We start from the raw sequence: 144,179 nt of genomic DNA on the forward strand, positions 1-144,179 counted from the left end.
TATTTCCTAAAACGACTCCTGGTGAAAAACACTGGATTCTTACGCTTAGTTTGCCGAAGGATTTGGCTCCTGAACTTGTTGACTGTGAGACATGGGGAAAGACTTTTGCAGCGGTCTATGCGCGGTGCTACGGCACCCCGTCTATGTCCGTGCTGTCTTCGGTCCTTAAACGTGTTCAAGATGATCACGGACCGGAATCTGCGGTCGAGTTGGGTATGCGCCTGTGTGGCACCTTTGACGTAGTTTGCGATCTAATCCTTGCTAATGTCAAGGGAGACGCAGTGAACTTTCAGGTTGCTAACGCTTTAGCGGCGCTTGCTGAGGCCGAGAAACCCCGTCAGTTAGCGAGAATTATTGTTGCGGCTTATAAGACCGTTGGTCGCAATAGTAGGGGCGTTAAGCCTTTTTCTGCTAAAGATAAAAAGCAGCCCCAGGGACAAACTTCGGAGACTGAGGTTCAGCCCAAGTCCAATAAACAATATTGGCCTAAAAAACAGAAACAGGGAAGGCAACCGCAACAACAACAAACACAGGTTTCTCGCCCTGTGTCTCCATTACCTACGCAGTCGGAACGTGTTTATGACTTGCACGACAGCGCGACGATGAAAGACTCCTGATAGATTTCAGGCTTCTGACCAACGCTCTCCTCGTTCCTTTCAGGACTCATCGGCTCCAACGACCGGTGGTGGAGGGGGCGGCAGGGGACGGGGTGGTCAGCAAGGTCTACGCCTAGAAGACCACAGTTTGCGAAGAAGAAAGTCGCAGCCTTAACAGTGCATCGATATGCCCCAGATAGTGGGAACGCGGCTTCGGAATCTGACGTGGGCACTGACCTTGCTGGACAGCGCGGCGGAGATAACCAAAGTGAGAGAGGCGCTCCGTCCCCTACTGAAGGTGACAGCGACTGATACTTATGTTGTCATTGAAACAGCTGACACAAGAGTTGCTCCCCCTGATAGACTTTTTGAAATTGTCCTGTTAATTGAAGGTGACATACAGCGAACCATAAAAGGGGTATTTTGGGAAAATCTTTCGTCTACATATGACATTTTGCTTTTGGAGGCTGACTGGCCCCCACCTTTTGTGCTCGCAGCTCCGCGAGGGGAGGAGGTAATCCTCCCCAGTTTCGCGAACACAGTCTCGAAGGAGAATGCGCAGCATTTTGCAGAAGAGTGGGCTCTAAATCTGGCACCGGCTGTGTACCGGAATCAATGTGGGTGGGATAAATTGTCCCTGCGCCACGAGATACTTTTACGGTCTCAGCCGCAGCCTCAACCTCAAAATCCCATTAGACGTGAAGCGAAGGCTTCCGTCGCGGTGATCTGTGACCAATTGGAATATCAAGGTGTAATTGAAACATGTGTGTCACCAATGAATAACCCTTTTTTACTGTAAACAAGCCTGACGGTTCGTTTGGTTTGGTTTTGGATTACCGGCATTTAAACTTGCATTGCCGTAACTGTGCAGTACAGAATACTCACAGCTCTGCTCTTGTGAATAGTCTTGTTTAAGACCACGCTTGACATTTCTAATGGTTTCTATGCCCACCAATTGGATGCTATGAGTTCCCAATGGACCAGTTTTACATGCGGCGGTGTCCAAAAACACTTTCGCCGTCTCCCTATGGGCTATAGAATAATCCTGGGGTTTTTTACCGCCCACATAGTCTCCCTTTTGGAGAGAATCGACCCGGATGCTTGTTCGTTTGTGGATGATATATATCTCACAGACGACGAACTTTGGGAGCATCTGTGTCGAGTAAACGGAATTATTTGTACCTTTGCAAACTTAGGTTACAAGTTCAACTTTGCAAAATCGCACATTGCTGAGTACACAGTGTTGTTTCTGGGCTACAAGCTTAACAATGAAGAAAAGGGATTGGCTTCTCACTTCCTGGAGAAATGCGCACAATTGCGCGCTCTGACAACACTGAAAAAATTGCAATCTTTACTGGGATTTTTGAATTTTGGGAGAACTTACATTCCGGAATATGCCCAGCGTATCAAGCCTTTGTATGCTTTGATACAACCATCTTTTTCCAAATCATGCTGGCTGCCTGAGCATTCAGCTATACTGCAGTCTTTGCAGGCTGATCGGCTCGCCTCTAAATTCTTACTGACTCGTGATAATCAGACCAACCTGGTGATAAGAATTATCCCTGGGACGGTAGGTTTTACGTACCTGACTTTTAATGAAGGAGACACAGTACCTATTGTTTACAAGTCACACTTGTACACTTCGGCTGAATTGCGCTTTTCCACTGTGGAGAAAGTTTTGAGGGCTAAGCAGATGGCAATTCTTAAAGAACGTGCCGTGTCACAGGGAAAACGCATGTTGGTTGTTACCCCGTGTCCTGCCTTGGAAGCAGTCACAAAAGCCAGTGTACCTAATTCTAAAGCTTTGCACCCTCGGTGGATTCAATGGGCAGCGTCCTTGTCATCTCAGGATGTCACGTTTATTTTTGACGTCACGTTAAGGTCGCAGGAGTACTTACAGTATGAATTTGTTCATCCTGCTCCTTTAGCAATGCGACCCCTGGAGGATTTCCATTGCATAATTTACACCGATGGTTCGGCGCAGGTTGCGCACGGCTCTAAACACGCCTATGTTTCCGCATGCGCCATTGTGGTCGGTGCTATGGTGAACAATAAGTTCAAGTCCAGTGTCGTGCACACGCAGACACTTGGAGACTGCACTGCACAATTGGCAGAGCTTCGTGCTTTGATGCTTGCATTGGAGTACCCAGATCCTAGGGTGACTACTCTTATCGTAAGTGATTCTTACTACTGTGTCCAGTCTTACAATGAGAACTTAACCTACTGGATTCAGAATGAATTTCGTGATTCCAAGGGTAGCACAATAAAACATAAAATGATCTGGGTCCGAGTGGCTGAGCGTAAAGAGCAGTTGCCACTTGTGTTTGTGATTCATACTCTCGGCCATCAGCGCGTGGGAGTGCACGCTGTCGGTAATTCGCTTGCTGATGAAGCAGCGAAATCAGCAGTATCCAAATATTTAGTTGCAGCAGTTACACGGTCCAAAAGTAAAATAGATGATGACATCTTGGCGGCTGTTGCTGCCACTGAGAAGGGAGGTAAATATCCTGCGGGGTTCCCTTCGAAGTACACATACCAGTTAAGTCCCGATAAGGTTCCTTACATGAAAATTCCTGATGTTGGTGAACGTTTAATTCCCAACTCGGATCGCAGAGCTACTTTGATTACAGCGGCTCATGAAGGTGTGGCGTCTGCGCATGCGGGTGTCTCATCCGCTGTAACTCAGCTACAACAGAGGTTCTGGTGGCGGGGACTGTACAAACAGATGCGTGATTATGTCCTTCAATGTGACATTTGCCAGCGGATCAAGCCTTCGACTGCTGCGCGTCCGCCACAGACACAGTTGTACATTTCTAATAAACCACTAGGATGAGTTTATTTAGATCACTACGGTCCTTTTTCTTCTCATACTGCGTATAAGTACATCTTAGTAGCAGTTGATTCATTCACACGCTTTGTGTGGGTATGGCCCCATCTCAGCGCTGATTCATGGACTGTCATGAGAGATTTGCGTGTCTTTGTAGGGATTTTTGCCTGTGGTACCTTCCATTCGGATCAGGGTCCGGCTTTCGCCTCTAAGGCGTATAAGGATGCTATGGTTTCGTTGGTGGTCCAAGTCAAGTTTTCGTCTCCGTACAGACCTGAGGGTAACAGCGTAGTGGAACGAATGAACCGTGACTTAAAGCAATCTTGGACAGCTCGAGTTATAGGCACTGGCAGAAACTGGCTGGCCCACCTCAATGGCGTGCAGCATGCTTTTAATAATCTCCCTAGAAGGTCTCTGGGTGGGCGGACCCCGTACGAAATGCTCTTTGGTATCAAGATGTGCGTCCCTGACCTCGACGGTCTAGACTGCGTGGCTCAAGCCACGGCCATTGACGTAGATGAACATTGTGCTGTTTTACAGGACATACAAAAGACCAGAGACAGTCTTGCAAAAGAACATTTGCCCTCCACATCGGATGATGCCTTGCAGATCCCGGTAGTTGGCTGGCTACCCGAAGTTGGAGAACTGGTTCGAGAGAAGATCGACAACAAGAAAGAATTTGGTCCTTCCTATCGAGCACCGGTCCCCGTTCTTGGAGTGAAGGGCACGAGAACAGTCATTTTACCACCACTTCCAGGTCGTAAGGAAAAAAGGTTTATCTCAATTGACAATGTCAAGATACACAGGGTGGCCAATTCTTCATAGTATGACACCGGCAGTCTCATGTCCTTCGATTGTGAGAAATTCTGTTTTGGCCATTACTGCAGCTGCTGAGCCAGAAGTGGCCTTAGAGATGCCTTTCATTTCCAATCCTTTGCTAAACAATTTCCCAGTTAATAACAATGATGACCTCCATTATTCCTTTCCTGCGGATTTATCGATGCCTGATTTACAAACACGTTTGGCCACAGACTCTAGATTCTCATTTGACTCTGCTTCAGTGACTTCGACAAAACCCTCCAGTAGTGCAATCTATGCCTCTTTATTCAAAAAGCATTTTTTGGTTCCCCCTTGGACATATATTTGGCTAATGCTTTTTTCAGTATACCTTTTTATGTCATTTGGTTTTGTGTTTTATTTTTTTCGACTCATGGGTGGACACTATGTCGAGGAGAGAACATGCATTCGGCATCTTAATGGAACTTTGGCCCCCTTATCCTCTTCCCATTCTGCACACAGGCTGAAAAGAGACTTGAACTTTGTTAACATCACAGCATGGCCGGTTCTTGATGGGATTGTGTGGGATGCAGTTAAATTTCAAATTCATGGCCCAACTGAAGTGGTTAATGTCCCAAATGTACTTAGAGTGAACATGGGGGATGTGGTTAAACAAAACATACGTTCTGATGATTGGAATGTTCAGGCCGTAGAATCATTATTTACTGATTTAAAATATTATGCGGCCTTTGATGCTGAGGATTTATATTTAGAATCTGCTAATTATGGTGACTTATTTTGCTTTCAACATTATGGTAATCATTTCCTGCATAAAACAAGTTCCAGAAGGAGTACTGTAAATTACACACAGTGGAAACATTGCCCAGCACCATTACAAGGCAGCTCCAGTACATTTTTGAAGAAGTATACTTACTTTACTGACTTTAATCAATCAAGTCCTGAGTCCTTTTATTTTAAGATGACACAGAAGCCCATGTCCAAAGGTAGACTTACCGATACTAAGTTATTGTATTCGAAGTCCTTTCTAGACAAATTAGCTGTAGAAGGCTATGAGCTATGGAAGGAAACCATTGACCTTAAATCGGTTTGGGGTTCTAAAATTTGGCAGGTACAAGGCACTGAGGCTTTGCACTGTGCATGTCTCATCCCGAATAACATGTTGTTTTTGAATTCTACTATTTCTCAGACAACGTGCTTTGGATCGGCTACTTCAAAAAAGTTAAATACCCCTGCTGTCCCTGATTTGGAAGAATATCTTGGTTGGGATAATTACACAAAATTTTCCATTAGAGAATTGCAGACATTACTAGGTAATGCATCATTTAATGTGTCCAGTTTTGATCCAAAGGGTTGGCTTCTATGGCACAGAAGCTCTGACTCTTGCCAGCATCGCTTTCTGGGTTTACCTGAAGGTTTTACACGAATCAGGCCTGATCCACGTTTCGATCCTGACCACACTGTTACAGCATATTCAGTTGGCAAATTATGTCAAAATTGGTTACAACATTCTACATTAGCTGCTGTTAAATTACATCTATCTAAGCTGACTGATGAGGTGGCTATTGATGATTTCATTAAAGGCCCGGCAAGTGGTAGATCTAAACGTTGGATTTATGCTGCTTACAATGAAATTTGGAAGCTATCACAGATTGAAGCTGCTAAGCGCCTGAGAGCAATTGATCAAGCAAATTTAGAAAAGGTGCTTGCAGTTGTCGATAACAGTATTAACATGCTTTCTTCCCGCATATACACGTTGAATAACATTGTTTCTTCGGTAGTTGATATTGTAAATGATGAGGTGTCTGTTGTATACCATGCCATAGCAAGTGGAGCGACATCTCGCTCCACTCGATAGCACTATTGAGTTATGCCTTCACGGCAGTTACATTCCAGAGAATACTCCATTTTCAACTTGCTCCTCATACTCTTTACTCATTTTCTCAGTTTTAATATGCTTTAATTCCACAGGCGGGGTGATCATGCATTTTCCTAGATTTCTAGTGCTCCCACTGTGTCCAATCTAGGAAAATGCATGATCACCCCGCCTGTGGAATTAAAGCATATTAAAACTGAGAAAATGAGTAAAGAGTATGAGGAGCAAGTTGAAAATGGAGTATTCTCTGGAATGTAACTGCCGTGAAGGCATAACTCAATAGTGCTATCGGGTGGAGCGAGATGTCGCTCCACTTGCTATGGTGTTTCATTAAGAGTGCTTCTTTGGCTTGGCACTCACCGGTCAGCACGAGGCTGACAATAATGGAAGAATGTTTAAAAGTGTTAATAAACAAGGTGTGCATCCTGTTTTGATATGTGATGTTTTATACCATGGCCATAATCAACTGCGTTCTGTGATGCAGTTTGCATGGACTCTACAGACTCTCAAATCTGGCCGTGTGCCATGGAATTACATGAACGTTTCCTCCCTCTTTGCCCCATTTAATGTGACTGACAAACAGCGCATGCTTTCAATGCGAGATGCATCATTTTCCATGTTACACATTGAGAGGTTGGAATCTTTACCGTTCTTTGTTGCTGAGGCCGCTAATGCAACGTGGCTTATTCACGGATTAATTACATTACCTTCGCGTTGTACAAATTCACTAGTTGTATGCGACATGTGGCAATAGGACGTTATGAACCGTTAGGAGGTGCCTTCCTCCATGAAGCATGGTCTCTTCCCTTCACATATAGGTGCCTGAAAGATGGCAGAGAAGTTTATCTGAATGGAGAAGAATGCACAGAGTCCCCTGACCATTCATTAATATGCAGACACATTCAATTGCATGGTTCCTGCAACTAGGAGCGGCCTAATCTGGCCTGTGTTTTGAAAGGGACTCCTGTACCCGCAATTGTTCCCACGTTTACACTTTTGGCAAATGGCAGTTATTTGCTGTTGAATAACGAGGAGTGTTGTGGTCTTATTGTCGGTATCGCTTATGTGGTAACTGTATCTGAGAGTGTGGTGTGCTGCAAAAATGTAATGTATCCCCCTATGCATGGGAATTCAGATGTTTCCATCTGGCCGCGCATCCCAACCTTGAAAGCAGAGTTCAATGGTATGACTAGAATAAGAGCCCTTTTGTCTCAGAAAGAGGTGTCCCTGAGTTCGGCCCGAGAAACATTCGTCCTTCACATAGCTAACACACGCACAGAAGTGCAAGCGCTTTTAAATACTGATTTACCGTTACATTGCAGCGAGTTGGTTCTTCAAATCTTTAATGCCTCCTCCACTTCGGGCCTGGCTCACTTTTTTAAATTAGTTTGCAGTGGTCTCGTGACTTCATTTGAAAAAATATTTGGGGTCATCCCTGCCTTTTTTCATTCTATTTTTTCGAGCTTGTTCTGAGGATTCCCTGTCTTGCTGGCTTTAGCTGCAGGCGTTTTGGTGATATTTTGCTTCATTACAAATGGCTGTCCATCCTGCATTAGGAGCAGAAGAGCCCCTCCTCATCGTCTTGATGTTCCTATTTCTCATGTGTCCAGCCTGTGTTTCATTGCCTGAGCTGCGATTTCCACTGGGCCCTTGATTTGTGTCTCTGCTTGGCGGTGTATCCTGAAGTCGACTTTAATCATCTGATGAGCCCCGTAGTTGCTCACGAGTTGGTTTGTACTGGTGAAAGGATTATGGCCTTGGCAGCGATGCATGGACTAATGGGTCGTTGGGATATAATCGCATCAGCGCATGAGTTCTTGGCAAGAAGCTTTCTTGAGAACCCCCTGAGTTGTCCTCTAATGTTAATAGAGGATCCAGTGACGGAGCAGCACGTATGTTCCTTCCCACTAATTAATTGGATGGCTGAACTGTTTTCGGATGATGACAGTGATTTCTTATTGGAGGCTGTGGCTGCATATTTTGCATATTCGATTCTATCGTAAGATGCCATGGAGTTTATTGTACTTATTTCGGCACGTGCTTTTTATATTTTTGGACAGTGCCACTTTTTCATGTGTGAACAATTTTTATATACGTCCCAGACCTATTGACTTATATTTTCAAAGGTTGGATCACTTACATTTGGCCACTATAGGCCTGCATTTATACGTTTGGAGAATAGATTAGTTCATTAATATTATTGAACTCTGTTTTCATGTTAAGCCCCTTCCAGGTTCTGCCTTTAGATGATTTTTGACAGTGCTCTGATCATTGGGAGGGTGTCATATAGATACTTCTTTTCTATATATTGTGTTAAGTTAGCATGAGTTTATTAAATGTTTGCACACCGTTTTTCATTCTTGCTTCACTTTTGCACACGACACATAACTGTTGTTTTAGCTTTCAACCCAGAAGAGCTTCGTGATTTACTAGAGAAATAATATGTTATTGCTCTGATATCAGTTTTGTTCTGCACTCTGTCTGCACACCGAGTGCTGAAGGCTACACGGATAACTTAACCCAGTGTTATTGTAAGGTCTAATCTTTGCACCCTTATAGACATAATACACATGCTGTTGCCAAAATCGGGCTCTAGGCGAGTTTTATATTGTGATGTACACGCACAAAAACACACTTGATATGCATCGCATGCAGAGAGCTGGTGGGAGGTGATGTGATCTTCCTGCCACTGAAATTTTAAGGTATGGGCCCACCCTGCTAAAACCCAAATGAGACCTTCATAGATATAATATATTATGCTAAATAGGGAGAGTGTGAATTAGACAGTGTTAATTTCTATTCATTTCAGCATATTAGTATGCTCTCACCATTCGCCTTTTATGGACTAATAACTATGCTGATAACTTTGTTGCTTATAATATGTTTGTTAGTATTATACAAGATACTGCGTTTGAGAACCTTGCATTAGTAAATAAATATTTCAAATGTGCACGTGTCCTCTTTTACTCCTCGTTCTGGTTTGTGATGATTATATAACGAAAGAGTGTTCATGTGTTCCACGATTCCTGAGGTACTCTAAGTTCATGTTCTGGTCTGTCTAAGCATTGGGAGTATGTTATGACCAATGAGACACTGTAGCTAGCTCGGTAAGGGGATTTTGGGTACTGAGGTGAGTTTTGGGTCACCCTAATTCACCGAGGTTCCAGGTCTCTATGCACAGTTCTGTAGGAGAACGGAATTCCCTCTACAACAATAAAATATCTCATGTGATTGGGTAAGATATGGTATGGCCCTAAGAAATCTACCCCAACTCGCTGCCAAGATCTTTCTGGAAAAACGGTGGAACAATCAACTTCCTTTTCTGTTTTTAAGACCTTGTCACTAATCATACACATTCTACAATCAGGTATATGCAAATCAATTTCATGGTCCATTTTTGGCCACCAAAAATGTTTTCTTATCTTTCTCTTGGTAGAAGTAGCACCTACATGACCAGAATGTGCTAAATTAATGATTCGTTCATGAAAACAGGTGGGAGGAATAAGCTTATCCTCTTGCATTAACTTGTTGCATTCCAACGACAATTCATCGGATATCTTCCAAAAAGTTTGGAGCTTTTCATCCAGACTCTTTTCTTTCGGCCAACCTGAGATCACCATTCTTAAAATTTGTTTTAAAATAGTATCATTTTGCAACTCTTGAATCCACTCATTTTCATCATTACAAATGCTAGAATCACAGATAAAGGTGATGAAACACTCCTCTATTTCCGATTCCCAATCATACTCATCACAATCACAAATCGGGAGTCTCAAGAGACAATCTGCTCTGGAATTTTTCCCTCCTGGGATATATTCCACAGAGAAACAAAACTCTAATAGTCTTGCTGAAAGTCTGGCTATGCGTGCAGTAGTGTGTTTTAACATTTTCCCTGATAAAATTTCTACTAAAGGACAATGGTCTGTCTTTAAAACAAATGGTCTTCCCCACAATAAGCTGTGAATTTTTCTACACTCCACACACGCCAATAATTCCTTTTCTATAACGGAATATTTCCGTTCGGGAGGATGTAAGGTCCTGTTAAATTGAGTTAAGACTGCACCTAAACCATGTTCTGAAGCATCAACAGTCACACAAGTTTTTCTTCCCTCTACAAATAGCTGCAGTGCAGGTGCTGAAGTGATATCTTTTTTAATCTGTTCAAATGTCTGTTGGCAAGTCTCAGACCAAACAAATCTTTCTCCTTTCTTGAGCAGAACTTTAAAGCACTTAGTGATGCTTGCAAAATTACGCATACATTTGGCATAGAATTCACACAATCCTAGGAAGGATAATAGCTGGTCTCTATTCTGAGGTGCAGGAGCATCTACAATACTTTTCACTAGACTTGGTCTAGGTTTGATCCCTTCCTCAGTAAACATGTGTCCGAGATATTCAATTTCTTTTGTTTTAAAGATGCATTTATCTTTCCTTAAGGTTACCCCTCTTTTTTCTAAAGTTCCTAAGACATCAATAAATGCAAGATCATGCTCATTTTCAGTGTTAGCAAATATCAAGATGTCATCTTGGAAAATTGCTATATGATTATTGCAAACAAACATATCCAACATGAGTCTTTGAAATACTGCCGCAGAGGATGCGATGCCAAAAGGCATACAGCAAAATTGAAAAACTCCATCTGGAGTTACAAATGCAGTCAGGTGTCTAGAACTTTTTTCCAACTCAACTTGGTGGTAAGCTGCCCTTAGATCCAGCTTGCTTAACCATTTAGCTGGTCCTACTTTAGTTATTAAATCTTCTATTCTGGGCAGAGGATAGTTGTCCACCCAAATGGCCTCATTTACACTTCTCATATCAACACACATGCGTAATTCCCCTTTCTTTTTTTTCGCCAGAACAATCGGGGATAATCACAAAGTTCCATCAGTTTTTTCGATGATACCCTGTGAGCACATATCATTAAGCATGGTAGAAAGATCGCTCCTCACACTTAATGGTATGCTCCTTAATTTATGCTTCACCGGAACAACATCACTTTTGACGTTAATGCGATAAGTGAAGTCTGAAATTTTACCTAGTTTGTCATTAAAAACCTTTGAAAATTTCCTCTCCCAGAACTTGTCTTCATTGGTTATTAAACCTACCCTTTTTTTCAAACGAGATGGGTTGTTCTAAACCTGGTCTCATTGTGATACCAAATTCAGCTTGGTGAATGAGACCCAGCACATTTATCCCTTTTCTCGCAACATAAACTTTACCATATATTGATTCATTCAAAATTTGTATGTTGGACCAAAAAAAAACTATGAGGTCCACTCTGCTTCCTTCAAACGCTACTGTTGAAATATCTGGGGGAAGTAAAATTTTGTTATGCCAGATCCTTTGAAATAATGGTTATACGTGCACCAGTGTCAACCAATAATTGTAAGGCATGCCCTTCAATTGAGACATTAAGATTTGGATCGATCACAAGATCCTCATCATTAGAATTGACACACCTCACACCTAAAAGCAATGCTTGATTACTTTCAAGATATTCCTCATCAAAATTATTTCCAAAATCATTTAAAACACACCTAACATTAAAAGGTTTGTCAGTTCTGCACATTTTCATAAAATGACCACATTTTCGAATTTTTTTTACATTGCTGTCCAATAGCTTGACATAATTTAAATGAAGAAACATGAGAAGACGAACCACATCTAAAGCAAAATGTTCTTTGAAATTGTTGATCACTGGAGCTAGGCTCAACAAAAGGTTTGTTTTTGAAGTTTTGTTGCGGGTTTATTAAGAACTGCTCCTGAAATTGATGTTTTTTTAATGAATCTTCCAATATTTTAGCGTCAATAGAAGAACCTTCAATGCTTTATGCTAAATCTATGGCTTTATCCAAAGTCGGATTTTTGCAAGCTAGAAGTCTTTGTTGGATATTTTTAGAGTGGCATCTGGCTAACAGTTGGTCGCGTATTAATTCTCCACTAAAACTGTCAAAGTCACATTTGGATGCCAACATCTTTAGCGCCGTGACATAAGTATCTATGCTCTCGTTGGGCTGTTGAGCTCTTGTGAAAATTTGTACCTATGTACAACCATGTTTTTAGTTTTCGTAAAATATTTATCAAGTTGCGCCACAGCTGTTTCAAATTCATCTAAATCTTCGTTTTCTGCGGGTACATGTTCAGGTAGGTGGTCATAGACATTTTGCCCTTCTTCTCCCAAATGATAGTACATTACGTATTTCCGTCTTTCTGGTCTGAATTTCTGTGCATCAATGGCACCTAAATAAGCTTTAAATGATCTTATCCATTGCAGAAAAGGTGCTGGAGCTTGTACACTTTACATGTCGTCTATACAAAAACTTATATTCAGAACTAGAGTTTAACTATAGTCTTAAAGGAAAATTTAACAAAAAGAATAAAGCGTTGAAACCGCTGTTGTAATTTGCAAAAAAAATAAAGCGTGCAAATCGCTGATGTGACTTGCACTTTTTCTTATTTTCCTTTATTTCTTGAATAAGATTGACTTTAAATAACTCCTTTAAATGTAAAAGTGTGTTTTTAGACATAAAAACAAGGCTTTATTACTTTGAACATTTCATTTCTGTCTCATTTTACTTCTTTTTCCCCAATCATATCCCAGAATGCAATGGACGGAGGAACCGTCTTCTATTTTTTATTTTTCTAGCATCAGATCTCCTGTGATGCACTGGAAGTAGTTGCGGGTTGCGTGATAGTGTTGCTGCCTGAGGCTCGGTAAGACAAGACTCTTGTTAATTTTTCTTTTATTCTCTTCAGAATCACAGATCATGAGGGCAAACTCTTTCTTGATCCGTCGAAAGGCTGTGAGCGTGTGAAGCCTCGCGCTGCCGTGTGAAGCCTCGCGCATTGCTCGTGCTGCCACACAGTTGATGCCGCTCGCACGGTTCGCACGCACCGGCTCGTGCTGTGTGTAGCCGCGTACAATGCTTTAAATATTAAAGTTGATCCGAGTCTTTAAATAAAATTTTGAACACGTCGCGTATAATTATATTAGGCGCAAATGTGAAAAGGAATGATCTTACCCGTTCTCTGGCCCCTTTATAAACCTCCAACATCGGGTTCTCTGTTTGCCAGTAATCCTTTTCTTCTTTTCTTCCTCCGTGTTCATCCAAGATGAACTAAATTCAGCCTGTTCTTTCCGATCGTCGCCAGTGTGAAAGATGACCTCTGGAGACTCTTCTTAGTATAAAATGGATTTATTAATAACGGAGACACAAATATGTTTCTTAACTAAACGGGGCCAGAGAGCAACTGCCTGTCATGGAATCTGGCGGGCAGATTCCATGACATAGCAGAGCTCTCAAGGACGCGTCACCACTGGGACACCTAGGGAGACCCGGGGGGAACCTAATATAGAATAAATATTTTAGCCTATTAATTTTTAAGTGCCCCAAACACCAAAGTCGGGTTTGGGCACAATCTACATTATAATAGCAGTCCTGCAACACAGGGCTGCTTTTAAACTTACCTAGGGTCTCAACAGGGCCCACATGCAAGTACAGAAAGGACTGCTGGCCTCAAAAATGCCCTGCCCTATCATATACTTGGGGCTTAATCATAGTTTTGATCCCCCTACCCTATTGTGTACCAGAGCCTTAAAGAGGAGGTCATTCCAAATATAGGAGTACCCTAACCCATAGGGTACCCTAGTGTATGTAGGTGTTGTCACTGAATTTTTAGTTTAATTCCTATCTAGCATTGGCCTTAGGCCTGATTAGCAGAGCCTCAGGCCTCCTCAGAGTCAGAAAACTAGTATCCAGGGGTCTCAAATGGGGCACAAAACAGGGGGGCTACTGCAAACAGATCCGGATTTCCAACACCTAGAGACAGGTGTTTACTTTTCTTTCTCTGGTTGCAGAGTGAGAGGATTCTGACCTATGTGACAATTTTTCAGGGGCACAGGTAGTTTGAAAGAAGAAAGGCTTTAGGATTTAATTCTTTTCTAACACTTAACAACATTTAAATACCTGTCAATGTACAAATATTTTAAAATATAGCATCAGTTAATTAGGAAAGCACAAATGAAGCAGATTATTTTTGTAATTCAGAGGTGAGGTAGAAACAAAGATTTTTATAGGATCAAAAGAAATCAAGACGCTTTAGTTGATGAGTGCAAGTGATAAATATTTGCTGAACCCTAAATTCTACAAACATCATCTTTTGTTTGTCATGTAGTTTTATCAGTAACACAGCAGGTTTGGCAAATTAAGTGCCAATTTCAATGGAAAATGTGCGGAGTGTAACTGGCAGTGTTCTACCACACCAAAAATTTGTAATTTATTTGAAACAGTGTGTTCCGAAATGCATAACAGCTACATACCAGATCCTTATCGCTCGCTAAATGTGCATTGCTCATTTGCTGCACATGGACTTTGTGAAACGCTTGGATTGTTCACAATCCTTTTGACTTATGTGATGTAACATTGATGGCAGCAGCACCCCACATTGAAAATTGTTTAACACCACTGCTGATAACTGGAATGCTCTGCCTCTGTATTCACAGGTCATATCCTCTGACATCTTGTTTAGGATTTTTTTTAATATGCACTTCCTGCCAGCAGTCTATTTACTAGTGCCAGGATATCCAGTAGGGTAACTGAAGTACTTTGCAAAGTCCATCAACACATGGTTAGGAAATGGACCTGTAACACTTTTATTTCTAAGCAATGTAAATCCCAAATAATATGAATGCTAAACTTATGGTACTGAATTTTAGACCCTTCAGGAGAACAGAAGACTGAGTCCCCCTCGCCAGGTTATAAAACTCCTGAGCCGAGTGATCACCGCTTTGTTCCAGTGACGGACATTCAACTCATTGAGTAACACCATAAAGAAATTATCTCCAAGAAATACAAAAGGTCTCCCAACCAGATAATCAGAAAAGAATGAAGAAGATCCTTGATGGAATGCACTTCCTATCTAGTCTATATTTATGACTATGTGTTGAATTTGATTGGGCTTAAACAGATTTTTTCATTTTTGTATTGTCATGCAATTAAGCACACATAAACATTGTCAAAATTGAACTTGTCACATCAATAGTGAGTGACTTCAGTGACAATAGTGAGGTACTCAAGGTTAAAAAGTAGTGCGTAATACAATTTAACTACTCAGATGGAGTTGCATTTGTCAGCCAAAAGCAAGAACAATCAAATTACGACGATTCATACAATTTATTACAAAGCCATGTATAACAGCAAATCACAGTAGAGCAGGTACTGTTGATGATACTGGCATTAAAGTAGTGTTGGCGTTTCGACCCCTAGATGTATGTGGGTCCTTTTTAGCATTACTAACAGGTTCTTCCTCAGGACTGATGTGGATGAGAAAGGGAAAGGGCACCTAAGGATATAATGTAAGAAGGATTTATTGGAAGTTACTATCTACAGAGTCACCCAAAAGGACAAAAAAATGTTCCAATCACTATGTATACCGTGACTCCTCCAAGGGGGTTCAAGTGAGGACAGGTGGGCTCATTGGCTCCTTATATATGCACAATAGAGAGTGAAGAACACCTGTAAAATAATGTGTTGATTAGTGGACCCTCAACTGTCCCCGGGTTAATATATCATAGTAACTGTTTCATCTCTCACTCAGTAAATGAGAAGGCTCTTATGTCACTGAGGAACAACAAGGACATTGTCATAAAGTCCGCAGATAAGGGCGGTGCAATTGTAGTACAGGATGGGACTACGTATAAAACTGAGATTATGAGGCAATTGCAGGATGGTGTGAGCTACTAAACTGAGATCTGACCCCTCCAAGGAGATGGCAAAAGAGATACTAATGGTGGCATCCAAAGCTTTAGATAAAGGGTCTTTGAGCAAAAATGAATTTGACTACCTCAACTAAAAACACCCCAGGCTGCCAATGATATATACACACTGCCCAAAATACATAAAGACATCTGCAATCCACCTGGACTTTCAATAGTTCCTGGATGTGGTTCACTGTTGGAACCTCTATGTAGGTACATAGATTTCTTTTTGAATCCGATCGCTAAGAACACCGAAGCATGCCTAAGAGACACTATGCAAACCATCCCATTAATTGACCAACAACCATTTTATCCCGGTGACCAGCTCCTTGATACATGTGATATTGTATCTTTATATATGAGCATACCGCAACAACCCGCCCTTGAGGTAATACGAACTGTGTTGAATTAACGTCTGGCACCCATGTCAGTGCCCACCGAATTTATCATCGATCTACTCATGATCGCTATGATGAAGAATGTATTTCTTCTTTCAGGGCCATTACTATGTACAGACAAAGGGTGTGGAGATAGGGCTGTTCGCCCATGATCTGGCAATCATTTACATGGATAGCTTTGAAAAATAATTTGTTTTCAATAACAATCCCTTTCATCATCGGGTGAACTTGTGGAAACTGTATATCGATGATATACTGATGATCTGGACTAGAGACATCACCGAACTGATCCTTTTCCATGAGTGGCTGAATCAATGTGATCAGGACATCAAATTCACCATACAATCCAGTTCCAACGAGATACCTTTCCTGGACGTCAGGATTTGCTGTGAAGATAACAAACTCCACACTTCACTGTATCGGAAACCATCTGAACGTAACTCCCTCCTCAGGTACAACAGCCATTTCCCCTGGGGCCTGAGAGACAATCTACCAGTGGGTCAGTTTCTAAGTATTCATAGGAACTTCTCAAAGAAAAAAGATTACATGACTGAATTGGCTGAGCTGAGCAATCATCTCACAGAAAGAGGATACCCGAGAAGGCTAGTGAGAAGAGCCCCGAAAAGAGCTTAGGTCAGTCCACGTGAAACCCTTTTGTCAACCCAAGAGAAGAAAGATATACAAGCACAGAGGTTAATCTGCGTAACTACCTTTTCAACCAGAGGCAATGCTATAAAAAAAGATAATTAACAAACAATGGAATTGGGTTTCAGATGATATTGCTCAACACAATCTGCCCATGCCCTCTTTTAAAAAAGCAAAGAGTGTAAAAGATCATGTGGTGCGTTCCTTTCTGGAAACAGCAACTGACCCAACAATCCAATAGCTTTGGAACCTACCTCCTGTGAAGGGACATTACAAATGTCGACACTGCAAAGCATGGCTGACCACGATCGTCACTAAGAATTTCACCCACAAACAACACACACACAGTAGTTCTGGATTCCTTCACCAACTGCAATTTAATTAATGTAATCAATAGAATTATCTGCCCCTGTGGTTCTTGCTTTCTATTGTCAAATGTAACGCCATCTGAGTAGTAAAATTGTACTACATACTACTTTTTAACCTCATATACCTCACTATTGTCACTGAAGTCACTCACTTCACCCTACCCTTTGCTTCAACCCCAGCTGGGCACTCGAATACTTTGTAAAAATTACCTGACTAAAATCTGTGTTCAGTGTGATTAAATAACACTGTTGCAAGTATATTCTTTTTTCTTTTGAGTGTTTTATATGACACTAAATGTTTCTTTAACACTTTTTGGATGTACCTAAATACTGGGACCACCCTCTATAATACTAAGATTAATTCAAGCATTGAACCCATTCCATTTTACTTTCTTCATTGAGATTCCCTAACTGTGATGGGTGTACCTATATATATGTCCCATGCTCATTGTGTCATATAATTAAAGTATATCCTACTGACAAAACTTAGTTAGACTGAAATCAGGCTGTGATTGCTTGAGTTTCCAAGAGGAGGAGACCTTGTCTGGCAGTTTGGGCTGGACTGTTCTCTATTAGAGTAGAACCTTTGTGGTCCCCCTCTCTAGAGTGGCATAGCAGTAAAAAAACAACGGACTTGAAGGTCCCTCTGAGTAAATACCAGTTGCTGAGATTATTTCAAGCATTCCACCTATCACTATTTTTTCTCAGTGTTACTCCCTAAGTCTGACCGGTGCACCCAGAATTGGGGCCCTTGCTCACTCTGCTACAGCTAACAAGATGTACTTCATTACCAAGGACTGTAGATGGAAAACCAGCATGGAGTTGCTTGTGTTCCCATTTGGAGGGAACCTGGTCAGGCATTTTGGCTAGACTATTCCTACTGTTCTGGTTTTGGATAGTGATGGTAAGACAAAGCTCTGTTTAAGCCATTGAATATGGCAGTGACAATCCCTGCAGGAGAAAATGGGGATAAGGTATAGAGTGAAAGATAGACATAGGCACATGCTGCATACTTTGATGCTCATAAAATAACAAGTTAGAAATCGGTTCAGAAGAAAAGTATGGAGAATGTATAAAGTCATCTTGGTAATAATGGTGTTAATGCAAAACACAAACAATATACAATGGAGTAGAGCAGTCACCCAAAACTCTAAGACTGGAGCTACTGATAATACATGGAGCAGGCAGGAGACCAGCTCCATTACTCAGAAGATCAAAGTAGCACAGCGTGTATCTGTGTCTCCGTTCTCTAGACAGCCAGGAAGTCTTCAGTCTGGAACTTCTCAAGATCAGAGTCTGAAGGGTTTATAGGGCAATTAGGCAGTTCCAGGTGGGCTGGTTTGAAAGGTCAGTGTGTGGACCAGTTTTGGGGACATTCACAGGCCTGTTTTATGATCTGGTGCGCCGTTTGCTACAGCTGACTCCCCAGATGGTAAAACAAACATTGGCTGCAGCAACTTCAAATACATGCAATTTTCCATACCTTACAAAACATTTGTACACTGTGTCTTTATAAGTTTAAAATTGCCCCAATTTGCAAACACAGGTCACTTTTTTAACTTTATATTTCACAAATGGTGGCCACTTCTGGTGCCTAGTCCTCTTTGTTGTCCCAGTCGGACCCTGCTCAAGAATCCGAATTCAGAAAAGAGCACATCTTCCAAAATCACTGAAGGAGAAATGAAACCATGAAAAGGGGAAAAGAATAACAGGTATAAGATTGTCAATTGGTAAACAAACATACATGACAGTGGGAACCATACAACTGAAGGAAGATGCACGACATCTGCTTCCTCATGCTGCAGCTATTTAAGCTGATCCAAAACAGAATATTCAAATTATGGTTGGCTGTTCCTTAAAACCCATTACAGTAGTCACATTCCTGCCATTCCTTGGAAGACACGTCTTTGTCGCTACATCATCCAATTGTCATGCCTCAATCTCTGTCATCTTGGGTGTTTAATCTGAGTCAGTTGATCAGATAAGTGTTCCTATCGGCATTGGCAGTTAATCTAGTTTCCTGTATGTCATCACTTGCCCTAGTTCTAGGCCTGACCTTCAAACTATCGGATTAGAATCAGGGCTGATTTGCACATAGTTTGTCTCTGTCGAGAATGGCACATTGGGCAAAACAAAATGTACTCTAGAGAGGCCCAACATTTAAGAGTGAATTTGGTTATGTCAAACATAACACCCATCACGTTTTGTTTTCCTCATTTCAAAAGAATGAAACAGGCTGGTTTGTACACACATTACATTTTTAAGACTTCAATGTACCAGTCAATAACAGCCTCCATGGTGTGCTGCCACCTTTTTCGACTAGAAAGCTAGAGTAGAAAATCCAAACACAGCAGAATTGGATGATATACACCACCAGAACAGCAAATCACTTACGAGTGTTGTCCCTGCCTTAACTAACCATTTCTCTCTTTTTCATTTTGCTTTGCACTATAGTTATTGTAATGTTTTGTATTATGTATAATCCCATTTCATCATTCACAACTTCTTTATCTGCCATCTTTAAGCCTAGTAGTCCATAATGTTATGTTATGTTATGTTATGTTATGTTCTAGGAATTTATTACGCGCTTGGCTACTTGTGAGTGTCCCGGGAGGAACCATAGGGAATGACAGAGGGCTTCACATGAACAGATGAGTCTTCCGTTTTTTCTTGAATACACTTAGGTCCTGGATGGTACGCAGGACCAAAGGAAGGGCATTCCAGGCAGCTGCAGCTTTGACTGAAAAGGAGCTACCCCCTATCCTCAGATGCTTAAAACGAGGGACCTGGGCCAAGAATCGGGGTGAGGAGAGCAGAGAACGCGTAGGAACATAAAAAGAAATGTGCTTCTGAGATAGAGAGGGCCATGCCCGTGGAGCGCACGGTGGGCCTTAATCAATGTCTTAATTTCACCCTAGCAACCAAGGGCAGCCAATGGTACAGTCGCAGCTGGAGATGAACACTGTCCCTGGATGACAAACCCGATAATAGTCTGGCTGCGGTATTCTGTACCACCTGAAGCCTCTTCAGCCGGTTGCCAGGAATACCAGCGAAAAGGACATTCACGTAATCCAGCCGGGACAAGATCAGCATGCAAGTAATCGTTTGCCTTGCCGCCGGAGGCAGACGAGGAAAAAAACACCTAAAGGATTTCAATAAAGCAAAACAGCCACCGGCCAGCTTCTTGATGTGGTCCGCAAAAGAGAGGTCTTCGTCGAACCAGACCCCAAGATTTTTTGCTGGCTGCCCAGTGGAGGTAGGACATGGGAACTCAGGGGGCCAGAGCTGTCTTCTGAAGTTTGCAGGGAATGAACCAAAAAATAAAATCTCTGATTTCCACTCATTGCATTTGAGCTGTGCCTCTGCCATCCACGTAAAAAAAGATGACAGGCAATGTTGGGCCCGGAGCACCAAATCTTCCCCCTTAGCCCATGTGAAAAGCAGCTGGGAGTCTTCCGCATAGGCCAACACCTTTGCTCCCATCGCCTCTGCTAAATATAACAGGGGAGTCATATAGATGTTAAATAAGAGGGGACTAAGGGAAGAGACCGGCGGGACACCCGTTTTAACTGACTGAGAAGCGGAGGAACACGTAGGAATCCATACCTGCTCTGAACGCCCCCTCAAAAAAGAGCAGAGCCAGCCCCACACAGCACCCAATAACCCAATCCCGGCCAGGCGTGACATGAGCAAAGAGTATGGGACCATATTGAACGCGGCTGAGAGGTCAAGCAGAATAAGTGCCACCCACCTGCCTGTGTCCAAACAGTCCTGTATGGCCTTTGCCACCTCAACCAGTACTGTTTCCGTGCTGTGTGACTGCCGGAACCCAGATTGTGCTAGGTGAAGCGGTCCCTCCTTTTCCAGATAATCGGTAAGCTGTTTATTTACCGCCTTCTCAAAAACCTTTGCCAAAGCAGGGAGAAGCGAAATGGGGCGATAGTTCCCTGGGTTGCGATGGTCAAGTGACTGCTTTTTCAAAAGAGGCAGAATTTTTCCCTTCTTCCAAGCCCCAGGGACCACCGCTGTCTGGAAGGAGAGATTTATAATGGCATTGACTTCCTCGTTAACAACCTCAGCTGATGATGCCAGTATCCTCGCAGGGCAAGGGTCTGCCGGTGAGCCTGAATTTAAACTTTTCACCAGTTTCAAACAATCCAAAGGATCGACAGTCTTGAATTTGGACAGTAAATGTCCCCCATCAGCCAAGTGGATACTACAAGGTGTAAAGGTAGATTGAATGGCCAAGAGCTTATCTCTACAAAAACAGAGAGCGTATTACGCGAGGAGGACGACAATGGCATCACAATTGCTTGGATCGCAGGAGACATAAAACTCTGGACAATCGCATCGATTTCTCTGGAGTTATTATTGGCAGCTTCAATACGGGCTGAATAGAATTGCCCTTTAGCCAGCTTAATTGTGGCATAGTATATCTTTTGCTTGTTCCCAAGCTTGCTATTAGCAGCTGAACAATAGCCACTCCTCCTTCATGCCCGTTCCGGAGTTTTACAGTAATGCTTCAGATCTTTGAGAGACAAGTTAAATCAAGGTTTAGATGGCGAATCTCTAGCCCGTCTAGAAGAGCAAGGGAGAACTACCGTAGCAACAGTAGTGGAGATACAGCTAGAGAACCCTGCGACCTGGTCCTCGAACTCTCCTACCAACCTGGGTCTAGAGCAGCCAGGGCCGACTTGAACTCTACGGGATCAATCCTGCCCAAAACTGAATTATAACTCGGGAGAGCCAGAGGCTCGGCCTTTGACACCTCTCAGGAAAAATAGGTTATAAAATGATCCGACCAGGTAACTGGGCAGGGTTCATCTACTTGAATTGGAAAATTAGGACAGATAGGATCAAGAACATGCCCAGCTTGATGAGTGGGAAGGCTAACCTGCTGCTCAAATAGAGCCAATTGTAATCCATCAAGCATGTCTTGTGTGTCCTTATTACCGGTCTGGTCCAAATGTATGTTCAGGTCTCCTAGGATCTTATAGTGGGCAAATCTGATCACTTTAGTAGTGACTGCATTCCCCCAGGCCTGGAGAAACGAGCCCATTGGGCCTGGGGGCCTATAGATCAATGAGCCACCCAAAGTAAAATGTGCTGAAAGCGGAATGCTGAAGTCAATGACTTTGCAGCCACCCCAAGGAGTGGCCTTCTCCATCCTGAGAACCCACTTCTTCCTATAAACAATTGCAACTCCACCCCCCTGACCCATCAGACGATCAGCTTGGGTGATCTTGTAGCAAGGCGGTCCTGCAAGAGTGACAATCAGGTCGGAAGAGGGGTCGAGCCAGGTTTCAGTCAAAAATAGTAGGTCCAAAACATGGTCCTCTAAAAGCTTGAAAACTTCAGCATGAGGTTTCTAAAGAGATCGCACATTAATCAAAGCAGCGCGGATTAAGAGGGCCTGTGACCGTAGCTCGGGTAGTATGCCGGGCTCAGCTGAGGTACCCGAATACGGTGAGAGCCTAAGCCCACAAGCATAACAAGCATGTTTAGGTGCCCCAGCTAAATTCCAGCGACCAGCATGACAGTGATAAATAGGGTCTAAGGCCCGTAAGGCAGCTGCAGTATATCTCCTACCAGAACCTGTAGTACGTTATGGTCATTGTAGTAAAGCAATGCATTCTAATGCAATTACTGCTATGTATGTAAATATTCTGCATTTCCCCTGAGCAATGTGGCCATGTTATTCTGAAAGCATTTAATGTCACATTTTCACAGCGTAGTGCTTGAGTAACTTTTTAATAGCAAATGCTTTTCAAGGTATCATCTTCCTGCGAGCAGCCACAATGAAAAATCCAAAACAACAAAATGTTGCCTGTAGGCAATCAAACAAGCAAGGCACTTACAAGGGCTGTTCATGTCTTAAACATCCCTTCTCACTTACACTTGTAGGTAAGGAAAATGCTGTCATCTTTCACAGGCAGGAAAAGATCTCTGTGCCTTCAACAAAGCTTCTGCTGCAGCCTACCTGCATAAGGTACTCAAATATTGAACACCTGATAGCACATTTAGGGGCAGATCAATATTTCACATGATTCAACACAGCAAGACACCTTGATTTTCTGCACTGCGTGAAAGGGAGAGGGAAGGAATGCACCATATTAAACACTATATGATGCATTCCTATCCTCATTGAGCTTCTGCACTTTTGTCCGTGTTGCGCCAACACAGGCACCTTTAGGTCATGTTGCAAGGGTGCCTGCATTACAGGAATGGTTCTTTTTGTGAAGGAAGGGACACCTTCTTGCACAAAAGGAATCCTCAGGGGCTTTTTCCTCTTTCTTTATGTGCTGTAGAATGTAGCACATGTAGAAGAGGAAGAAATGTACTTCTCCTTGTTACACCTCTCCGAGGAAAACTCAACATTTTGACAAATTCTCAGTCTACCACTCATGATTAATTTTGAAATGTGCCATAATTCATAGGTGTATAGCGGGGAACACCCACACTTTACCCATGGAACGCTTCACTGGGGCAGAGTAATGCAAAGCAGCGACTTGTCCTGCTTTGCGTTACTCCAGATTTACTAAGCACCGCAGGGCCAATCGAGGTTGCCTTGCCGGGCTTGGTAAATCTGACTTTAGTGTTGCCTTGCCCTTGCATTACCTAAAGTGACACAAGGGAAATGCAACATAATAATAAGATACTGAAGCCTCTACTACATTTGGAGTCTAAGTAGCAACCTAAAAACATCCTCATAATGCACCATATTAATTTAAGTCTATAAGGTGGTATGCACCTTAAATAAAGGCATTAGTAAAGAAATAATTTTCTTGTGTTGAAGACTTATAGCAAATATTGGCAATCATGACTAGCCTCACTCGAAATCTCAAAATGGAATAAGTTAGAAAACTATATAGCATTGGTGTGAGACTCAAGTGACATCATTAAGTACATCAGCATTTCTCTATATCAGATTAGTTATCATGCATGTCTAAGAAACATTTCTGGACAGCAGAATAAAAAGTAAGCTCTTTACTTTGTTAAACTGCTACTTTTGAAGGAAGCTAGTAAATCCAATCTACCAGTTGCTATGACCAGCCTCTCCTTTATTGCAACAACAACTAGCTATGCAGTTTGTGTAGCTGCAAGGTAATATGAGAGCCAGTAGGCTTTGCTGCTTTGGGAAACCATTCCAATTATACATGTGAAAGAGATTTGAGCACTTAAATTTGACTTATATACATAAGTATAGACTTTCTTATAGGGATAAAATCACTTTTCTCAAATGTTGATTTAGCACACATAAAATGGTCTACTCTCTGTGATTAATTCCTGGGCCAGGTGGGAGGTTTAACTTTTAAGAGACAGTGGGTTGTATCACATAAAGTAAGAACTGGAAGTGATTCTTTAAGACAGCTCTCTGGCACAGGTTTGGGGTGACTGTTTTCTTAAATGGTTGAAATGTTGGGACAGTAGTATTTTACAACCTTAGACAGAGGTAAAAGGATGTCTGTCACATGCACTCTGACTGCGGCATTTAAAGACATTGCTAAAGTACGCAATAGAGCACAAACCAGTAACATACAACAAACCATGTAACAACACTAAAATGCAACACACCACAACACAAGAAAATGGAACACAATAAAACAATCACAGCACAACACAACACAACAATGCAGGGGAATAACTGTATGAAAATACAAAATTGCAAAACAGCATACAACACAGCACCACAACAACAAATTGCAGCAAAAATAATATGCAAAGCCAATCTCACAACTCATATGTTACCACCTTCACAAATCTATTTTCATAACGTGGGGCTAAAAGGTCTTTCAGCAAGCACTATTTTGATTACTAGAAAGGACATCCAGTAGCATCAGTCAAACATGATTTATGATCCATCATATTCACTCCATCAGTTTTGCACCTCTGCATTGGCTCTCAAATGGATACATTCATACATAAATTTTGATACAAGTATATTTGACAAGTGTAATCAACAAAACGCTGATAATAAAACTTAGATCCTGATTACGATGACGGGTGGACCACCACCGACAACCTGTCCATGGCGGTCCACCGCCCTCATAATACAGATCACTGCTCGCCACATTAGGATGGCCAGTGATGGTTGGTAGTCGGAGAGACCGATCGCCACAGATCTGACAGGCTCAAGGAGCCTGTCGGTACGTCGGAGGCACTTGTAGCCCTACAACAGTGGCAGTGCCTGCCAGTCACCACTGTAGGGATTACAATGTCCCTTTCCATAGGTTTTTTCATGGCGGTTAACCTGCCATGAAAAGGCCGGCAGAAAGGGACGTTGGGGGCCCATAGTGGGCCCCCGCCACACCAAGCCCTCCAACATGGTGCCTGCCACATAGTGCAGGGATATGTATAGAGTGTATATTTTGTACTGCAGCATGTGCTACAGCCCGCAGCACATGCCGTAATACAAAAGATACACATTGCTACTGCTTTAAAGGCCGTCGCATCTTTATACCGGTTGCAGGACAGCTGACAGGTAGTCGAAGCGGTCCAGCCATCCTAATCAGGCCCTTAGTATTATTAATATTATTATTTAGCAAAATTCAAGAAATAGACAAATATATATTTGCCATTTTTAGAACATTCTTTTTTGTTACGAATGTCACAAATTCCACTTGGATCTAAGTAAATCACAAAAGTATGGCAATTCTCCTATTTTGATATGAAAATTGTGTTTTTTTGCTCAGTATTACCGGTACAAATGTCACTGTAAAATAACCCATTCCCATGGCAAAAAAGCCTGGAACCAATGGATGTTAATTTTATCTAATTTACTTTTACTCAATGTATTAACCTCTGATAATTAAAGTGCTGAATTGACCCTACTGACACTCATACTTTTGACCTTCACTCCATATTTTCAGATTTATCGATCAGATCTCCAGGTAAGAATATCATTAGGTTTTACCAATTTTTGTAACTAAGGGTAGAGAGTTTAGCTGCCATCACTCCTAGATTAGAGTGGCTGCCTGACAAGAGTTTTAGTTTCCAAATGCATAATGCTTTTCTTTTTTTTAGTAAGTTTGCCAGGTCAAAACTGTCAATATATCCTCCTGTAAGTGTACTTAGATACTAGGTTCCGAGTTTGCTCTAATTTATAGCATTGAAGAACATTATGCATATCAGTTTTATAAACAACTTGACACATCTTACAGCTGCACTCAGCACTGAAGCAATTACTCTTCTCCATATAATCATTTACAGTGAGAAATTGAAATCTTAAGTTGAATACATGAATGTCACTGCTTCATATAATGATAGTAATGTTACACAATACAGCTCTGCATCACAGGCTTTTTTTTGGGATGCCTTGCCATAATTATCCAAGTTCAGAAAATCATTGTAAGCTGGAAGCCAGAACCTTATTTTAATTTGCAAAAAAGAATACAGAGGCTTGAGCGCAGAAAACAATAGGTGACAGCTCAAAAGGAATTAACTGTGTTAGTTGCATCAAAGCACCAGTTCGTGTCGGTAAAAGTGTGAAAAAGAGTGCAGATTAGGGCCTCATCCTCGTTAAGAGGTGTGATTAGAAAAAACAATTGGCTATAACTCTGCTAAAATTATAATAGTTAATAATATCTTCACTATTGATGTTCCGTGGAGATAAAAAGTTTATTTAATGGATTTGCATACAAGTTGATTACAGAATTTCAACGTTAATAAAGGTATATAGAAATGTCATAAACAAGAGAGGTCAAACAAGTGTTATCCTTCCCTGCAGAGCTGCCAATAAAAGAAAAATCTTTATCTACATCATTATTCTTCAACAAAGACATTGTAAGAAAAATAGTCCATCGTGGGTAAAACTCCCAGTAGCGCTTATCTCCATGACTACCTACATTGAATAAATTCAGACACCTGCTGGGCAAAAACTGCTGTAGTTCATGTATCATAGAGTCAGGAAATTAGCAGGAGCAGTTAATACAGACATTGAGAACATACAACATCTGGGGCAGTCAAGGAAGACCTGGCAGGAGAGGCTGTGAGAACCTTAAAAATGGTGCTACGTGCTATGGCTGGAGACCAAGGCCTAGAAAGCACTGTAACACATTTAAAGACCGCTACAACAAGGAGGGGCCACAGTGCGGCACAACTACCTGATCCCTCACACTGGATCTGCCAGGGAGTGCAGCTGTGCAAAGGTTGGCCCTTAATGGCAGGTGCAGACAATTCTGCAGTAGGGAACAGATGGAGCTAGTTGTGAGGCTGAAAAAATATAAGTTGCTCAACTAAGGTGGAAGTGATGTGTGCGCAGGCATTTTTCCCAAACCGCTTCATAAAGTAAGGAGGGAGAGGTGGCAGGATGGATTGATGAGGGCGATGAAGTGCGGGTGTCTGCTGGTGAGTGCTGACAATTCCTGAATTATTCTGCTATTTCTCTGTACTCTGCAAGTTGTGGGTGAGGAGGGTGCAGAGCCACCCACATATGGGGTGTTATATCTAATGGTCATTCTGGTGACCAGAAGAAGAGGAGTGACACAACTATATAAAGCTTAACAGACATAAATAAACCAGACTTGGCTGGCCTGAAAGAAAAAGTGAAAGGGAAATGGTGTACAGATATCAATAGGGACTTTACAGACAGTGGCTGGTCGATCATCCTTAATTATACTCAGAAGGCTCTAGAAATTCCATATATAATCGTCAAACACAGGACTTTTATTAATACAAAGTGGAGGAGCAAAATATTCTCCCTATCAACAGTGGCATGTCCCTGGTGTGGAGATGTGTAGTCTGTTTCTTTTAACATATTATGGCAATGCAGGTTATTGCACAATACTGGGCAAGAGTCACAGGAGAGCGTGCTGACATCACTAGAAGAAAGACTCAAGGCAAAAACAGTGCATTTTAGACCTGATGCAGGTTGATTGCACATTTAGATCTTGCATTCCTGTAGGATAAAAAGGATACAGCCTTGAGCTGGAAATCACCAAAAGCCACTGATGTGGGCACATGGAGTAGGGAAGTGGTTTAATGTGCTGGCCTGCAAAGAGCATTATGCGCAATGAACGGACAATGCGACTCAGTAGGAGGCCAGCGAGTTTACTCATGAAGTCAGAGTGCCACATGGGCGATGCAATGATTGGAGCGACTGTGGAACTCATTCCCTACAACATACCCTTGAGCGCTGGGGAACATGTTCATGACAGACCCATGACTGAAACAAGTTTGCCTGTGGAAATTATGTTTAAGTTACCAAGGATAACCCTAGACCATCGTAAATAAGTTCCTGACTCTGGATGGCCACTGGAATTAATTGCACAGGCTTTCATAAGAGCAAGCAGATGTGCTAGGCACTACAGGCACCCGCTTCTAGGGGTGTTATTTATACTCATTCATATGAGGTTAGCATATCACAGTACACATTCGTTAGTTTGTTACACTTGTTAATTGATGATCATCCTTCCAATTACCTTATATTGAGTGAGTCTTCTTACATGCAGTAATCTTTGTACAATTGGATAATGTTTGTGGATGGCAGTGTGCTAGAATACAATTATGGAAAAATTAAGACAGAGCACGATATGATCATTTGGTTTTGTCATTTGGTTTTGAGAGAGCGCCATGTTATTTTGAAAATTTGTAGGGGTGCACCATAGTCCCGAGTAGTCAGCACCCACATATTTAGAGGATCTTACTAATGTAGTTTAGAAATGTAACCTTAGGCTGGGAATCTATGCAATATTAGTGATGTGTTTATTAATCATAGACTAATGTAAGGCCTTAATCGAAGTGTAGTGTTACATAACGTAGAAATGTAATCATATGTGAAATGTTGCATTAACAATGATGTGCTTTAATGAAATCATATATGTGCTTATTAATGAGTGGATTAACATAGGGTTTAAGGTTAAAGATATATTGCTTGCAGAACTGACATTTTAAAGTGATGAAATGTAATGTCATGTCATGTAAGAAATGTGTTTAAAAGTGCAAAGGCCTGGGACATTCTAAAACCAGTAGAGGCCTAACTGTATTTTTCTTTGGTTTTCCTCAGTCAGAAAATAATGATTTCTCTCGCTTGGGAAAGGCTGTCCTCAACGAATATTAAATTGTAACTTTGAATGTTGCAAGGATGGTCTCACGTATTCTAGCCTGCAGGTGCAAGGCCACAAGACTCGTTAGGTAGAAGGGACTATTGTTTAGAAGTTAGGATAGCGAGCGCGAGTGCAGAGACCCTGCCAAGGAATTCGGGAGTGCAACATTCAGCGGAGAAGGTGCCTGGGACCCAAGGACACACCAACGGACGCTTGATGGAGAGGTGCCATACTGGAAAAGTTTGAAGATCTGTTCCTGGCAGAGGGGCGTACCTCTGGGCGTGTCGACTGTTTTTGGTGTTTTGTATTAGGGACAGCACCTGAGGGTGGAGAGGCAGTCCGGAGCAGAGAGCGGAGAGCAGACTAGGGATTAGAAATTGGGCTTGGGTAAGGCAAGATGTAGGTAGTTTGTGATCTTAATGCAGAGTAAGGTGTAACAAGGAGCATCTTAGAATGAGCTCAGAAATTGAAGCAACTTATTGGAAGGTGAATGTACTTCTTAGGAAGTCATCACAGCTGACACCATTATTCTTGCTGGGTAATTCGTTAAGTAGGGATGTCACCTTAGAGTTAGTGTAGAGGCAGTCTAACGATTTTTTTTTTCCTTTTTGTAAATGCAGTCTCGGCTTTCTACATTGTCGGTAATGGTTTGTTTAATGCTTCTCGAGTTAACCCTAATTTTTATTCTGAGTCGTCTGAGACCCTTGCGTATGATTACCTTTGTACTAGTGCCAGTTCATTTCCTGAATCTTTTGCTGAGATGTTTGTATGTTCAGTTATTTTTGGATTTGTAATACATTTTCAAATTTCTAGTCGGTAGCCAGTGGTCCTTTGAGTCTAATTTGGATTTGTTTGATAAAGTTGTTATGAGCTATGATTAGGGAAAATCTTCCCTTTACGCTTCTAAGACAGGGAAAAAGGTTCAGTCGACCTGACCTGGGATTCTAGAAAATGGTAAGAAAATCTAGATAAGAATCCCAGCTTCCCCAGTTTTTAAAGACAATAAAGCAAATTTATAATAAAAAGACAAAAGTAGACTGCCACAGATCCAAGCCAAGACAAAATCAATATTTGTTGTTAAACACATTACCCCCTCATATGTCCTCCTCGTCGCAGTCCTTACACAAGTGAGGCAATCCTGCCTCACGACAGGCTAGTCCAAAACTTGATATTTTTTATTATATAACCCCCCTCCCACCCACTGCCATTCCTGTTTTTATTCCTGTCTGATGATCAGTGGGAGCACGGGCGTTTCTTCTTTTGTGTCTGTGTCCTGTTCCTGACTTCACGCGGCGGGACAACTGTGTGGTAAGTTTTGTATGACTTCGTTTTTCTTTAAAAATTTTGCCACAGACCTTAATGGTGTTCCGGTCGATCATGTCCCTGCTCTGCTTTCTAAACATGCTCCTCATGCATGTACTTGTTTGGGACAGGGAGCTTTCCTCAGAGTTTGGTTGACTGGTCATTCCAGTGCTGAGGGATACCAGCAGCAACAGGTTCCTGTGGCCATGTCTGGTGTGCATATGGCTATGGGAGAGGCCGCGGGCCTGTCTTTTAGGCAATTCAAGTCTTGTGGGTGTTGAGTGGATTGCTTGGAGGTGGTATTTAGGGGGAGTTGCTGGATACTTCCTTGTTTGCTCTGTTGGTTCCTAATGATGCTGGGGTTTTTCTGCCTAAGCCAAAGGAGATTAAGATTCCTCTCCGGTGCCTGCCAAGTCTCTTTCAAAGAGGAATAATGTACAGGACCTGCAGTAGGATGACCTGTTGCAAATTTAGAGGTCAGATTTGCAGGATTTGAATAATTCTGCTATTCAGACTGGTGCTGCTGGAGCCTTCTGCCAAGAAATCAAACAGGGAGGAGGATGAGGACATGAACAATTCCTCTAAGGGAAATTCGAGCCCGGGTAAAGTTTATTTGGACATGTTGGCTCATATTTGTGAGGTCCTGGGGTTTGATTCTCAGTCTTTGGTGGATAATGGCTTTGACTCCCAGTATAGTACCTCAGTGGTGTATGACCTGCCTTTCAGTGATGTCATTAAGGGCATTCTGGCTTAGGAATGGCTTGAGGTAAAAAAACAGGAGATTCCTTGCTTTTTGGGAAAGAGCTATCAATTGGCAGAGTTGGATGTCCAGTTCCCTCAGGTTCCCAAAGTCAATTCTATTTTGTCCTCAATGGCTTCTTTTTCTTCGTTGTCTTCAGAGGAGGCTTCCCTTGCTGATCCAGTTGAGCGGAAGGTGGGACAGCTTTGAAACGTTCTCATGCTTCTTCTCATTTTGGGATTCGGGCTAGCACTTACTCTGCCTATGCCTCAAAGATCCTTATCAAGGATTTTGAGAAGTTGCTTGAGTCTCTTCAGGATCAGGGGCATCCTACTCCTATCATGGCACAGATAAAGGTTTCTGTCCAATGGGACTTTTGATACACTGTGGGCCTTTTCCTCGGCTGCCGGGGCAGCGGTGGCTGGTCGGAGGTCTCTATAGACAAAGCCTAGGCGTCTTGAAGCTGCTTAGAAGGCCTTGATTCATAAACTGCCTTTTGAGGGTCCCCGGCTTTTGGGGGACCATTTGACGCAGTGGTGTGCAGAAGAGAAGAAGTTGTTGAGACCTTTTCAGAGTGTGCAGAAGTAGAAATCCTTTTTCCATAAGCAAGACTTTCAGGGTGGTCTCTCCTCTTCTCAGCCCTTTCATGGATGGGCCCGTATTCAGGGTGCTGCATTCCTCTATAAGTCCCGGCCTCAGCAGCAGCTGCAGCCCGAGGGTGCTGGGCAAAAGTGACTATGTCAAGGTGGGGGCTTGGCTCCATTTGTTCCTGCATCAATGGTCAACTCTGATTTCCAACCTGTGGGTCCTGTCGGTCATTTGTCAGGGATACCAGATTCCATTCCAGGGCCCTCCTCGTTTGACCTGTTTTCGGGTTACCCCGTTGTAAAGAGACCTCGTTAAGGACATGTTGCTGGTAAAGGGTGCTAGTCTCCTGGTTCCGGAGGTGGAACGGGGCCTGGGTTTTCTATTCCATGGTCTTCTTGGTTCCAAAACCCGATGCTTCATACCACCCCATTCTGAGTCTCCGAACAAATTGGTATGGCTGTATTATTTTGGGATGACCACCTTGCAGTCTGTCATTCCCCTCATCCAAAAGGGTGATTTTTTGGCTTCTCTGGACTAAGAAGACGCCTATTTTCTCTTCCCTGTCCATCCGGGAAGCCAGCAGTTCCTGAGGTTTGCAGTGAACGTGGTCCATTACCAGTTTTAGGTATTGCCTTTCAGCCTCTCTACTTTTACAAAGGTATTGGCTCCTGGTGTGGGGGTTTTGCAGCTTCAGGGTTTCTCTGTGTTTCCCTATATTGATGATTGATCTCTGGTTCCTCCCTTCTTAAGGCTCTTCTGGGAGTGGAGACGTCAATGGCCATGTTCCAGGGTCTAGGGTTCAAGCTGAATCTGGCGCAGTATCATCTGATCTCTGTTCGGAGACTGCAGTTTATTTGGGACTTTTCAACACCTTGGGGGCGGTGTTTCTCGATCCTACTTGTATCTCTTCCCTACAGCTTCTTCTGCAGGACCTGCTGAGTCGCCCATCTGCCCCGACTCTGGTTTGTATGCAGGTCCATCGGTTTGATTGATGCAGCTATGGCTGTAGTTCCCTGGGCTTCCCTGCACCGCAAGCCTTTGGAGAATCATCTGTTGTCTCAGTGGGACACCTCCCGTGTAGGTTACAACACTCTAGTTCCTCTCTCCCCTGTTCTGGTTTGGGTCATGGGCTGGTGGCTTTGCATTCCCAATCTGGAGAAGGGGGTGCGTTTTCAGCTTCCTCCTCCCCTGTTGTTGACAACAGATGCCATCTTTGGGGTTGGGGGCCACGTTGGGGTCCTTGGAGGACAAGGTTCAGTGGTCTCGGGAGGACAGTGGCCATTCCTCAAATTGGCGGAGCTGGCAACCCTTTGGCAGGCGATACTGTTCTTTCAGATTTCTCTCCAGGGGGCAAATCTGTTGGTTTGTACCAACATTCAGGTGTCTCACTGTTACTTGAACCACCAGGGGGGGACCCAGTGTGCATCTCTGAATCTGATGGCTTCCATGATTTGTGCAAGGGTGAAGTCTCACCTGTTGGTGTTAAGGGCTGTTTACACTCAGGGTCACCTGAACTTTCATGAGGACTGCTTGAGCCGCAACCTTCCATACTTGGTTAAGTTCCATCTGTCTGTTCTTCTATTCCGGAATCTTTGTCTTCGGTTCAGGATTCCCTGGATCGACCTTTTTGCTTCCCCGCACAACCCCCTTCTCCCTCGGTTTTTCTGAGATGGTTTGTCCTCAGGCCTGAGTGGTAGAAGCCCTCTCAATTCCTTGGCCCCAGGCCTTCTGTATGCTTTACCTCTGGTTCCCCTCCTCCCAACGGTGCTGCAGAAGATTTGGGTGGAGAAGGTGTCTATGGTCTTGATTGCTCCTTTTTGGCCTTGCACCCTTTGGTTCCTGCTGTTGATGCTGCTAGCCAGGGGAAGGTTCATCTGGATTTCCTTGATCCCATCTCCACTTCAGTTCCTAATTCTATCTTGTGATATCCTGCAATCCTGTGGACCTTCTACCTTTAAGAGCTATAGTAAGCGCTGGGGTTCTTTTGTCAATTGTTGCTCTTATGGCGTGGGTCCTGTGGTTGGTGATCCGGCCTCTATCCTTGAATTTCTTTGGGATGGATTTTTGAAAGAGGTTGTAAGAGTTTTCCCCTTCTACATTGACTGCCCAGTGGGCTGCAGTTTAGGAAGTAGAGGTCCGGGGGCCTCCTTAGAGGGTATTGCTCCTTTGGTGAGCCAGCTTCTGCTGAGTTTTTGCTTCATCGTACCGTCTCTACTATAATTGTGCCCTCTTGGGATTTGCCAACTGTTCTGAAGGGTATTCAGTTGCCGCCTTTTGAGCTTTTGCTGGAGGCTGATTTGTTGAGGCTGGCTGCTAAAGTGGCTTTTCTGTTGGCCTTCACCTCTGCTCGGTGGTTGGGTGAGTTGGGTGCTTTGCTTGTTTTCTTTCCTTATTTGCAGTTCTTGCAGGACAGGGTGGTTTTGTGGCTTGACCCAGCTTTTCTCCCTAAAGTTTTCTCCCAGTTCCTTTTGCAACAGGAGGTGGTTCTTCCTGATTTTCCTAGGGAATGAGATACACTTGTTCCTTCTTCCTTGGATGTTCGCGGAGCCCTTTGGGTTTACCTCCTGTGTACCCTGGGTTTTCAACTTTCTCCTGCCCTGTTTGTCTCCTGTGGTGGTGTAGCCAAGGGAAAGATGGTGTCTACTTCCACCATCAGTCGGTGGATGCATTTGGTGGTTTTTCAGTCCTATAAGTCTGTGGGTTTGCCTCCTCCAGCTCAGGTTCAGAGGCATTTGACACATTTAGTTGCTGCTTCCTTGGCTGAGGTGGTTGAGGTTTCTGTCCAGGAGATTTGTAGGGCGGCTACCTGGCAGTCCGATTATACTTCTTTTCTGGTATTATCGCCTTGATGTCTTGCATCCCTCTGTGGACAATTTTTGCGTTATGAACGCTGCTGTGGCTTTATCATTTGTTTGATTTTATATTTTGTACTTTATCATGGATCCCTGGTGTCCTGCATTTTTCTTAATGTTTTCTGCTCGTGAGACCCTCACTTGTGTAAGGTCTGGGAAAAGGAGGACATATGAGGGGGTAATGTTTTGTTACTTATGGGTAATCTTCATTACCCCGATCAATGTCCTCCTTGTCCCAGTCCTGCTCCCAGATTACACATTTCTATCTGGGCAATGCCATCTGAATGTCATACTTCTCTGAAGTGCATACATTTAGTGCAAAGATATTGATAATACTTGGGCCCAGGTAAATTCACTCATAATTGACTGCAGATAATACATTTACCAGCAAAACTTCATATAGCTTGTGAAAACTATCAAAGCAATTTTGAGTCTGGAATGTGTCACATATTTGGGAGAGTACAGTTGGCCCCTATGATTGATATTCGGGCATATGTTAGTCAATGCAGAATGGGAAACATCCTTTACAACAAAACTTTTACAACGCAGTGCTATTACAACGCAGGTTTTACAACGAAAACCATTACAACGCATTGCGCTGGGGGGCGCTCTAGGATAGGGAATAGATTTAATTTACTATCCAACACCTTCCCTAGTGTCCACGGGGACTGGAGTTGGATTAGTAAATTAAACTATTCACTATACCGCACCCCAAAGCACTATGCGTTGTAAAGGTTTGCGTTGTAAAACTGGCGTTGTAAGAGCATGCGTGGTAAAAGCATGCGCTGCAACGTCATAAATCCATGCAGAATAGGCCCTGCAAGTCAGAGACCGCTATATGGTAATTTTTGTAAGTTTTGAAGAGGAGGGCAGGAAGTACACATGACAGAGTAATTCATTTGCATTGCTATGTGCGAGACGACAGAGGCCTCAGAGGTCAGTGTTCCTTTAAAATTAATCTTCCAGACGAGGCGGGGCACAGTGCAGATGGAAGTAATTTTCATGTTCTCCAAGGGAGAGCAGTTATTCACAGTTTAAACTAATTTAAGTTGCATTTATTTTTTACTAAACTCAAACTGGGTTAATCAGGATTCCAGTCTGTTTAATGTACTGAACAGACTATATTATTCATCAGTATAAATAGAATACAAAAGTGCTCAATCAGATGATGGCAACTTTTGTGTGCAACTAGCCAGGGAAAAGATTGGCCATTGCAGGGACATATGTCTTTAATATTATTTTTTCATTTACTGTGGTGGGGGGACGTGTCTAAAGGGCAATCACTTTTTTTTAATTCTGTTAATGCCCTCTGGGAAGCAAGCCAGCACCATTAGGACAGTCCAGGATAGTTTTATACAGTCAGAGTACAAGATGGTAAACAGACTGCAGTGCTGTTATTTAGAAAAAAGGAAGAGTTAGTGCAAATTTTATTACACAAGCACAGGCCCAGATTTACTGGCCCTTTTATGCCGGAGCAGAGCGATGCAAAGTGACACAAAGCAGGACATTCTATTTACTAATCAGCGCACATGGTACTTTGTGCTAAAATTGTGCTCTTTATTCTATAATATTACTGTTTTGCGCTGCTTCTCTCTTCGTCAAAGGGACCCAGTCTTGACGTGGTCTAAAGATATATTAAGTAAAGTCAGTAAGTAGTATATTCATTACATTGTGGGTAAATTGGCAGCCCAAAATGACATTGTGGACTCCACGTACCTGATCTCCAATTTCATTTTCATTTCTTGTAGGCACTAGAGTGCCGGGGATTTGCCTGGCTCCTGATTGCAGCCGCCATCTTGGAGAGGTGGCCTTCTACTTATTGTATGATTTCAATCTTGCTCACGGTTATTTTAGCTGGTTTTCTTTTCACAGTAGCCCCCCTCACAAGAGAGCTTGTAAGTGCAGCCCAGGTAGCTGGATGCCAGTTTATTTTTAAATTGCCCTCACTGTTTCTTCTTTATTGAGCCCTCGTGTGCAGCAGTGCCTGTGGCCATGCCCCCCTCACACACTCAATCCCCTCTCCGATGCCAGCCTTTAAAGCCAGACTTAAAGCGTGTCCCGCAGCGGACGCACCAAAGGCTAGCCTGTCTGCCCCAGTCCGAGCTCTGACCGCGCTCAGCACTACCCATGCTGCTGGTTTGAAGCCAGTTATCTGGTTCTTAATGCCTAAACTTCATTACGCCATGGAGGCCCTGCTAAGACTAAAACCATCAGGTAAGACTTGCCCTGGCCCATGCTATGATCCCTACTCAGCTCACTGTATATCTTACTGTCCTCATTGTGACCTCACTTTTCAGAATCTTTCTCTGTCCACTCCTAGATCTCCCACCTCCATCCCTCCTTCCAAAGGGGAGTTGAATGCCCTAATCCTTTGCGTGCTTATTAATGCTTGGTCCTTGGTAGTGATTGCAATTGTATTTCATCAATTCTTAGAATCACATCAAATTAAACTCGCCTTCGTTACCGAAACATGGGCTGACTTTTCATCTGACCATGACCTACTTGTGGCTATACCTGGAGGTTTCAAAATTCAGAGTTGTTAGAGTAGGAAAAAAAGATGAAGGAATATCCTTAGTTCTTAAAACAGACTTTAAATCGTGTTTCAAACCTCTAATGGACAATTTGGATTGTGAGGCTTTGAATTTAAGGTTGAACTGGATAGTCAATACTCCTTTAATGGCATATTAATTTATTGTCTACTTAGCCCAAAGTCTGCATTTTATGACTTTCTAGGACATCTTCTAATTCACAAGGCTTATCTCTCTCATTTCTCCATTTTAGGAGATTTCAATTTTCATGTGGAGAATGTCACGGATCATGACACTGAACAACTTCTCCAACAAATGGCAAGCGCATGACTATGTCAATTAGTTATAGGTCCAACACACTGCTGGGCACTGTTTGGATGGGATTTTCTGTGATAATCCACATCTAAGATGGACCAGATCTCTCCCTCTCAACTAGTCCGATCATGATGCTGTATTTTTTAAAATCTCATTGCCACAAAAAGTAAGTTCCTTACAAACACCCCGGGAAGTCTTTTACCAGCCGGCCCTGGAATAAACTAGATACTAAACAGCTTAGCTCTCTGCTTTAGCATACTCTACTGGTTACATTTCATTTCATGAAGCTTTATTCGGTACATAAAAACAATGACCATAAAAGCACACAAGCAAAATGTATTACATTATAACAAATACAGATTAAAAAAGACAAATGTTTTAAAATATCTACTGGTTACTTCTACTGATCCTGAACAAGCAGCAACAAAGTACCATCCCTGGCTTCACTCTGCAATGCTGCAATTAGCTCCTCCAAGTAACCAATCTGTGATCCAGGTGCTCTCCATCAGAACCCTGGTTCAATGACACCCTCAGAACCCAGAAACAACTGTGCCACAGATTACAGAGAAAATAGAGGCAAGATGACAACCTACACACCAAAACAGAATATTGCATGTCCCTACAAGTATATAAGAACCTAGCGGCATATTACCAAGCCAGTGATAAATGCGTTAGCGACTTTTTAAAGTCGCTAACGCATTTTTTTTTTTATCGCACTATTACCAATACGTCTCTACCCTGAGTTAGAGACGTATTCTTGACGTCATCTATTGCCCCGCGCTGGGGGCGATAGATAACGCTAATGGGATGCAGGGTGGGCGTTCCCACGTCCAACCACATGTAAAATGTGGTTGGAGGTGGTAACACCCTATTGTCAAAGCAGGCGTTGGGAGAAGGAGCCTGCAATATACTCGTTTATCGCAGGTCTCCCAATGCCTGCTTTGATCAGGTGTTAGGCATTGATAACATGGTGGTGTGGATCATAAAGCTGAATCCACCTCCAATAATATCAAGGCACACATTAGCGCGTGAAAACAACGCTTGTTTTCATGCACTAATGTTCTCTATTGCCGACTATCGCCGGATTTAATTTTGCCTACGTGTTGCACGTTGATAATTACGCGCTATCACGGAGATTAAATTCGGCGATTAAATCCGGCGGTAGCCGGCGATATGGAAATGTGCGATGTGCGTTTATTAACGCACATCTTGTTAATATGCCCCCTTATCCTTAAGGAAAAAGCTTCTTATTTTACTGGGAAAATCAAAGCAGCCAATGGATGTCCTAAAGCCTAATTTACCATGGTAGAAAGCCTGTCTAAAACTCCAGTATCATAGGATCTCAATACCAGTCAGCAGTTCTACAACTCCATAGCGGAATCATTTCAGCATGAGTTCAAGTCTGTTTATGACACCTTTATGCTTCAGGATAAGTGCCTGGCACAGACTCCAACACAACAGAACAAAGCACAAGCATCAGAAGGATCCGTATGTCCAATCCTTTTGTCTTTTAGCAACTTGACCATAGCGTAGACAGCAAAAATAATTGTTTCAATCAAATCAGGATCTCCTTCAGACCCCTGTCCTCCAAGAATTCTACACCTGTCCACAGACACCATAGCTATCCGTCTCATGGCCATTTTCAACTCATTGATTACTCTAGGGCGCTTCCCAGCGGAGTGGAAGAAGGCTTCCATACTGCCACTATTCAAAAATCCAACCTGGATCCTAAGAAAACCTTCAACTACAGACCCATATCTAGTCTCCCTTTTCATTCAAAGGTGATAGAAAATGCCATTAATATGGAACTATCTTCCTTTGTCAATGAGAACACCATTCGAGACTCATCTCAATTTGGATTTTGTGCTCACTAGAGGCTATGCAACAAGACCATGGCACAGAATGTGCACCCTCAACGTTTTAAAAGACCATATAGAGCATATTAGCCTTAGATAAATGTTCTGCATTCACACATAGTGAAAAAAACATCTTCTACTGGAACTACATTACATAAAAGTACATAAAAAAACAATCTAGCACCCGTCTTTGTATGCCCAGATTCAATATAAATTTTTATAGGTCTTGCTTTATCATATTATCAAACAGATAGTTTGAATTTTCAGTATAAAGTGGTGCATTAGAGAATACACTGCATATGGAACTGTAAGCATTTAAGATGCATTGCCTATGCTTTCATTCTCACCACACTCACTTTTCTTACTTGTATAAAGAACGCTGGAGCGTATTAACAACATTTGCTCATCTTTGACAGAGGCATCAATCAATCAATCAATCATAGCATTTGTATAGCGCGCTACTCACCCGGAAGGGTCTCAAGGCACTTGGGGGAAGGGGTCCGCTACTGCTCGAACAGCCAGGTCTTGAGTTGTCTCCTGATGTCGAGGTGGTCCTGGGTCAGGCGGAGGTGGATGGGGAGGGAGTTCCATGTCATAGGAGGCATAGGAGATTTACATTTGTTTTATGCAATTCAACACAGCTACTTTGGTCACTGTGTTGTGCAAGGAAGAGCCAGCAGGGCAGTGTTACAGCACTGTTGCTCACTTCACAAGCACTGGTGTTCTTTAGAGCTGCCTAATGCCACGCATACACCTTTGCACCATAGTGTAAGTGTGTGTTTGTGTAATGCATAGCATATATTCTGTACTCAAAGGGCACAGTTTCAATACAAAATTCTAGGCCTAGACATACTTTAAAACTTTTCTCACATTGTATTTGTGATTTAAATTTCAGCATGCATGCAATGTGTAAAAAGTTAGGAAAAATAAGCAGAATTATCCTTGTTAGTGTCTGCCTCGAGGAGGCATAATTTTTGTGTAATGCCTTGTCTACCATAATTGTGACTTACTTTTCCATAAAAAACAATGGGTGTTCACCCTGGGAATGCCTATGTTCCACCCATGGGACACACCAAAGTAGTGGAAAGAGCTATTGTGTTAATTCCATGGCCTGCCTTCCACCCCAAACAACTTTTGAATTGAAAAGTAAGTATGTTTGCAACACTTTGCTCCAGTTTGCATAATTTTTGTGACTTTGCATTGATGCAAGGTGTTACCCATTAGAGCAAAAGACATGGACTATAGAGAGAGAAAGAATAAATACCTAGAACACGAAACCATAAACAGGCTGAGAGATACAAAGGAGAAAGCACCTTGACCCCGGGAAGGAAAAACAGGTTCATTTAGGGTTGCTTGTAACTTCACCCTGACAACGACTGTGGGTGCTGCTTGAGTAGGGTTTTACCCCCCTCAACCAGTAACCCATTGTCTTACAATAACAAAACCCAGAATGATCAGGCTGCTTAAAAATATATCTATGTTATTGACGGAAAAGACTAAAGAAAGCCATCCATCATGCCCCCAAGTCATGATATTTCGTCACCACAGCTCCATAAATGGCACTACATTCCCTTCCCACATTTCAATGCAAAAGGTCCCAGGGGGCAAAGATGTACCAAGCCATTGTTACCCTTGCTTATTTGGAATTTACAAAGCCATGCAAGGCTGATTTGCGTGTCCTTGTGTGGCTTTGAAAAGCAATGTAAGGCAATGTGCAGGCAATGTTCAGTTTGTGCAGTGTTGTGTTACATTTCTTAGTGGAAGGCGTTTTATAGGTGGAGCATGGGCATTTCTTGTGCATCCACCCATGGATTTCTCACAATTCTAGATTTAAAAAGGCTTGTAAAGTTGGACTTGTTTGAAATGTGTACACCTACCACATAGAGACATAATAAGGAGTTACTTTCTCTGTCTATACATGATGAATTCTGCACCACACATTCAAAGAAGAATATTGCTCTTAGGACTGTTTTAGTGTAGTAAGGTGTCCCTTCCTGCAAAAACAACTGTTCCTGCAAAAATAATACTGCCTGTAAAGAAGTCTCTGTGGTGCAAGGTTGCCTGTATTGGCGCGAAGTAGCCATAAGTGCACCAGAGCAATGAGAGAGCTGAAGATATGGCCTTTTTCAGCTCTCTCTTGTTCACGCAGTGCAGCAATTTTGCTTGTTCCTCTGCATTGTCTTTTGATAAATATGTCCTCAAGATCTGAGCATAAATCTTTTCTTCCTACAGTATCAAAGGAAGAGGCCTCAGGAAGAAAGAAGTGGCAGCATTGCTCTTAACAGACAGGCACAGAATTAAAAACACCCAGCCTGTCAAGTGCCTTAATATTAAATGTTGATATGTATGCTAGAACACTCCTACAGCTAGACCACATTTGTAAAATTATGGAAGCTGTCCAAAGCAGCTGGATTCAATGGCAAAATGAAACAACCATGTTCGAAGAAATTGCACCAGCAAGTGGCCAACAAGAGAGCTTCTTCATCTAAGTGTACATAATGTGGAGGCCATTTTGGAAGTTTTGAGTTGGCATAGTAGAACATACCTGGTAATTGTAAGCCTAGCTTTTTACATCTACATTGTGGCATGCATTATACAATGCCAGGCTATTCAAGGGAATGCATTCGGCATGCGTGCTTAGTAGGATCAAGTGCATTGTGCAAAACAAAGCCTTGTTTCCATATAACTAGTATTACGACAACAAACGAATCTAGAGTAAGCTGTTAATAACTGAAATGTGCAGCTACCAAGTACAGTGTATTAACTGTTATGCATAGGGACCAATTCAGTAAGGACTGACTCCTGTAGTGAATCCCTACTAGATTGGCCAACAGCATAATGTCAAACCTAACACACTTCACTAGTAACCTATCACCAAAACACTCAGAGACATAACTGCAATCACAGCACATATAAGATAGAAAGATCAGTATAACTTCCAACTCAATACATCATAAGTAGAAGCAGTAATTATTGGGTCAAAATGCATGAAACTGTTTCCTGTGGGATAATAGTAGCTCTGAAATTGTCTTATTACTGCAAAACAAGTACCCCAGTGGAGCAATTGGCACTCAGGGTAGGGAAGCAGAGCAGTCCAAGGCCTATACAAGAGGGTTGGTAAGGGCTAGTAATATCAATTTGTAGACACTCAAAAGTATCACTCAATAAATTATTTGACAGTCAATGCTTTACTTTGATTAATCACACACTGCTAAATACCACACATTAAATTACAATTATAACCATTAATGTAGATGGAAATATCCTTAGCAACATCCTCATATCACATTACAGCCCTAGTGAGTCTTGACTCTCAACATACCAATACCTCTTACCTTTACCAGATGCAACATCACAATACATGAGGGTATTATTTTAAATACACTGGCTTTGTCAATGGCTCACCACATTAATAAATATACCCACTTGTTATACTTGGTCAAGGTTATATATAAGGTTTATTAGTAAATATAAAATGGGCGTACAGGCTATGTCAGTGTCACCACATTAATAAAAGAAACTATGTCATATTTGAACCCTGTAACACCATTAAAATCAATTTAACCAATATATATAGCCATAGGCATTTGCTATAATGTCAAACACACAGCACCAAATTCACAAAGGTAAATGTGCACTTTTATGAAAATTTTCGATTTTTTACAATTCAGAGACACATTTTATAAGTGGTGTCTTTCTGACTACTGAGTCTCAGCACTAGTGTTAGAGACTCCACACATAAAAAGATAGACAGAGATAAAGATACTATTTGTAAAATTTATTTGTGAATTGCAAACATTCTTAAGCTTACATGAAACTGTAACTTTACCTTTGTGAATCAGGCTCTATTTTCTCATCTTCATATTATTAATAACACATTTTGATTAAAAACATATGCATGTCTGAGTATTTCATTTTCTTCCTACAGGCCAGACAATGAAGATGAAAGGGCTGGGCCCATAAGTTCTAGGTCGGTATTGAGTCTCACTTCATGGTTCTTTTTAGCAGCATGAAAGTGTAGAGGGGAGGAACATCATTAGAGAAACAACTCAATTAGCAAATAACTCTCCTTGATACATAATAACCCACGGACACCTACTTAAGGTTAGTTAATTTATTACAAAGCCAAGAACAATTGGACATAGAGATACCTCAACACAAGAGTGTAGAAGAACAGAGGAATCTGCATGAAGCCAAATCTGTGCATCCAGTTTAGACGATGCAACATAAACAACACAATTAATGCAGGAAGCATGAGTCCAAATTTCCCTGCATCAAGGGTTGGTAAGTGAAAACCATAAATCTATCTCTACTCTAGCACTAAAGTGACATCAATGGCAACCCCACACCCTCCTCTTCGGCCATCTCTAACATCGTCCCCATTTTCAAGAAGGGCCAGCGGGACGACCCTGGGTGTTATAGGCCCATATCCCTTTTGGACTCTACAGTAAAGATCTTGGGTAGAGTCCTTTTGTCTAAATTAAGGGATAACGTAGAGAGCTGCGGTGGGTTGGCAGAGGTTCAGTATGGGTTCAGTCAGAAAAAGGGAACGATTGAGCAGTGCTCTAACTTACACCTGTTGATCGCCAAATATACGGTGGCCAAGGAGGGGTCCTTATTTTTGGCATTTATGGACCTCTCCTCGGCCTTCGATATGGTCAACAGGTCTAAGTTATGGCTGACCCTGCTAAAGATCGGGATAGATGAAGCACTGTTCAAATTCATAGCGTCTTTGCACCAAGAGCTTTTTGCGGCGGTACAGGTCACCAACGAAGGAAGGTGCACATCCCTTTTCAAGTCCATGCAGGGGGTTAGGCAGGGCTGTATATTAGCCCCCCTGCTTTTTACCATCTACATCAATGGACTGGGTGCTTACCTGGAGGAGGTTGAGGGAGACGTCCCGCGTGCAGGAGTGGTCAAGATACCTGCGCTCCTGTACGCGGACAATGCCGTGCTGATAGCACGCACTGGCGTCTGCCTTCAACGTTTACTTAACGCTTTTGGGACATTTATGGACCAGTTAGATTTAAAAATTAATACCAACAAATCACACACTATGGTCGTGGGTCGACAAAGTAGCAAGATAAAATCCAACACATTTGAATGCAAGGGTGAGATTGTTTCTAGAGTCTCCACTTTTACCTACTTGGGGGTTATTTTTGATATGAAGGGTTCCTGGGGACCCCAAGTGAGGGCAAAAAGGTTGGCGGTGACTAGGTCATCAGCAGCCCTTATTGGCTTTGCGGGCAGGTTAGGCGCTAGACCCATGGAAGCGCTCCTGAAAATCTATAAAAGTAAACCAGTTGCCCTGGCCTCATATGGCTCACCCCTTTGGGGTTATGTAAATCTGGAGCCAATCCAGAAAGCAGAGAACAGATTCATACGGATACTATTATCTGTACCTCAGTCCACACCGACTTATTCCATTCATATGGAGGTGGGTCTAGACTTCATCACCGATGGGCTGAACATGGCACCCCTGATCTTCTGGTTGAAGACCTGGCTTAACGAAGTTCTGCCACTCAACCACAAGATCATGGCCGACGTTCTGGCCCTTGATCACTTTAAAAGGATTCCATGGCTGACCTATCTGATGAAGGCATTCGCAGATATAGGACGACCAGAGCTCTTTGTTAAAAAGCAATTTATGGGGAGGGCAAGAGCATGTCGCGAGGAAAGAGAACTAGTGAAGCCAGCAGTGAGGAGACACTACCTACTTGTTAATTCACCTGCACTAGCACCCTACCTTGGTCTCGTCACTATCCCTTTCCACAGGTTCCTTTTAACTAAGTTTAGGTTTAATTTGTTACACTTTTATTTGGGGAATTTTAAAACATGGGAAAAACCTGATCTAGCCCCTCCTTGTAATTGTGATCACTTTTCTACCCAAGACACCATGCACTTTGTTATGTTTTGTGGTTTTTATTTAGAGCCAAGAAAAAAATACCTGGTACCGGTATTGAAGGAGGCTGGTTTCACCCAAGTGAGACCAGCCCTACTCTACTTACAATTATTGACCAACCCACGTACCACTTTCTGTATGGCCAACTTTTTGGTGGCTGCAACTAGAATTAAGAAACATATTCATTAGATTGATGACCCTTGTAAAAAGTGTAAATTAAGATTTGAGACCCCGGTGTTTTACTGAATGAATTACGTTTTTTTAACCCCACACATACTCTGATTTGTCTGTTGTAAATGATTTGTAAATAATTGTATTGTACATATTTTATAATGTCTGAAATGTTTTTATCTCTTTGTATGATTTTTAACTAAATCGAATAAAGATATCCTGACTGACATCCCTAAATAAGCATTTTCAGAAAGAAGGGTAAAATGTGTAGGCACGTAGAGCCTCCCTACGAAGTCTCTCTACGATAAATGGGTCAAGAAGCACAAAGCTACAGAAAACAGTGCTCGTTTTAAGATTCCCTCTCTGGAAGCAAGAAAAAAGTAGCGCACTACCCCTAGCTCCAACAACCAGGTATTCAGTGGTAACCTACCCACGGTGCAGTTCAGATCATGCCATCCATCCTGAATACAATTCTGACGGTAACTTTCCACAATGTTGACAGTGTACCTTCCTCAATACAATTTGTCCTTGGTTCCCATGCCTTCTCCTCTGTGAAGCACAGCAACCTTCCTTTATCGACCTAAGCCACACGATTGTAACTTCTTCTCTCCTTGCCTAGCTTACTAAAACAAAGACATTACTTTTCCTAAAGAATGTATTTTCCACCTGTAATGGAAACTTGAGAACATTGAATCTGCAATGCACATGAAATTCAACTATTAGTTTAAAGCAAGAGTTTCCAGGCTTGGGACTTCAGCTAACACAGGAGAAACATGATATAAGCTTTACGGATTCATATAACATTAAGGCAATTTCCTTTGTGTTAATGTTTTCTGCTAGTTACATTTATTTTCTAAGTTCATTCTCTATGACATGTATCCATAAACTAAAGCATGTTGCATAATTGTGTTAATGTGTCTCACAATTCTAACACCTCATGTTAATAATATTTGCCAATTCCAAAAAAAGCTTTATTCGACTTATTACGTCATAAAAGCACAAAATATTCATATAAAATAATTACACATGATTGCCAGATACAATTCATTAAAAAAATCATTACAAGATCAGTGTACACTTTCTAGGATGGAATTATAAGTATCTCATAAATCTATATACAATTTAAAATATTATATAAAAATGAGTTAATAAAAATTCCATAGTTGCTTTTAGACAAATTAAATGGGAAGCGAATGGCTACCCAAACATGTAATACAGAAAGACAGACAGTATTTAGTGGGATATTCTCTTCTTGAGAGACTGTGCTCTGATTGTCCATACCCACCCCAAGAATTTCGCAGTAGCAACAACTATCACTTCAGTTGTGTCACTACTTAGGATTCTTTCTGCCTCCTGTGCCCTTCTTATCCCTAGAAGTTTGCATATTGGGGACAGCCAGATAGGCCGAGGGGCTCTGTAACAGTTTCATTCAAATACTACAAGGGATAAAGATTAATTTCCGAAGTGGCACATCGGGCACAAATCATCACAGGATGTAGACCATTTACTAGTAAACACTTTTATAGGCAGTGTACCAACCCTGAATTGGAAATATAATTTCCGCTCGAAGGGCTTTGTAATAATATCCCAATAACATTCTAGCTCAGGTACAGATTTGCATGATTATATGTGGCTGCATTCCACACATGATTATGGTGAGCCCCTGCAATTTAAATTCAATTTCTGCTACATCAAAGCCATAGGACCATACCAACCATTAGGTGTCCGGATCACTGACAGAAATTCGACCTCCTAAATATCGACCTACAGGAATATCGAGTCAACAATATCGAGGGCAAGAATATCGACATCCTATCTACAACGTGGTAAGTACAAAAATATCGAAAAAATATTATAGATGTAAAAAATATCGATGTTAAAAATATCGTTTTTTTTTCTTTTATTATATAAATGTAAAATAAAGTATATAACACTAATAAATAAAATCTACATAGTTAAAAGTATCTAATAATGTTTAAAATTAATAAATAATACATATATATTAATAATACATTAATTAAATATATACAGTAAATAAATAATATATATGTACAGAACAATAAGTATTAATAATTATTTTACTAATTTATAAATTAATAAAATATATTCTAAATTACTAATACATTTACAAACATAAAACAATAACATAAATAAAATGTAACTAATATAAAAAATTTAATAAACATTTAATATTTTTACAATTAATTATATAAAACGTTGGATAGCGTAAGGGTAAAAACTACTATTCCCACTCCAGAGAGTGCAACAGTAGGGAAAGCTTTGGATAGCGTAGGAGTTAAAATTACTATTCCCACTCCAGAGAGTGCAACAGTAGGGAAAGCGTTGGATAGCGTAGGAGTTAAAATTACTATTCCCACTCCAGAGACTGCAACAGTAGGGAAAGCGTTGGATAGCGTACGGGTAAAAATTACTATTCCCACTCCAGAGAGTGCAACAGTAGAGAAAGCGTTGGATAGCGTAGGGGTAAAAATTACTATTCCCAATCCAGAGAGTGCAACAGTAGGGAAAGGGTTGGATAGCATAGGGGTAAAAATTACTATTCCCACTCCAGAGAGTGCAAAAGTAGGGAAAGCGTTGGATAGCGTAGGAGTAAAAATTTCTATTCCCACTCCAGAGAGTGCAACAGTAGGGAAAGCATTGGATAGCATAGGGGTAAAAATTACTATTCCCACTCCAGAGAGTGCAACAGTAGGGAAAGTGTTGGATAGCATAGAGGTAAAAATTACTATTCCCACTCCAGAGAGTGCAACAGTAGGGAAAGCGTTGGATAGCGTAGGGGTATAAATTACTATTCCCACTCCAGAGAGTTCAACAGTAGGGAAAGGTGTTTGACCAGTGGCCCGGTGGCAGTGGGTCGTCCGGTCATACTTTGGAGAGTTCTCTGCTTCCTAAGCATCCCGCCCCGCTGATTACGAGCGCAGGCGCTGTATTTTCGGAAATATCGGAAATTGTTGTTTTTTTACTTGTAACTAACTGATTTTAAAATTATGCAGGTTCTTACCTCATTCTGCTTGCAGGGGTGAGTTGCTGACTGGGCCTGATTGTTCTCTCGGGGGCTCCCAGCCGTAACGGGCGCCATTTTGGCTTGGGCAGTATACTCCAGCATAGCCCTGTCACTCCCCCGCAGCTCCGCCCCTATTTAGGAGCCCGTTTCCTGCTTTCTCTCGTGTTTGACCAGTGGCCCGGTGGCAGTGGGTCGTCCGGTCATACTTTGGAGAGTTCTCTGCTTCCTAAGCATCCCGCCCCGCTGATTACGAGCGCAGGCGCTGTATTTTCGGAAATATCGGAAATTGTTGTTTTTTTACTTGTAACTAACTGATTTTAAAATTATGCAGGTTCTTACCTCATTCTGCTTGCAGGGGTGAGTTGCTGACTGGGCCTGATTGTTCTCTCGGGGGCTCCCAGCGGTAACGGGCGCCATTTTGGCTTGGGCAGTATACTCCAGCATAGCCCTGCCACTCCCCCGCAGCTCCGCCCCTATTTATACGGACACCATGAGGCAGCGCAGCGGACGAGCGCAGCGGGCGCATCGTAGGCGCGCCAGAGTCGCGCCAGAGTTAAGCCCGTCTGCGCCCGTCCGCGGCCGGCTGGGGCCCGGGCCCGGTCGCCATGCCCTTTTTTTAACCACATACCCTTCGGCGCTTATACACTCCCTCTGGCATCCCCGCCCTCCTTCATCTTTAGTATTAGAACGCATTGTCTCTTTAGGTCTTAGCTGCCCTTGCCCTGCTCCCCCACCCCATAGTGTCTCATCTCTACTGCCGTACCCTGACCCTTCCCCCCTCACCAAGCCGCCCTCCAGGCACGATGACGCCCTCCTCTGCGCTCATGACGGCCCTAAGCCTCCCACTTCTGCGATCCTCCTTAACACCAGGTCTGCGGATGGGCACCAGTTCGAGCTTTTCCATCTGCTCGACTCACGCCAGCCTGACCTGTTATTCCTCACGGAAACATGGTTTAGGGACGACTCGCTTCCCAGCCTGCTGTCCATCTTGCCCCCTACTTACGCGGCCATTAGGAAGGACCGCCCAGGAGGGAAGACTGGGGGGGGTGTGGCCCTGATCACCCGCACGGACTTCCTCTTCCAAACCCTACCGTCTCCCGTGATCCCTGCAGTAGACTGCTTAGTAGTCCGTTCCACTTCCTTTGGGATCCCAATAACCTGTGTTCTTATATATCGCCCGCCCCAGTCTACCCCCGGTTTTCTACCCGCTCTAGAGGACCTTCTGGCCACCCTTGTGGTAAACAACTCTGCCATTCTTCTATTGGGAGACTTAAATTATTGGCCGAATGATCCAGCTGAAGACATGAGATCTAAGGAGTTCACGGCTCTGCTCACCAGCCTAAACTTCCTCCCTCAGCTGAGTTCGGCCACCCATATCAAAGGTCATCAACTTGACCAAATTTGGTCCCTTAACATCCCTATGGGCCCTCCAATCATTTCCCCTTGTTGTTGGTCAGACCATTCCCTCATTTCCTTTACAGCTAACCTCGGACGACCACCTAAACCCCCTCTGCCCAAAAACATCTGGGCCAGAAAGTGGGATAAGGCGGCCCTCCCGGCGGTCTGCTCCTCCCTAGAGGCTACTAGCCCGGAGCTTAACGATTTATCCACTCCCTCCCAGCTCTCAGCCATTAACAACTGGCTGCTAAAGGCGTGTAATTCCATCGTTCCCCTTAAGAGAGTGACTGTTAAACGTGCCCACGGGGCCAACCGATGGTTTACTCCCGCCCTCAGGGGGAAAAAACTTGCGACCCGCAGAGTGGAACGCGCCTGGCGGCGCACCTACTGCCCTCTCCTTAAGGCTAATTACTGTCTGTCCCTAAAAGATTACAAACGTGACATTCTAAAAGCCAAAACGGAGTATTTCTCTGGCAGAATCTTGGCAGCAGAAAACCAACCGAAGGAGATATTCAACACCATTCATGAGTTGGCGGCCTCCGACAGGGCGGTCTCTAAAATTCCCCCGTCCCAAACACTTTGTAACTCCCTTAACTCTTTTTTCTTTGAGAAGATTGCCCTCATTAGGGCCAACATTCCTCCCCCACCCACGGTACCTTCTGCTGTCCCTCCACCCCCCCCTTCCCCCTCCTTCACTCAGTTTCCTCCCCTCACCCGAGACTCTTTGCTTCCTCTTCTAGCTCGGATCAAATCAGGCTCCCCTCGGGACATTGGTCCTGCTTTTGTCCTAAAAGAGCTCTTTTCTAACTGCTATTCTCCACCACTTACTTTCATCAATCATTCCCTCAACTCGGGCATTGTTCCCCTTGCCCACAAATCAGCAGTCATCATCCCTATTTTGAAAAAGCCTGGCATCGATCCCTCTGCGCCCGCCAATTACCGCCCGATCTCTCTTCTCCCATACCTCGCAAAGGTCTCAGAGGCTCATATCACCAGGTCCCTGAGCTCCTTTGTGGAATCCACAGGCTGCCTGGCCGCCCGCCAAGCGGGCTTTCGCCCGCTGCACTCTACCGAGAAGGTAGTCGTGTCGGTGATGGATCAATTAAGAGAGGGTATTGATATTGGCCGGCCACAGGCTCTAGTCCTGTTAGACCTGTCCGCCGCGTTCGACAAAGTGGACCATGACATCTTGTTGTCCCGTGTCGAAGCGGCGGGCATTGGGGGCTCGGCCTATGCTTGGCTCCGTTCTTTTTTGACAGACAGGGAACAGGCTGTCCATCTTGCCAACTTCACCGCTCCTCCTAGGAGGGTGACTTGTGGAGTTCCCCAAGGCTCTTCCCTGTCCCCCTTGCTTTTCAATTTATACATTTCACCCCTCATTTTTACTTTACAGCAGATGGAGGTCTCGGTGTTTAACTACGCCGACGACCTCCAACTTGTTTTCAACCTTTCCTCTTCTCCTTCCTCGGCTTCTAATTTCCAGAAGGTTATGCTTTTTATCCAAGGGTGGATGAACTGCAACCACCTCAAACTGAACCCGGACAAGACCGAATTGGTCCTGACGGGGGGTGGTTGCAGTCCCTGGTCTCCTTCCTTCTGGCCCTCTGCCCTTGGCCCTCCCCCTCTTCCTGTTTCCAAGGTTAAAACATTGGGTATTTTCATTAATCCCATGCTTACCCTTCATACGCAGATCAATGCAGTTGTATCTGCTTGTTTTTTCTCCCTGCGGATTATTCGAAGGGTCGCCCGATTCTTCTCAACTGCTGCACTCAAGCTCATCCTCATGGCCATGGTGCTTTCGCGCCTTGACTATGGGAACGTCATCTACAATGGTGCGCCGGCTTATCTGCTCCGCCGGCTTCAACAGATTCAGAATCAGGCGGCTCGCCTGATCTACGGACTCCCCAGGTTCAAACATACGACCCCTCTGTTGCAATCTCTCCATTGGCTCCCAGTGAGGGAGAGGGCCCTTTTTAAGCTTGGATGTATCACCTACCAGGCCAGATCAGGGACCGCTCCCGTTTTCCTGTGTGAAGCCATTTCCCCTTACCTTCCTTCCCGAGAACTCCGTTCCACTCATTTGGCCTTTCTGTCAGTCCCTCGTTTTAGAAAACAGAAGTCCGGTGGGGCCAGATTTGCAGTGCTGGCTCCTTCCTTCTGGAACTCACTTCCATTTACCCTTAGGTCGTCATCTTCCTACCTGGAATTTCGCAAACATCTTAAGACCTTCTTGTTCTCCAGATCTGTAGCTGTATAACCCTTCCTCCGCACCCACTGGTCTTCTGCCATTTAGCGCCATGAAACCGATTCTGGTATAAGAGCGCTCTATAAATATTTTAAAATTCAATTCAAGCGTTGGATAGCGTAGGGGTAAAAATTACTATTCCCACTCCAAAGAGTGCAACAGTAGGAAAAGTGTTGGATAGCGTAGAGGTAAAAATTACTATTCCCACTCCAGAGAGTGCAACAGTAGGGAAAGCATTGGATAGCGTAGGGGTATAAATTACTATTCCCACTTCAAAGAGTGCAACAGTAGGGAAAGCGTTGGATAGCGTAGGAGTAAAAATTACTATTCCCACTCCAGAGAGTGCAACAGTAGGGAAAGTGTTGGATAGCGTAGGGGTAAAAATTACTATTCCCACTCCAGAGAGTGCAGCAGTAGGAAAAGCGTTGGATAGCGTAGGAGTAAAAATTACTATTCCCACACCAGAAAGTGCTACAGTAGGGAAAGCGTTGGATAGCAAAGGGGTCAAAATTACTATTCCCACTCCAGAGAGTGCAACAGTAGGGAAAGTGTTGGATAGCGTAGAGATAAAAATTACTATTCCCACTCCAGAGACTGCAACAGTAGGGAAAGCGTTGGATAGCGTAGGGTTATAAATTACTATTCCCACTCCAGAGAGTGCAACAGTAGGGAAAGCGTTGGATAGCCTAGGGGTAAAAATTAATATTCCCACTCCAGAGAGTGCAACAGTAGGGAAAGCATTGGATAGCATAGGGGTAAAAATTACTATTCCCACTCCAGAGAGTGCAACAGTAGGGAAAGTGTTGGATAGCATAGAGGTAAAAATTACTATTCCCACTCCAGAGAGTGCAACAGTAGGGAAAGCGTTGGATAGCGTAGGGGTATAAATTACTATTCCCACTCCAGAGAGTTCAACAGTAGGGAAAGCGTTGGATAGCGTAGGGGTAAAAATTACTATTCCCACTCCAAAGAGTGCAACAGTAGGAAAAGTGTTGGATAGCGTAGAGGTAAAAATTACTATTCCCACTCCAGAGAGTGCAACAGTAGGGAAAGCGTTGGATAGCGTAGGGGTATAAGTTACTATTCCCACTCCAAAGAGTGCAACAGTAGGGAAAGCGTTGGATAGCGTAGGAGTAAAAATTACTATTCCCACTCCAGAGAGTGCAACAGTAGGGAAAGTGTTGGATAGCGTAGGGGTAAAAATTACTATTCCCACTCCAGAGAGTGCAGCAGTAGGAAAAGCGTTGGATAGCGTAGGAGTAAAAATTACTATTCCCACACCAGAAAGTGCTACAGTAGGGAAAGCGTTGGATAGCGTAGGGGTCAAAATTACTATTCCCACTCCAGAGAGTGCAACAGTAGGGAAAGTGTTGGATAGCGTAGAGATAAAAATTACTATTCCCACTCCAGAGACTGCAACAGTAGGGAAAGCGTTGGATAGCGTAGGGTTATAAATTACTATTCCCACTCCAGAGAGTGCAACAGTAGGGAAAGCGTTGGATAGCGTAGGGGTAAAAATTAATATTCCCACTCCAGAGAGTGCAACAGTAGGGAAAGTGTTGGATAGCGTAGGGGTAAAAATTACTATTCCCACTCCAGAGAGTGCAACAGTAGGGAAAGCGTTGGATAGCGTAGGAGTAAAAATTACTATTCCCACTCCTGAGAGTGCAACAGTAGGGAAAGAGTTGGATAGCGTAGGGGTAAAAATTACTATTCCCACTCCAGAGAGTGCAACAGTAGGGAAAGTGTTGGATAGCGTAGAGGTAAAAATTACTATTTCCACTCCAGAGAGTGCAACAGTAGGGAAAGCGTTGGATAGCGTAGGAGTAAAAATTACTATTCCCACTCCAGAGAGTGCAACAGTAGGGAAAGAGTTGGATAGCGTAGGGGTAAAAATTACTATTCCCACTCCAGAGAGTGCAACAGTAGGGAAAGCATTGGATAGCGTAGGAGTAAAAATTACTATTCCCACTCCAGAGAGTGCAACAGTAGGGAAAGCGTTGGATAGCGTAGGGGTAAAAATTACTATTCCCACTCCAGAAAGTGCATCAGTAGGGAAAGTGTTGGATAGCGTAGGGGTTAAAATAACATAATTATAAATATAAACTTTTTGTTTAATAATAAAAATATAAACAATTAAATAAATATAAACCATTTACAATACCTATACATAATTATAAAAAACATGATTAGCTAAATAGATTTAACAAATAATAAATATAAATAAATACTATTTGATATTATTTAATTACAAATTAATAATTAATTAACAATTATATTATTAACTATACAATTATTTTTAATACATTATTAATTAATGAAATTTTAATTACTTCCCATCATATTCCCCTATAAACCCACTACCCACAACATAACACATTTATCCATTTATGAATTAATGAAAATTAATTAGCAATTAATTAAAATTAATTAACTATTAATTAAAATTAATTACCAATTAATTACATTTATTTTATAATTCCTACTAATTAATAATCAATGTACCATAATTAAATTACTTCCCACCCTATTCCCCTATAAACCCAAAACCCGCTACAGAACATATATATCAATTAATCAATTAATTTAATTTTTTTTCCAAATAATTAAAAATAATTACCAATTATATATAATAATTAATCAATCCTATTAATTATTAATCAACTTACCATAATTAAATTACTTCCCACCCTATTCCCCTATAAACCCACAACCCACTACAGAACATATATATCAATTAACAAATTAATTAAAATTAATTTCCAATTAATTACAAATAATTACCAATTAATTATAATTTATTAATAAATCCTACTAATTAATAATCAATTTACCATAATTAAATTACTTCCCACCCTATTCCCCTATAAACCCACAACCCGCTCCGGTACTAAAACATACAATTTTCTTACAAATTAATTTATTATTATATAAAATTAATACACATATAATATTAATTATTTTAAATACTTAAGTTAAACATATAACACATACATAATAAAAAACTATAAAATAATACAAATATCGATATTAGTGTCATCGAAATTAGTAACATCGATATATATGCTATCGATATTACTAACTTCAATATTACTTACATCGATATAAAGATTTTCGATATTACTTACCTTAGGGTCGATATTCTGTCCTACGATATTCTTGACTTCGATATTCTGCTCCTTCGATATTTCATACTCGATATTATGGTAGGTCGATATTTCCTACTCGATATTTTGACTGTGTACCTAGGTGTCCATACACTCCAGAACCTAAAAGCAAAAGCTCAGCCCTGGGAGTGCTTAAATGTGAAACAAACTTTTTGGGGGGTTATTGTTGCAAGGGTGCAGGATACTTTGAGTTAATTTTTACAGATACAGTACTGGGGGGCTGCTGCACCTCCTGCAGCTCACCACACATGCTGGACCAACTTTGAGGGTGCCCCTGCACCTCCTTGGGGTCACCACGATTACAGGAATAAGCAAATAAAGCCCTGGCAGGGCATTATGGGGTGATGTCTGCTGGGGAAAGTAAATATTAAATAAGCTAGTTGCTCTGTTCTATGTCTGCCTTCGTTACAACCACCTTATGTCTTTTTGTTCATTTGTTTGCACTTGGGGACCCTGGTCCCTCTTCGGGAAACCAAAGCCTTCTAAACTAAATGGGAGCCAAGAAGGAGCACCAAGAACATTACAACTTCATCAGTTCTCTGTGCAAAGTTCCTGTGCTAATTGGAAGCCGGCATAATCCTTTTGGGCTCTTGCCACACGAAAGCAACTCCTCTTCTGCTCCCGCTGCAGGAGCAGCCTGTTGTGCTGGGCATGCTTGGCCTCACTCCCCTTGACACAGGAATGGGGGGAGCGGTAAACTTCTTTGTGAATTGGTCACTGCCTTGGGAAAGGGGTCTCTGAGGAATAAACACAAATAAAATATCTGCCCTTTTGCTGGTATTGATCCTTAGGGAAATTTAGACCCCCAGATATGCAAAATAGGCCATTGGTGGAGGCCCCATGGACATTCCCTCCCAAAAAGAAATAACATTAACAAGGATACACCGACTCCCATGCTTTGGCCATCCCAGGTGTTTCTTATTAATGTACAGCAAAGTGCTATGCAGCAATTCTCTACTAGTGTTTTTTTCATTTTAAAATGAGCAAATCTTCAAAGCAGTTTAGGGGTTTTCAAATCAGTGGACACTTTTATGGGCTAGGCGCCCCTTGCTAATCCTGCAATGCCACACCATCCCTCCACTCTTGTAGGAGTGGCAGTTTGTGCTTTAAAAGCACTACATTACAATACATTACACCTGTTTCAAAATTCCTGCACAGCATTCTGAGGCAATCCAACATGGAAACATCAGGTTTTCTCTGGAAGGAACTCCTCTGAAGACCAATAGCTGACATCACTGCATGACCCCTTCCCATCAAAACTTCAAAGGCAAGCCCCTACAGTGTTGGCTCCAGAGGTCTGGCACTCCCTATTTGTCCTTGTGGACATGGACCTTCCCATCCAAGGTGCAGTGGGACAAGCTATTTATCAGATACAGATTTTCCCTACATCCCTTTCCTCTAACGGAACTAGGTCAATGTTTGATAATTGCTCCTTTTGCATGGACTGATCTTTGTTGCCTCTGCTGGGGATCAAAGTAATTAACTTGGCCCAGTAGGGTCGACAAAAGGCTAATCTTCATTATTCTTAGTCCTGCTTGTCCCTGCTCATACCATTCATTAAGTCCTAGCCATTCTTCCTTGATTCATCTGGCCTTCAAAAAGGTATTCCAGAAAGTTGATGTGACTTTTATGTATCCGGGTGGGATAGGCGAGACTGGCTCTTTAATGTGCTCTTTATTTTTCTTTCTCAGTGAGGCTGGATGCATCTCATATGCAATGAATAGTTATAAAGGACAATTAGGCCTAAGGGAAAGGAAGATGACTGCCAAGTAACAGGGACACTAGCTCACTGGTTTTTATGCCTCACCACTTAAAACAATTACCGGTCCTCATTAGATTAATAATCTCTTTCATCACAGTGATCAATCAAAATGATATTTTTTTTTAAATAATCCAGTTTGCAAAACCTTTTTCCTCATCAGTTTCTTTATGAAAGCTTGACAAATTCTGTTGGCTTGCTCATTTAAATTTTTAAGGCACCTCCTGCTTTTTCTTCTATTGCATTATTTACTGTTTTAATCTTAAAATCATTAAATATAGACATGGATATTTCAAACCTACGGGTGGAGACCTTCTCCTCCACCACTCCTATATTTTTTGTGCAGACATTTCTATCCTGGTGGAAGTGATCTTTGCACGCAAATATATTGTTTTTTAGTAAATGTGGGAGGGATTGGAGAGTGGAAATTGGGGAAAATGTGGAAAATGGGAAATAATTACTCCAAAATTTGTGGAGGTTAAGGGAAAATTTAGAAGGAGTTTGGGAAGAACATATTAATGCAAAACACTCCCACAAATAAGAAAGATCATCGCAAATCACAAAATACATTTCTAAAGTTACTACAGTCATGGTTTTTAAAACCGGCCTAAGTGTACTTCAGCCCCGTATTGGAGTCAAATCCTGTGGAGAAATCAATGGAGGCAAAATATTTAAATACATAGCCAAGGTTATTACATTTTAAATAAGAATACAAATGTTAGTGAGATTGTTTTCTTTCAATTATTCTTAAAAGTTGAATATGTATACATGTAATTATTGTATTTACATTGTTTAATTAGTTCCAGTTTAGCATAAATTAGTTTAATTAATGTTTCTTTTAGATTTTAAATAAAAATTTATTTACATTTTTTAAAATAAATGTATTACATTTCTCCACACTTTACGTTTCTGTGATGGAAGATTTCCAGCAAGAGATCAAAAGATATTTGTATAAATGTTACACTTGTAAAGGTATTCTTAGGAGAACACCTCATCAATGAAGGGAGTCATGTATTCTACACGAAAGTGTATATCTTCACTCAGAACTATTGAAAAAAAAAAATGGAGAGTCTCAAACAAAAAAAAAAGGTGGAGAATAAAAAATAGGTCTAGGAGTATATCTTCATGTGAGTGGATCTACAAGTGTAAAATTATCTTTGTTATTTGTAACCATGACACCTATTCGAACGTCCAAAATAGGTAATTATTAAATTAATGTAGTGAGTATAGCATTTTGCTTGATAGCACCAATGTACAGCCTACCAGTTGCAAAAAAATGGAAAAGAAATGCACATTGTGATCTCGCATTGTTCCATGGATAATATTGAAAATAAGTATAACGAATGTTGTACAAAAATAGTGCTTATCTTCTTTTCTGTAAAATTATCTCATAGGTTTTTGCCGCAAGATAGGGGAAATCGAGCATTCTACTGCTGAGCTTGAACAGCTCACGATATGTACTACAAATAAATATATTGTATGTTCAGTATTTGCAAACCCGAAAATGGATATTACTTTTGGACAGATTTACACTAGACCCACAATACATCTTTTTTTGTTTACAAAGGAAAAGGGACGCTCCCAATTACAGTGTGAATTCTAAGGTATACAGCAGGCTCAAGAGTGCTAGGGATCAGCGGCTACCTTGGGAAATGCATTAGATTTGGATCATTAGGTAACAGTAAAGCAAATTTGTTAAACGCGCATTCGGTAATAGTATCTGCTTGGAAAATGCATTCAACTGGAATTTTACAAACATCTGCCAGAATGAGAAATGTTCTTCACCAACAATGAGATTACAGTTGAAATGCTACAATAAAACATTAGCTTGTTTCCAAAACAAAGGCTCAGGAGTTGGACCAGTTGAAGCATAATTACATGTCTTTGGATTTGGTGCATTGACTTCCCCCTTGCATGTACTTGATGTGAAAGCATGTGAAAATATACTATGGAAAACACCTACATCATAAAAGACATAGCCAGAAACATTAGCAAGAGAAAGGTTTGTGATAAACAATAATTTATTATATGAAAACAGCCACTAACAAGATGCATTTTGAGGACAAGCATTTTTGGGGGAAACAGGAAATAAATCAGCACAATTCAATGCTATGAATCAATCTAACATTTTAAAAAAAATGCTCATTTGAAAACAAAACAATATAGTTTTCAGCTAAGAAAAAAACATTTTAGCTGGAGTTTTTTTCCATTTTCTAATTCTATTATGGCGAAATGAGCAGGGACATGAACTAGAAGCCACTGACTGTATTACATGGGAGGGGGGGGGTCTTTAATATTTCTAAATTTTGGATGCAACCGGCGACAGCAGAGGAGCATGAAAACACTCGGAGCAGCATGAAGAGGGAGAAGATTGACCAGGAGCTAGACAGTTGCAAAGGGTTATTTTCATGAATAATCAGGTGTATGTTTTAGAATATTAGTTCATTCCACACTCGTGGCAGGGATCTTAGCGGCACATTTATGACTTTTGTGGCGCAGTTCCCTTGCTGTGCTTCCCTGTGTCACAGGGAAAGGTCAGGAATGTACCTTAATTTATCAAATAGTGCACATTCCTATCCTTTTCCCTTGCACTGGTGCCGATTTGTCAGCCTTGTACCAACGCAGGCACCCTTGCACCATTGTGCAAGGGTGCCTGAATTCCAGGAAGGAGGATCACCTTGCTGCACAAAAACTATCCTGAGAGGCTTTTTTCTCTTTCTAAGTGTGCTGCCGAATGAGAAAGAGGAAAAAACAAAATATGTTTAATTCTCCTTGTTACACCACAACTGGGGAGGCATAGGCTTTTGGCACATCCCAGGTCTATCACTTCTGGTAAATCTCGAATGTGTCAAAATCCATGGATGTTGCATGGGAACACCCACACAACGACCATGCAAATGGCTCCTTGGCAAAGAGTAATGCAACGCAGCGATTCAGCTGCATTACATTACTCAAGATTTATGAAATCACGCAGGACCACGCAAAGTGGACTTGCGTTGCTTTATAAATTTCATTTTATAATTGCATCACTCTTGCACACTATTGCGTAATGCAAAAGTGACGCAAAGGGACTCATAAATATGCTTTTTAGACCCGATAAATGGTTTTATGTCTTTTTGAGGCCCTGGCATCCGTAAAAAGGCAAATTCATTCAAAACATCAAAATGGAAAGGGGCGACCACTCGGTCCCCCCGAACGTATGGTAGGGGGCCCGGATCCCCCCGGGAAACCATTTTGGGCGGGGGGCGTGTCACGGCTGGTATGCCCGAAGCGGCGTAGCCGGGGCGCGCCTTTTCCCGCCCAAGAAGGGTTGTCCTAGACACCTACACCGTTGGCCACGCCCCGTAGGCGTACCGGAGGAGGGTACACGCCCTCCCGAAGAGGAATAAAAGGAGCAGCAATCCGAAGAAGCATCCTCTTGTTCCTGTGCTTGGAAGCTGCACCCTCTCGTTGCACGTGAGCCTTCGACGGAACAAGGAGCAATTTTGAGAACTTGTAATTTTTTGTGTTTCTCTTTCAGGACTTCGAGCCTTAGGGGTCAGGACCGTGTTGAGCAACAGGGATCGAATATCCGTTAAACAATGCCTGGCAAGAAGGCGGGAAAGAAGTCTGGGACTGATCAGATGCTTCGCATGCTGATAAAGGATATGGCGAGTATGAAAAAGCAGATGGCAGCGATGAACAATACGGGTAAACCGAAAAAGGTTATAGGCCCGGCATTGCCGGGAGTTGTCCCCACGGGGAGGGGTAAAAGGGCCAGGAATAGGACGGCAGGGGAGGAGGTCCCGGTTCCCGAGTTACCCCCGGCAAGCCCGGTCAGCCCAGTCGAGGCCCCGGTACCGATCCCAGACGCGGGTCAACCGATTCCGGTTGTTGTTACGCCCGCCAGTGAGGAGGACATGCCTCCCGAATTAGCCGCCCAGGTAGCCGCATGGCTTGGCAGAAAGACAGGGGGTGCTACGACTCCGGGAGACACAGCCGAAGAGGCCAAGTTACTAATGCAGCAGTTGCGGCAGTCACGAGATGCCGCGAAGGCGAATCTCCCTCTTGTCCCCCCACAGGTGACCTCGGAAGGACCGGCAGCCGGTGTCGAAAAAACGGCGGGAACAGCAACGGAGCCGGGTAAGCAAGCATTGCCAATGGCAAGGGAGGGGTCTTTGCCCTCAAGACGGGAGAAGGTGGTCCAGCATATACCGTTGGCCACGAAAGAATTGATATGGGCTGATAAGTACGTGAATATGTTTTCCCTGCTAACTGACCATCGCGAGATGGAGTATGTTAAGACACAAAAGGATTTGTGGCACCCAAGTGTATGGCGAGCAAAAATGGCGGGATTCAGGGTTGATGAGACAATCTCAAATTGGGCCAAGGCCTTTGCGATGTTTTCTGCAATTATTGGGGAACGTAAGCGCGAGGTTTTGACCGAATTGTCTTGCTATCAGGCACGAATAATGGATTTTTATGAAACATATGAGGGCGACGAATGGATGGGTTACGATATGAAATTTCGTAAGGCCAAGGAGTACGATTCATCTCTGACGTGGGATTGTCTCGACTCGATCTCTTGGCAGAAGCAGCTCCTGCCGGGCACGACGAAGTCGTCCTCGCTCGGCAGGAATGGGTCGGGGTCTTCCCGCCATCAGCCTGTGGCGCCCTTTCGAGCATGCCCCGCTGGCGACCAACAACCACGGAATAGTGGGAATGGGGGTAAGAAAGGGGTCTGTTGGAATTTTAACAGGGGCAAGTGCACAAGGCCACAAGGGACATGTAAGTTCAGGCATGAGTGTGCAGGTTGCGGAAACTCTTCACACCCCGAGAGTTCGTGCAGAGCCAAGAATGGTGATACGGGGGTAGAGGAGGGGCCAAACAGGTCTGAGGGGGACCCTTGTGTACCGCTACCTACCCCCGTAGATATCATGGCAATGATCCCCTGGCTAAACGAATACCCTGATCATGTCTCCGCTGGGGTGTTGAGGAACAGCTTCTTATATGGTTTCCACATCCCGGCGGGGGATTTTCGAGGGGAATCACTTTGTAGAAACCAACTGTCGGCTCAGCATAATCCAGCGGTGGTTGAGAGAAAGATTGCAAAGGAGGTTGCCCTTGGCCGGGTTGCTGGCCCATTTAGACACCCGCCAGTAACTAATTTCATCTGTTCCCCATTGGGAGTAGTCCCCAAGAAGGACCCGGGGGAATTTAGGCTGATCCATAACTTGTCAGCTCCGAGGGGTCTTTCGGTGAACGATGCGATTGACCCGGGAGTTTGTTCGGTGCGGTACGCATCCTTCGATGATGCCGTCGCCATGTTGAATCGCCTGGGGCCCGGAGCACTGATGGCGAAGTCAGATATCGAGTCAGCGTTCCGGTTGCTCCCGGTACACCCACGGGATCAGCGTCTGTTAGGCTTTGTGTTCCAGGGCCGTTACTACATGGATAGATGTATGCCAATGGGTTGCTCCATCTCTTGTGCTTACTTTGAGAAATTCAGTTGTTTTCTGGAATGGGCATTTACCAAAGCCTCTGGCCATAGCCAGGTTATGCATTACCTAGATGATTTTTTGTTCTTGGGGGCAGCCGGCGACACACAAAGTGCGCAGGCGTTACAGGAATTTTGCACTCTCATGAATGGGTTCGGGGTGCCATTGGCACCAGGTAAGACGGTTGGACCATCTACTTCACTCGAGTTTCTGGGAATTGAACTCGATTCTGTGGAGGGATGTTTCCGTTTGCCTGTGGAGAAAGTAGCGAAGTTCAGGGCTTCCCTGGAATTGTGCATTAGCAAAGAGAAAGTCACGCTCCATCAGTTACAACAGGCAGTGGGTCAGCTTAACTTTGCCCTCAGAGTGATACCAATGGCCCGCCCCTTTTACCGCTCTATTGCACAAGTCATGGTTGGTCTCAAGGAAGGACACCATCGCACGAGACTGTCTGCAGAGGTTCGCCAGGACATGCGCATATGGTTGGCATTTCTGGCAGGTTTCAACGGTCGAGTGGTGTGGAACAAACCGCCAGCGTCCTCGGACGAGCTGGGTTTGTGGACCGACTCGGCGGGGAGCGTGGGATTTGGCGCCATCTTTGGTAATCGATGGTCGGCGCAAACATGGCCGGCGTGGTGGCACACCAGCGGTCTCACAGGTAACATTGGGTTTCTCGAGTTGTTCCCCATTTTTGTGGCTCTGATGGCATGGCCGGATGAGTTCAGAGATCGCTCTGTGGTGTTTTGGTCCGACAATATGACTGTTGTTGAATGTATAAATAATCAGGCAGCACGCTGCAAGTGGATATTGAGATTACTGAAGGAAATTGTACTACTTTGCATGAGACTGAACGTACAATTCAGGGCGAAGCATGTGCCAGGTGTACTGAACCAGGCGGCTGATGCACTCTCTCGTTCACACATGCAGGCTTTCAGGGGTTATCTACCTTCCGCGGACCTAGCGGCGGCACCATTTCCCGAAGCACTCTGGCTACTCGGTGCCCCGGATTACAAGACCTCGTGGCAGCAAGCCTAGCCCCCAGGACAAGGAAGGCATACGAAGGAGCGTTTCGTTGCTATTGTGCATTTTTGGGTCCGGCAGGGGGGGTCAATTGGGGTCAGGAGGAGTATGTCCTGAAGTTTCTTGTAGCACTACGGAGTGCAGGCCGATCAGCGGCAACGGCCAATAGGCACCGGGCCGCCATTTCATTCATGGCGCAGGTGCATGGCATCAAGGACCCCACATCGTCCTTCTTGGTGAAGAAGGCCCTTCGTGGTTGGCAACGCCTTGAGGGACGTAGAGTAGACGATAGGCGCCCGATTGGGTTAGAAAGGTTGTCTCTGCTGATGTCGATACTCCCCACGACATGTTCCTCCCAGTTCGAGGCAGTGCTGTTCCGGGCCGCTTTCGCATTAGCGTTCCATGGGGCTATGCGGGTGAGCGAGCTGGTAGCAAGAAATAAGAAAGATGTCGAGGGAGGTCTGTGTCGGGATCACATTCTGATCAAGGGTGATTCAATGGTGGTCACAATAGCCAGGTCCAAGACCGACGAGGGTGCTATGGGAGACAGTATTGTTGTCCAGCGCATGCGAGGATCCCCCATGTGCCCGGTGAAGTGCGTGGAGGAATATTTGGCACAAAGGGCGGATGCATGGGGGGGAAGCTTGCTGAGACACATCGACGCCACCCCACTGACAAGGTTTCAGTTTCAGCGGGTGCTAACGATGGCAATCGCAGTGGCGGGCTTGAACCCGGGCGATTTCGGGACCCATTCCTTTAGGATAGGGGCTGCTACAGAGGCTACAGCCAGGGGTCAGAGTGTTGAGAAGGTGAAACAATTGGGACGATGGTCCTCGAACTGTTATGAAAGGTATGTGCGGTTGCACATGTTGTGAAGCCAATGTCATGCACTCACGCTTCTTGTCTTCTGTTTGGTTTACAGTTTCGCGAGCATGCTATGCGGGGCGGACTGTGCAGTCGACCCGGCACCTGGGGATCAGCGGTCAGAGATCACCGGCTGAGGAAGGAGTGGTGTGGGTCATGGGCCACTCATACGTGAGGCGGGCCGGGGACGTATTCAAAGCAGGTGACGTGATTCACGCAGCTGGGGAATACGGGTACAGGGTGACCTTCCACGGAAGGGGCGGGCTCTGTATTGACCAGTTTCAATGTTTTGTTGAGGAACTGTTAGGGCGGACAAGGTCACCGCCGTCTGTAATCACAGTACACCTGGGAGACAATGACTTGGTGACACTCGGTCGGCGAGTACTACTCGAGAGAGTTCTGTCTACTGTTAGCTGGCTGGCGAGAAGGATCCCGGGGTGCACGATAGCATGGTCCCACATGATTCCCAGGAAGGTGTGGCGGGGGGGCATCTCTGTGTCAGCACTGAACCATTTAGTAAAGAAGGTCAATAACAAACTTGGTAGGTTGTTTCGCTCGGCGCAGTTGCACTGTATTCCGCATGGATGTATTCGGGGGGATCACATGTATCTCGAGGATGGGGTCCATTTGTCTCGGGAGGGGAATGTCTTACTCATAGGAGACTTCATAGCATGGTTAAGGGGTTTGTGAAAGCATGACCTTTAATAGGAGTTTGTGGGGGGGCCGGATAGCCGGTCAACTATCCGGCCTGTGGCGGTAAGGTCATGATCGGTGAGCAGTAATTTCAAGGTCCCTAGAGGGGGGGCGCCACCCATTATGGATGGGAGCGCCCGGGGGGAGGCAGCCATTGGCCCCTCACACGGGGAGGCGGCACCCACTAAGTATGGGGTCGCCTAAGGGAAGGCGGTCATAGGCCCCTTCCAGGGGAGGAGGCGGCTAGATGCCCCTCCTATGAATTTCCCGGGGCCCGGATATCCGCGACGGCGGATGTGATAAACAGTGTGGGGTGGGAGGGGGGTCCACGCTACCTTCTAGACACCTCACACGAGTCCTCGGACGACCATTAAGATGGCGTCGAGTAAATAGGGGGCCCCCGCAAAGACAAGGGAAATTGGAGTTGGCACAGAGGTACAGTCCTCTGCCCGCCCGCCCTCACACCGTGAGGGGGGAGTTCTGGTAGTAGGGATCTGACACCGGTTGTGACCTTGCCGTTGGCCCGTATTGCTAGGATGTACAATTTTAATTTAGAAAGTATGCATTTGCAGGATGTTAGATTCGGCTAGGAAAACCTTTGTACTAGAGATTTGTTAAGGTTAGCCAATGAACGTGTCTTCATCATAATGTAATAAATGAAAATTGTACATGATATGAAACTGTTATTTTAATGTTTTACTTTTGTTTCATATTTTAATAAATACGGCCGGGAGGGTAACTCCCTCCCGCCTTCCAAAAGTTCAGAACTGCGTCCGTCTTCCCATCCTTGGGGATTGTGTTGGGAGGGGGTGACATGCATCCCGGCCATATGTACCTTTATACTAAGATCAGTAGTGCTTTTATATTGATATTTAAATTTAAATGAAACTTGTTAACACCTGTGAAATATATTTAAAAGTAAATGAACCATTTAAAAGACACAACATATTTTTCCAAAATGATCTCTTCACACTTGATGTGTTATGCCTGCGAAAGCCATCTTATCTTGAAAGATATTTTGCTGGAATCAAATCTCAAGCAGTCACTGTCACTGTGATCTGTTCCCGGGATGTGTTGCTGAATTAGTAAGCTTCTTTTTTTATTTCAACATATACCTGTCAAGCCCTTGTAAAGTGTATTTTGCATTCTGATGACAGCTGTGACAGTGCATACATAGTAACATGCCTTTGAAGAAAGTGAGCAAATATAAAAACGAACACTATCCCTAACATAAGGGTCCTGCACTTTATATTTTCTGTTATCCTAAAAATAAATAGTAAACATCAAGAAAAAAGGATGAAATCTCGAGGTAGAAAATAGGCCTTCATTCCAATTTCCATAGTAATGGGTACACAGTAAAATTGCATGTGATTTTACTCATGGGGTTTAACACATACATTTACCGGATGCTCTGAGTAGATGATAAATGTATGCTGGACATTTCGGTTAGGTTGCTGACGAGATGTGATGGCTGAAGTAGGCGAGGGAATTGTAAGCTCAATTGCTTCTGAAGCTGAACTCCCATATGATTTTACTGTGCTGAATCATGGCACAATACAATATGGTTTGATTTTCTCACACCTGGAAACACCAGGGGGCTACTTGAGAGTTTGGCAGAGATTAGTGACAGAGTACCTCTCTGGCAAACTCTCTAGTTGCTCGAGGACCAAGAGGTTGTCAATGACTAAATCTACTTCAGCTCCATTTTCAACATTCTCCTCTGAAGGCCTAACTGAGTATGGGAAATCAGAGTTAAGCCATCCAACTTTCCAATGAATTTAGAGCAAGCGGTCAGGTGTTTTATTTTGCTGCCAGTCACCGCCAGGTAAAACCAATGCTGAGTGACAGTAAAAATAAACAAAATGAGAACCACACTATGGGAAAATTGTCTCATGGTGTGGCCGTCAGACATTTTACATTTTTCATGTGCAAACTCCTGCTTTGGGATTTTCAAAACTGTAAAACTTTGGAAAAGATTGAGAGTCATCCATCAAACTTTTTCAAAATTAACTGGGACTGCCATGATGGTCGGTCCTGCCAATGAACAGAGATGTCTGTAAGGCCGACGGACATCTCGAAATTTGGTGGATGGGATATTTGTCAGGGCAAATGATAAAAGTACTGTGCTAAACTTTAGATCAGGCTGCAGGTGTGGAAAAACTCATTCTCTTGGAATCAGGTGGAGTGGAACACCATGAGTTAATTCAACCCAGCCTAATTCGGAATAACAGTCATAATATAATACATGTTTAGGCAGGTAGAAAGCTGTTATTTGTCTATGATTTTGGAACAGACATAAAACCAGTTCAATTGAGTGGCTGATTCAAGACATCTTGGGAAATATGGGGAAAATGGATGGTTGCTTACTCCCTTTACTGGAAGGTATTTCAGCAACGTTCAGAAAATGTCCAGAATTTTAGGGTCTTGTTTCTGAAAATAATGCTTCCATTGGCTATTTTTGAACGTAAGTTGTACATTTTTAGCAGCATGTCTCTGTATTGTTTGTAGAAATATATGTAATGCTCCGGTACAGAAAGATTTTACATACCTGTTTGGCTCACGGACCACAATAATTTATGTTGGAAAGTGGTTTATTAGTAGTGCTAAGTAGAGATCTACCCCTGTCAATAAGGCCACAGTCACAATAAAAGGTCCAGTCAAGGTCCCAATTAATTATACCCTTGCTAGACCCTTGGTAGCAGGCAACGAGCAGGCAGGGCTAACTTAGGAGACAGGTGTGTAAGCATTTAAAAATACCAATACATTAAATAAGTAAATCACAACAGAATAAAACTTCAAATCCAATTAATAAAACAAGATTATATTTGTATGAACAAATAGACCTCAGAATGACAAAATGCAATGTATGGAACCAGGGAAATGAACATTTAAAGATTAAAATGAAAACTTGTGCTTAGAAGCAAATAGCTCTCAAAGGGTTAAAACAAGGTCGCGCTGGACCAGGACAAAGTCAAGAGTTCTTTATTCTTACTTCCAAAAATGTTTATTGATGCAGGAAAGTGGTACACATCACAAGCCAAGGGTTTAGAGGCTCTGGTTTGCCTCTTGGGGTCTGGGACCACATTTCCCACAATGCACCGTGTCAACTTATTGAGCTTTTTATTATCGTTGCTCCAAACTTCTGAAACATCTTCCAGAAGGTCTCCATAAGGGCTCAAACTGTCCACAGGACCAGTCCAGGGGTAAAGAAGCTCTGAGGTGATCCTTGGGATGTTAGGACTACAATTCTCACAATGCACCTGGCCAAATCCTTAAAAGTCAACTGAATGTACTCCAGGGTGTTGATGTCCTGGCAGAGATGGGGCAGGTGGGATTTGTTAACCTGCATCTTTCAGAGAGTCCACTCCTTAATCCTTGTGAAGCCAGGCAAAGTCCGCAGGGCTGAAGTACCAGATTGTGCGGCAAGTGTATGACCACTTTCTCCAAAGTGTGGCATATTATCTTCCACGAAAATACTATTCTTCCGCAATCCAAAATTAAAAAAAACTCTCTCCTGAAGAATTAGATGTAGTTAAGCTTAACCGCTGGCATGGTTATGATTCTTTAGCACTACCCTACCAGCCCCGTCATAAATCTAATTACCGGGGCTCCTGTGTGGCTGGGAGTGCAGTATGTGGGGTTGAGCCTGTGCCATCCCAAAATGTCATTCTCACTTTGAAGACCAGTTTGGACATCTCACCCTCACCCTGCCTTCTGCTTCCGCAGTTTCAGTTCTCCTCCCACAAGAAATCCTTTGTCCCTAAAGAAGGTGACTTCACACCTCTTTAAGAACGCTTGGCCAATCAGGAGAGGGCAGCTAGAATCCTGGATTTTGGTTTACAGAAAAGGAGTTCTATAACCTATTTTCTGCAATAATCAGTATAAATCTAACCGTGGCAAGCTGTTGGATCTATCATAACTATAATTTTAAGTTCCTAAATTATGTTTCTATTTCACGCCTTTCAATATTTATTCTTAAGTCAAATATTCCCATGTTAGCCTACAGAGCGAGTTTTTTACAATGGGAAACATGAAATTGCCAGTTTTTCCCTCACCAGGGCTTATAAAACACCTTCAAGAATGTCCCTGCTTATAGCTACATGGCAGCCTACCAATGGAGCCACTAGGGGAGGCCTAAGGGGTGACTTTTATGTAAAAAAGGTAGTTAACTACTTTCGAAGTACCTTTAAATCCGAAGTCATATTTGCATATAATTTCAATTTAAAAGAAGCCAGCAAGGCTGGCTTTAAAAATGACAGTAGGTACCACAGTGGTGCACGTTTAAGTGCACTGAATCGACTGGGCCTCTAAACGCACATGCCCTACTATATATTAGTGACTTACAAGTAGTTTGCAGCAACCAATTGTAATTATTCCTAATGACCATGTACTTTTAATCACAGCACAGGCCCTGGGTCTAGTTAGCAGAGTCAAGAGGGTATTCAGAGTCAGAAAACCAGCAGCTAGTAGTCAAAATGAGGGCAAAAAGTGGTGAGGCACTGCAAAAATGTTCAGATTTTTCATAATTGAGTTGAGAGAAGATTATACATATGTTTCACTAACATCATAAATGATGCAGTAGTAACATGGAAGAGACCTGCTGGCAGAATATTTCTGAGAATTTGTCAGGATAATATCTTTTTAGAAAAGGGGGTGGTGATGAACAGAGTGTCTGAGTTAAACAGACCACTCTTACCCAGTCCAAAGATCAGGGCTTGATCCATCACCGTTATTTATCTCACTGCCCCATCCCAGCTCAGAACCTGGCTATATGCAAATCAGTCTGTCCCTGGCCCAGTGCATCATGGGAACAGGGCAGACTAAACTACCAAGCCAATTCTTCACCAGAAAGGAGACAAGCTACCGGGGACCGGTTTCTGGCATTTCAGCCTTCTTCGGCCCGGCTTGCTTGAATCCTGATGGAGCAGTGAGAAAGGGACTCATGTCTGAGTATACCCTGCCACACCTATAGTGGCCAAAAACGATTTAGAAAAGGGGGTGGTGATGAACAGAGTGTCTGAGTTAAACAGACCACTCTTACCCAGTCCAAAGATCAGGGCTTGATCCATCACCGTTATTTATCTCACTGCCCCATCCCAGCTCAGAACCTGGCTATATGCAAATCAGTCTGTCCCTGGCCCAGTGCATCATGGGAACAGGGCAGACTAAACTACCAAGCCAATTCTTCACCAGAAAGGAGACAAGCTACCGGGGACCGGTTTCTGGCATTTCAGCCTTCTTCGGCCCGGCTTGCTTGAATCCTGATGGAGCAGTGAGAAAGGGACTCATGTCTGAGTATACCCTGCCACACCTATAGTGGCCAAAAACGATTTAGAAAAGGGGGTGGTGATGAACAGAGTGTCTGAGTTAAACAGACCACTCTTACCCAGTCCAAAGATCAGGGCTTGATCCATCACCGTTATTTATCTCACTGCCCCATCCCAGCTCAGAACCTGGCTATATGCAAATCAGTCTGTCCCTGGCCCAGTGCATCATGGGAACAGGGCAGACTAAACTACCAAGCCAATTCTTCACCAGAAAGGAGACAAGCTACCGGGGACCGGTTTCTGGCATTTCAGCCTTCTTCGGCCCGGCTTGCTTGAATCCTGATGGAGCAGTGAGAAAGGGACTCATGTCTGAGTATACCCTGCCACACCTATAGTGGCCAAAAACGATTTAGAAAAGGGGGTGGTGATGAACAGAGTGTCTGAGTTAAACAGACCACTCTTACCCAGTCCAAAGATCAGGGCTTGATCCATCACCGTTATTTATCTCACTGCCCCATCCCAGCTCAGAACCTGGCTATATGCAAATCAGTCTGTCCCTGGCCCAGTGCATCATGGGAACAGGGCAGACTAAACTACCAAGCCAATTCTTCACCAGAAAGGAGACAAGCTACCGGGGACCGGTTTCTGGCATTTCAGCCTTCTTCGGCCCGGCTTGCTTGAATCCTGATGGAGCAGTGAGAAAGAGACTCATGTCTGAGTATACCCTGCCACACCTATAGTGGCCAAAAACGATTTAGAAAAGGGGGTGGTGATGAACAGAGTGTCTGAGTTAAACAGACCACTCTTACCCAGTCCAAAGATCAGGGCTTGATCCATCACCGTTATTTATCTCACTGCCCCATCCCAGCTCAGAACCTGGCTATATGCAAATCAGTCTGTCCCTGGCCCAGTGCATCATGGGAACAGGGCAGACTAAACTACCAAGCCAATTCTTCACCAGAAAGGAGACAAGCTACCGGGGACCGGTTTCTGGCATTTCAGCCTTCTTCGGCCCGGCTTGCTTGAATCCTGATGGAGCAGTGAGAAAGGGACTCATGTCTGAGTATACCCTGCCACACCTATAGTGGCCAAAAACGTAGTTTGGTTTGCCCTGTTCCCATCATGCACTGGGACAGGAACAGACTAATTTGCATACAGCCAGGTTCTGAAACTGGGATGGTGCAGTGAGCTAAAAAACGGTGTTGGATCTAGCCCTGATCTCTTGACTGGGTGAGAGTATTCTGTTTAATTCAGAGACTCTGTCCCTCACCACCCCTTATTGTAAATATTTTTGTCCACCCTAAGCGTGGAAGGGTATACTCAGATGTGAGTCCCTTGCTCATTGCACCATCAGGATTCAAGCAAGCCGGGCCGAAGAGGCTGAAATGCCAGAAACCGGTCCCCGGTAGCTTGTTTCCTTCCCAGTGTAAGAATTGGCTTTTGTAGTTTGGTTTGCCCTGTTCCCATCATGCACTGGGACAGGAACAGACTAATTTGCATACAGCCAGGTTCTGAAACTGGGATGGTGCAGTGAGCTAAAAAACGGTGTTGGATCTAGCCCTGATCTCTTGACTGGGTGAGAGTATTCTGTTTAATTCAGAGACTCTGTCCCTCACCACCCCTTATTGTAAATATTTTTGTCCACCCTAAGCGTGGAAGGGTATACTCAGATGTGAGTCCCTTGCTCATTGCACCATCAGGATTCAAGCAAGCCGGGCCGAAGAGGCTGAAATGCCAGAAACCGGTCCCCGGTAGCTTGTTTCCTTCCCAGTGTAAGAATTGGCTTTTGTAGTTTGGTTTGCCCTGTTCCCATCATGCACTGGGACAGGAACAGACTAATTTGCATACAGCCAGGTTCTGAAACTGGGATGGTGCAGTGAGCTAAAAAACGGTGTTGGATCTAGCCCTGATCTCTTGACTGGGTGAGAGTATTCTGTTTAATTCAGAGACTCTGTCCCTCACCACCCCTTATTGTAAATATTTTTGTCCACCCTAAGCGTGGAAGGGTATACTCAGATGTGAGTCCCTTGCTCATTGCACCATCAGGATTCAAGCAAGCCGGGCCGAAGAGGCTGAAATGCCAGAAACCGGTCCCCGGTAGCTTGTTTCCTTCCCAGTGTAAGAATTGGCTTTTGTAGTTTGGTTTGCCCTGTTCCCATCATGCACTGGGACAGGAACAGACTAATTTGCATACAGCCAGGTTCTGAAACTGGGATGGTGCAGTGAGCTAAAAAACGGTGTTGGATCTAGCCCTGATCTCTTGACTGGGTGAGAGTATTCTGTTTAATTCAGAGACTCTGTCCCTCACCACCCCTTATTGTAAATATTTTTGTCCACCCTAAGCGTGGAAGGGTATACTCAGATGTGAGTCCCTTGCTCATTGCACCATCAGGATTCAAGCAAGCCGGGCCGAAGAGGCTGAAATGCCAGAAACCGGTCCCCGGTAGCTTGTTTCCTTCCCAGTGTAAGAATTGGCTTTTGTAGTTTGGTTTGCCCTGTTCCCATCATGCACTGGGACAGGAACAGACTAATTTGCATACAGCCAGGTTCTGAAACTGGGATGGTGCAGTGAGCTAAAAAACGGTGTTGGATCTAGCCCTGATCTCTTGACTGGGTGAGAGTATTCTGTTTAATTCAGAGACTCTGTCCCTCACCACCCCTTATTGTAAATATTTTTGTCCACCCTAAGCGTGGAAGGGTATACTCAGATGTGAGTCCCTTGCTCATTGCACCATCAGGATTCAAGCAAGCCGGGCCGAAGAGGCTGAAATGCCAAAAACCGGTCCCCGGTAGCTTGTTTCCTTCCCAGTGTAAGAATTGGCTTTTGTAGTTTGGTTTGCCCTGTTCCCATCATGCACTGGGACAGGAACAGACTAATTTGCATACAGCCAGGTTCTGAAACTGGGATGGTGCAGTGAGCTAAAAAACGGTGTTGGATCTAGCCCTGATCTCTTGACTGGGTGAGAGTATTCTGTTTAATTCAGAGACTCTGTCCCTCACCACCCCTTATTGTAAATATTTTTGTCCACCCTAAGCGTGGAAGGGTATACTCAGATGTGAGTCCCTTGCTCATTGCACCATCAGGATTCAAGCAAGCCGGGCCGAAGAGGCTGAAATGCCAGAAACCGGTCCCCGGTAGCTTGTTTCCTTCCCAGTGTAAGAATTGGCTTTTGTAGTTTGGTTTGCCCTGTTCCCATCATGCACTGGGACAGGAACAGACTAATTTGCATACAGCCAGGTTCTGAAACTGGGATGGTGCAGTGAGCTAAAAAACGGTGTTGGATCTAGCCCTGATCTCTTGACTGGGTGAGAGTATTCTGTTTAATTCAGAGACTCTGTCCCTCACCACCCCTTATTGTAAATATTTTTGTCCACCCTAAGCGTGGAAGGGTATACTCAGATGTGAGTCCCTTGCTCATTGCACCATCAGGATTCAAGCAAGCCGGGCCGAAGAGGCTGAAATGCCAGAAACCGGTCCCCGGTAGCTTGTTTCCTTCCCAGTGTAAGAATTGGCTTTTGTAGTTTGGTTTGCCCTGTTCCCATCATGCACTGGGACAGGAACAGACTAATTTGCATACAGCCAGGTTCTGAAACTGGGATGGTGCAGTGAGCTAAAAAACGGTGTTGGATCTAGCCCTGATCTCTTGACTGGGTGAGAGTATTCTGTTTAATTCAGAGACTCTGTCCCTCACCACCCCTTATTGTAAATATAGGATAATATCTTGACATTGAAATCAACGCAGTCGAGACACCTTTCTGAAGTAGGAAGAATTTAAAAGAAACAATCATAGACATGCATTTTGCTGAGCTAATGTAGTCATTTTTGTTGATTTTCTGGAACCAAGGGGGACTGGGAAGACCTTTGGTGCATCTCTAAGCAAACAATCATTCAAGGTTATGTTTCTCTACGTCGGAAACAAAAGGATTGTTGCCTTTGGTCTGGCTACAAATATCTACCTCTATTTATTCTAGCTGGACTTGGCTGGTGACAGTAGAAGATGCTTGGTAGATGAGTTGTGCAGAATCTCGACCACGTAACACTTTTTCCAAGCTGTCATTAAGTGGCTTGAAAAAAGATACCCTCAAGGTGGTCAGGCGCTTGTTATTTCTGCAGTTCTATATAGCACTGATCTGCATAGTGACAATTTTTATAATATTTTAGTTTTCTTCAGTAAAAAAAGGCACAGCACATGAAGGAACTTCTTATTCCCTCACAGTAGCAGACATGTACTTATGTCATAGCAGTGAAAATACATGTGGACAAATGACAGGGGGAAAATGGTACAAATAAACAAACATTCACACATTTATTGCTAGAATGCAAAAGTCATATTTCTTAGCACCAAAAAACAAAAGTGAAGTAAGAAAAATACTTTTTACTGCCCAACTTTTTGCATGTAACATTTATTTTACACATGGAATTATCTCTCCTAATAGTAACTATATCGCTTGAGTGTGATTTATACCTTGCAGCACAGATTTACTACCTCTTTGTCTGGTTTTGGTTTAATACATTATATAACGCAATGGCATAAACTACATATGCAAATGTGTGTGTTTCAGCTGAACGTTCCATTGAGAAGGCATTTTTGCTTTTCCTATAACTTATGATCCCATGGATTAACGTACACCAAAACTGGATTCAACTTGGTGTGGTCAGTTCACGTCCGGCATGTCAATTTTCACAAAGATTCGCACAGGGAGAACAAGCTAAGTGAGGTCCAAAAGTAGGATTTTCCCATTTTAACTCTAATAGAAGTTTTTGCTCATATCTAAGGCCAAAACTTGCCAAAAAAGTTGAACTTTACACAGAAAGTGTGCTTTCAATTGCTGTGTGTAAATCCCTCAGTAGGTTTGCAGATGTAAGCATTTTAAGAACTGGCAAATTCCATTCACTACTGGGGTTGACCACCTCCACCATGAAAGTTTCAAGGGTATGCGAAGCAGCATTTGGAAATCGAGCAGCAAGTGTGGCTGCTCATTGGTGCAGGTTTACCTTCGGCTGAATTAGGCGCATGACCTGGCCATCGGCCATTTGCTGTGGGAATTGGTGATATGCTGCAGTTTGCCTGCTGGTGCCATGACTCAAAAAGGCTCAGGAAGTAGCACAAAATGAAAGACCAGACAAAAAAAATACGATAAACATGGATTAAAAAAAACACATTTGAGATCTTAGACTTGGAGATTGTGGAGGACCAGGCAGTGGTGGCTGGATCTGAGCTACAGGGACCACGACTTCCATGCCAGTCGGAAAAGAAATATCATTCAGATCAATTGAAAGACTGAATCCAGGACAATGTTAGCAGCAGTATGGCAGGAACAACTTGCGTTCCCAAATGCTCAGTTCACTCACTGTGATTGTGTTCTCTGCACCAACGTTGTTGTTTTTCATGCTTTTTCTTAGTGTTTCCTTGTACTTCCTGCATTGCATGAAGAAGGATCCTTTGCTAATTTTGAGCCCCCTACACCTAAACATAACACAAACTCTCTATCTTCGACATCTTCTCCTGGTGCACCCGAGCTCAGTCTATAGGTACCTTCTGGGTTTATGATCAGCTATACGTATCGGAACATCAGCAGGGCCAAATGGGTATTGTGATTGCTAAATATTGTTATGTATGTGTGCTTTTATTCATACTCATATGTGTTTATTATAGCATTCAACCTTGCTATCTATCTGGCTTATGCATTATCACTGCTGTTCTATACTATGAGAGAGAGCGAGACATAGAGACCGATGCAATTTCTGTATTTCAGGAGGCAAATCCCCAACCTCCACTTCGTTTTTCTTCTTCTCCCTTTTTTCCCCTCAATCAACAGAGTGCATGCATATAATTAACCTCCAGCAAGCTGATTTGTTTGAGTTACACTTTTTCTGCTTCACATATTTTTCGGCTTTCTGTTGAATTTATTTGGTGGCATACCGGTGACAAAGATGGATGATGTCTTTCAGAATGGGTTCTTTGCATAATGCAAAGGAAATGTTCAGCTTCATTAAAATCAGTATTTCATGCGCAGCTGAACGCAAATCAAAACTAATGCTAGGCTATGACGTCAGAGGCAGCAAAGCTTGAATGTGACTACCATGACCACAATCCATCTGCAAAGTAAAAAAAAGGTGTATTAAAGCCAGGTCTATAAAGAAGAGTATTGTGCTTTCAGCTTGTTTTTTGCTTTCTATTGATGGGCCATTCTATAACTGATGCATGACACTTTTCATGTGAAAAGCTGAGCTTTATTAGAACCACTGCCTGAGATTCAATGCTGAGCTCAATGAAGAAAGAGTAAGACATTCTTTTGAGAATTGCACTTAAAAGTCTGGCAATATAGAAGTGGGACTGTCATTACTCGAATATATTGGAATATGAAAAGAGAAGAAGGGGGAGCAAAGTGTGACCTTACTAGAGCAACACACTCTAACCCCCACATGCATCATCCCGGGTGTTTGCGAATTCTAAATTGCGAAAAATAGCGATTCGCAATTTAGAATTCGCAAAACGGGATGCATGAATGTTTTCGGTAAATTTATGCGATTCGGTAAAAATCGCAATTTTTACTGATTCGCATAAATTACCGAAATACAATTTGCGAATTCGCTATTCCCATTGGTTCCTATGGGCCAAAAGGCCCATAGGAAGCAATGGGAAGGCATTAGCAAATTGCGATTTTCACATTGAAAATCGCAATTTGTTAATGCATTTCATGGGTGCAGGGTGGGGTCCAAAGGCCCCCTCCATGCACCCCTGAAATGTATTTTTCGCATCATGTTTCACACACACATGTCCTAAGGACATGTGTGTCCGTAACATGAATGTGGAAAAAATGCATTTTCAGCATTTTAAACACTTTTTCCAAATTTACCGAGTGGTTCAACCACTCGGTAAATTTGACCCCCTAATTGCGATTTCGCAATTTTAAAAGAAATCATGCATTGCTTTTAAGAAATCGCAAATTTGCGATTTCTTAAAAGCAATCGCATTTTTAGAAATCGCAAAAATGTTGTGATTTCTAAAAATGCTTGATGCATTCCAAAAAGCATTTTTGGAATCGCAAACGGACGATTTTAAGGAATCGCACCGTTTGCGACTCAAAAAATGCTTGATGCATGTGGGGGTAAGTGACTTCACTTAGCAAGGTCCATAAATCCAAGAGGAGTTTGAAAAAAGCGAACAGCTGCTAAAACCTGCAAATCTACAAGTGGAACCCTGTACTAAGACCCTCAAAAATGCGCTTGACATTGGAGTACATTCAACTGATGAATATTTGTGCTCACACCTTATGCATACACCTAGAGCCATACGAATATCACTACTCATGCACACAACCCAAGGCCCAGTCGCAACCAGATGTCCTCAATGCAAACAGAACGTTTACAGGTATTCCTTCCTCAACGCACACTCTATCTCTCACACACACACTCACACACACACACCCGCACTTCCTTACGTATCATACAAATGTTGCACTCTACTGGCACGCTATGCAGGCTTCCCCATGGTGGAAGGTTTTTGTCAACATTTACACACCCTAAAAACTCATTTATCGTGTCTTTTGACTTCTCAAGATTTGTTTCATCCAGCTGCACGTGATTGGAGGCACCTCGCAGAGTCCACTGCTGGTGATGCACTTATCCTTGTACTATGTTGTGTATTCCATACGTACCATTAGATTGTGTCTCTGGGTCAATAATCACATGATCCAGCAACTGGTACCAAAGACTATGATGACGACAAAATAGAATACAAGTGTTGAGCAGTGGTTTAGCATAGGTGCCAAGGACCATGAAGCAAGCAGAAAAATTACCTGCCCATCCCCTGTTTTAGTGGTAAAAACACTCATTATTGGGGTGTTATGTGTCCTACATAGCCCGTGCCACTGAATCTGTTACCCTACTGATAGCCACATCTTGGCCATCTTGTATGATGAAGCTGATGTCAGACTTGGGGTACAACAAAATGATCTGGCAAATAACATTTGTGTTTAGTGATATCTGGAGAAGGACCTGAAACAGTAAACCTACGCAAGGCCCTTTCACTCAATAAATTGATATTACAAGTATCGAAAAACACACTGTAGGAGGACAAAGAAAACGAGGCATAGCATGGTAGCTCGCATCCTCTTATAACACTCAGAGTAGTCATCTCATTGAGAGATTTAGCGAAATAGCCAGTCACATTGCATTTTAAATAACTAGTACACATTCACCCAAATTTCCGGTTACCTTAGTCCATCTGGCCTAGCCACTCCAATTTTCAATTTCTTAAGCTTTATTCGATTCATAAAAACATGCCATAAAGGAATCACAATATTACACATAATTCATTTGAGTATGGATACTCATTTTCTCTTTCGGCTGATGATTTTCTTTACAACTTTGCAATAGAACCAAGAGAAACCTGGTAGACAAAAGCTTCAATAATATAAAAACCAGTAGACAAAGGGTCCGAGGGATATTTAAAGACCTAGCCTAGGTTACAACCCCCCAATCAATACATTAACAACAAAGAAACCTACGATCAGAGTGTGATTGTGGGTAAATACCAAGCTCCGGTTTGGGGTAAGATAGTGGTCTCAATGATCAAGAGACATATTGCCCCGGTTGGATGACCAAATGATAAAATTGATCATCACAAGACTTTGATGGGAATCCTAGGAACATTTGTTTGGGTTTCAAACAATCACCTGTGGCTGTGTGTATTGAATTGATGTCCTACTTTGTAAATTTGCTCAGTGCTTGATCATCACTGTATCTTGTTAGACACCATTAATTACTGATGGAGACTCTCTGATCCCTCCTTTTCTAGACCCCTAGGTTTCTTTGTTGTTTATTTAGACAAAAGCTTCACCCAATATGACTGTGATGTTCTGTTATATTTCATATAGGTACCTTATTATAGGCCTCGGTAATCGTATTCCCCTTCACGTATATTCTTCCCTACATTACACTTGTCATGGTTTACAGGGACTGACCTTTTACCTAGATACTCCACTGCTTTCAGAACATGGGTTTTTCCTACGTTTTCGAAATCTCATACATTATGCATGAGGATTCTTGGAAGCACTGCAGGACTACCATCTCTTGCATAAAATCTATGTATAAAGGTCATGCCCAACGTCATCCTTAGGCCGACACAGTAAAACAGCACGATTGGACCCCTGGGGAGGCCGATGGGTATATATACATCACATCTTGCTAAGATAAGACTGAGCAGACCGAGACTTTACGTCGGACACACTTTACCAGAGATGCTGAGGTTCCTGCATGCAGATACTCTAGCTCGCGGTGGTCTAACATCCCTCGCGGGGTGTTCAACTCAAGACTAGGACAGGGTCCCACAGTCTCACACTTCAGGTAATGGGGTGAGAGAATTCTAGAGAGATTCTTGCCTTAACACCGACACACAGACTAGGTACCTATAGGTACATCTAGTTAGGGAGACATCGTAGGAGTATGCATCACTTGATCATGTGTTTTATATACTTAAATGAATTCATGATTTTAGTAAGATGGTAGAACTATACCATCCATTTCCGTTTAAAGTACTGTTAATCCTTTATATCTTATACCATCAAACGGTGGTTGCAGCACATTTATTTTACACCGTAATAATAACTGTTCAATAAACACTTATTGAAAGTGCCCAGCTTGTTTATTCAGTGTAGCTCTCTGAGACAGACTGAGTAAGCACGAGTGATTGAGCGAAAGGTAGTACATTGTTTCCACGGTCCTCAGTGATCAGGGTTGTCATGTTCCGTGGTTGCCAAGACATATTCTTTCCTTGGTAAAAGGAGATTCTAGTGGCATTGTGAGCTAGCTGGTACAGGAGGCCAACATTCCCGGTGGGGGTGATCAGAGTCAGTCTCATACCAATCCTACAGTGTATGTTGTCTAAACGTGCAGATCCTGCATACGTTTTATAGGAACTACACGACAGTTCGAACCAAGGCACTAAAGTTCAGAGCAGGTTCTGCTTAGTGAGTCTTTCAAATAAAAGCATCAATAACACCCATCTATGTAAAACCACATTTTCAGATATGTTGCAGAAAAAGACCATTCAGTTTTTTTCATTTAAAATATTATTTTGCAAGATACCTTGCTTTTAAACGGAATCCAAATAAATAGGATATTTCAAACATTTATATAGAAATAGAAATTATCTGCGAGCCAATAAAAATCAACTTATTGGGACAGTGCTTTCTTAAAACTACTTTGTCTCAAACTCGACATGGGATTGGTATTCTTGGGCCAGATGTATCAAGGGCTTTCATTTTCATTGCATCGTCATTGCATAACGCACGGTGACACTAGGGCAACACAAACTCTTAATTGAGATTTAGTATGCCACACAGATCCACCTTGTGTTGCTCTGAATGGTATAGCAAAATCTAGAGTTATGCATATCAGCGTCTTTTAGATTTTTGCTTAAACCATCAGCCAAAGCCCCTATTCGCGTGGATATTTCTATCTCCTTTGTGAGAACGTGTTGCAAATGCCGCTGATCCTGCCCCATATTTAAGGATATCTTGTCCCCCTGTAGAGTGCCCACTCCCAGACCCACATTCGTTTCCATGACCGTAATTTTAGGGAACATGTCTATCTCATGAATACCCTTAATCGTTACAGTTTGTATATTTTTCTCTCCATTTCTTTCGCTGCCACTGGCTTCCAGTATAGTATTATCGAAATTGCCCCTTTTTGGTTCCATCCCGTTGCTAGCACTATATGCGCTATCTACGCTCGGATGCCCTTCTCCCCCAGTACCTGGCGTTGCCCTTCTCGCTGTGCCTGTGTCTGTGTCTCCAACTCCAACTCCTCCTCCTCCCTCACGAGGGCTCGCATCCACATTCTTTGCTTCCGTGAGATTGGCCCCGCCCCCACCAGGCTCTCCGCCTACTAAAGCCTCTTGAAACAAACGCTCTGTAACCTCCGTCAGAGCAGGATGCACAGCCATATCCTCTGCCTCTATGACCGCAGCTCCAGGCTCTTGAGTTATTTCCTTTGCTTCACTCGGTATGCCCTTCGCAGATTCTAGCTCCTCTTCCAACTCCGCCGCTGTTGCATGCTCAGGAGTCGCCGCTGTTACTCTGACTTCTAGGAGTTGCTGGGACAGTGGGCCGGCCCCTACGCCATCTGCTATAGTAGAGCTGCTTCCTTGCACCCTCTGCGCTGAACCTGCTTCTGCTCCCGTCTCACCGCTCGATGCAGCTGACTCCATTTCAGCACTCTGCAGACCTTTTGCTGCTGCCGTTGATGATAATGAAGAAGGTGACGACCCCCTTGCCTGGAACGACTCGAAGATCAAAGGCTGACGCAGAATTGCCTCCGTGGCGAGATCCAGTACAGGTAAGTCCTTGCGTCGCTCTTCTCTCCTCTTCTGACTAGCCAAGAGACGCTCCTCTTCGCGTTTCTTAGCTGCTTCTCTCCGAGTCTGTGCCCTTTGCTGTGCCTTTGTTCTCAGCTTTGCTGCTGGCGTATCGGGGTCGCTAAGTGTCTCCAACTCTTCTTGCTTCTGGGTACTCTTGCTAGTCTTCAGCACTTTAGGGGCCATGACACGTTTAAAATCCCTCCAAATCACTTGGCACTTCTCCTTGGCGTCTGAAAGCACATTAGACAGTGCTTTAGACAGCACAGCCTGCCACGTACCTCTCGGTGCGCTTCATATGCTTGATGTGTTTAGCACACTCCACTCCAGCTTCCAGCTATACCATGTAAGTGTCTCTGTCTCCTCTGCCACAACCAACCAAGCAGATGTATATTCCATGTATATTCCACGGCATATAAGCCACCCAGGGAGTCCTCCAGCCTCTCAATGATCGATTGCTGAGATTTTGATCAAAACTGAGCCATACCAGTATAGTTTGGGTACAAAGCAGCCGTAGTTGCAGGAGAGTGGCCGGGTGCAGCTACCCCCTACGGACTGTCGGCAGCCATCTTGCCCTGAGAGTTATGCATATCAGCAAGAATATTGTCTTGCATTACTCTTCTATAGGTAGGTGTTTCATAAGCAGATGTGGGTTTTCCCACTCATTCACCTATTGTTGTTGGCTTGATGAGGCTGGGATTCTCATATAGAATTTTACCTTACCAATCCTTAGAATCCCTGGGCAACTGAACCTTCTTGTCTGCTAAGAAGTGTAAAAGAAGTTCTCTAATTTCATACTTATGACAATTTACCAATGACCGAATACATTCCAATCCAATGGACCACTGACTACGAAGTTAAGTTTAAAGATTTATTACAAAGCCAAAAACATCTGAACATATAAGCACCTCAGCAAAAGGTTCAAGAAATAATCTGGCACTAATACAAACATAATCCTACGCAGGAGTCTCAGATGATTCAAAATAAAAAGCAAAGTAATTTCAAGAAGGATTAGGCAAGCAATAATTGTTCCCACTTGAAGTCTCAACTGCATCTGCTCCAAAAGGAGAGAAAAGATTAGTCTGTCCCTACACTAACTCTAAGGTGACATCGCTACTTAACATACCTCCCAGGCAGGAGAAAAAGGTGTCCGCTGTGAAGGCTCCCTAAGAAGCACATTCACCTTTCTCAAGTAGGTAGCCAAAGCTACTGAGCTCGTTCTAAGATGCTCCTTTCCACCCCGATTCCATCCTTTTCCAAAAAACATTGCTTTTTCCTTGGGTCCCAGGCACCTTCTCCACCAAATGTTGCAGTTGTGCATAACAGCACACCCCCTTCGTTTTCACTTCTACCAGTCTAACTCCTAAACAATGGATCATGCTACCTAACAAGCTCCACGTCCTTGCACCTGCAACAGAAATACATGAGAAGCAACCTTGCACACTCTCTAAGTTACAAATTGAATTCTACTGCGAAAAGGAGCCTTTCCCAAGGAAAGAATGACATTTCAAATCTTGGCTAAGCTAAGCAAATACAGTTAGGCCTCAGCTGGTGTTTTCATGTCTCAGGACTTTACACTTTAAATGCATTTCTAATACTATAACATAAGCATTATACTTGAAACCACTCTAAAAGCATTATTTCATTGCATTTCTATACCATAATTCCTTCTCATGTTAGAACACCATTTTCTCTTCAGTAGCAACCTACACGTGCAACTTTAATATGGCACGTTCGAGCCTAATACGACATTTTACACACAAAGCAATAATTTCTAAGTTACTCAAAGCATATTCTCTCGATTAAAGCACTACATTAGTCTTCAAATGATATGAGCACATTTCTATATTTTGCAATACACTCAATTAGTTCTACATTTCTATGAAACACATGTTAATACAGCCCTCTAAATATGCGGGTGCTGACTATGGGTGGTTATGGTGCACCCCTACAATTTTCAAAATAACCTGGTGCTCTATCAGTCCCCCCCTTTGATGACCTGTGTCATCACAAACTACACTATCCTTTGGGAAAGCACCGACTTAAACAGAACTTGTTGCCACTCTTCCTCTTTTGAGCATTTCCATGTTCTTAAGGTTACGATATTGACTGTCCTGCAGCATTTCCATTTGTCTTTCTTGCACTCTCAGTGATCTCTCCAATCTGCTAGACTTATACCACTTGTAAGCTCTTATCAAACCCCACAATCCAATCACACATGCCACAACTATGATAAGGGGTTTCAACACATAGCCAAGGAACCCTTTTCCAAGGTTTGCGTGCCTAATCACCACTTTGCCAAACCCCTTACCAACTTTTTCCCACACAGTTTCTTCAGTCAAAGCCTCAATCTCATAATGAATGGCAGTGATGTTACTTATATATTTCTGCAGATCTTTGCTGTTATCTGATATATAAGTACAGCACTCTTGGACCTTCTAAAGTTTACAGACTCCTCCCTCTTTTGCCAGAAGGACATCTAAAGCAAGACGATTTTGCAAAACCATCGTCCTTATTGATAACATCTCTCCTTCAATCAACACCACAATTTAGCTGTATTAATTGACAATTCATCCACAACAGTCGTCAACCTTCTAATCTTTACATCATTCAGTATCACTCCCAATGTTGGTATAATTGCTCCAAAAATATCTCCAACCACAGCTGCTGCACTTTCACCTTGCTTCACTCTTACATGCTGTCCTCCTTCTAGGAGCTCCAAATCTTCTGTATGATAAATCTTGGGAACAATGATCACTAAATAACACGTACCATACCATTTCTCAGGCAATCACACATAGGCATTCCTCCCACAAACAAAATACACAGTTGGAATTATCTGCATTACACTATGCAAGAACTCCTTTGCATAATACTCCAATGTAAAGGTATGCTCACATGTGGTCTGCCCTACATTGACATTCTCATAATAAGTCTGTGGTCTGCTTTTGCACAACTTCCCCTTCTGCACTTCAACTAGAGCTATCGGACCATAACTCCCCTTCGACTTGTGTAACTTCTCTTCATCTGTCCAATCTATTGTACCCTGACCTGAATCTCGCAACTGCTTTTGCTTCCTGTATCTATCTTCTACTTGATCTATAAATCTCTTATCTACATCTGACAACAGGCACGTCAGATTATGGCGATGAGCATAAGCTATATCCAACTCCTGAGTCAGAATGAAATGCGTTCTAAGTCTATCCTCTGATTTGTAATAATCATTCTTATCCATAGAAAATGCTAAGCAGCAAACTACATGTAATCAGCCGCGTAGCTATGGGGGGGCGAGGGGGGCGGTCCGCCCCAGGCGGCACTATTTTGTAATACCATATGTCAATGGGAGATGATGGTATCTGATACCCTCATCCACTGAAGCTGGCAACTGCATACACACATAACAATCTTTCGCATCCATTGCATCAATATACTCATACAACAACTTTGCATACGCATTAAGCTTAAAGTTACCTCTAGACAGATCTGTGTGTAACCTACGACTCTCCACTAGTAGCAAAGCTCTTTCTTCTCCTATTTTGACCTCTTTCTGGCTAGAGATATTAGGTGCAGGTGTTCCCTCTACCTCCACTGCCTGCTCATGTGGAGCGAAATACAAAACTACAACTACTACAACTACTAGAATTATGAAGGGTATCACTCTTTCTACAAGTGTGCCTACTATGCACCTAGCCCTACGATTTGGGTTTCCAGCCTCCATGGTCTCAGAAATATTTTCACTTTCTTGGTTCAGCAATAAATGCTCAAACGTCTCTTTTCTCCTTCTTCAGATGCTTGTGAACCAACTCAAACCACACCTCGGAAACCTGAAAGTCCCTCTTTTTGTTCCAGTTCCTTATTTACAGCAAGCAAAAGCCAACCTTAACCCTTCTCCGTCTTCTGTGGAAAGCCCCCAAATTTCTTCTTCTTCCACTTGGACCTAGGTTATTTAATTCAATGTATTTACAGCAAAGTCTCTTTAATCCAAAATAAGATTTGCTCCAACAGCTTCTAGAACATGCTGCAAAAGTTCAAGATGAAGAACAATAGATTAATGAGATGGTATCTCAGTTCCAAAGGTAGGGAATAACAGTCTATTCAAGATCAACTTGCGAATTCTGATCAGAATCGGAGGATTCGGAACTGTGGTGGTCAGCACTCCTTCAATTTCAAGTCCTGGTACTAACAACACCATATCCAACTTCACGTTAGGACTGGTACTAACCACTGTCAATGCCCTCAGCCTCCCCGATCTCAGCACTCCTGGCATCAGTCACAACGTATGACCACTTTGGAGTCGCGTACTTTCGGCAGAGCACTCTCTTTCGTCTTGACCTCCTCAGACCTCCACAAGCTTGCTCTTCTTCGCCTTTGTCCGATTCAGACTCTTCAGACACTGGAGCAAGATCCCTCTCGGAGACCAGTCTCAAGTTCAGTCGCCTCTGTCTCTTTGGCCACTGTTCTTCTGCTCTGCTTGTTCTCCTGCTTTCTCTTTGCTCACCCTGCTCACAACTTTTCTCGGCTGAGTCTGACTCTGGACCACTCTCACAGCAACTTTCCATTTCAGAGGCAGTTTCAGTGTCGCTGTTGTCGTGACCCTCCTCAGCTCGATCAAGTGGGCAACCATCTTTTTCAGAAACCCTCACAGCTTGGCTTGTCTCCTCCTGTGGCCCTACCACTACAGCTGGATTTTCATTAGGGAGAGGAGCTGTTTCTTCCAAGGGTGCTGAAACTCGACGGATGTAGGAAGCATGCACCCAATTCAGCAATCCTCCACACTTTACTGCAGTGTTCGTCACCAGGATAACCTGATATGGGCCTCTCCAGCGAACATCCAAGCAGCTCTTTCCCATGTGCTTCCGTACCAGCACCCAGTCCCCCGGGCTCAGGTCGTGACAGAGATCACTTGAAGCCGGAACCACAGCAGCCTGCACCTGATGGGACACAGAACGGATGACATCAGCTAGTCCCTTGCAATAATCAAGGATCAGATCATCGGTGATGCTTATCAGAGCTATCGATGAAACCGCTGGTAACCTCATAGCCCTCCCCATGAGTACTTCATGAGGTGAAAGACCTGTTCTCCTGTCTGGGGTACTGCGCATACTCATCAACACCAAAGGTAAAGCATCAGGCCATTCCAGAGACGTGGATGAATACACTTTCGCCATTCGAGCTTTCAAAGTCCCATTGATCTGCTCCACTATCCCAGAAGCCTCTGGACAATAACTACAATGGAGTCTCTGATCAACCTGCAATGCTGTACAAAGCATCTTCATTATTTCGCTATGGAAGTATGTTCCTCTGTCCGATTCCAAAGAGGTCGGAATCCAAAACCTAGGAATGAGTTCCCTCAACAACAGCTTTGCTACAGTTAGTGTATCACACCTACGAGTAGGGTAAGCCTCCACCCACCTTGATAACACACACACCACAACGAAGATGTACCTCAGCCCGTTACACCTAGGCATCTCAATGAAATCCAACTGCATCCTGTTGAAGGGTGCCCCGGACCTCCCAATGTGACTAATCGAAACCACAGTTTTCTTTCCAGCATTCATTTGCTGAAATGTAACACACCTCTGACACACAGCTTCTGCCACAGCACGAAATCGCAGATTGTACCACGTTTGTCTGAACACTTGCACCATTGCATCTCTTCCCAGGTGTACCCTACCAGATCTGTTTTGCTGTCGGGCTCAACAACTCATCTGGCAACACTGCCCTTCCATCACTTGAGACCCAAATATCCACATCTCCCTTCACACAGCCTGCATTGATCCACACATTCTTCTCCTGGTCTGAAACCTGTTCCTGCAGGCACTTGAGTTCATCCCAAGTATCTGCCATGGCCAACATCATTTTGAACTCAATTCTTTCTTGGCTCCCTTCTACATGACTTTCAGTGAATGAACAAACTTGTTCGGCACAGAAATGTGCAACTTCGTCCGCATAGCGATTTCCAAGTGACACAAAAGCTGTCCCCTTTCCATGAGCCGTGCACTTAACAACTGCAATTGCCTTGGGGTGCTGTAAGGCCTCTAGGAGCAACCTCACAAACTCCCCGCTTTGCATGGGTGATCCAGATAACGTCATGTAACTTCTCTGAGACCATAGCTGTCCAAAGTCATGAATCACACCGAACCCATACTGGCTGTCGGTGTAAATGGTCATTCGAATTTGGTCTGCTGCTTCAAGCAGGCACAAGTCAAAGCAATGATCTCAGCCACCTGAGTTGAGTATACTCCTTCCAGGCATGCAGCTTCAACTACTCCTGTAATGATACATACAGCAAATGCTACTCTCAACTGACCAACACTGTCTCTTAAGCAGGAACCATCGACAAAGAAAATCTCATCAGGGTCAGCAAATGGTTCATCAACAATGTCAGGTCTCGGTTTGGTAAAAAGCTCAGTCACATCAAGATAATCATGGTCCACACAATCTTCATCAAGTGTGTTTGGCAACGGCATCAGTGTGGCAGGATTCAAAACAGAACACCTCCAAAGGGTCACATTCTCCACAGCAAGTATAACCTGCTCGTAGCATGTGAGCCTATTATTGGTCAGGTGCTGTGTCTTGGTCCTGGTCATCAACAATTCAATAGAGTGTGTGGAACATAAACAATGAATGGGTGACCCTTGACAATACTCTCACACCTTTCAATGCTGACACCCGTTGCAGCAACCGATTTGAGACATCTGGGCAATGTTGAAGCTACTGGATCTAAAGTAGATGAAAAGTAGGCAACTGGTGTACGGACACCTCCATGATCTTGGACTAAAACTGACAGTGCACAACCTTCTCGCTCACAACAGAATAGTGAAAAAGGTTTGTTGTAATCAGGCATCCCAAGTGCCGGAGCACAACAAAGATTCTCTCGCAACTCTAAGAAAGCCTTCATACAATCATTGTCCCATGGTACCGGATCACTTACATCCTTGTGCGTCAGCCTCTTCAAAGGCTTCACCTTTAGTGAGAAGTTGGCAATCCACTGATGACAGTAGCCAACCATCCCTAAGAACATATTGACTTCTCTTTGAGTAAAAGTCACCATCATTCCCATAATTGCCTCTATCCTGTCTGGTGAAACCTTCCTCTTGCCTTTTTCTATCCGGTGACCCAAATACTGCACCTCATTCAAGCAGTACTGGAGCTTATTTGGTGACACCTTGTGCCCATTTTCTGCCAAATGGTTCAGTAAGCCGAATGTATCAATCCTGCATGCATCCTCAGTCTCTGACGCAACAAGGAGGTAATCTATGTACTGGACAAGAACAGAGTACTGTGGCAGTACAAGAATGTCAGCGTTCTTTTTCAGGACATGATTAAAGATCGATAGACTCTCTGTATACCCCATTTGGATACAACACCATGTTCAAATATGATTTTCCAGCTTGAACGCAAAAAGAAATTGGCTCTCCTCATGCAATGGAATAGAGAAGAAAGCCTGACAAAGGTAAATCACAGTGAACTCCTCCGCTTGACATGGAATCTGAAACAGTATTACAGATGGATTATGTACCACTGGACAACAGGGGCCAACTTTGTTGTTAACCCAGCGCAAATCCTGCACAATTCTGAATTTCCAGCTCGGTTTCTGCAATCCCATAATAGGTGAGTAACATGGACTGCCCATTATCTGCTTCAAAATCCCTTGCTTGATCATGGACTCGATCACAGGTTTTATCCCTGCAACCGTCTCTGGGGTTAAATTGTACTGGGGCGTTCTTGGAAAATCAACATTTGCTTGACCTGGATCTTAACGGGCTCAACAACTTTGATCAAGCCTATGCCCTCACCAGTAAAGTCCCACACTTCCCGCGAGACTGAATCTCTCAAAACAAGTGGAAGCTCTTCCACTGTCACAAAAGGGTACATCTTGATGCACAAATGTTGATTTGTGACCTTAAAAGCAGCATCATCGTCATTGGCTTGCAGTTCCACTCCTTAAGGGGTGCAATAAATAGTGCAAATGAGTTCACATCAGAGATCCCTCCCAGGTAAACAAACAGGACTCGAGTCGCACACCACGAATTGATGTCTATCTCAAAACATTCCTATCTTCTCAGGAATCAGTTATGTCAAATGGCTTGTCATTTTCTTATTTGCAACACCTACAACTTGGATAGACTGTCCCGAGAGGGGTAGGTTGATGACTACTGTAGATCTTACAGTAGAACGGGTAGCACCAGTATCAACCAGAAAGGTGGTAGGGTGACCATCGACATCAGCTTTCACAAATGATCCGCGATCCGCGAAACGTCTGAGATCCCTCCATCCCAAGACCTCGGTATCAGACTAAGCTCCTTCTTTCATCTCAAAATCAAGACACTCTATGACTACTTCGATGGCCAAGATCTCGGCACTGCCCTCAACCCCCACCCCCAGCGATGCCACTCAACAGTCTCTTCTCACCTGGCCCCCTCTCATGACAGAAGACACCCTAAAGACCATGAAGAGCATTTACACCAGAGCACGTTCTGACCCCTGCACGTCACACATATCTCATAGTGCCGCTACAGGTATTGCACTCGAGCTACATGGAACCATCAACTGTTACCTCAAGACCACCACATTTCCCAACAACTGGAAGCACGCCGAAGTCAACCCATTCCTAAAGAACCCCTCCGCAGCCCGAACGGACCTCCAGAATTTCAGGCCCATCTCACTGCTTCCTTTCGCAGTCAAGGTCAACAAAAAGGCCTTCAACATCCAGCTAGCACACTTCATCGAAGCCAACAGCATCCTAGACACCTCCCAATCCAGATTCAACAGCACCAAGACCAACTTCCTCACCACCACAGATGATATCCGCACACTCCTCGACCAAGGCCAAATGGCAGCCCTCATCGTCCTGGACCTGTCAGCAGGTTTGAACACTGTCTCCTACCGCACACTAGCCACCATACACCAAGACGCCAGCATCCAAGGAAAGGCCATAGACTGGATGAGCTCATTCCTCAGGGGCATAACACAGAGAATAAGACTCCCACCCTTCCTCTCAGAACCGACAGATACCAGATGCAGAGTAACCCAAGGATCCTTCCTCACCTATTAGGCAACACATGCAGGGCAATGACTAGGGGAGGCTACACAATGGTGGCACACTCTAGATACATGACACACTCTCGAGGGGTGGGTATCCTGATTAGAAACCACCCCCTTTGTTTTGCATAAGGCTTGGGTCGACCTACAGGGAAATTATGTGGCACAAACGGGCTCCTGGGAAGGTATTCCAATTAATTTGTGCTCCGTCTAAGTTCCTCCACAACTTCATCGCCCTACACTCCCGAGGTTGAGTGAGATGCTGCTTCAGATACCATAAGAGGTCTAACTCCTTGGAGGAGACTTTAATGTGCTGCTTTCACCTGACTTGGATAGGCACTCCGAAGCCTACTTGACCCACTGGGACCCTACACTATCCAACTTTGCCACTGCCATTGGCCTAGCTGACACCTGGTGTACACAACACTGCACCAATTCAGGAAAGACCTCAAGACCTGGCTTTTTGAGTGACCCCACTGGAGCACACACTCCCTTCTTCCAGCGACTTGAGACCCTAACTGGTGAGTAGCATGCTTTACAAAACCCTGATTGATTGAAACTATTTTGCACTACTTTAGGCAGCTTTCCGAAGCACAAAATGATTTGTGTTAGACAGTAAATCCCACCACAACACTGCACTGGTTTGCATCACTTTAGTACCGCAAACCTGGCATAAAGTCTTCACAAAGCTGGGCCGTAGCTCTACATTTTGATGTGTATGTGGGAGTGGCAACAGGGAGTAATGGGAAAATGGGAAGTATCTACAAAAAAATGAAAGGTTGAAAGGAAAAATTAAAGCAGACACAGAGTGGGACATGCACATGCAAACACGGCTAAAAAAGAGTAAGTTAGATACATTCACTAAAGTTACACTTACTTTATTCCTGTAGTACTACAGCCAGATTGGACTCAAATCTGGTCCAGGTAAATTGTGAAGTTAATCCCACAACCCACTTATCCATTTGCTTTCACTGCATGGGATTCACCTAGACATGAATAGAATAGGGGTATAACACTACCAGCACAAAGCCCAGCACTACACAGAAGGTCATATAACTTTATACATTGCAACTGTACAAGGTATATTATAAATATTAAAATATAAATGAATGCAAAGTAAATGAATGTACAAAAGTAGTCATCTAGACTAGACATTGCATACATCACATTGTACAAACATAAAAAATGAAAACAAACTGAATAAAACAAAAAACTAAAATTAAGGTAAAAAATATTCATGTAAGTGTACATTGCAGATACCTACACAGATTACGTTAACAATAAATAACAGATTACACGTAAATACAGTTAGTGAATTATAAAAACATTATCTAGGTTATTGGCGATCACTAGGGGCCGCATTCCAGATCATTGTTTTTCACCAACTTTATAGTTCTGGACAAAGGCAAGTCATAGGCAAATCATTCTTGGTTTTGCTTCAACAGGCACAACCGAGCATGAAGTATAAGGGTAGAGCTCCTCCTGACGAGAAAGCAAGCAACCCCAAACTGATTTTAGACTAACTAGACCTTGTCAGTGAAAATATAGCTTGATTCCTTTGGCACAGTGAGTATGGAACCTACTCCAAGATTTTGTGCTCACTGTCACACATGTCTGTGCTTACTGTCACACATAGGGGTTGCTTGTTTTCCCTTCGGTGGGGGGTGTCGCGTAGTTCATAATAATACATAGGATCTACACATTTAGACAACACAAACTAAGGGATTGGTGTTGAGACTGATTCAAGACACCCCAAAAGGATATGTCAGTCTTTAGACCAGCTAGCCCACAGTGCCACCATAAGCCCCCTAACCTTACCAAGGAGCGAAAAGTTTCTGGCAACTATCAAACACGACAACCCTTGATCTTTCAGGGGTCGTAGAAACAGTGCAGTACTTTTCGCTCAGTAAATCATTCTCACTTAATGTCAGAGAGATACACAGAAAAAACACTGGGGACGTTTTCAATAGGCGTTATTGAACCAGTGTCATTCTAGCATAAAGCATGCTTGCTGTAACAATCATTAGACAGAAACAGATATGTAAGTTAACAAGCACCGACAGAGTAAAAGAAAGGCAGAATCCTACCATGGTGCTAAAACAGTAATTATATGCCGGCATACCTATACATGGCAGTAATCAAGCATACTCCTACGATGCAAACCCTGTCTAGGTGAACCTTATGTACCTGGCATTTATGTTGGTGTAAAGCCAAGAATCCCAGAGAAAAGAGCAACCACATTACCTGATGGGAGAAAACCAAGGACCACATCTTGGTCTCGAGTTAGACAACCCACAAGGGTTGTCAGACCACTGCGTGCTGGGGCTTCTGCCGGCCAGGACCTCAGCGTCTATTGTCAGCGTGAAAGATTTTCCTCTGGTTCCCCAGTGAATAATTGGTTCTTTTATACCCACAAAATACCCTCTGGGGTTCTACCTAGATATTTATTGACTTGCCATTATGTATAGTGGACCTGTTGTCCAAGGATGAAGTTAGCAGTGACTTTTGTACAGAGTTACTATACCAATGATGGTAATCCTGCTGTGTATGTCTTGGGCAGTAGAATAAGAAATGATACTAGGAATCATCATACATAATAAATGAGGCCAGTTTTAAAGAAAACTGATCGTCATTTATTCAGCACATAACTAGGAAAAAGGTCAGTGCCAGAACTGTTATGTAGAGCAAGGTAAAACGAATGTAGGTAAAAGGTCGTATTGCTACCTTGGCCTATATTGGGGTACATTGGGGTTCATAACAGGGCAGCCCTGGGGGTCCGGGATTTCCAAATCTTATTGAGGCTGGACCAAGGCTAATTGATATATTATTGGCCTCTGGCTTGCATGGCAAGGTGGGGAAAATGGACTGAAATATATTCCCAACTAATTAGCAGTCGCTAAGATTAATTTAATCATTTCACACCTGAGACCTCACAGTGATTTGTGCGCTATATAAGAACATTTGACATTTGACATTTGACTCCTCATCTTTTTATTTTCCTCAGTGGCATGCTCTAAGTGTACAGGCATGCTCAGACAAAGTGTCTGTGGTCACTGTGCCACAGGACCAAGCTATACCTCATTATCAAGGTATAAGTGTGCCATGATAGGGCTGGGTTGCTTATGTTTTCATATGGATTATATCAGCCCTGGCAGCTTGAACTTTACTTTTTCCTTTGTAGCAGAATCAAGACTCATTTGGATATGGCTGGTCTCTGTCTTCAGTGGCACAATGGGCAAAGCAAACAACAGACTGCAATGCAACTTGAGTAATTACCAGCCATTATCCTTAAGTTTATTTCAACATGGCTCAACTATGGGTTAGTGGCTGGTTCTTTAACATCTAGCAACACTAGTAGAAGACGACAAAGTCCCTGTTTTGGGATTTATTTTTTGTGGTCTCAATACTAATGTTTATCAGAAGTGTATGATTTTCTTCAGGTGCTGCTTATTTGCCTATTCTTTTGAATTTAGATTTCTACCTAGAGCAGGAAGAAATCTCTACCTGATGTATTAAGAGCTATATTTTGTAGATTTATGCCTAAAGTACATTTGTAAAGATACTAGTAGTAACTATGTAGTTATATTTCGAGTTCATATATTTATCTTTGTAAATTATACTGTACATTTGCGTCACTCCATATTTCCCCCCAAGTCTACAATTATGAATAAACCAATGTAAAGGGGATTAGCCTAGTAAAATTAGGTGGACATAGTGAACTGTGTATAACCACCAAAGTAGAGCGGGGGAGAGAAACCAGTGCACATCCACCCGGAGCTACAAAGAAACACACAACAGGTGCAGCGGCTACTGCAGGAACGTATGCCTTAGTGTTCTGAGTAGCTTCCCTGGGACTAGGTTTTCCTAAGGATGAGAATAACCAGAGGCCAATCTTTTTGGAAAAGGAAGCCTCACACATATTATGTGTCATACTTTAAATAGGCAACCTGTCCCCATCTTAGTAGGATAGTAATATAATACCGTACTCATCCTCCTGAGACAGAGGGAGTTCTTAGATAAGGTTTTACTAGATAATGCAGGATCCAGATTGAACTAAAAATAGAGGTTCCCAGGCTGTAACCTTTACTAATGGGAGCCTCTGGTATGTCTAAAGACTGAAGACTAGATGGGCCCTGAGCTCAATGACTCATCCATCTCCTTATGGTAACATGTTTCTACCCTTAACAGTTGCCTTTGCCGGTCACAGGCATTCATTTGGGCCAATGATCCCTAATGGACATGCCTAATCACCATTGTAACCAGTGAATGATAATCACAAGGAGAATCCTTCCTTGTTATTTTTTGTCATAGTTAAACCTAAAACCATGTGGGAAAATATTATTGATAATAGTCCAAAAGCAAATTGTCTACCAATAAATCATATATGCAGAGACAAAGTGACTTATATGTAGCACTCGTGAGAATACACAGCAAACACATGTGTTACGTGAGGCAGTATACATGCAAATAAAAACATCAAACTTTCTTACCCTAAAATACTAGCAGGCAATCCAGAGTATGTTGCAAGGTACACAACCTAAATGTTTTTTTTGCCTCCACTAAGGCAAATGTATTTACTTGGACAATGAACCAAGAACAACAAGAGAGAAAGGGTATGGATGTTCACTCTGGCACCCCTTTTCTTAATATTTTTAAACAACAGAAGAGTGAAAAGTAAATAGAGGACAACCTCGAGATAAAACACGAAGTGTCTAGAAAAGAAGAAAATAAACTCACAGGGAAGGGGACAATACAAAGAAATTTTAAGAACCCTCACTCACCAACCTAGTGGTGACATGCTTCATCACTGGGTTCCCACTGGAAAGACCTAATGTCTTTCCAGTGTGCTTCAACGCCTGTTTACAGCGGAGCTGGTTTTGTGTGTGTTGAGGGTGTTTTGTGAAGCCAAATAAAGCTAAGTGAGTGCAAAGAAATAGAAAAAAGGTTAAAAAGTGCAAGTTCGTGACTTTCAACTATTTTATTAATAGTCCGATTTGCACTGATTAAAAACAAATGTGAATGGACCCATAGGTGTGGCCTCAGTTATGATAGACCCCTAGTCCATAGAAGTGAATTTGGTCGACATGTTTCTGCTTATGGCGAGCCCGAGTCGCTCAGCTTTCTTCAGGACCTTAAAATGTGATCCTCCGGTGGTGTACACGCCCTAAGGTGCACCCTGCCGTGAGGAGTTTGTGTGAAAAAAGAGATATGTTTTCTTTTTGCAAAAAAGTATATTATACTTACGGCTGTAAAGCCGTTTTAGACCCAGGCAGCAGTTTTCCTGGAGTCGTGTACCTGTAGGGAAGGAAAGTTTCAGTAATTAGTAAAAACTGTCCCCAGTAGATACAGTGTTACACCAAATATTATTGGTATGTCCCATCACCCAAACAAGGAAAACACCTGTGTAGTGAGCTAGTCATAGTAAGTATTTTCTAGCCGTGGTCGCATTATATTAGTAGGCACAAGGTATCAGTCCAGCTTGTAAGAGATTCTAAGGGCCACTGTGTCTCAAATTTTGTGTGACATCAGTATCCTACTCAGAAAATTGCATCGATGGGTCTGAATTCAATGTGTCCTCAAAACTCATGAGACAACAATTTCAACCCAACCATTCAGAAATTGACAATGTGTAAAATAACAACAAACTATAAATTATAAAACTGCACTAATCTAATCTTTCGCAAAAAACGGAGTATTGAAAACTCCGTAGGTTAAGAGGATGTCAGAACCACAATAACAGAACGAATGGAAAACATATGAGTCCCTCTTAAAACTCACAGGAGGCGCATCAATATATGTCCTCATGGGCACATAACGCGGTGTGGGGTAATCTTCACGCTGCAAACTGTGCAAACGGGAAACAGACCAAAACGCTCTGATTATACAACGCCCGAAACTCACATGGTGTCATAATGGCATTTTAAAGCGTGGGCGTACAAGACTTCGCCGACTACTTACAGTTTTGCAAGCGACTCCCCTCTCAGTACCTACTCGTGCACCACCGCGGCCCGGACTGAACGCCGAGACGCCTGTGATCTCGGTATTAGTTCTTCCTGGTCTTACCACGTGACCTCACAGGGTCACGTGGTCTATCACAACAGAGTGCTGGGTGTTTAAAGGAGACATATGCAATTATTATGCTTCTGATGTTCATCCTGTGAGTCAGGAACGGATTGTATAACGTAACTTGTAAATTATCTCAAATGTATTCGGAAGTTATTTGGGGATAAAAACTAAGCATGGGCGGAAAATCCGTTACGCTCGCGGATTTTGCGGATTTTCGGTAAATTCGCAATCCGCGAGATCCGCGAATTTCCCGCAAAATCCGCAAATTCGCACGCAGCTGATTTTTTGCTGCGTGCTGTGTAAGTTCGCAATTGCGAACTGGTACAAAACCCTTGCGAACTGGCAGAAATGCTTGCGAACTGGCAGAAATGCTTGCGAACACAAAAAAAGCATTCAGCAGGTTCAAAAGTTCAAACTCATCATTAGTAACCATTCCCTGTAGTGCTTCCTGATAAGGGCCCCTCCAGAGTTCAGTTGCTAGTTGCAACAATTATATGACCCTGCTCTGACCCTCACAGCAGGCTCATAGAATAGCTACAAGTAGGCCTCAAAGGTCCTGGAAAAAAAAATTGCACTGCAACAGAAAGCAAATTACAGATAAGGAAGCAGGTGCCAGACTGGAATTTTAAAACAGTGACACATTTATAAATCAACCCCAAATTAATTCATGTCAGTTGAAGCAGGCAGGTGTGCTTGCTTTTCCCCCCCATAATCTACAGTGATGATGAACCAGAGGGTGGCATTGATGCACCAGAGGATGGCATGGGTAAAACAGAGGGTGGCAGGGGTGAAACAGAGGGTTCTGGGAACCTGTGATGATGAACCAGACGTAGAAACAACATAATCGTGACCGTTGCGAGCCGACATGTAAGTTCGCAATTGCGAACTGGTACAAAACTCTCGCGAACTGGCAGAAATCCTTGCGAACTGGCAGAAATCCTTGCGAACAAAAAAAAGCATTCAGCGGGTTCAAAAGTTCAAACTCATTAACCATTCCCTGTAGTGCTTCCTGACAAGGGCCCCTCCAGAGTTCAGTTGCTAGTTGCAACAATTATATGACCCTGCTCTGACCCTCACAGCAGGCTCATAGAATAGCTACAAGTAGGCCACAAAGGTCCTGGAAAAAAAAATTGCACTGCAACAGAAAGCAAATTACAGATAAGGAAGCAGGTGCCAGACTGGAATTTTAAAACAGTGACACATTAATAAATCAACCCCAAATTAATTCATGTCAGTTGAAGCAGGCAGGTGTGCTTGCTTTTCCCCCCCATAATCTACAGTGATGATGAACCAGAGGGTGGCATTGATGCACCAGAGGATTGCATGGGTAAAACAGAGGGTGGCAGGGGTGAAACAGAGGGTTCTGGGAACCTGTGATGATGAACCAGACGTAGAAACAACATAATCGTGACCGTTGCGAGCCGACATGTAAGTTCGCAATTGCGAACTGGTACAAAACCCTCGCGAACTGGCAGAAATCCTTGCAAACTGGCAGAAATCCTTGCGAACACAAAAAAAAAATCCGCAAATTCGCGAGAATTCACGGATTTTGCGGATTGCGAGTTCGCAAATTTGCAAAATTCGCAAACGCCAGATTTGCAAAATTCGCCCATGCTTAATAAAAACTTTATCGATAATCCTAGTCATCAACCGGGCAGTGTCACATTAGCAGAGTGAATTAACCCTTATACACAGAAAGGCACTGCTTGAGACAGCTATATTTATCGATATATATACCTTCTTCTGAGGGGAAGAGTGTGCTGGGGTCAGATTGTGAAGAAAGACCCCATATAAACATCAGAGAGCGCGAGGCATGTCATGACCAATATCTCAGACAGAATCTTATTACCTAATCCTGAGCTAGTGATTTCAATATTGTTGTGAGAGTTTTTGTTCTTCATTCTGAGTGCATTTTATCAGAGCCCAGAGATCGCAAAACGTTCCCAAAGGACATTATTGCTAAGTATGGCTGTATTGTGGCCTTCGGGTCCCTCTATGTGAAGCAAATTATCGGGCTATTGGGATTGTTAGGGTAGATTCAAAGATAATAAAACCCTATACTGCATATTGGTGTCACCTAAAGGGCCCATATAGTAATCTTATTAGGGGTATATCAGCGTCGTAAAACCAGTCCCCAAGGAATATCATCATTGAGGCCTGAGCGGTGGCTAGATAAACAATGAATCCACCGTTGTTCCTTTTCAAAGAGAATCTCCCTTATGGACAATACCTTCGCCTGAGGCGCAATTGCAGCGAGCTGAACTCCTACAAAAAACAAGCAGATGATCTGACGTGGAAGTTGTTAGACAGAGGTTACGTTTTGCGATCTCTGGGCTCTGATAAAATGCACTCAGAATGAAGAACAAAAACTCTCACAACAATATTGAAATCACTAGCTCAGGATTAGGTAATAAGATTCTGTCTGAGATATTGGTCATGACATGCCTCGCGCTCTCTGATGTTTATATGGGGTCTTCACAATCTGACCCCAGCACACTCTTCCCCTCAGAAGAAGGTATATATATCGATAAATATAGCTGTCTCAAGCAGTGCCTTTCTGTGTATAAGGGTTAATTCACTCTGCTAATGTGACACTGCCCGGTTGATGACTAGGATTATCGATAAAGTTTTTATCCCCAAATAACTTCCGAATACATTTGAGATAATTTACAAGTTACGTTATACAATCCGTTCCTGACTCACAGGATGAACATCAGAAGCATAATAATCGCATACGTCTCCTTTAAACACCCAGCACTCTGTTGTGATAGACCACGTGACCCTGTGAGGTCACGTGGTAAGACCAGGAAGAACTAATACCGAGATCACCGGCGTCTTGGCGTTCAGTCCGGGCCACGGTGGTGCACGAGTAGGTACTGAGAGGGGAGTCGCTTGCAAAACTGTAAGTAGTCGGCGAAGTCTTGTACGCCCACGCTTTAAAACGCCATTATGACACCATGTGAGTTTCGGGCGTTGTATAATCAGAGCGTTTTGGTCTGTTTCCCGTTTGCACAGTTTGCAGCGTGAAGATTACCCCACACCGCGTTATGTGTCCATGAGGACATATATTGATGCGCCTCCTGTGAGTTTTAAGAGGGACTCATATGTTTTCCATTCGTTCTGTTATTGTGGTTCTGACATCCTCTTAACCTACGGAGTTTTCAATACTCCGTTTTTTGAGAAAGATTAGATTAGTGCAGTTTTATAATTTATAGTTTGTTGTTATTTTACACACTGTCAATTTCTGAATGGTTGGGCTAAAAATTGTTGTCTCATGAGTTTTGAGGACACATTGAATTCAGACCCATCGATGCAATTTTCTGAGTAGGATACTGATGTCACACGAAATTTGAGACACAGTGGCCCTTAGAATCTCTTACAGGCTAGACTGATACCTTGTGCCTACTAATATAATGCTACCACGGCTAAAAAATACTTACTATGACTAGCTCACTACACAGGTGTTTTCCTTGTTTGGGTGATGGGACATACCAATAATATTTGGTGTAACACTGTATCTACTGGGGACAGTTTTTACTAATTACTGAAACTTTCCTCCCCTACAGGTACACGACTCCAGGAAAACTGCTGCCTGGGTCTAAAACGGCTTTACAGCCGTAAGTATAATATACTTTTTTGCAAAAAGAAAACATATCTCTTTTTTCACACAAACTCCTCACGGCAGGGTGCACCTTAGGGCGTGTACACCACCGGAGGATCACATGTTAAGGTCCTGAAGAAAGCTGAGCGACTCGGGCTCGCCATAAGCAGAAACATGTCAACCAAATTCACTTCTATGGACTAGGGATCTATCATAACTGAGGCCACACCTATGGGTCCATTCACATTTGTTTTTAATCAGTGCAAATCGGACTATTAATAAAATAGTTGAAAGTCACGAACTTGCACTTTTTAACCTTTTTTCTATTTCTTTGCACTCACTTAGCTTTATTTGGCTTCACAAAACACCCTCAACACACACAAAACCAGCTCCGCTGTAAACAGGCGTTGAAGCACACTGGAAAGACATTAGGTCTTTCCAGTGGGAACCCAGTGATGAAGCATGTCACCACTAGGTTGGTGAGTGAGGGTTCTTAAAATTTCTTTGTATTGTCCCCTTCCCTGTGAGTTTATTTTCTTCTTTTCTAGACACTTCGTGTTTTATCTCGAGGTTGTCCTCTATTTACTTTTCACTCTTCTGTTGTTTAAAAAATTTACTTGGACAATGGTCATGCATTACTTCTGGTGCTGCTTGAGTTATCGGCAGCTTTCGACACCATTACCCACCAGACTGTACTCAGGAGACTTAGGGACATTGGCCTTCAAGGGAATGCTCTGAAATGGTTGTCAACATTTCTGACTGATAGAACTCATACCATTAATGTGTGCCCTTTTCGCTCTAAGACCACAAGAGTGACCAAGGGAGTACCCAAGGGCTCCTGCTTGAGCCCTACTTTATTTAAGATTTATGTTACTTCCTTGGCAGGTTTACTGAGGAATTTAGGATTTATTCCAATCTCCTACACTGACGATACTCAGCTCCTACTTTTCTTTTATAAAACCAATCCCAACATTCAGGCCACCTTCTCTGAGGGTATGAAAGTCATCGCTGATTGGATGAGGGATAACTTCCTCCAGCTCACTGTAAGAAAATCGGAAATTATGCTGTTTGGGGAAGCGGTGGTGAGGTGGTCTCCAAGTTGGTGGCCAGAGGAACTAGGCTTCTATTCCAAAACAGGTGCTAAAAAAACCTAGTAATTTACATAGATCAGAAACTAACACTAGGGGAGCATGTCTCCACAACAGTGGGGGCATGATTCCATACACTCAGTCTTCTTCGAAGAGTCTTTCCCTTCTTACCTTCCTTTACGCGGAATACTCTGATCCAGGCACTAGTGTTAAGCCCCCTAGACTACTGCACGGCTCTGCTAATTTTAGCCAATGAGTCTCCTTAAACAAATTGCAGGCAGTCCAGAACACTGTGGCCCGCCTGGTTGCCAAAGGTCCACCTAGAATGGCCTCCTTCCCCCTTGTTGCATTGGCTCCCAGTGCGAAAGTAGATTAAATTTAAGATCTGCTGCATGTTCTGTAAATCTCTACATGACCTAGGTCCCAGTTATCTGTCAGACAAATTTGCCAGGTACCTGCCATCAAGGTCCCTTCGGTCAAGGTCCAACTCACTTCCTTGCATCCCTCGATTAAAAAAAGCCGCTTGGGTGGTAACGTTTTCTTCCACCTAGCCCCACTCTACTGGAACCAACTCCCTATTCACTTACGTCTATGCCCGGATTACCTGAAATTTAGAAAGCTGTTAAAAACCTCTTTGTTCTAATGTGCGTCTCTTCCTGGTTGACTGTAGCAGTTATAGTGTGGAGACTGATGGGGTGATTCGGGCGCTTTATAAATTAATAAATATCAAATACTTCCTTTGGTCAGCTATTTATTCAAATGGCAGCTCTTATTTTGTGTAAACAAATTGCAGTTATTTACAAGAAAATAGTAATTACCATAGCTAACAACACAAATTAACTCATTGTATTTTCAGAAAATTCCTTCTTTAGGGGACCACACTATATATATTCATAATCCAATTTGATATGGCAGTACTGCAGGTGTCAAGCTGTACTTGTCAGAAGGAAAGAGCTTTGACCAGGAAGCCCCAATCGGTGTATCTGACCTTGCTCTATTGTGGTCAGCCTGAAATTGTGCTTAGCTGCTGATTTATTGTGAACAGTGACCTTCGATTGGTGCTTTACTTTTTCTTCACACTTTTTGTCCTGAAAAACTAAAAAATCACATGTCCAGCTCACGTGATGATCTTGGTGTGATTTGTGAATTCTTTTGTTCTCTGTTTTTCTAAAAGGGTTTGGGAACGTTATTATCTTATGTTGTTTACTTGAAAATACTTATGTAAACTACTTTAAATAACATACGCTTCTCTGGGCATTGCCTGCTACATGTACCATTGCTTCCACAGGCTGAGCAGAGAGTATTTATGTACTGAGTTTTGGCCTAACCAGATCGCATTTTTTAAGTTGCTTGGGGTAAGCCCCTTCCCAATGAATTGCCCAATTTCTGTCAGTAAAATGTTGCGAATTGTATGAATTTTGCATAGCACAACTGTCAGAACTCCTTTCAGAGGGTAACGGGCAAGCAGCAACTACTGAGACCAACTGTGGTGGCTGTGGAGTATCACTCCTTTGAGTCCTCAGCAAATGGGCCAAGTACTATTCCATTAGCACTTGATTGGCTTCTCAGGAAGCTGTAGATGCAAGATTTACGCAGACTCACAACTCTAAAAACACTCAGAAACCCCAATAAATGACCAGACAGACACTTAATTTTGGTGGAAAATGTGAATTTATACATGAACACAAAGTGAAATATGACACACAACAAATAAAAAACACTGTGTCTGTAAGACCGGCACTCTACCATTGTCTGGGTAAACCCCTAAGTCACACTCATCTTTCTAAGGTTTGTGGTTATTCCTCATTCACGTGAGGCGATCATCCAGGTTTGGACCGCTACAAAATACAAATCTTAGAAGTTCCAGGTTAGCTTCTTAAAAGTTAAAGGGGCATATACGCAACAGAATGACGAAGCATGGCATCAAGCAAAACTTGGTAATGCCAAGCTCCGCCATTCTGAACATTCAGGTATGCACCATCTGTGTCCTGCATTGTGCAGCACACATAAAAGTGGCAAATCGCTGTTTGCCACTTCTCGTTTCGCCATGTTAAGACCAGTTTTCCCTAGCCTTAAATTTTGGTGCTGCCCCATAGTTACGCCACCCATGTAAATATGGGGCAGCATCAAAATTAATGGGTGGCATTGCTGAATGCCCTAAATATATCGTAAAAGGGCCCCTTATTTATAAGGCAGCGTTAAGCCATCTTAAGTGGCTTAACGCTGCCTTGTAAAAAAGGCAAAGCCCCAAACGTCACATAAAAACCATAAAAATTGACGTTCCTTTGACAATAGTGGCTTGTAAGTATTGTCAAAAGTGTCTCAGCGCTGTAACATTCTCAGTCAAAGGAAGTTCCCCCCCGAAGTTCTATTGCCCAAAATTCAGTTTTATCCGCTCTCACTGGAGCTGCGTTTTGTCAGGCCAGGGTGGACGTCAGTAGCCTGGTGGTGATCAGAATTCTGGATGCTACCAGCAAGGTGTTAAGCATCCCTGATGCTTTACCGATGTTGTAAAAACCTTCCCAGCCAGCCTTGAGTGTTCCTGGAATCAGGTGATTGACCAAATGCTCTTCTCCCACCTGTCACAGCTTGCTGCATTGTTCTGGCTTATGCTGCTCCAAGGCAATGGCCCTTACCTTCACCACAGCCTCATTTTGACATACAGGGGCCATGAACAGTGCAATCCAGGTGACTGCACCATTAAAACACAACACTGTACAGGGGCCACAGCCCCCTGTCTTGTCACAGCACTCCACCAGGGCGACAGACCTATCTTCACTGTAGCCCCCACCTGGCAAGCAAGGACATGAATAGCTCACTCCGGCTGGCGGTCACAAACAGCATACAAAAGGTAGAGCCCCCTTCGGGTCACCCCCGCACACAGTGACAGCCTGCTTCTTCCTACGATGCTGCACCAAGGAGAAGGCCCTTATCTTCACCACAACCCCAACCTGGCCTACAGGGGCCATGAGCAGCACTACTCAGGCAGATGGCCCGATTGGTGCAACAGCCCTCAATGAGGACTCAGAAATCTCACAATCTGCTTTGTGAATCCACTTGTCAGAAGCCCCTCTGCATCTTGCTCCCCCAAGCACTCTCCTCCTCCTCGCAGAATTTTCTGGTCTTGGCAGGCAGTCAGAGGCTGGTGCTTCAGGTTCCAGGGCAAGTTGTCTTGGTTCTCTTGGTAAAGTCTTCTCAGCCGGTAGGGAGACTAGCAGACCTTAGTCCCCAGTCCTGGTCTTATAAGGCAGAAGTCATGGTAAGTTTCTCCATACTGATGTACAGCTCCAGATTGACAATTTTGGGGGCTCAAGCTTCCACTTTTTATAATCTATTTCTTGACACAGATGTGATGCAATGCCTGAGTCTTTAAAGTTTGCAATGTGGGGCTTGCTGCATTGATGTGCCCACTCCTCTGTACTGCCCTTTGTTCAGGAAGCAATCTGCAACAGGAGTGAATCTAAACTTGATAGTCTCATGTACAGGTCATCGCAGTAACCCAGAAATAACACCTGGATGTTAGCCTAACTGATATAGGTGTATCAAAAGGTTAGAAAAACCCTCAGCCCAATTCGTTATGATTCCCTTATCACCCCCATCTCTTTCCTGAGATGTGCCTAGCCCGCTGACCAGTGACATTTTCCGAATCGAAGAACTGTTCCAAAGTGCATTAGAGAGCCTGGCTCTCTCTTCCTCCAGTGTGTGTGTGTGTGTGTGTGTGTGTAGCTCTCAGGGATGCAGGCAATCCAGAAATATGTCTTGTTTGGCTCCTCCACCTCCATATGCATCTCCAAGGTCCTGGCCTTCCAATATGGAACCCACAGGGACACATACATTACATTATGCGCACACAATCACATGTGCACTTCACAGCACTAACTACTAACATGATGTAGGCCAAGGAGGAAGTAGGTGCTTGCACGATCTGTCTTCCGTCATGATGACGATTCAGTATCGAGGATTCAGATATTGCTGCAGCTGGGGCGCTAGGGGTGCATGGCCACTACCATGCAGGGGACATTTCCATCGCTACAACTGCATTTGTGCATTTCCCAAGCCTAATTATAATTTAGCAAGGGCCCACCAATTATGCTGGCATTGATAGATATCTAAGGAAATATAAAATATCGAATGGTACAAGAAGGTGAAGGCTTTTACACTACCTTTAATTTAAATTTTTATTATACACTGTGGCTCAGTCAGATTTTAGGAACCCTGACCTTTTCCAGAAAAGTATTTCAATATATCTGACGACTGACTCCTGCTCTCCTATTGAATCTCAGGCTGATGCAATCCTTCATGAGATTTTGGACATATTTCAGTCTAATCAACAAAAACACAGACACATTTATATTCCAGAGATTTATCACCATGCCTCAGACAGTATTGCACTACAAACAGTAGACAGGTGATTGAAGTAGCTTCAAAAGATGGCCTCTTTTCACTTGTATCTTCTCAATTCATCATTCCAGCTCCGCTGACACCAGGCACATTTTCAGTGCTCAATGAGCGAGGCTTCATGTTACAAAATATTAATTTCGTTTTTATAGCTTATTTAATACATTATTCATAACATTTGCATCTGAATTAAGGACATCTTATATCCAAAAGACAAGGCAGCCTTCCAAGAAAATGAAGGGTCAGTGAAGTGACTGAACTAGTTGGAAAATCAATTTTTCATGAATAAACCACAGATTGATTGAAGCAAATTCTCTAAATGAAAACACAAACACGCAAAAACGTTCTTTCGCCATGCCTGCAAAATCAAAGTTGCACAAGTTGGTTGATTTAACCAATCAATTTTTTAATGGTGTTGGATTCTGTCAACCAAGACTTGATGCTGTTTTAAAAAAAAACAATAAGTGAAAGGGACACAGGTGTGTCGTACATCTGATTAGATCCTCACTAACTGCCGTCCTCCCAATGTGTATATGGCTGAAAACATGTATTCATTCATCAATGGGGAATCTGAATGTTCAGACCTGGACTGGCCCTAGCGGGCATCAGGCATTTCCCCAGGAGGCTGGAAGGGTGGAGGCCGGTTAAGCAGCCGTGTGGATAAATTTGGTTACTGGCGGATGGTTGGAAGCTGTGCTGCAATTCTAGCCAACACTGACAAAAGCATTAGTGCTTCACACTTGCATTCCCCCCCAACTCCCGGGCGTGTGTGTGTGGGGGGGAGGGGGGGGGGGGCTGGTCTGTTAAAATTGCCAGTGCTGCTTTGGTTTCCCTGTCCTGCCCTGTGAATGAGTGACCAGAGCCAAAAACGATATTATTGTCAAAACGTCATTCTCAGTGTCAAAGTCCACTTCACCCTGAAATATTAATTTTCAACTTAGTTTAATCCAATTGTGTTTGGTGTACACGTACAAACTAAAAAACGTAAACATACTTGATGTGTTTTGGCAACATAGGACAACAAATGATGCAATATATTTGTTGCTAAAATAAATGAGCCCATTGGTATAGCATGGGATTCAGCTGCATACGTAAAACACATTTTTGCCAATACACAGACCTGATTGGAAGAAATCTTCATTTTATGTATTCTAGAGATTCTGATTCAGCCTGGGAGATGTGGCACAGATCCACATGACAATGTATAGCTGCTAAGACCCAGATACAGTATAGAACAGTTGCTACCCACAGCGAAACAGCAGAACAAGGGGCCTCTGATGGTTGTTAGGCGATTCCTTGTAGATGAAATTGACAAAATATGTATAAGGAGAGAGGATATCACATTGCTTATCATAGTAACACTTTCGTTTTAAAGGGGTCATCCGGTAGATATTATCACAATTTATCTCATAAGCCAAGCAGTCCTCATCAAACAAAACAGCATTCTGAAGGCTTATTGCTGATGATTGTTAATCAAATCGAAGGCTTTGAACAGGGATAGAGCTATGAACCGAAGAGGCTCTCTTCAAAAAGAAGCAGTCAGCATTCACACAGGCGGAACTCATGATTGAACCTGGGTAGTGACCCGTCTGACAGCAACAGGATAGGTTTCGGCTTAAAACTAAAGATGTGCAGCTGCCCGCGGCCCCCACAGGGGGCCACACTAAAACGGAGGCCTTTTTGTGCCATTTGGGCACAAACACCACCCCTCCTAGAGGTTGGACTCAGGATGTGAGTCCTCTCGCCTTGGCGCGGTAGGCGCATCACTTCAGGCGTGCCGAGGTTGGGGAGTGTCTTTATACCGCCCCCAGCCTTCCTGGCATCCTCTGTTGTGCCAGCCACAACGTCTCCCACCCTAACGCATACCCGGCGTGTAGGCTGGGGGTCAGGGTACATAGAAAGTTTTAATGTTTTCTTTTGTGATGCAGGCGGAGTTACAGGTAGATCTGGAAGCAGATGGGTACAGAAGAGTACCTCTGCACAAGCAAAATAGGGGTGCCATAGACAAATCCCAGGAGGCTCAGGGCAGGTTCCTGGAAAACCGCATTGGCGCCCTGTTAGTCCTTCGAGTGGTTGGGGGCCTGACCAGCCGGGGGCTTGCCTTGCTTCCCTCCACCCTGAAAGGGACAAGAGTAATAAGGGAGCAATGTGTCATTTGATCCGGGAAGAGGATCACCCAAAAGGTGTAGAACTGATTGGGTTTCCCATGTTTCTGGCCCATCAGGTGGGCAAGGCAGCATAGGTTGGTTACAGCTGCCTGCCATTGGATCGCCCATAAGATAAACCACCATATTGCCTACTTTTGTATGGAATAAACCATCAGCAATATTTTCCCATAACAAAAGTTGTGTTGTGTATTTAGTTATTCATGCATGCTCAGACTCTGGGTGTGGATGTTGCCAATAATTGCACTATGACTGACAGTAGTAGAGACAATGCCCATTACTCCGAGGGAGCATGAGCAGTCCCCATACTGTGGCTCAGGCTAATGTAGTTTTAGAATCCTCATAGGGCCACCACGGCAGTTTGTAGTCGTATTTCAAATCTAGACAGCTGTACTCTAGGACTTGACTAAGGGCAATGCTGTTTAGGCAAAATGTAAAAGCCGGCTTCTTGTTACCAGTGACGTCAGCCTCAGTGACTGATTCTGAGCTCACTACCTCTGACATCCTCAGACTTGGCTAGAAGAGAATGCTGTAGTGCTATTTGAGCAGTGCTTGATAGTGTCATCTCCATAGTAGAAGGCGGTTAATCGTGTAATGCTTACATTTGGTGGAAGATTTTTATTTGATTACACGGATAAGTCAAGGTCAGCCACATATAGATTGGATATTACCAGGGCAAGCGTTTATCCTTGCTTAACCCCTTGGGCAGCTTCAACCTTTTGGTCTTGCATTTAGAAGCTTCTCGTTTAACAACTACTATTTTCAATCGATATATTCTCTGTATTCCACACAATAGAAGAGAGGGGATTTCCACATAGTTCAACATTTGTCGAAGCTCGAAGATGAAAGGAGTCACACATTATCTCTAGATCAAAAAATCTGCGAAATGAAGGTGAGGTTTTATTATTGGCAATCAATCCTGCTAAACTAGAGCCCCAATGCATGTATGACAGAAAAGCAGGCTATCCAAGGCTTGTTTAGTCAGGGTAATGAGGCAGAGCAGTCTAAGGCATAGTCATGGATGCTGTTTCAGGTGCAAATTCAGAACTAAATTCAGCCTATAGGCTACAACAGCTAGTAATAATTCATTGTTTTGCTACTACTTTACATGGAAAGCAAACATTTTATTCGCAACAACCACCTAAATACTATAAATACGATGCAGAGAGCACAGAATAAACACAGATCGCACTGGGCAGTCAGTAATGAGAGTCCCCCCGCGTCTAGGGGCGGTGGGCTTTCAGTGGCATTTCGTGCGAGAGGCAGCTAGAGAGAGGCTGGGCCAGTGCACAGGGGAGTGGTCAGCAGGAAATATGAGGAGGTAGGGCAAGCTCTTATGGTGTCACCTAGGTGTGGAGGCAGCCTCCCCCAGGGAATGGAATAGGAGCACTGAGCACGAGGGAGAAGCCCTCTTTGTCCTCTTGCCAGGTGAGGGGGCCTCACAGTGTAGTATAGATTGTGGAAGTAGTGTTCGCTTGGTTGTTCACTTGGTTGTGGTATAAACTATGCTGAGGTTTTCGTACACTTATTTGCGACACAGAGTGTTTTAATTACGGTCCTGCCCGGGCAGGCTGCGAGGAAGTGGCAGTTGCTGGCGGGTTGCTGTTGTTTGTTTGCAGCTGCAAGGGGGGTGCTGGTTTCTCCGAGGTGTGTGCAGCCAGTCGGGTTTCGTGTTAGAGAGAGTCTTGGAAAATTGAGATATATGGGCACAGATGGCAAGCTCAACATATTGGGAATTAGAACAACTTTGGAGATCAATGAAAAAATATAGTGTTAAATCTCCTTGTGGAGTTTGGTTTGCTCTTTTAGTTAGCTTGCAAACACATTGCCTTTTGGAGATCATTTAGAGAACATTGAGTAATGGTGGTTGTTTGTTATTAATACAGGAACATAGTTTACAGTTGCATTTCGTGATTTTTATTACCAACGCACACATGATGGAAAGTTTTCATTGATTGTTTGCACAAAATCTTTGTGCCAACATGGCTGTTATCGTTTAACAGTATTCTCCTTGAAGTACCCATGTGAACATTTTAAACCCTTTGTGCATGGTTTGTTATATGCAAGATCATATGTTTACAGGCATAATTATTTAATTCTTATAAATGCATCACATTTTATGTTCAAAAACTACATTCCTCGCTGGTGGTTGCTGTGTGGGACCGGGCTCGAGCGCGCGTTGCTCAGTTCCCGTGTCGGGTGTGCCTGCTAATTGTAACCCCTTTTCTAAGAAAGCCAGGAGATGAACTTTAAAAAGAAAAGCAGAGTTGGCAGGTTTACACAAACGACATTATGCTATGTCGCTTGCCAGCCTTGGAACTTGTTTTTTTGTTGATTGATAATAATAGCTAGACCGAAAGGTGTAGCACTGATTGGATTTCCCACATTTCTGGCTCATCAGGCGGGCAGGGCAGCATAGGTTGGTTACCGCTGCCTGCCCTTGGATCCCCCATAAGATAAACCACCATATTGCATACTTTTGTATGGAATAAACCTGCAGCTATATTTTCCCATGACAAAAGTTGTGTTGTGTATTTATTTATTCATGCATGATCAGACTCTGGGTGTGGATGTTGGCACTATCACTGGCAGCGGAAGAGACAACCCCCATGGCTCTAAGGGAGCGTGAGCAGTCCCCATACTGTGGCCCAGGCTAATTTAGTTTTAGAATCCCCATAGGGCAACCACGGCAGTTTGCAGTCGTGTTTCAGATCTAGACAGCTGTACTCTAGGACATGACTAAGGGAAAGGCTGTTTAGGCAAAATGTAAGAGCCCGCTTCTTGTTACGATGATGTCAGCCTCAGTGTTTGTTAGACTGATTCTGAACTCACTGCCTCTGACATCCTCAGACTTGGCTAGAAGAGAATGCTGTAGTGCTATTTGAGTAGTGCTTGATAGTGTCATCTCCATAGTAGAGGGCTGTTAATCGCGTAATGCTTACATTTGGTGGAAGATTTTTATTTGATAACACGGATAAGTCAAGGTCAGCCACATATAGATTGGATATTATCAGGGCAAGCGTTTATCCTTGCTTAACCCCTTGGGCGGCTTCCACCTTTTGGTCTTGCATTTAGCAGCTTCTAATTTAACAACTTCTCTTTTCAATCGATATATTCTCTGTATTCCACACAATAGAAGAGAGGGGATTTCCACATAGTTCAACATTTGTCGCAGCTCGAAGATGAAAGGAGTCACACATTATCTCTAGATCAAAAAATCTGCGAAATGAAGGTGAGGTTTCATTATTGGCAATCAATCCTGCTAAACTAGAGCCCAAATGCATGTATGAGAGAAAAACAGGCTATCCAAGGCTTGTTTAGTCAGGGTAATGAGGCAGAGCAGTCTAAGGCATAGTCATGGATGCTGTTTCCGGTACAATTTCAGAACTAAATTCAGCCTATAGGCTACAACAGCTAGTAATAATTCATTGTTTTGCGAATGCTTTTAATTAATTAATTAATTGTGGGTTTGTAATGCGCTAGAATCGGCTCCCGAAGGAGTATCTCTGCGCAGTAGACCGCTGGGGAACCCGTCCTGGCTTTCCCTGTGAGATGGTCCCTACTGGGTATCTCCAAGGTGAAACCAGGCATCCCTGGTGTATGTGGGGGGCCGTTGTGGAGATGAGGCAAGCTAATGCCCAGAGTTCTGAGTGTGATCCCTGGTTAGAGTAGGCACCGAGATGAGAATTATTGAGTCCGCTGACCCTGGTCCACGACCCTGCCGCGTCGGGAATTGAACCCTGGTCCCAAGCCGTCCTCTGCTCTCGGGTCTGCCGCCTCTAACCAGTGAGCCACACCACTCCACTTTACATGGAAAGCAAAGATTTTATTTGCAAAAACCACCTAAATACTATAAATACGATGCAGAGAGCAAGAATAAACACAGATAGCACTGGCCAGTCAGTAATGAGAGGCCCACCGCGTCTAGGGGCTGTGGGCCTTTAGCGGCATTTCGTGCGAGAGGCAGCTAGAGAGAGGCTTGGCCAGTGCACAGGGGAGTGGTCAGCAGGAAATATGAGGAGGTAGGGCAAGCTCTTATTGTGTCACCTAGGTGCGGTGGCAGCTTCCCCCAGGGAATGGAATAAGAGCACTGAGCACGAGGGAGAAGCCCTCTTTGTCCTCTTGCCCCGGGCGCCGTGGGTTGCAGTTAGAAGCAAGTTGCTGGTCGTCTTGCTGTTGCCCAGTTGAGGGGGCCTCACAGTGTAGTATAGATTGTGGAAGTAGTGTTTGCTTGGTTGTTCACTTGGTTGTAGTATAAACTATGCTGAGGTTTTCGTACGGACCTGCCCGGGCAGGCTGCGCGGAAGTGGCAGTTGCTGGCGGGTTGCTGTTGTTTGTTTGCAGCTGCAAGGGGGGCGCTGGTTTCTCCGCAGGTGTGTGCAGCCAGTCGGGCTTCGTGTCAGAGGGAGTCTCGGAAAATTGACATATATGGGCACAGATGGCAAGCTCAACGTATTCTACAACATATTGGGAATTACAACAACTTTGGGGATCAATGAAAAAATCTAGTGTTAAATCTCCTTGTGGAGTTTGGTTTGCTCTTTTAGTTAGCTTGCAAACACATTGCCTTTTGGAGATCATTTAGAGAACATTGAGTAATGGTGGTTGTTTGTTATTAATACAGGAACATATTTTACAGTTTCATTTCGTGATTTTTATTACCAACGCACACATGATGGAAAGTTTTCATTGATTGTTTGCACAAAATCTTTGTTATCGTTTAACAGTATTCTCCTTGAAGTACCCATGTGAACATTTTAAACCCTTTCTGCACGGTTTGTTATATGCAAGATCATATGTTTACAGGCATATTTATTTAATTCTTATAAATGCATTACATTTTATGTTCAAAAACTACATTCCTCGCTGGTGGTTGCTGTGTGGAACCGGGCTCGAGCGCGCGTTGCTCAGTTCCCATGTCGGGTGTGCCTGCTAATTGTAACCCCTTTTCTAAGAAAGCCAGGAGATGAACTTTAAAAAGAAAAGCAGAGTTGGCAGGTTTAGACAAACGACATTATGCTATGTCGCTTGCCAGCCTTGGAACTTGTTTTTTTGTTGATTAATAATAATATCTAGACCAAAAGGTGTAGCACTGATTGGATTTCCCACATTTCTGGCTCATCAGGTGGGCAGGGCAGCATAGGTTGGTTACCGCTGCCTGCCCTTGGATCCCCCATAAGATAAACCACCATATTGCATACTTTTGTATGGAATAAACCTGCAGCAATATGTTCCCATAACAAAAGTTGTGTTGTGTATTTATTTACTCATGCATGATCAGACTCTGGGTATGGATGTTGGCACTATCACTGGCAGTGGACAACCCCCATGGCTCGAAGGGAGCGTGAGCAGTCCCCATACTGTGGCCCAGGCTAATTTAGTTTTAGAATCCCCATAGGGCAACCACGGCAGTTTGCAGTCGTGTTTCAGATCTAGACAGCTGTACTCTAGGACATGACTAAGGGAAAGGCTGTTTAGGCAAAATGTAAGAGCCCGCTTCGTGTTACGATGATGTCAGCCTCAGTGTTTGTTAGATTGATTCTGAAATCACTGCCTCTGACATCCTCAGACTTGGCTAGAAGAGAATGCTGTAGTGCTATTTGAGTAGTGCTTGATAGTGTCATCTCCATAGTAGAGGGCTGTTAATCGCGTAATGCTTACATTTGGTGGAATATTTTTATTTGATAACACGGATAAGTCAAGGTCAGCCACATATAGATTGGATATTACCAGGGCAAGCGTTTATCCTTGCTTAACCCCTTGGGCGGCTTCAACCTTTTGGTCTTGCATTTAGCAGCTTCTCATTTAACAACTACTCTTTTCAATCGATATATTCTCTGTATTCCACACAATAGAAGAGAGGGGAGTTCCACATAGTTCAACATTTGTCGCAGCTCCAAGATGAAAGGAGTCACACATTATCTCTAGATCAAAAAATCTGCGAAATGAAGGTGAGGTTTTATTATTGGCAATCAATCCTGCTAAACTAGAGCCCAAATATATGTATGAGAGAAAAACAGGCTATCCAAGGCTTGTTTAGTCAGGGTAATGAGGCAGAGCAGTCTAAGGCATACTCATGGATGCTGTTTCCGGTGCAAATTCAGAACTAAATTCAGCCTATAGGCTACAACAGCTAGTAATAATTCATTGTTTTGCTACTGCTTTATATGGAAAGCAAACACTTTGGGGCAGATTTACAAGCCCCTTGCGCCACTTTTGCGTCACTTTTAACATGGGAAAAGTGACTCAAAAGTGGAGCAAGGGCCTTGTAAATCTGTCTTTTTATTCGCAAAAAACACCTAAATACTATAAATAAGACGCAGAGGGCAAAGAATAAACACAGATAGCACTGGGAAGTCAGTAATACTTTGAGGATATGCCCAGGTTCCTACACTTCACAAGATCAGTGCAAAAACACAATACCTTTCCTTAAGGAATTGTGGGGACAATCTCCTTTCAGTCTAACCAAAGCTAAACATACAAGTGCAATAAGGCTTGAAAAGTATGGTTGTTTTCCGACTGTCTCTGCATCTGGCCCGGTGTCCATCACTGTTAGGTGGTCCCACAAAATTGGCTGCACTTTGTAGCTATACATTTCAGCATGCTGGCGTGTCCGCGCTTGGGTTGCCGGATGGAGCTTAATGATAATAAATGCTGGTGTGCACGCTTGCACATGCTATTTGAGGTGAAGCAGTACTTGGCTTAGCCCTGGCCCTGCTGTTGCTGGTGATGTCATGCAGCATTGCGGTTGTGCACATGTGCAGTCCTTTGATTCAGAAGAGGAGGGTCTGTTTGGGCACAGTAAACAGAGATTACATTAGCTCGCTCTAATCGGAATAAAGGAAATATCCTTTTTTGGGACTCCCTTACACCAAGAGCTGTAAATGGAGAGTGATTGGGTGATGTTTGGCGCGTTAATATCATTAAATACTATTTTTACTTTCTTTATCCCAAAGCCATCACAGGTGGTTCGTTTTCTGTGGATACAAACACGTTTCACAGTTTCAATCTTTCTGTAGTACTAACTTCTGAGAACATTCAGGAGAAGATCTTAGAGCCACATGTATCAAACAATTTTGCGTTTGCAAACAGGCAAAAAAAGGCTTTTTACATGTATGGAAACATATTTGGTGATTAGGTAACCTATTACTGAATTGCAAAATGGGCTTGTGATTCGGTAATTGGAAGGGGCGTGTTTAGGGCATCCTTCCAAATAGCGAATCCTAATGGTTTGTATGAATGTTTTGTGACCATGAATACGATCACAAAACATTCACATTTTACCACGTACTTCAAGTAGGTGGTAACTCATTCGCAAATGGGAAGGTGTCCCCAAGTGACACATTTCCCTTTGGGACTGGTTGTAAAATGTTTTTTTAAGAGCAGGCAGTGGTCCCATGGACCACTGCCTGCTCTTAAAAATGAAAAGAAAACGTTTTTGTTTTTTTCAGTTAATCGCTATCCGCTTTCCTTTAAGGATACAAGCTGCATTTTAAAAAAAAGATTGTTTTATTTAAAAGCAATCACAGACATGGTGGTCTGCTGAACCCTTTAGGACACCATCTCCGTGATTTTAGCCATTCCTAGGGGGTCTCAAATTGCGATCTACCTCATTAGAATAATGAAGTAGGTCTATTTGCGACCCACTAGAATTGGTATATGAAACTCATGCAGTTTCATACATTGGAAAGTGTGATTATCTAATTGCAATTCTCACAAGATCGCAATAAGGTAATCGCAATTTTAAAATTTGATACATGTGGCCCAAAGTTTCTCCATGAGGAGGCAAGAAAGTTGTGTTTTTCAGGGCACCTTATAGGGGGACCAGGGTCAAAATGCCACAAAGCATAAAAAAAGGGGCGACGGAGCAAACTCCCTGGCACACATGCCACAAATCGCCTAGATGCACTGTGATAAAATGCAGGGTTTGAAAGTCTTTGATAGTCACCAATGCTGGCACAGCCAGTGCTGTGTATCTCAAGAGACATGTTTCAGGATATTTGTCATTATTAAGTAGAAAGTAACACTTTACATTTGGGGGTGTTGGGAACGTTGCTCACAGTCTTCTCAGGTTTTTACCACACCCAGAGTGTGAGTACATCGCAAAAAGCTCATCAGCCCAACAATTCAAAGGAGCCAATCAAACGCACATAGCTTGGCACAGCATATTCAGCTCTGAGCTGTTGTAGAGCAATTTATAGCTCGTCCTGCACAGGGTTTTAAGGCCTTCGTCTTCCAGGCAGACTTTTCTTCATACAACTCTCAAGCAGTCAGCGGTGATTCCAAAAAACCTTTCCAAATAGTATGCAGAAATTCCACGTTCATGTTCCTCAATCTGGTAAAGGAGAGTAGGCAGTCAGTGAATCTTAACCTTGGGGATCAGATGTCTTCTTCGGTTTCCTCTGTTGTGAAACCCCTGGCACTGGCTGATTAGATATCCTTGACACCAATTGTGGTTTGTGCCCCATGCTTATAATGAGTTTGTAGACTGAAACTGTGGATTTTACAGGCCTACCTCTGAGACACTCAAAACAATGATAGTGTGGGAAAATATCTCTTTTTCTATGGTCACCCCCAATTTGCTTCTGGACTTGATCCAGCGGCTCACCAGCATCAGTTACTCCAATACCATATACTCACCTCGGCCCATAAACACACTAACACACACACAGCCTGGCAATAACCGCTGGAGTCAAAGTTTATGATTTTCAAGATTAGTTACCTTTTGTTCACAACTAATCTTTTCACTGATCAAAAAGGTTGTATCTCTGGTCAATGGACCATTAGTTGAACTAGTTGATGTTAAAATGACATCAAATATTTTCTGATATAATGAAATAATCACAGACTCTGGAAAAAGTTTTAAATCTTTATCTAAAATGAATTTCACGTGAACCACTTTCAAAGTACAGTACAGTCTCGTCACTCAAAGGAAGGAAGATTCAATTAATCAATCCATCAAACAAATATATTATACTCCAAAATGACATTTCTCAGAAGGGAGAGGATAGAGAGAAAAGTACAGACACACACAGGAAAGTATAGTTCCCTAGGATGGTGTGGAAACCAACCCCCTGTCCAAGGAGCTGGGAAGGGTCCCCCGGGAAAGATCAGGCGACAAAGGCTTCAGGACAGGAACCAGGACAGGATCGATGACCTCTCTACCTCCAACGTTTGCATAGCACCCCACTCTGACACTCCCTTCCTCCTCGAGATTCTTCTGCTATCTTCTTTTAAGTAAATTAATTTAAGATAAATGGTTCTGCATTCGATTCTTCATCCGCATCTCTCATAACTCCGACAGCATCCCGGTCTCATGCTTACTAACTAACTAAACATTTAGCCAAAAGGATGAAAAATAATCAAACAAACATAACTTCAGTCCACATTGTTTAATTCACAATGGGATGATACATAGAATATGTATCATCCCATTGTGAATTAAACAATGTGGACTGAAGTTATGTTTGTTTGATTATTTTTCATCCTTTTGGCTAAATGTTTTCCTAATACTGGGACCCCTTCCCATTACGCATTGATAACCCAGGTCCCCGTATCTCTAACTGGGTAAACCCCCCCTATAAATATCCTACTAACTAACTAAAGCTACCTCAATTATACTCTTTGGTATTCATGTACCGCCCATTAATGTTTCAATATTGTGAAACTACTAACTCTGATGGGAGAGGCAAGGAGGGAATCATTTTCCCACCATGCTTATTTTTAGTCTTAGTCTATCAGTCTATTGTTCAAAGATATCACCCCTTAATTTGTATTAATAAATCTTTATTTCCACCAATATTCACATCCTATTAAACAGAAAAGTATAATTGTCATGTATTCCCATTCATTCAGAGGACTCTGGAGCTGGGTCCCAGGGTATGTATCTTTTGCGTCTTTGGACTGTCTTTAAGAGTCACATCACTTCTTCTGGCTCAATCACACCACGCGTGTCAGGAGGTCTGGTGGGTTATAGACTCTGGATTCGTACGAGAGGCCCAAATGCATACTAATAGGAAAGTCAGAAAGACAAATATTAATTTCAAAATAAAATGGTTTCATTGTATACAACCTATCTCTACACTAATCCATTTAATTTATTAATGCGTTCCCCGCATTAGCATTAGTAAAATAGCTCGTTTTAATTTTAGCAAAGCAGATTCTGAGCAGGTGAGTTTTCAAGCAGCCATTTTATTAGTGTCTGAGCAGGTGCAAGAAATTCCCTCCAAGAGACAGCTCATCATACTGCATAGGTACGGTTGACGCATGCGCAATAAAGATTTCCCGCTAGCAGCCATTATAGAATTTTGCTCGAGTTACTTATTAGTAAAACACGTAGGCAGCCTTTTCTGTCTGTTATGTTCCATGTTGTGCGTATTCATTTACATAATACGTGGTAAATACAATATTAGAAGTTAAATGAGAGGATTGCTTCCAAGCAAGTCTCTTTTCTACGAGACCTTGCTCAATCAGACTGATGCTGTTTTTTGCCACTACGTTCTGGGGCACTGCTAACTATGTCCCAGTGCATGTGCACTGAGCCCTAGAAGTTTAGCATATTTAAATTATCTCTAAGTCCCTGTTATATGGTATACAAGTGAACCTGGACTAACCCTAGGCAAAGTACCACGCTAAGCTTGCGTAGTTTGCGAGGTTTGCGCTACTTCGCACTACGTACATTTCACGTAGAAGAGTGCTAACGCGCATAGCATAGCGTAGCGGTCATTTTTTGCTTGCTCGCAGTCCTCAACGTCAAGTTGGAGACCGCGAGCGAGCAAAATTACATCCCGGCGAGACTTTTTCCTCGTTCATGATCAGCAACATTAAGTTGTCGCTTGCAAGTGTGGAAAATAAACCTCCCGGTGAGATTCTCAATGCAGGGAGGTCAGGTTTCTCATTGCGAGTGGTCGCCTATGCTCGTGACCGCTCGCGATGAGAAACTACCAGTCCACATTGAGAAAGCTGCCGCTCCAGTAGAAATCTACTCGAGCAGCAGAAAATGACCTCCTACACTGTGCAAGATGCGGTTTGCACTGATTGCACAGTGTGGACAATCATCTGGCACTGTGCAATCAGTGCGAACAGCATTTTGAACAGTGCACTACACGGTTTGTGTAGCTCGCGTAGTGCGAAAATCACTTCTCGTAGCAACGCGCAGCGCTACTTCACAAGCTGCGCCCACGGTTAACCTGGACCTGTAAGTTAATTGTCATTAGTGGACTGCAGCACATTTTGTGCCACCACTAAAGTGGCAATGCAAAGCATGTCTCCAGGCCTGCCCCTGCAGCTTGGATAGGCAGTTTAAAAATTGTCAACTTGACCTGAAAAATAACCTTTCACCAGGCATAAACCTTCCTTCTTAATACTTGTAAGTCATCCCTAAAGTGGGCCTTCCAGACGTATAGGACAGGCAGCATGGTATATAGAAGTAGGGCATGTGCTATGGGTGGCTCTCACATAGTTAAATCACAGAACTTTATAATGCTTAACACCAGTTTGGAAATAACTAAGAAAATTATCTAAGGAGTCATTTTATTGGTCATTTAAAATTGAACTTCATGGTCAATTCGAATTTTGGATAACTATTATAAAAATTACACTTTTAGAAAATTGCCATTTTCCTACTTGAGCCAAATGTGCCTTAAAGCCAGTATTTAGTGTCACCTGACTATTCCCCTGTGATGAAGTGTGTATTGCTCCCAGACAATGGACAAAGGGATTGAGTGTTGGAAGATGTTTTTCTCCTTGACAGGATGTACCCACGAATCTATTTAACTTTAAAGGGTGCCTACCAGTCACAGGGAGCTGTAGGTCACACCTTGGCCTCTGCCTCTATTGTCCTTCTAGCCAGCCAGGCACCAATTCCAGTGGGAGAGAGGCTGCCTCCAAAACGAATTTTAAGTGACCACAAGAGGGTTTGCGATTATCATCGCCACATCACATCTCTGGGTGGCACAGGGGGCTCTGCACAGGGAAGACATGTTCTGTCATGTTTGTTTCAAGTAGAGAGGGGCACTGTGGGATCATTTACAGTAGATAACAGATGAAGTGCTGCAAAAGTGGGAAGGGTCACCACTGGGAACTTTTACGTCATTTGCTAGGGAGTGACCAGGAGTTTCTTTCATCCATAGGCTGGCACTGCGCATAAAAGTGGTACTCCTAATACCTTGGACCAGTGGAAAACAGGAGACTGTATTTGCTATTATGATCTGTCAGGTGAACCCTAATTGATGGACCTGCTCCCGCTTGTCCCAATAACTGAGAAGTGGACTCCAATGGTCAGTTCGCTGACCTTCTGTTAAGCTATAGGGACTCAAAGGCTGCAAGTATACCCCTTTCCTGAAGAGACCAGCTGACCAGTTAAAACTGTTTGTTCCCTGGACCCTGCTGGTGGCTTCCACTGGACGACATTGTGACCGCTAAGTAGTGGTGCTAGGGCCCTGGGGCCATTAGAATAGTACCAGAGTGTACTACTCCTGCCTATACTTAAATACTTGAACTCTGTGTCTGAAGAACTGACAGAGCACCTGGACCAAACTGCCAATCAAATACACCAAGGGCGCATCACCGATGAGGCTGACTGCTGTGGCTCCCGCCGGGTTTTCTGCTCCATGTCTGAGTCTGTCAATGTCAGGACCACGTCAACTCCATCCCACAGCTTCCTCAATGCCTACATTGATGAGAAGTTGATCGCCAATGGAGACCTCTAGATCGTGGAAAATTCTAACTTTTCCCACTTTCATTGATGACCAAATCAGGGCCCAGGCGTCCTGCAACTCATCATTGTCAAGCCCTGCTTGTCCCTCTGCGTATTGCCTACAACATCTATCAAACTGCATGTGACACATCGATGTCCAGAACTGTTTTTAAGTAGGTAACTCTTGACCAGAAGAATGCAGACCTTCCTTCATTTTGGCTGGCGATCGAATGCAGTTGGTCTTAACTGTGACTATTCCCCACTCAAGCACGAACAGTTTCTCACAGTTTGCACTTCACACTTTTTGGCAGTAAAATGTAATTAAAACTTTAACAATTCATAACTCAAATTTTTTAATACATTTAAGTGGGATTTCTAGTGCTTTGTCTAGGAAGGTGGAGTATTATGTAGTGCGCAGGTTAGGCTTCACTATGTAATACTCTCATATTAGCCCAAAGATGATCTTTGGTTTCACAATAATAAATCCTTGGTTCAGTCCTGGTAGAGCGGGAAAGAGCTATCAGGCTTTTCTAGACAAATATGTGCTAAGCATTTCAGAATACCAACATAGACGATAAGTGATTGACATGACTGGAAAGAAATATGACACCAAGCATATTTTTATAAATTTAGACACCAAAACAAAGTCAATCGCATACGTATAACTGGATTTATGGATTTTAGAAGCAACATTAGATCAGTGCAAAACAGTACTGCAAAACTATATCATAGAGGTCAACGGGAAAAAACATTAGTAACAATCAGTCACTATCAGGTCGAGTTGCCTGGAACCCAAGGAGGGTAAAGGTGATGCAGGTCTCATGACCAAGGCAAACACAAGGAGATGATGGACAAAGCGCTGAAACTTTTCAGACACTCACCCCAATTCACATATCTGGGTTGAATCCATTATCATTCTTTAGCTCACTGCGCCACCCCAGATCAGACCCAGCCATATGCAAATCAGTCTTGGCCCTGTGCCTCATGGGAACAGTCCAGAACAAACTGCCAAGACAGGTCTTCCCTGGACCGGAAACAAGCATCCTGGGACCGGTTTCAGGGTAACACCCCTCATCAGCCAGGCTAGCTTGAATCCAGTGGCAAAGTGAGCAAAGAGCTCATGTCTGGGCATACCCTTGCAACTTAGGGTGAACAAAGGAAACAAAGGGAGATGATGGAGAGAGCGCTGAAACTTTTCAGACACTCAACCCCAGTCACAGATCTTAGTTGAATCCATCATCGTTCTTTAGCTCACTTCACCACCCCAGTCCAGAACCAGCCATATGCAAATCAGTCTTGACCCTGTGCCTCATGGGAACAGTGCAGATCGAACTGCCAAGCCAGGTCTTCCCTGGACCGGAAACAAGCATCCTGGAACGGGTTTCGGGGTAACACCCCTCATCAGCCAGCTAGCTTGAATCCAGTGGCAAAGGGAGCGAGAAACCAACGTCTGGACAAACCATGCTAACTTAGGGTGAACAAAGCTAACACAAGGAGATGATTGACGGAGCGCTAAAACTTTTCAGATTTTCACCCCCAGTCACAGATCTGGCTTTAAATAATTAATCCATCATCGTTCTTTAGCTCAATTCGCCACCCCAGTTCACACCCAGCCATATGCAAATCAGTCTAGTCCCTGTGCCTCATGGGAACCGTCCACACCGAACTGCGAAGCCAACTCTTCCCTGGACTAGAAAGAAGCATTTTGGGACTGGTTTCAGGGCAACACCCCTCATCAGCCAGCTAGCTTGAATCCAGTAGCAAAGTGAGAACAGGACCCACATCTTGGCATCCCCTCTCATTTTGTTCTCAAGTCTAAATATGAGGTCTAGCAACACCTAGCAAAGATTACAGCAAATGGATGTCATGCCATATTTTCAAGAAGCATCTCTGTTTCCAGTAATATTTTTTGGTTGACCATCATACTGTTGCGTAAGCTATGACTTTGGCTTAGCTCTACAAGGTGTGCTTTTCCACCCACTTGTGGCACAGGTGAACTTGGTTCAATGCACCAATGATGAATGTGAAAGACAAGTTATTGTAGCCCTGCAGAATACTAATCAATTTGTTTTTGAAAAAGAGTTATTGCTTTTGTGTTATTAATGGTCAGTATTAAGAGATCAGAGGCACTGTGGTAACCGTAACAAACCTATTTTGTTATTCAGAATATCACACACACACACACGCCCAAGCACCCACAAACACACAGACACACACACACACGGAACTTAAAAGAACAATCACTTTTAAGTAAAAGTATTAATTGCAACAGGAACAATCTGTTTCTCAGTACATATATTACAACAACACAGAATATCATAAAACCAGCAAGCAGGAATGTTATTAATAATTAGAATACAACAAACATTTCTAACAAGGTTAAATGTTATCTAGAGCCTAACACCCTAATGTCTACTTTTATGCGCTGTACTAAAAGACATGGAAGGCAGAACAACTTGCAATCTACAGTTTCTTAAGGAGAACAGATGCACTGCATTCCTTGTTGACAGCAAGAGCTGTCTTTATGAGTGGAGGCATGGAGACAGTGTTCCATGTGAAGGGCAACCAATGTTGTTGTAGCAGTCAGTCTTCCTCGATCACTCGTCTCTATCAGCTTCAGGTGAGATGTAGTATCTGCGAAGTGCAAAGTTTGCTGGAAGTAGGTGAGAGCATCTCTTGGAATAATCTGGACAAAGGACCTCTCCTGACAAGTGGTCAAGATGCAGTCCTTATATACTACATCTGATCAGAAATTTGAATTTCTGACATAAGTTTAGGAATGTCCGACATACATAATGTGCATCAAGGTGTAAGTTACAGATATTTCCTTATGAACATATAAGGTAAAAAGACGTCAATAATGATTACACTGTTTCGGATACATGTTGGTATGTGTTCTTATGGAACTATGCCCTGATAAAGAGTAGACATTTGACCAAGATGAATGTTGCATCAAGTGTTGTATCTGTATTAATAATTGAATGGTTTGATGCTTTCACAGTTCTAAGGAAGCTAAGATCTGGTGACATCTGAATCTAAGGGCAGACATGAAAATGATTCTGCACAAATCAGGGAATATGGTAAATACCATTGTCTAAGATAGGGAAGATGGCAACCTCTATTAACTAAGATGGAGTCAGAGCCCTCATAAAATATAGACAGACCTTAGGGGTCATTTGTAATACCAGCTGTACGCCTGAATGTGACATCATAGTTGTGTCTCTAACCAATAAAGGTTTAGCTAACATGTGGGGAAATCCATGTTGTCGAGCTACTGGGATTCAAAATATCTACAATAAAATACATATCTAAACATAATATATTTGTTACATTGAACAAGGTCAATCAATACATTACATGTGTAAATGGCAAAAATGACATAAAATAAGTATAATGAAGCATGAATATGTTTAAGCTTAGCATAGCTTCAAAACATTGATGTAAATATATATTGCAAACTATCCAACGGATTTTATGCAAATTGCTGATAAAACGTACCAGTGATATTATGAAAATAGGCCACATTAAAAATAGGCAGTATATATAAATAGAAAAAGAGAAAACAAATATTTCTTCAGTTGACTGTTTACAGAGGCTTTTTTGGTATATGTGGCAAAAAGTAAATATAGTTGTTTGTTGATTGACTCGTGTTGAGTTTGCTCCTCATCAGAGAACATGTTGACATCATCAGGTGCACACGTAGAATATGTGTGATCGTTTTAGGAATCCATGCCCTGTTCCCATGATGCACTGGGCCAGGGTCAGACTAATTTGCATATAGCCAAGTTCTGAGCTGGGATGGTGCAGTGAGCTAAAAAACGGTGATGGATCAAGCCCTGATCTTTGGACTGGGTAAGAGTGGTCTGCTTAATTCAGACACTCTGTTCATCACCACCCCCTTTTCTGAATCATTTTTGTCCACCATAAGCGTGGAAGGGTATACTCAGATGTGAGTCTCTAGCTCATTGCACCATCAGGATTCAAGCAAGCCGGGCCAAAGACGGCTGAAATGCCAGAAACTGGTCCCCGGTAGATTGTTTCCTTCCCAGTATAAGAATTGGCTTGGTAGTTTGGTCTGCCCTGTTCCCATGATGCACTGGGCCAGGGTCAGACTAATTTGCATATAGCCAAGTTCTGATCTGGGATGGTGCAGTGAGCTAAAAAACAGTGATGGATCAAGCCCTGATCTTTGGACTGGGTAAGAGTGGTCTGCTTAATTCAGACACTCTGTTCATCACCACCCTCTTTTCTGAATCATCAATGGTTAGAGCGGCAGACCCTGATGCAGAGTTCTGGCCAGGGACCAGGGTTTGATTCCCGCCTCAGTGGGGTCTTTGGCTCAATTTCCTCGGACCTGTTAATTCTCAACTCAGTGCCTATTCTAACCACGGGCCCCACGCTGCAACTCTGGGCAATAACTTGCTTAGCCTCCACACCGGCCCCAACAGCGCTAAGGATGCCTGGCTTCACCCTGGGGGTGCCCAGGAGTGGACACTTCACAGGGAAAGCCAGGAGGGGTTCCACAGTGGTATGAGTATCAGCGCCAGGAAGCCGAATAGGCGACACTGCAAGGTGACCGCCTGGTGACAGTGCGCTCTATAAGTACCATGACATTTACATTTACATTTACATTTATTGTACATCCCTTCAATTTCACAATAACACTCACACTCACTAACTCACTTACACAAAATGGGCAAAAAGAAGCAGCCATCTTTTTACATGAGGAGTTGACAGTGCTTGTGAATGAAATCCTAAGATTTGAGCCACAGGTATTTGGGCCCACATCCAACACACATCCATCAACCAGAAAAACCTGATGTGGAAGGATAGTCAACAGGGTGAATGCAGTAGCCACCATCCTGCGCACAATTGAAGGATATCAGGAAGAGGTAGTAAGATATTCAGAGGAGAGCCAATCCTTGGCCAGCAGAAACCACCTGCTGACACAACAGACTGGTGGTGGCCCTACCCTGCCACCAGTACACCTCACTGCCTGGGAAGAGAAGGTGCTTGCCATCTGAGAGCCTGTTTTGAATACCTTAAGGAATAGAGTCTGGTAAGTGAGAACTAAACATTTCCGTGGTCATTTCCCTGAGAGGGAAGGAGTCTCCTTTGCACCATGCACCCCACCCCCTGCCTCTGTCTCCCCTGCTGCCCTGAGTGTGAAGTCCATTGACCTCCTGAGGTAGATCTCTGTGGGTCAGGCAGCAGTGCTGAATGTCCTCCTGGTGCATACCAATCAACAGACACATATGGTATATTTCCCAGAGGGCATTCACTCTGACATGTCTTCCCTACAGAGATCCATATAGCCTCCCCAATCATGGCAGCCTTAACACAAATACCATTTTCCACCCCCATTCCTGCCTCTTGCCCATACACCATCTTTATTCAAATATCTTCCCAAAGCACATGCAAACCTGAACACGCATCCACCTTAACATCCACATTCAGCACACAAACACACAGTCATAGAGCGAAAGACAAACACACATGTGCCTAGCAGACACAAGGCACCCTCAGTTCCACATCCACTCACATGCAGGCTGACACAACACCCATTTCACAACATGGCTCACATACAAACAAAATGGCAGAGAGCACAGCATCACACACAGCCATGGCAGATACCATACCAGCAGACACAGATGTACCACATACTTCACAACCGTCTTCCTCCACAACTCCTACCTTTTCCTCTCCTGGTATTCAGGCTGACCAAAAGCACCCTCTCATTGCACTTCACCTCTTCCCTACCCAAACCGACCAACCTCCTCCCAAACCTCAACTAAAGGCCCTGTCACTCCTGCCATACTCTTCTACTTCAACCCCCAAAAAACCTACCTAGCTCCCTACTGAGACCCAAACTAAACCCCAAGGAACCCTAAAGAGAAATGTTCCCCACCCTGCCACTGCCCCAACCCCTCCTTGAGGGTCTTTCTGACTCTTTTCTCCATGGGGAGCCAGTGGAGCCTTCATGGGTGTTTGCTGATGTGTTCGTACCAGGGGATGCAGAGGACGAGTCTGGTGGCTGTGTTCTATATGGTCTGGAGTTTGCGGAGTAGGTATTTGCTTATGCCGGCATGGAGTGCGTTTCCATAGTCCAGTCTATTGGTGATGAGTGCGTGAGTGACCGTCTTTCTTGACTCGGTGGATCCATTTTAAGGTCTTGTGAAGGATGCGGGGTTATTGAAACAGCTGGAGGTGACAGCGTTGACCTGTCGGTTTATGGTGAGTCGAGTACGATGCTGAGGTTTCTGGCGTGGTCCAATCATCTCTCCCATCCTACCCCAGTACTTTCACGGGGAAGAAAAGTAAATAAAAATGACCCCCCCCTCCCTATTCCCTTCACCACGCTTCAGGGATATAAGATCCTAAAACCGTTGAATCCCAGCCCCCCTATAACTGAATCCTGACCTCCCACTGACCCGGCCGAACCTCCCAATCCTGACCCCAACCCTTCCAAGGACCAACCCGAGCCCACCCTAGTTTTTTTTCTTTTGGTGCTTGGCCTGCCCCCTAGATGCACCTTCCAGAGGAGGTTTCCCATTGCAATATTTCTGAAGGCAAGTTTTGATGGGCAACATTCTGCTGGCCCACTACATGTCATTTTGGACTGGCCATTGGCCTTTGTATTTTACAGTTGTTGTTAAATAAAGCACTTCCTTGCTTTGGTATTCCATGTTCAACCATTGCTAGTGGTGCTAACTGTTATTATTGTATAATTTGGGATGTGAGACTACAGTTGTGTTTGTTTAATAGTATATGGTTCAAAGAGTAGGTAAGTATTTTGGGTTTTTGTGTAGAATCACGCACCTACAGTGGCTTGTCTCAATGTCCACTTGATGTATCTGGAGGGGTGTGGGGTTAATGGCCAGACCTTGCATTGGACATTCTACGCATTCATAGTTTTTCCACCTTTCTTTGTCCAGTGTGCAAGTGTGTCAATGGACAGAACTGGAGGAGATGTACTCTGCATATGTATTTGATTTGTACAAAGTGAATATTCTTGTCAGCACACTGGAGGCGTTTTTTCTATTCATATATCATAGGTACTTTAGACACACATGTACACAAAGCAATGTGTCAATTGCAAATTATGTCTCACTAGATATTGACCAATTGCTGTTCCTTTTTTGGATATTGTAATAAACTTCCTATAACAAAATTGCCACATGCGGATGTCACTTCGTGTCAATACCCATTAGTCATAGTTGAGACTAATTTTCACTGTCCTGTCCACATGGAGACTATGAAGTAGCTAAACATCAGACTGTGTCCTGGCCCTGTTGACTTCCAGGACTCCCCTTATTGTTATGAAGCATTTTGTGGAAGGTGTCTCCTCATGATGTTGTGGCACTTGGATGGTTGTAATGCCATTCACTTTACTTTCCTATTTCATGTGGTGGATGTATGTGTGGTTCATGACGGTGCTTAGTAAGTTAAGCTGTGTTTGTCTACTTTGGTATTCCCTACAGCTGTATGTGTTAGTTTCATAAGGACCTAGCTTATGGTACAGGAATGGGTGTCACAGGTGTTGATAGATAATTCAATTATGGTGTAATTGTCTTGAATTACACTTCATTGTACATAAATGCACATCCTCTTCTGGGCTCAACTCAAAATTAGAGTATGTCAGTCTATGCAAAGACATTATCAGTAAACTGAACATAGGGCATATCATGCTGATGTGATGTTGCTTTATATTCTGTCTTGGTGCATATATGGCCCCACAATTGATCTTCCACCCAGGGATAAAATCCACTATACTTTACCATGGTTTCAAACCTCTAAGGGGATGAATGTGCTATCAGAGGGTAGTAAGGTGTGGGTCACGGTTGTCAAGGAGTGTTTGTGTGTCAAGTGATGACAAGTGCATATCTATGTACAGGTAGGATGTGTCTCCTGCAAACAGTTGCAGTTCCACAAGCTTTAGGAATTCTGGGTTATGGTAGAGTGAATCATTCTATTGATGTTTGCATTATGACTACTTTATCTTGTTCATCACAACATGAGTTTGAGTGGCTTCATTTAACAGGGGATGAGGGTGGGGACTCTTGGGGATGTGTATCATGTCTATGTGCCACATTGTACAGCCATATGAGCTACATACATGTGCTTTTCACTTAGTGCTACACATTTGGTATGTGAATGCCTCTGGCATGGGACAAGATCAAGATAGGTGAATACACACCTTGCATTGTACTAAAGATGCCAAAGTGTTTGTTATTGTCAAAGGCTGTAATAATCAATTCACTTTGGTGACAAAAATCAAACTTCAATACATAGGGCTCGTCACAGTGCAGTTTAGAAAGTCAGCTGGACCCTCAGTCTTTGATCCCAGCAGTAGTCATGGGGTATTGGTTTCAGGGAGGATGTTGTGTGCCAGTGTATTGGCATCATCGGCACATACTTTTATGTGTGCTTATGTTATGTTGCCATATCATGTGGCACATATAGCAGTGGTGAGCTCACCATACATATATATATTCATACATGGATCTATGGGCATTTGTAGTCCTACCTTTATGTTGGGCCGATCCCCATATTTTCTGGTCGAATTCTAGTCACCTGATGCTGAAATTTCCTCCTTCATCATGCTCACCATGCTATAGCGAAATTTCATATAGGTGCACCTTGGCTTTGTGGTCACTTTAATGTGTACGGGGAGGTGTGTCACTTACCGGCGGTGACGTCTGCGAAGGTTCTGATTTTGCTGGTCATCGAATAAGTACAAAAGCAGGATGACATGCTCAATGGGTCCATAGCTGCACAGGAAGGGTGAAACTGTGTAGTGGTGAGATTTTGCCTTATAAACTTCCCCTTCTGTCAGTTCTGGTGAGAATGTTGTACTGACACTAATAGCACATCGGTAACTCGCATGGTAATAGGGCAGGCGGTTCCATGGTCAGACCAGTACCGATTGGTCCTTTCCTAAAGCCGCATATTTGGAATTTCCTGTTGGAGGTGGATGGAGCGCGTTGCACAGTAAGCCATGTATTCCTTTTTTTTTTTAATTTTTTTTTTATTAAAAAGTTTTTCTAATTTTCCATAAACCAATAAATGTTACAGCACATTTATACATTTCAAGACCATGATCACTACATTACAATATTCCTACCAACATATGGCGTTAATTGTAATTCTTCTCAGTAACAGAGTTTCAAATTTCCTGCTCAGTACCCTCAGCCAATCCTACCCCATTTATCCCTCCCTTCTTCCACTTTGTCACTGGGTACCAGATCTTCTTTCCCAAAGACCTGCTTTTTTTCCCCTTTCTGTCATATATCGCTTTTTCTAAATTATAAGTTGATAATAACCGAGCTATCCACATCTGGAAAGTTGGTGGGACCCTATCAAGCCATGATATCGCTATACGTATTCGAAAAACTGCGGCTAACATAAACATAAATTCAGGATATACAATCTCAGTTCTCCCCGAAACCCCCAGTAATAATAGCTCATCTGTGAGCTTAATTTTGCATCCCAATGACTCATCCGAAAATTTCTCAATCTCTTTCTTCAGGGAAAACAATTGTGGGCACTGTGAAAACATATGTAAAATGTCTGCCTCTGCGGAGTCACACCGTGGGCAAGTTATTCCTGCGTTGCATCCCCATTGTGCGAGTCTGGCAGGAGTATGATATAGCGAGTATATAGTTTTATAATGTTGCGACTGAAGTGTAGCAGAACATAGAATTGTTCTACCCATATCCAGGGATAGCTGGAAATCTTCTAACTGTACCTCTAATTTATCCAACCACTTCCTGGCATATTTCTCTCTGTCATCAGTTTAATATAAGCATAATTCTGCATATAAGAAACGGATCGTACATTGAGGGCTGCTCTCTAAATAATCCATTATGCGACAGGTCCCGAAACCTAGCGATCCTCCTTTTTTGTTTGCCAGGTAACTTCTAATCTGTAGATATTTATAGAAGCTGTTACTACCTACTTTGAATTTACTTTGTATTTATTGAAACTGTAAAATTTCTCCCTGTGGGTTCATAAGGTTCCCAACTTTCTTAATCCCTTTATTATCCCAGACCCTCATCACCGAATCTCTAAAAATATCAACAGGTAAAGAGCTATTTGTGTACATTCGTGTATAGTTGTTATGCCTTCCTAATCCCAACTTCTTTTGTAGCGTCTTCCAGATACTATAGGCGGCTTTTAAGGTTTTAAACCTAGTATGTTTATAGTAGCTGAAATCAATTGTATTTAGGAATCCATTTACTGCCCCTTCTCCCATGAGGGCTACATAGACATTAGTGTATCCCTGTGAAGCTTCTCCTGTCTCTATGCCCCCACCACCAATTAAACCTTGAAAATATTGGATCGCTGTGGCCCAATAATACAAACGAAAATCCGGTGCTCCCCATCCTCCCTTTTCTCTTGAAAGTGTTAGGTGGCGGTATGCTCTTCTGGTTTTGCCTTGTGCCCATATAAATTTATTTAAGATAGCTTCTATTTTATTAAACCAAGCGTGTTAAAAAAAAAGTGGTATTGCTCTAAATAAATACAGAAATTTTGGGAAGGTAATCATTTTGATACATTTATTCTGCCCATCAATGTTAAGTTAAGCTTGTCTATCCTTTCCGTATTCTCCTTCATTTTCGCTACCAGTGGTTTCATATTCAACTCTACCAGGTTATCTAGATCGGCCGTAACTTTAACTCCTAAGTATGTTGCTACTTTAACAACTCTGCTGTCTTGGTATATCATAAAGGGGTTTTGTACTATTTCTGTTTTCCCGCTATTAATTTTATATCCAGAAATTGCTCCAAACCCTGTGGCTTCCTTCTCTATCTCAGGTAGAGCTCTGTCAGGATTGTTAGTGATTATTGCCACATCGTCCGCATATGCGAACACTTTGTAGCTAATGTTATGTAGGATGATTGGGGAAATCCTACAATTGTTTTCAAATCTGCGCAGGATAGGGTCAATATACAGGGCAAACAATAATGGCGAAGCAGGGCATCCCTGCCTTGTACCCCATCTTATTTTTACTAGTTCAGTGTACCCTTTATTAATCCTAATACTAGCATTCGGCTCTGCGTATAATGCCTGAATTGCCTTAATATATCCCTCACCCAGACCAAACCACCTCATTACTTCCCATAAATATTTCCAAGAGACCCTGTCAAAGGCCTTCTCTGCGTCCAAAAAAATAGCCGCGACAGGGTCCCTTGCAACACCCATGGCATCTAAAATCGTAATCATCTGTCTCGTGTGTTGTGTGGTCCCCCTCCCTGGAATAAACCCGTGCTGTGAGGTGCTCACCACGTGCCCTATGAACTTACTTAATCTTTGTGCCAGAGTTTTAGAGTATATTTTAGCGTCTGCGTTCATGAGTGTAATCGGGCGATATGACCCGGGTTCTAGTGGAGGTTTATTTTTCTTAAGTATTATAATGATGTCAGCGCCACTCCAAGAGGGAGGGATTGAGTTGCCAGCCTGTGCCTGCATAAGGGTTTCATGCATGTCTTTCCCTAACACTCCCCAGAAAACTTTATAGGACTCTGCAGGGATTTGGTCTGGGCCTGTAGCTTTCCCTCCTGGGAGGATGCTTACTGCTTCTAGAATTTCTTGCAGTGAAAATCTATGCTCTAGTTCTTCCTTTTCATCAGCGCCTATCTTCGCACAGTGTATTCCTTCCAAATAACCCGTGATCTCTTGTTCTTCCTGCCCAAGTGTCTGATCATAGAGGTTCATATAAAACTCTCTAAAAACCTCCTGTATTTCTAATGACTTGTTTACTACCACCCCTGCCTCATTCCTTACATCCTTTATTTGTCCTGCAGCCAAATTCTGTCGAGTACGAATTGCCAGATAATGACCAATTCTTTCGCTGTATTCATAGCTCTTCTCTCATTTAGACAGATAGTTAGCTGCAGTTCTCCTCACTGAACTTTTGCTTGTATCAACTTTATTCAATTCTATTTTTAAAAGTATTTCTTCCTTGTTTCGATATGGCTTCTATTAAACGATCCTCCAGATTGGCTAGCTCCCTTATCTTTTCCGGCATTTCCTCTTTCTCCACTTTTGACCTTCGTAACGTGTACCCTAAAGTTTCTCCCCTGACACCCGTCTTAAAGGCATCCCATACCATTCCCGCAGAGGATGAACCTCTATTGATCTCCCAGAATTGGCTAATCCAGATTCTTATTTTGTTCAGGTATTTTACGTCTTTCAAAAGTCCTCTTTCAAACGTCCATATATAAGGCTTCCTTTCCCCCCTGTCGACTAGCGGGAGAGTTAGTACAAGAGTATTATGATCCAACAAAATCCTCGGTAGCCTCTCTATGTGGCTGTTATCTAGCAGTGAATTGGAAACCCAAAAGTAGTCCAACCTGGTCACCACTTTATGCGGAGCCGAGTAGTATGTGCTCCCTGTGCCAAATGGGTATTTATAAGACCATACATCAGTCAGTGCGTTGTGAAGGACTAAATTGCCTACTGCCTTACATACTTTCTTTTTCCTTCCCCCATGTCCCCCCTCCCATCATACCCAAGCCCATCAATCCATTCAAATTAAAATCTCTGCAACAAATGATTGGTTTGGGCCATAGAGGTAATTCATGATCTAAAAATTCAAACATCTCCGGATCATCTTCAGTCGAGCCGTATACCGAAACAATAGTGCAAAATCCAGCATTTGATTCGCCCTCAATCATAACCCATCTCCCCCCCTGATCCTCTCTCCTCCTTTTTACTATAAACACTCCTTTCTTTGCAAGAATGGCTACCCCCTTTGTCTTTGAGTCTTGTCTAGTGTAAGCTAATACCTCATAGCCCATTTGTTCCAATATATATTTATTCTTTCCCTCAATGTGCGTCTCTTGTAGACATATTATGTCTAGTTTTAACAATCTTAACATGGCTGAGACTTTCTGCCTTTTTCCTCCGTCATTTAGACCACAGATATTTATGGTAGCTATTCTTATTGCCATCTAGATATTCTTATTTTTCCCCCCTTCCTCCTCTCGTGATTGTTATAGTTATCATGCCCACGTCTATATCCATCCACAGAATCCTACATACGTGATCTTTTACTTCATCTACTTCCTTGTTTAGTGCTGTACTTGCCAATTTTAATTCCTTCCCCCCCATTCCCCCCTCCCACCCCAGCCCCCCCTCCCTCCCCTTCCCGCTCTTGGATCCCTCCCCCCCTTGTTACAGGCAAATAGGTCAATCTTGACCTATGTGTAGCCTCTGTAGTCTGTAGTGTCGCCTCTCCCTCCTACCCTACACTCCTATTTCAATCAGTTACAGTTGTGGTTTTTCCATTATATCATTTCCGCTACGGGGTTTTTTGTGGGCTTCTTCCTCTGCTCTCCCTCCCCTTATTCTGCTCAGTAATCTCTGTCAGAAATTCTCCTCCTTTTATTTCAGAAAAGAACATCCTAGTGTGCCCCTTACTGATGACCTTTAATCTTGCTGGATACAGCAGATATGCTTCCGCACCTTGTTTCTGGAAGGGTGCTATCAATTGCCTTAGCTTCCACCTTCTTTCCACAGTAACGTGGCAGAAATCAGGTCTGGCGAAAAATGTGGCTCCATCAACTATCTTCCTGGCCTCTGGTCTAGCCTTATCCATAATCTCTTGTCTTGCTAAGAAATTTCCTAAAAACACCAACATTGCCCTAGGAAGCGTGTTCTGCTGACCCCCACGATTTTTCTTTACAAACAAAGGGTATCTATGGGCTCTTTGAACTTCTAGTTCCCATTGCCACTGTGCTTCTGGGAAGGCCCCTTTTAAAAGTTTGATCACATACCCTCTCGGATCTTGCCCCTCCCGCCCTTCTTCAAGTCCCAAAAGTCTCACGTTGTTCCGCCTTTGGCGATTCTCAAAATCTTCTACCTTCCATTGCAGGTCTTCCACTAATTTTCCTTGTTCAGCTTTGAAGGTCTGCCAGTCCGTTACTTCATCTTCCACCCTACTGGTTCTTTCTTCCATCTGGGTTACTCTATCCTCGACCTCCTCATATTTTCTATTTACTTTTCTCAATGAGGCTTGCAACTTTTTCGTATCGCGCCTAGCCCTCCGGCTTTCTGCCCTGGCTTCAATTTGCATCTGCTTCAATGTACCAAACAGCATCTCCAGTGTTACATTCTGAGGTGTAGACTTTGGTAACCCATCATTATCCCCTTCTCCTTGACCACTTTCATGGTAAGACTCAAAAGTGGCGGAATAGTCCCAGGACAGTTTCTTGCTCATACTATTTCTGGCCCCTCAACCATCTGTTCTCATTCCAACTTTCCTTCTCTTTTGTGTTCCTATATCTCTGGAGCCCCTGCTTGTGTCTGAACCGTTAGTATGATCAGAGCAGCTACCCTCCTCCTCACTTTCCGTCTCGCTGATGTCCGTTGAGTCTGACCCCTCGTTAACTGAAAAAAATTCAGGGGAACCCCCTCTAATGCCTCTGCCGTCCTTGCCAGCAGTCTGTTCCTGCTCATGCTCTTGCCGAGCTTCAATACTTAACATACTCCCCCAGTTCGTCTCAGGAGTTTTAACATTAAGCCCTGCTTCAACTGTAAGCAGAGCGTCTAACATCTGAACATTATTTTGTCTCTCTATCTCCTCTAGAGACCTCCGGCGTACCTCAGCAAGCTCCTTTGCCCCCTCGCTCGCCTTCGCTGTGCCTCTGCCTCTGCTCACCTCTGAGTCAGGTTCCGCTTGATGCGTGCTGCTTCTCAACGTATCTGCCGGATGCCCGGCAACCGAGGCTCCGACGCTTGCGTCCTCGCGGGCTGCTTCCTCTGTCTCCTTGCTGCCCGCGCTCAGGGCGGCTGAGTGCTGTGAAACGCCGTCCCGATTCAGAGAAGCTGGCGGCCCATTCTGTGCGGCTGGTTGCTGTATGTCCTCATCCCGGTTCTGTAAAGCTGGAGGCCCTTTAAGTGCGAAAGATTCAGTTAAGGTAGGCTGCCGCATGGGTTCCTTTGTAACAGGCAAATGTGCTCGCTGTATTTTTCCTTCAGCCTCTTGTGACAGCTCTTTCTGATTTTTGTTCAAATTGGCCGAGGCAAGCCTGGTCTCCGGTTTTGCCTCGAGTTTTCTCTCTTGCCTGTCACTTTTCTTCTGTAGTGGTCCCTTTGAGGAACGACTGAGATGCTCCGTCTGCTTCTTAGCGGTCACCAGAGTTTTAGGTATCGCTCCTGTGCGATTATCTTCCCGGGTTACTGGACCTTTAATCGTCCCTGTTGCTGAAGCTTTCTCTTTGTCCTGTTTGCTGCGCTTGGGACATCCTGTTTGGTGTATTGGAAGCGTTAACTATGCTTCTCCAATACCTACTCCAAACCTTTTTTGCTGCAAAAGTTATTTGTCTTAGTTGTTCCAAACCAGGCGTTTCAGCAGCAATGCGACGTATCAGAACAGCTGGATTCCACATCCCCGTACTCAATATTCCAACCTCATAGCAGTAGGGTAGGAGAGAGGTGAGATGCGACTTCCCTCTATAGAGCTACGGCGGCCATCTTGCCCAATGTTCTATCCCTGCCCAATCTAAGCCATGTATTCCAATGCATCATAATTGTGCGAATAGAGCCACCGCTTCTGATGCTACATTGAGTGGACCGACCGACCCCAACAAGACTTCGTAAGCACTTCTGCACATAATCAGCCACTTTATGTCTTTCATTGACCAGTAGTCCACCATTTCAGTGTACTTCAATGACTCAGATTCATCATGATCATCATAGGCTATAGCTCTTCATCTCGCTTACGAAAAGTTTTTGGTTAATTTCACTATCTGGCTTTCTAACATTGTCAACCAACAAAAAAATTCCTAGAGCGATATTTTTGTTGGAAGATAATGCAGTGCTATCCAAACTCTAGTGATGTATTGCATTTGTATTTTTTGATTTAAATAATTTAGGGGAGACCTATCTGGCATCTAAAATGTTTTTACTGTTTTTTTCTAGCCAAACAGACTGACAGTGCTGCATGCTAAAGTAACACTGCAGGAGGAGCGTCAGTTGGAGGGGAAGAAGCGGTGACAGGGACGAGCGGTGGGAAGTTACATTGCTTGCTTATTGACAATTACTCTTATACTCACTAGCTACAAGGGCATTGTCATGATTGATGAGCATGAACTCCCCACTTTACCAGGTGCATTGGTGGTTGGGTTATGGTCTGTTCTATCTGCAACTCCTGAAAAGCTCACATAGTGAATGTTGAAAATGATGGCTTGAAGGAAACAAAAAGAACGGAAGGTTAAAAAAAAGGATGGGTGAAATGGTATATGAGTGAAAGGATGCGTGGGTGGGTAAAGGGATGGTTGGGTGAAAGGATGCTTGAAAGAAAAGGTATATACTAAATGGATGCATAGCAGATTCCACATTTTGGTGAAAGACTGGATGAGAGAGTAAAGTGTAAATCATGGTGGCTATGGGTAAATATACAAGAATGAAAGGATGAATGTATATTTGGATTGCTTGGATGAATAGGCAAGGGAGCTCTTCTGAAGATGGGCATGCTGCTCTCCTCCTTCGCTTTCTTTCTTTTATGGTTATGAAACTATGGTTCAAAGTGAGGGGTATTTTTTAATGTTTGTTCTTCTTCCTTGGCTCACTGTATTTTTTAAGCAAGGCAGATATGTATCCCACCCTCATCATTCATCAACCCCCTCCCTGCCCATGTCATTTCACCACGCATGACAGAAGTGCAGTATAGTTCAATTCCTGACTGCAGTCTTGGCTGCGCAATGTGCATTCGCTTCAGTTAATGGGGCATTTACAAAGTTTTCAATTTTTTGAAACGGAGCACACAAGGTGAATTTCCCTTCGTGTACTAAGTCACCTCTTAGTGCTTCACTCTTTTATTCTTTACTAATTTCTTCTATCCCAGCCTACCAAAAAATTGAAAATACCATTTTTGGCATGTTCCACATTTTAAGGCTATATGAAGTGATTCCAAAATCTATTTCATGCTTTGCCTTAACAGATTTCTTTTATACCTGTTTAGATTATGCATGGCTCTGAAATCCCTTGCCACACAGACAAAAAATACACTGGGCAAATACCTTTTTGATCTGGGTCACCTTGTCTCCCACTCATTAGAGGTGACCCGATTTTACAGCTGGTATGTTTTATCTGGGTCTGGTGAAATCATTTTTCATTGTTTAGTCACCAGACGCCAGAAGCATAAGAGACACAGACATATATGACTGAACTTTGACTGGCTCGCTTTTTAGTAAAACAATGATTACTTCATTGCCTTAAACGCAATTATTGTCTCTGTCACTATTATGCCCTATTGTTTTTAATGAATAGTTTGTAACATAATTCTCATTTTGTATGGGTGGATTTAATAGGACTCCCTGTTGTGCACAATACTAGGATAATCTGGCACCTGTGGTGAGAATCTCCAGGATACAGCAAGAGTGCTAGCTACCTCAGGCTAACCACACCTGGTTCAAATCGATTTCAGGCGCCACAGTACATGAGAACACACCCTGCTTGCACCCCCACTTCTGAGAGAGCTGAGCATGGGTAGGTCATCCGCACAACTTTGCTATGGTACAGTAAGTACTGAATGACTACAGGGGCATCCCTGAACCTTAGGCCTTTTTACAAGATGGATCACATATTTGTCCATCATGCTAATCATATGGATACCTTTCTGTTTGTTTTCCAGCACATATAGTTAGCGTGCGGCTCTGCTCTGACTTGTCGAAGTTCAACCGCATCGCAATATTGTATTGGCATGATTTGCAGTGCAATGCATGCCACACCAGTGAATTTTCATTGTGTGTATTTTCAATTTGCCTATTTCTATTATAGGTCTTTTTTTATACACTCTGAAAGATATTTATAGATATTTAGCCAGTTGTCTGGTGATTGGAAATCAAATTATATGGTTATTCATTATTCCAGTCACAGTGTGGATTAGGTTACACCGTTTCTAAAGAGTTGCCACCACATTCTGAGCTGACTGATTAGGGCTTAAGACATGATGACCCACCATCTATCATTGATCATCATTTCTGATGATAGGAAAGATGTTTTTAAGCTAGGCAAGGAGATTCATCTATTAAAACCTTTTAGAGGACCTTTTGACCTAATTGTAACTTGTACTGCCTTGATACACGTCTTAACCTTTTTTTTTACACCAATCTACACTACCTAGCCCCACTCCTAGGCTTCTCAGAAAATCACAAACATCATACTGAAAAGATCTCTGGTAAAGGGCCCCCTTGTAGGTGCCCAACATGGAGCTAGCCCAATGATGAAGAATGACACTCACCTGCGTGTCTGAGGGCTCTTGCTCCTGAGGAGTAGCATTCCCTGCTGACTCCCTGGACTTTACTAACCTACTCATAATTTTCTAACTGTTTAATATAGGAACTGTTTACCCTTTTTCTCATGTTATAGTTATATTTGAAGCACATATGCTCTAAGTACTCCTCGTCCCCCAATCTTTTGAGAATTATGGAAATGATGTCACACCTCAATAAATCACATAGCCCTGAGTAAGAGGGTTAGGGGTTTGATGAATGAATGGGAACGGTGATTTGAGAAAAGGTGTGACAAAGACAAACACTACACAAGGACAATAGTCATCTAGGTGATGATTTCCCAAAATTTGGCTCCCTAAATACTTTGCACAACAACATTTGCTTTCCAATACTCATGTCCCTGAATAGCCAGGTTTTGACTAAACTCAGTAATTAGCTTGGTTGTAGTGATTAGAGATTTTGAAAGATGCTGTGGCTTCTGTATGAAACAGAAGGCTAAAAGGTGCGATCTGTCAACCCTTTGAAAGTAAGTGAATTTCTTCAAGAAATTTGAATCAGTCAGAAGGTGGAGACTAACAATGTTACCACTGTCTGTAATTATGAATTTCTTTAGGATAGCTAGTCTTGTGTATGAAACAATGTGCATGATGATTTCTTTGTAATTTTCTAAATTCAAATAAGGATATATGTTATTCAAAGAATCATATGCCTGTGAACAAGATATCATTCTTTTAATAGTCTCAATGTACCAATCATCTGAAATGGAACCAGGTAGTATAACATAATTAATTGAAACATTTATAACATAAGGCAATTGCAATGTCTCTGAGTGTCCCATAATCGGATATGTAACCTTTTCCCAGGCTATTCCCTGGACACAGGATATGCTGTAATGTTCACAGCGTAGGGACCTCTTCAGGCTCTGCGGGTGAAGAGTATGGCTTTAGTTCATGAATCACAGGTGGTGCAATTGTTTTTGCAGGGAGGAAATGTCCATTCAGTAGTATATGTTATGTTATGTTATAACAAATTTATAGAGCGCACGTAGACCAAGGTTTCATGGCGCTATTCTAAGCTGGTCGCATACCGAGGAAGGACTTATTCATGAGCCTGTGTGAATAACCATGTCTTAAGGTGCTTCCTAAATCGAAGTAAGTCAGAGCAAGACCGGAGCTCCGGTGGGAGTGAGTTCCACAGCTGTGGGGCCAAGAGTGCAAAATGGCAACCACCATATCGTTTCCGCTTGAACTTCGTACTGACTAACAGGTTTTGATATTTGGAGCGTAGGTCCCGAGTAGGAGTGTATCTGGATATCAGGTTATTAATGAATATTGGGCTATGACAGTTTAGAGACTTAAATGTTAGACACGCTGTCTTGAAAGTGGATCGTTGAATCAATGGGAGCCATTGAAGCTTTTTTGTAAGAGGTCTGGCAGAATGCCACTTGGGCTGCTGATAAATCAGTCTTGCGGCCTGATTCTGTACACGTTGGAGCCTCTTTATCTGGCAGGAAGGGAGCCCTAGGTAGATGGAGTTAGCATAGTCCAGGTTAGACAATACCAACCCTATCACCACCTGTATCAATGCTGCATGAGTAAGCAGATGGTGTATCTTCTGGATCTTTCGTAATTGAAAGAAGCATTTTGAGACCACTGTCCCTATTTGGGTATTCAGGGAAAGATCGATGTCTATAGTTACCCCCAAGCTTTTTACAGAGGTGGAGGATTTAGGGTATGGCCCCAGCTCAGCTGGCCAGTAATGGGGGCCCCAGAAGACGTGGCTGCCACCTATCAGCAGCACCTCTGTCTTCCCAGGATTGAGCTTCAAGTGATTGTGATCCATTCAATGGCGGATGTACAACATAGTTTCCTGAAAGTTAGTGATGGAATCAGGAGAGTTGTCTATGGTAAAAGATAGTTGTAAGTTATCCGCATAATTGAATGTGGTCACATTTCTCTTTTTTTGTGGTTTAATTAGGGGGAGAAGGTACAGGTTGAATAGGTGGGGGGACAGGGAGGAGCTCTGAGGTACCCCACAGGTAATATTCAGCCTGGGTGCTGTAAAATTAGCCAGGCGCACTGCCTGTGTCCGGCCCTCCAAGAAGGACATAATCCACTCCAAGGCCCGGCCCTGGATGCCAGCCCGCCCCACATGGTCCACCAGTATCTTATGGTCCACCGTGTCGAACGCGGCCGACAAATCCAAAAGGACCAGTGCCTGGGGGATTCCAGAGTCCGCCTTCCTACGTAGGTCATCTAGTACTGCCAGGCTGACTGCTTCCGTAGAATGGCCCGGGCGAAAGCCCGCTTGGTGGGAGTCCAGATGTCCAGACTGTTCTATAAAGTCAGACATACACTTGGCCACATGTGCCTCCAGTACCTTCGCCGAGTACGGGAGTAAGGAAATTGGACGGGCTTTTGGCGGGGTTTGATGGATCTGCACCGAGTTTTTTTACCAGGGGACCACTATTGCGTCTTTAAATGATTTAGGGACACATCCCTGTTACAGTGAGGCATTCAGGAGAGACAGGGCAGACTGAGGGAAGGTAGAAAAAATTTCCCTGAGGATGTACGGAGGACAGCAGTCCCGTGGAGATCCTGATTTTACTTTGGCCAGCAGAAGGAGAAGTGTCTGGGACTAATTATAGGAAACTGTTCTACCAGTGAAGTGTTCATAAATGTATCTACTGGGGGTTCAGTTAATGGGGAGCACAAAATACTGGATTTGATTGCCGCTATTTTATCCAGAAAAAAGGTGTTCAGCTCGTCACATAGCTCCTGGGTAGGAGTAGGTTTAGGCGAGACTCTGTCGGCATTGGACAGCTCGTTAACAATTGAGAAAATCTCTCTCGATCTGTTTGTGGAGTTCAGAATCCTCAAGGAAAAATACTCCACTTTTGCTGCCTTAATAGCTTTATTGTAATTTTCCTGCTCTTTTTTGTAGAGGAGTTTGTCTCCCGGAGCGTAATGTGCTCTCCACTTTCTCTCCTTCTGACGGAGTGACAGTGAGTGATAGAAATGATGAGTATCTTTGACAACCATATGATGAGAAGAAAAGTTCCTAAAAATGATCCAGGCATAGGACCATGGAGGAATCATATATTTTGGCACAAAACCATTGGCAATAATGTAGCAATCAATTGCAATGAGTGATTGTAGAGGGGGTTGAAAAATCTTCTGTGAAATAGCCAGGTCATTGTCACTGTTATTGGTCTCTTGAGGCTTTCAAAAGGGTACCAGTTCAAATGATGTAGCGTCAGGTGGAATTTCATGGTAAACCATGGAATTGTGTTGGACAGTAGCCACTGTCATATTGGAAGCATCAACAGTGCTTGTTGCACTCAATGTTCTGTGCAGTGTGTTTCACTCAATTTTCCCTGGCTGGAAACTCAAGCCAGAAATGTTACAGTTTTAATCAATGGGTTGAGTGTTCAGAGTAGGGAAAGGCTTGGAGGCACTACTCTGAATCCTTCTTGGTGTCTGTAGCAGTTAACTGAAGGAGATTGGTAGTGCTTTTTAACATGGCCGATAAAAACGTCTGTTTTTTCTTGATCCAGGCAGAGGAGGCAGAATAACAGTTCTGTTGCCTTTTACCCCAAGAAGAGAGACGGGTGATCTCTGTAGAATGGTTCAATTGCTAACCTGTCATGGATTTTCTCTAGATGTAGGACCCCAAGTATAGGAGCCCACCTGTCAGCAGCAGTGATAACCTTCTCTTCACAGGTGGTGGTGTCAGAGACGTTTGTGTTAGACAGCTTGTCTCTGATTCTTTCGTTACTCTGTAAAACATTCAAACATTTTTCCATGTTAAATGTATCTTCATCCACCACCTTCCCAGAATGATCTAAGCCATGCACATACATTGGAACTCCAAAGAGAACCTTGCATGGAGTGCGTCCTCCCAATACTTTTACTAGGCATGTTACTTAATGCTCTCTGTACTCTGAACAGATTAGGGTAACAACTAAGACCGGCACCCTAGCTTTAAAAGCTTGTTCAATCAGGCATTGGCATGCACACATCATAAGGTAGTTAGATTCAGCTTTAGATGGGTTGCTGAATTGTGAAAAACTTCCAGAGCAGACATGAAATCCCTGTAAGCCTTTAAGGTGAACTTAGTACCATTTTCATAAAGAAATTAATGAACTGCCAGAATTTCCACTAGGCGCTACAAATCTTTTACTAGTGCTGAAGCACTTGCATTTCTCTGTGGCCAAAACCATAGGTATCAAGAAAATGAATCAGTCAGTACCAATAGGTACTTATGTCGGTTAGCTAAATGGAGGGGCCCGATGTGAGCCACAGAAATCATCTGAAAGGAGATATTTGAGATCATGAGGGAAGCTGTTAATGGCCTTTTGCTGGTTGAGAGCTTAACCTGCTGACAGATGTCACTGTGCCTAACTTAGCACTTAGTCTGTTTATACAAACTGGGATACTAGTAGTGTTGCTGTAGCATTACTACAGTTAATTCATTCATGAGCTGATGCTAAACCCTCATGGGATTCTTTGTTTAAATCAATTTTAGAAAGACTACTAGGTATTATTCTGCCTCCCTCTCCTGGTGTTGTAACTACAGGAATGTTATCTGAGTTAAGGGTGTAGGAGTATTTAGGGGGGAAACCTCCAGGAGATTTACCAGCTTGGTTGGTTTCATTTATAGCTGTTAAGATATCTGTGTTGATCTTTGTTTGAGATCCGGTTAGAACTGCTACTCTAACAGTCTGAATTGCAGCTTTTGCTGCTAGGTCAGCTTCACAGTTCCCTTTAGAATGAATAGCATCATCCTGATGGCCCAAAGTATGCTGCGGAGTCAAGCTAGGCTGGCTGATGAGGGGTGATGCCCCGAAACCGGACCCAGCATGCTCGTTTCCAGTCCAGGGTCAAGGCTGATTTGCATATGGCTGGGTCGGAAACGGAATGGCATGGAGAGCAAAATAAAGGATGGATTTAGACCCAGGTCTCTGTACTGGGGTGAATGTTTGACATAGTGCAGAATTCTGTCCATCAATTGTTCTTTTTACATTTGTCACCCCGAGTG

The sequence above is a fragment of the Lissotriton vulgaris genome, chromosome 12 (assembly GCF_964263255.1).
Source record: "Lissotriton vulgaris chromosome 12, aLisVul1.2, whole genome shotgun sequence".
NCBI classification, from domain to species: domain Eukaryota; kingdom Metazoa; phylum Chordata; class Amphibia; order Caudata; family Salamandridae; genus Lissotriton; species Lissotriton vulgaris.